The 144,179-nt window shown below is 41.1% G+C and overlaps 3 protein-coding genes across 5 annotated transcripts in view; 1 reads left to right on the forward strand and 2 right to left on the reverse strand.

Annotated features, from left to right (window-relative positions):
- Positions 1-14,189: 14,189 nt before the first annotated feature.
- On the reverse strand, positions 14,190-42,125 carry LOC144668826 (A-kinase anchor protein 8-like). Of its 3 annotated transcripts, none has more exons than XM_078531223.1 (13): positions 42,018-42,125; positions 30,287-30,334; positions 28,271-28,478; positions 26,917-27,379; positions 25,872-25,983; positions 25,257-25,282; positions 23,613-23,664; positions 22,591-22,657; positions 18,665-18,806; positions 17,382-17,487; positions 16,455-16,585; positions 15,562-15,657; positions 14,190-14,934 (listed from the first exon to the last, which is right to left on the reverse strand). In XM_078531223.1, exons 1-13 carry the CDS (start codon positions 42,034-42,036, stop codon positions 14,455-14,457), a joined length of 1,950 nt encoding a protein of 649 aa, XP_078387349.1. In that variant the 5' UTR covers positions 42,037-42,125; the 3' UTR covers positions 14,190-14,454. The 3 variants fall into 3 exon arrangements, with proteins under 3 accessions (XP_078387349.1, XP_078387348.1, XP_078387350.1); XM_078531222.1 differs by having other exon boundaries at positions 25,257-25,285; XM_078531224.1 differs by lacking the exon at positions 28,271-28,478 and having other exon boundaries at positions 25,257-25,285; positions 30,286-30,334.
- A 5,837-nt stretch (positions 42,126-47,962) lies between these two features.
- LOC144668827 (A-kinase anchor protein 8-like) lies at positions 47,963-75,118 on the forward strand. The gene is made up of 13 exons (XM_078531225.1): positions 47,963-48,096; positions 52,146-52,193; positions 56,645-56,849; positions 59,219-59,699; positions 64,306-64,417; positions 65,491-65,525; positions 67,517-67,559; positions 69,007-69,073; positions 69,173-69,314; positions 69,521-69,626; positions 71,352-71,482; positions 73,009-73,104; positions 73,618-75,118. Exons 1-13 carry the CDS (start codon positions 48,078-48,080, stop codon positions 74,023-74,025), a joined length of 1,893 nt encoding a protein of 630 aa, XP_078387351.1. The 5' UTR covers positions 47,963-48,077; the 3' UTR covers positions 74,026-75,118.
- Positions 75,119-80,842: 5,724 nt separating this feature from the next.
- LOC144668818 (uncharacterized) overlaps positions 80,843-144,179 on the reverse strand; it is a 144,636-nt gene continuing 81,299 nt past the window's right edge. The window contains exons 10-18 of the mRNA XM_078531193.1: positions 141,238-141,756; positions 134,672-135,106; positions 132,052-132,600; positions 123,402-123,956; positions 120,342-120,830; positions 111,245-111,301; positions 87,823-87,996; positions 86,332-86,536; positions 80,843-84,868 (exon numbers count right to left, since the gene is read on the reverse strand). Of these exons, the coding sequence (XP_078387319.1) occupies positions 84,724-84,868; positions 86,332-86,536; positions 87,823-87,996; positions 111,245-111,301; positions 120,342-120,830; positions 123,402-123,956; positions 132,052-132,600; positions 134,672-135,106; positions 141,238-141,756 (3,128 nt within the window). The 3' untranslated portion in view covers positions 80,843-84,723. The remainder of the gene's footprint in view (positions 84,869-86,331; positions 86,537-87,822; positions 87,997-111,244; positions 111,302-120,341; positions 120,831-123,401; positions 123,957-132,051; positions 132,601-134,671; positions 135,107-141,237; positions 141,757-144,179) is intronic.

Below are 144,179 nucleotides of genomic sequence, written 5' to 3' on the forward strand. Positions count from 1 at the left end.
GGATGGTGTCAAGCTTCTTGAGTGTTGTGGGAGCTGAACTCATCCAGGCAAGTGGGGAATATTCCATCACACTCCTGACTTGTGCCTTGTAGATGGTGGACAGGCTTTGGGAGTCAGGAGGCGAGTTACTCGTCACGTAATTCCAAGGCTCTAACCTGTTCTTGTAGCCACAGTATTTATATGGCTATTCCAGTTCAGTTTCTGGTCAATGGTAAGCCCCCAGGATGTTGATAGTGGGTGATTCAGTAATGGTAATGCCATTGAGCATCAAGGGGTGATGGTTGGATTCTCTCTTTTTAGAGATGGTCATTGCCTGACACTTGTATGGTGCGAATGTTACTTGCCACTTGTCAGCCCAAGCCTGGATATTGTCCAGGTCTTGCTGCATTTGGACATGGACTGCTTCAGTATCTGAGGAGTCGTGAATGGTGCTGAACATTGTGCAATCATCAGTGAACATCCCCACTTCAGACCTTATAATGGAAGGAAGGTCATTGATGAAGCAGTTGAAGATGGTTGGGCCAAGGACAGTACCCTGAGGAACTCCTGCAGTGATATCCTGGAACTGAGATGACTGACCTCCAACAACCACAACCATCTTCCTTTGTGCTAGGTATGACTCCAACCAGCGGAGAGTTTTCCCCCCATTCCCACTGACTCCAGTTTTGCTTCTTGATGCTATACTTGGTCAAATGCTGCCTTGATGTCAAGGGCAGTCATTCTCACTCTCAGGAGTTCAGCTCTTTTGTCCATGTTTGATCTATGGCTGTAATGAGGTCAGGAGCTGAGTGGCCTTGGCGAAACCCAACCTGTGCATCAGTGAGCAGGTTATTGCTAAGCAAGTGCTTGCTTGATCTCACTGTTGATGACCCCTTCCATTACTTTACTGATGATTGAGAATAGACTGATAGGGTGGTAATTGGCCGGGTTGGATTTGTCCTTTTTGTGTACAGGACATACCTGAGCAATTTTCCACATAGCTGGGTCGATGCCAGTTGTACCTGTACTGGAACAGTAATGAAAGGATTGTTGGCCATGGCACCAGAACACCTTAATCTTCAAATAAAGCCATGGGGATTTTTTTTTTACGTTCACCTGAGTATTCCGATATAGCTTAAATTTAACACTGAATTTGAAGGATGACCCCTTCAACAATAAGGCCCTCCCTCTACTGTTATCAATCAAGATTATATATTTAAAACCTGGAGTGGGGCTTGAACCATAGCTTTGGTATTCAGTTAATATTGCTAGCTTCTGAATCAATCTGATGCAGAACATAGCTCCCCTGATTGATATTGAGGTAGACATTCTGAAAAGGCCCATTTTACTTCCTCAATCAAGAGTTAGACATCTTAGCTTGTAACAGAGGTCCCCAGATTGGGGAGCAGATAAGCATCCTGCATTCACACTCTTGACAGCTGCAGCAATGTGCACAAGTGAGAGGTCAGGAACAGGCTCGGTTCTTCATTAACATTTCAGTGCAGTACAGAGCGAGTGCAAAGGGGCCATCTTTTAGATGAGATATTAAACTGAAACCCCATCGGACTGTTCAGAGCCCCGTTTTTATTTGAAGCACAGAATGTTCTGGTTCTTGGCTACCATTCCTCTCTCAACCCAATACTGCCAGACTCGCACGAAAAAAGGCCATTTGCAAAAGGCTTCCAGTGACTATCAGCAGTAATCCAGCCTGACTCATAACTGTGGAGAAAAATGAGAAGAAAGATGGAGCAAATTAAAGGATCAGTGAAATGTGGCCTTTACAGTTCAGCTTTGTAGGTGCCTGTGACCAAACTGTCTGTACCAATGAATCCTGTAGTGTAAGCAAGACTAAATTTGCAACAATGGCAACCTAGTTGTATTATGGAACAAGAATGGCTGGATTTGGGCATATAGGAAGGTTACAATAGGGGTCGTTGCCTCTGGCCATGGACAGAAAAACTTACTCAAAGCCCTCGATAGATATGGAATATGGTCATCTGAGGGTTGGGCCCAAAAAATGACCGTGAAAGATGCCAGGTGGAAGAAATTTGGTGCCTCTGTCTGGCCTGACCTGGTCCCACACTGCATGTTTGGCATCTAATACCTTCCGAGTAATTAAGATGAATAATCAAAACAATCCTGGAATGAAAAAGCACATTTGTTTGTATTTGCATCCAATAGCAGGGCAAGTTGAGGATATTTTACAATTTCAACTCTAGCTGTTCGGGAACAAAGAGGTGTTAAAATGTTCTATTTAAGTTGCACTCCAATAATGTTCACTTGCATTTCTGTGTACACCAGTTGTAAATACAGATAAATAATTCAGGTCTTCATCAAAATATGTAGCAGGTCTGACAGCATCTGTAGAGAGAGAAAACAATTAACGTTTCAGATCGCTAACCTTTCATCAGGCCGGCTGAGTATTTCCAGAATCCATAGCATTTCGTTTTTGTCAAAGTATGTGGGGAATTGTCGTTTTTAAAGTTTCTCATTGAAACAAGTCATTCACCATATGGAGTTTCATTTTCAGTTCTGATGAATATGATTGAAAAAGGAACTATTGCAAACATGTAATTCTGATACACTTGGTATGTTTTCTTTGTGTCACTCTTGCCACAGAAATTAAATTGCAGCATTAAGCAAATGTTGCATTGCTAGATGCATCTCATCATTTAAGTGAGAAGTGTTATGGTGTCTGAAAGGTTGGAGCCAAGATCATCTTGTGCAGAGTTGGCATGAGCGGAGCCAAGAGGAGGAGGAGGAATGGTGGGGGCACATGGGTGGCCGGCAACAGACACAGCTGTGTCGGAGGTAGCGTAAGTGTTGGAGGTATTACAACAAAGAGTAAAGACAACGCAAGGAAACTTTGAGACAGAAAGAGCTGCACGTCTGGAATCAAAATTTAACTCAGCACTTTTTCAGTTGCAATCCCATGGCTCAAAAATGGGCTGACGTGACAAAATACTGGGAGAGACAGATGGCATTAGAATAGAGAATAGTAAGTTAATAGGTGGAGTCAGAGTAAGCAAGAAAGTAATGAAGTCTAAATCAGGGTTATACTGCATGTATGTGAATGCACGGAGTATTGTAAATATGATTGGTGAGTTACAGGCGCAGATTTCCATGTGGAATTATGATGTGGCAAAAGCAGAGATCTGGCCCAAGAAAGGGCAAGACTGGGTGCTAACTATTCCTGGGTACAAGATGTTCAAAAAAGATAGCAAAGGAAGGAAAGGAGGAGAGGTGACAGTATTGGTTAAGGAGAGTATTGCAGTAATGGAGAAAGAGGATGTCCCAGAGGATTCAAGGACAGAATCAATTTGACTAGAGCTAAGGAAGAAAAAGGGTGCAATCACATTGCTCAGTGTAGTCTATAGACCACCAACTAGTGGAAAGGATGTAGAGGAACAAATCTGCAGGGAAATTATAGAAAGATGCAAACATTATAGTGTAGTTATAATGGGGGACTTTAATTACACAAATATATACTGAGATAAAGGTAGTGTGAAGGGCAGAGAAGGACAAGCGTTCCTAGATTATGTTCAGGAGAATTTTTTACAGGAATATGTGTCCAGTTCAACAAGAAAGGAGGCACTGCTAGGCCTAGTTCTTGGAAATGAGGTGGGCCAAGTAGGTCAAGTGTCAGTTTGGGATGGGGGAACATTTAGGAGACAGTGATCATTGTATCATAAGGTTTAGGATAATGGTAGAAAAGGACAATGAACAATCCAGAGTGAGAATAGTTAACTGGGGAAGAACCGACTTCAATGGAGAAGAACAGAGCAGGGCCAGATAGACTGGAACCAAAGGTTGGCGGGAGAAACTGTAGCAGAACAATGGGCTACCTTCAAAAAAGAAATGATCCGGGCATAGTTAAGGTATATTCCCTCAAAAGGGCAAACAAGTCCAGAGTTCCCTGGATGAAAAAGGAGATAGAGATTAAGATAAAGAAGAAACAGTGTGCTTAAGACAGGTATCAGGTAGAAAATACAATTGAGAACCAGGCTGAAGACAGAATGTTTAGAAGGGAGGTGAAAAAGCAAATAAGAGAAGAAAAGAGGGATTATGAGAAAAGGTTGGCAGCCAACAAAAAGGGGAATCCTAAAGTCTTCTATAGGCACATTAATAGTAAAAGGGTGGTAAAAGGAGGAGTAGGACTAATTAGGGACCAAAAAGGGGATTTACACCTGGAGGCAGGGGGCATAGCTGAGGTGTTAAATGAATTTTTGCACCTGTCTTTACCAAGGAAGCAGATGCTACCCAGGCTATAGTGACAGAGGAGGAAACTCTGTCACTGGAAGAGTTCAAAATTGATAAGGAGGAGGTATTGGATAAGCTGTCGGTACTTAAAGTTGACAAGGCACCTGGACCAGGTGAGGTGCATCCAGGGATATTGAAGGAAATGAGAGTGGAAATTGCAGAGGCACTGGCCATAATCTTTCAGTCTTCTCTAGACTCAGGGGAGGTGCCAGAGGACTGGAGAATTGTAAACATTACGCCCTTGTTCAAAAAAAAGTTTGTAAGGATAAGCCCAGCAATTATAGACCAGTCAGTTTTAACTTCAGTAGTGGGGATGGTTCTAGAAACAATTATTCAGGATAGAATTAATAGTTACATGGAAAAATGTGTGCTGATTAGGAAAATCTAGCATGATTTCTTAAGGGAAAACCGTGTTTAATTAACTTGCTGGAGTTTTTTGAAGTGATAACAGAGAGGGTGGATGAGGGCAATGCTGTTGATGTGGTGTAGATGGACTTCCAAAAGACATTTGATACAGTGCCACACAACAAACCTGAGAGAAAAGTTATAGCTCATGGAATAAAAGGGACAGTAGTGACATGGATACAAAATTGACTGAGTAATAGGAAATAGCAACTAATGATTAATGGATATTTTGCAGGCTAGAGGAAGGTTTGTAGTGGAGTTCTCCAGGGGTTGGTATTCGGACCCTTGCTTTTCCTGATATATATTAATGATCTAGATCTTGGTGTGCAGGGAACAATTTCAACGTGTGCAGATGATATAAAATTTGGCAGCATTGTAAACTGTGAGGACAGTATACAACTTCAAAAGGACATAGACAAGTTGGTGGAGTGGCAGATAGGTGGCAGATGAAGTTAAATTTGGAGAACTGTGAGGTGACCCATTTTGGTAGGAAGAACATGGAGAGACAATATAAAATAAGGGTTGCAACTCTAAAGAGTGTACAGGAGCAGAGGGACCTGGGTATATATGTGCACAAGTTTTTCTTAATTCATTTACGGGATGTGCGTGTCACTGGCTAGGCCAGCATTTATTGCCCATCCCTAAATGCCCTTGAGAAGGTGGTGGTGAACTGCCTTCTTGAACCACTGCAGTCCATGTGGTGTAGGTACACCCACAGTGCTGTTAGGGAGGGAGTTCCAGGATTTTGACCCAGCAACAGTGAAGGTATGATGATAGATTTCCAAGTCAGGATGGTGAGTGGCTTGAAGGGGAAATTCCAGATGGTGTTGTTCCCATGTATCTGCTGCCCTTGTCTTTCTAAATGGTAGTAGTCATGGGTTTGGAGATGCTGCCTATGGAGCCTTGGTGTGTTTCTGCAGTGCCTCATGTAGATGGCACACACTGCTGCCACTGTTTGTCAGTGGTGGAGGGAGTGAATGTTTGTGGAGGGGTGCCAGTCAAGCAGACTGCTTTGTCCTGGATGGTGTCAAGCTTCTTGAGTGTTGTTACAGCTGCACTCATCCAGGCAAGTGGAGAGTATTCCATCACACTCTTGATTTGTGCCTTGTAGATGGTGGATAGGCTTTGGGGAGTCAGGAGGTGAGTTACCCACCACAGAATTCCCAGCCTCTGACCTGCTCTTGTAACCACAGTATTTGAATGGCTAGTCAAGTTCAGGTTCCGGTCAATGGTAACCCCAGGATGTTGATAATGGGAGATTCAGCGATGGCAATGCCATTGAATGTCGAGGGACGATGGTTAGATTCGTTTTTGTTGGAGATGGTCATTGCCTGGCACGAATGTTACTTGCCACTTGTCAGCCCAAGCCGGGATATTGTCCAGGTCTTGCTGCACTTGGACATGGACTGCTTCAGTATCTGAGGAGTCGCGAATGGTGCTGAACATTGTGCAATCGTCAGTGAAGATCCCCACTTCTGACCTTGTGATGGAAGGAAGGTCATTGATGATGCAGCTGAAGATGGCTGGGCCTAGGACACTACCCTGAGGAACTTCTGCAGTGATGTCCTGGAGCTGAGATGACTGACCTCCAACAAGCACAACCATTTTCCTTTGTGCTAGGTATGACTCCAACCACTGAAGAGTTTTTCCCGATTCCCATTGACTCCAGTTTTTCTAGGGCTTTTTGATGCCACACTCAGTCAAATGGTGCCTTGGTGTCAAGGGCATTCACTGTCACTTTACCTCTGGTGTTCAGCGCTTTTGTCCATGTTTGAACCAAGGCTATAATGAGGCTAGGAGCTGAGTGACCCTGGCAGAACCCAAACTGAGTGTCAATGAACAGGTTATTGCTAAGCAAGTGCCGCTTGATCGCACAGTTGATGACCCCTTCCATTACTTTACTGATGATGGAGAGTAGACTGATGAGGCAGTAAGTGGCCAGGTTGGATTTGTCCTGCTTTTTGTCTACAGATCATACCTGGGCAATTTCCCCCATTGCCGGTTAGATGGATTGTTGTCATTAAAGGTGGCAGGACAGGTGGAAAGAGCAGAGAATAAAGCATATCGCATCCTAGGCTTTATTAGTAGTGTCATAGAGTACAAGAGCAATGAGGTTATGCTGAACTTTTAGAAGACACTAGTTAGACCTCAGCTGGAGAATTGTGTACAGTTTTGGGTGCCACACTTTAGGAAGGATGTGAACGCATTGAAAAGAGTGCAGAAGAGGTTTACAAGAATGGTTCCAGGGATGAGAAACTTCAGCTCTGAAGAAGATTGGAGAAACTGGGTGCATTCTCCTTGGAGAAGAGAAGGCTAAGAGATTTGATAGAGGTGTTCAAAATCATGAGGGGGTTGGACAAACTGTTCCCACTCGTAAAAGGATCGAGAATGAGGGGGAACAGATTTAAAGTAATTTTCAAAAGAAGCAAATCGATGTGAGAAAAAGCTTTTTCACGCAGTGAGTGGTTTGAGTTTGGAGTGCACTGCCTGGAAGTGTGGTGGTGGCAGGTTCAATTGAGACATTCAAAAGGGCATTAGATGATTATTGGGATAGAAACAAGGTGCAGGGTTACAGGGAAAAGGCAGGAGAATGACACTAAGTCATAATGCTCATTTGGAGCCAGTGCAGACACAATGGCCTCCTTCTGTACGGTAACAATTCTGTAATATTTTCCACCTGATTGTAAAAGTGAATATTCACTTGAGTGGAAAACGACTGTAGTTTCTCGCTTTGATGCTGTATGATCCTGTGTCATTCTAGCTGTGTCCTTCTCCTAGTTTTATCAAATTTTTATCCTCAACTGAGTTTGCATCTACAGGATATTAGCTTTCGGTACAGTGCACAGATTAAACTGGAGGTAAGTAAAATTTTTAATCTTTTAGGTATTATTTATGTAACATGTTTGCTTACAATGTCAAAGAGAAACTTGTTTAAGAAAAACTGGAGGAATTAATGGGACTAAAAGCTGACAAATCCCCTGGCTCTAATGACCAAAATTTGAGGGTTTAAGAGTTCCCCCATGGAGATAGTGGATACATTAGTTGTGACCTCCAGAGTTCCCAAGATTTCAGAATGATCCCTGTGGATTGGAAATGTAACCTTGCTATCCAAGAAGCAGAAAGAAAACAGGGAACTATAATCCAGTTAACCTGAAATCAGGAGTAGGTGAAATGCTGGAATCTATTATTAGGGATGGGGGAACAAGGTACTTAGAAAATCATAATATGATTGGACAGGGTCAACATGGATTAGTGAAAGGGAAGTACCATCAGGATATAGGGGAACCAGTAGATCCAGTGTATTTGGATTTATGTAAGGTATTCAATAAGGTGCCACAGGAAAGGTTGTCATGCAAAATTAGGGCTTAGGGATTGGAAGTAATATATTAGCACGGATTGAGGACTGCTTAATAGACAGAAATAATCAGTTTTGGGTTTGCAGACTGTAACTGGTGGGATACTGCATGAATCGTGTTTGGTCCTCAGCTATTTATAATCTATGTCTGTGGCTTAGATGAGGAGACCGAGTGTAATATATCCAAGTTCGTTAGCAATGCAAAGGTGGGTGGGAAGATAAGTTGTGAGGAGGATGCAAAAAGTCTGAAAAATTATTTAAACAATTATTAAATGAATTGGCAAGAACATGGCAGATGGAGTATAAATTAGGGAAATATGAAGTCATTCAGTTTGATAGCAAAAATAGAAAAGCAGACTATTTTTTAAAATGGTGAGATTGAGAAATGTTGGCATTCTGAAGGACCTAGGTGTTCTTACACATGAATCACAGAATGTTAATATGCAGGTACAGTCAGAGGTGTAGTGCTAAATTTTGAGGTGCCAGAGCTCTAAGAAAATGTGTTGACCATATCATTTCTAAATCTACTATTACCTTGTTTTTCTATGCATTAATCATTTGAGTCCCCAAACATCAGTAAAACTATGCTTTTTAAGTAAAAATTATTAGTGCCGGTAGGCATTTTATTTTGAACCATGGGTATTTTGAATCATTAGTCTTTAGTATAGCTGGAATTTCACTATGCAACAGTTTAATTATTTAGTTCAAGTCTATTAAAAATGTGAATTACAGAAAACTTGCTTCTGACTGGGGGATAGAACATAAAGAGGGCACTGCTTTTCCTGATTTATATTAATAGCCTAGACCTGGGTGTACAGGGCACAATTTCAAAATTTGAAGATAATGCAAGACTTGGAAGTGTTGTGAACTGTGAGGAGGCTAGTGATAGACTTCAACAGGATATAGACAAGCTGGTGGAATGGGCAGACATATGACAGATGAAATTTCATGTAGAGAAGTGTGAAGTGATACATTTTGGTCAGAAGAATGAGGACAGGTGACATAAAATAAATGGTACAATTCTAAAGGAAATGCAGGGACAGAGGGACTTGGGTGTATATGTGCATAAATCATTGAAGGTGGCAGGGCAAGTTGAGGAAGCAGTTAATAAATTATACAGGATCCTGGGTTTTGTAAATAGGGGCAGAGTACAAAAGCAAGTAAGTTATGGACCTTCATAAAACACTGGTTTAGCCTCAACAGGAAGGATCTGAAGGTTTGAGAAAGGGTGCAGAAAAGATTTACGAGAATGGTTCTGAGGATAGATTGGCAAAGCTGAGGCTGTTCTCCTTGGAGAAAGGGTTGAGAGGAGATTTGTTAGATGTGTTCAAAATCATGAGGGGTCTGGATAGAGTAAATGGGGAGAAACTGTTCCCATCGGCAGAAGGTCGAGAATCCTAAGGTGATTAACAAAAGGACCAGAAGCAGCATGAGGAAAAACTTCTTTATGCAGCAAGTGGTTTGGATCTGGAATGCCCGGGTGTGGTGGAGGAGATTCAATTATGGTTTTCAAAAGGGAACTAGATAATTATCTGAAAAGATTTTACAGGGCTACAGGGAAATGATGGAGGAATGGGGCTAGCTGAGTTGCTGTTACAAAGAACTGACACAGAGACAATGTGCTGAATGGGCTCTTCTGTGCTGTAATCATTCTATGATTCTAATATAGATACATTCAAGAAATTGATAAACACACAAGGAAGAAAGAAGCTGAAGGTTACCCTGATAGTGTGATCAAGAAGGGCGAGAGGAGGCTCATGTGGAACATAAATACCAACGTAGATGAGGTGGGCCAAATGGCTGGTTTCTGTGCTGTAAATTTCATGTAAAACTGCCAGCAGGGAATACAAACACTATTCTGCGTTTCACATCCTCAGGCCATCAGAGCCAAGGAAATAATGTTCAGTAGGCAAATACAGCAGGGTGTTTGGGGATGTTGATGCTGCTTTAGATTCCAGAAACCTTGAGCCCATCAGCAAAGGAGAGTTTACTATCAAGTGGTGAATATTAAATCCTTTAAATAGGAAGTGCTGGAGCGGCGCTTCTGTAGCACTACACCCGAGTACAGCAAGCAATTAAGAAAATGTTACGTTAGCCTTTATTTCAAAAGGATAGGTGTATAATGTGAAAGCCTTACTGCCATAATATAGGGCCTTGGTGAGACCACACCTGGACAACTGTACAGTTTTAATCTCCCTAGGAGGCTAAAGGATATACTTGTCTTAGACAAAAGGAAGTGCAGCAAATGTTCACCAGACTGGTTCCTAGGATTTTTGGTTGGGGTGTGGGGAAAGGGGTGTGATTCTCCTATGAGAGATTGAACAAACTAAGCTTATGTTCCCTAGAGTTTAGAAGGTAATCTCCTTCAAACTCAAAATTCTTAAGAGGGTTTACAGGGTAAACTCAGAGACCGTTTCTCCCTGGTTGAGGAGTCTAGATCTAGGGGTCAGTTGCAGAATAAGGGGTTGGCCATTCAGGACTCGGATATTTCTTCAAAGTCGTTAATCTTTCAAATTGTCTACCCCAGAGGGCTGTGGATGCTCTGTCATTGAGTATATTCAAGGATGAAATTGCTAGGTTTTTGGAATCTAAAGGAATTGAGGGTTATGAGGATAGTGGAGGAAGGTGAAATTGAAGTACATCAGCCAAATTCTTACTGAATGCTGAATCAGATTCATAGGACCGAGTGGCCTACTCCTGCTCCTATTGTATCTTAAAATTGGCATAAATATAATTTCTTCCATCTTCTAAAAATAACACTGAATACAGATGTGATTTTTCCCAGCACCAACCAGTCAGCCTCCTGCATCTTGCTGAAATGCCCATTTTTAAGCCAGCTTAATTTTAACCTCAAGATCATCTGCTTCACAGCTGATCTAGCACTTTACGTAACAATCAGAATTAACCTTCAATTTCCAAACAGGCCATTTGTAGTGTCCCAACTTTACTGAGATCAGCCAGCTCAGATCATGGCGGGCAAAATGGACAGCAGCAAGCAACACTTTCTCCCCCCCCCCCGTGTCCATTTTATTCCCACTCCATGTACTGCAGGGATTAAATTCTTTGCTGGCATACAGTTCCATATGCTACTTTACCTAAATTCCATTATTGTGTTCAACCACAGAGCATCCCACCCTCATCCAATGTTGCACCTCCCAGCAAGGGGCAATGGATACATGGAACTCTGGAAAATTCACCCTCTTTGGAACCAGAGTGATGTTCCATTCACCGCCCTGGCTGTGATCAGCCAAAACCACGAGACAATCTTGGGATCCAACTTTATACTTGTCAAGTAATTTTGTCATGTATCATAATGGAAGCCTCAATTTTTGCTATGCCCAGGAACAAACTAATACATTGTTTTAGAGAAGTGTGTAAAGGTTCTATAAACACCGCACTATGATCTATTATTGTAGCAGCAGCAATCCAAGTATGAGAAAGCTGTTCATTAACCTTCAATCCAGGAAACCTATTTTCATCCTTTTTGTTAAAGTGATTTGCCAGCAGTATCTCAGCCCACCTTGGCTAGGACTGTTAATGTACAACCTTATGACTGTTAAGACAATTCAATCACAGTTGACCACAAAGATGACCTCCATTTCAACCTACACGTTCCACAATCAGGAATGGAAGCAGAGACTATTATTGCTCTGTCCAATGTGCAAACAATGACTAAATTTGTAGCTGTCTCCTGGAGAGATTTAGTTTGTTACAAACCCATAAATATATACCAGATAGTAGCTGCCTGAATCTTCCTGGTCTTACAGGTTCATTGTCCCAACCCCTGGTGCACTTGTTACCCTACATTGGGGCACTAAAAACCCATTTTCATTTCCACTTCCCTCAGATTCATCTAAAAAGACATCAGGTTTCACTAGAATACAGTTCCACAAATGGTGGCAGCCCCTCGGGTATTCAATTCACAGGGAATGTCCTCAAACTATTCAACCATGGATGGCATCCCAGTGGAGACCAAACCCAATCACACCCAATATCAACTTAAGTGCTTCCTAATTATTATTAATCTGAATAGGTACTTCGCCCAGTGACACTCAAATAATTCCAGGAGTGACTTTGAGGTTAGACTGGCTGAGAGTCTACTTTTAGTTTAAAGTTGAATTGTCAACAGCTAACAGAATCAATACAGCACATGACTACCTATTTGAGAGAAGGGGTAATGGAGAAAGGCTGGAAGAAAGTCTCCTCCCAGCCCATTAGTTGTATTTCAACATGTGGAGAAAATTTTAGATGGAACGTTGTCATATTAAAGTACAAATCTGGCTCCACAAACTTCCGAATATCAAGTTGCAAGAACTTACCAGATCTTCACAGGGACATGAGCCACCACCACGCAACTGCTACACATATTCAGAAAGCTCGTTCAGAGTAGTAGAGAGAGTGGATCACCACCATTCCCAGTCATGACAGGACAGAGTAGACAAGGAAGGCTTGTATAGGCCAGGGATAAAAACTGTTCATGGTCACTAAATAGGTTTGTTGAGGAATGAATCTTAAATTCTGTACAATTGTTAGTACAGGAGCAAGTATTTTTTATTCATTCATGAGATATGGGCATCACTGGCTAGGCCAGCATTTATTGTCCATCCCTAATTGCCCTGAAGAACATGTTGGTGAGCTGCCTTCTTGAACCACAGTAGTCAATGTGGTGCAGGTACGCCCAGTGCTGTTAGGAAGTAAATTTTAAAAAATCAGAGCATTAACTGAAGTCAATATTCAGAATGATAGAAAGGCATTGGAAAATACGGAGTACCTGAACACATGATGTTATCACAACTGACAAGTTTCTAGGTGACAAGGGCATGGTGTTCTGGAAAGTCAGCTGGAATTACAAGTTACCATTTAAGAGCCTTGCTCAATTTGTCAGGGAGTCACAGGAATTTCCCCTTAGTCTTTCCTCCAAAATTGGCGTGGGGAGGGTTTAATATTGCACATGGTTAAAAGGTTGTCCATGATGTGGCAGACTTGGCCATTTTAAAATTTTCAGTTTTCATCAGCTTAGCACAGAAAAAGGATTTGGGACCTTCCTGGTCTACATGGCTTAGGCCCAAATCCCAATGCATTTTGGTTTGGTGACCTCTGAGGAAATAAGGATGAGTCTGTACAGTCTGAAGTATGAACTCCTGTAAATTTACATGTTTTAATTACTGCTCTGTGTTTTGAAATCTTGCTCCTCACCCCCGTTAAGCCGAAATCTGCCCTGGACTAGTACATGAAAAGCAGCTGCTTGGGTAAGGTGCAATTATCTGTGGATCTGCATTGCACACTAGAATATCTACATGAGCAATAAAATGGCAGATGGAGACCCTAGGAGGGTTAAATGCTTGTCATCTCAATTCAAGCTGTGACTTCCTGTGAGCAACAAGGAAGTTGATTAAGTAAGGAAATCCCTCACATCTGAGTCCCAAGAGACAAACTGTTTCCCCCTATCAGGCTGGATAGATTGGAATTTAATCTGATCATAATTATATAAAATACTTAAAGAGGACTTGACAGGGTAGATGTTGAAAGGGTGTTTCCCCTGGTTGGTTGACCAGAACTAAGGATCATAGTCTCAGAATGAAGAGAAATTTCTTCAGTAACAAATCTGCTTCTCTAATTTAAAATCTGATTATCTTAGGCCTCTGCTTTTCCTCCTGATAATTTTAAATAGTGCATAATCAAGTATAACATTGAGGTACCTGTCAAGTATAAAGGAAAGCTGATCACTTTTGACATACTAAACATTCTGGAGTCCTGCTGTAACCATTTATACATCGTCTGGGTTTCTATATTACTGTCATTTCTCTCATTTTTCTTACTCTCTCTTCCCTTTGTCACAGCGTTATCATCTCATCTAATTATTCCCTGACCTCCATCTAACCACAAGCTATTTCCCCCCGTCTCTGTATTCCTCTTTATCAGATGTTCATATACAAATCTCGTAGTTCTAATGAAAGAGCAGCCTGAAACATGAACTGTACCTTCCTCTCTCCACAGATGATACCCAACCTGCTGAGTGTTTCCAGTATTTTATTGAAAACAGGAGTGCTTGATTTACAAAACCCGAAAGCTTCACAATTGACAATTGCAAAGACCAAAATATCCTTTTCATATAACTTCCACATTTTCACAACAACTAGTCCCAAAGAAGATCACTAGACATGATCAATAGATTGCCACATTAGTCCGATTATAGAAAGAATGTTTATTGTAAAATGTTTCACACAAAGGTTCAGGAGAGATTATGGTCTACATCATTGTGAAAAGCCATTCAGCACAGTACATAGGGAGCATTTACTAGACTCATGAAACAATCAGCTGGAACTCAAGTACAGCAATAACACAAATCTACTAGCAAGTCAAACAATGAGAAACGTTAAAACTAGTATAAGCTTTAGAGAATGACTGGGGAACATAATCATTTATCCACATCTTTTCAGGAAGTCACACTAAAGTTACTCTAACTCTGTGTCAAATGGTAGCGCATCATCCTCTCCTTCCAGAATCTTATCTTCATCAGCTTCAAATGGCTCTTCGGGGTCCTTGTTTTCATTTGCATCTTCCTCTCCTTCTCCCAAGTCTTCCATTTCAGCTTCAGGTTCTGCCTCTGCCTCCATTTCTTCATCCGCAGCATTAACTGCTTCCTCAGATCTATCTATTGCTTCTTCTCCTTCATCACCCCCAGCACCTTCTTCACCATCGCCACCTTCACCCTCTTCGGCACCTTCACCCTCTTCGGCACCTTCACCCTCTTCGGCACCTTCACCCTCTTCGGCACCTTCACCCTCTTCGGCACCTTCACCCTCTTCGGCACCTTCACCCTCTTTCTTCTCTCCATCATTGGCGCTTTCATTGAGCCCATCACCCTCACCTTCCTGCATGCCAGCCTCTTCTTCATCCTTATCATCTGGATCATCAGTGAATGGTTTTTCACCCTGTGGAGGAAAGAAATTTAACAAGCAGTATTAAATATGGGTGAGGGTTGACTAAAATTGACCATGATGAGATGTAACTCAGCAGTTAGGGTAAGGCTTACTTTGTCCTTTTATACGAGAACCTGACTTTAACCCTGTTGATATCAAGGAAGTATGTGCGCAATTTTAGATGCAAATCCATATTCTAACATCAACCAAAGTTTGTGGTCAACAGAACAAAACATTTTCTCCTCACTTTAGAGCTGGTCTCATCCACATTTGGACCAAAGGTTCCTGTCTGCTAAGCTTTACAATTTTAAGTTAAATTTGTTTACACAATCCTGTTCATAGCAAGTGTGACTCCAGAATTAAAAGCTGGCTACAAATTGAGTCGTCTGGAGCAGAAGAAACAAAAACGAGCAGTCTCTGAAAACAGAAAACTGATGTGTTAGGGGGAAGACTGTTCAAAGTTACGAGCTGTAGCCGAGTGTTTGGACAAGTCAAACAGCTTGGTTTCACATCAACCCTGTGCCAAACCTGACCTGGAATGCTCGACAATGAAAAAAAAGTGTTCTTTTTCTTGGCACCAACATTCGTGACCAAACACAAAGTACCACCTTTAAGGAAACGAACATACTACATCCTTACCTTGACATATTTCTCTAGCATTGTTGCAATATTGCTGTTATTCAGGATGCTCTTAGCAATAACTAGACTACCCTTTTTGGCTCTTTCGATAGCTGCCTGGTAAGGGAAGAAACAGTAGCAAGTTAACACCGTTAAAGTGGGATTTCACGGATTATGCATCTTTTGTTGAGTTCAATATCTTAGACATAGTATCAAATCCATATTTATCCAGAAATATTTTTAATAGTTTAAAATCAAAAGATCGACAAAAGTACAAATGTGCATGCATGGAGTAAAGGGAGAAGATAAACCCGCATCCATAATGTACACAATGATTATTTACCTCTGTCCAGTTATCCATTCCCTACCTCATATCTGGCATGCCTCCCCACCCCTGCCAATACCCAGTCTCCCGTACTGGTCTCTTGATGACAGCATGGGATGTGGGGAAGGGGTGCGCAGGGGAAGAGATGGCCTGTGAAATGGTAAACTGGGATGGTACAGGAAGAAGGGGTGGGGATGATATGCGAAGGAACAACATCTGGAAGTTCCCCTCCAAGCCACTCACCATCCTGGCTTGGATATATATAGTCATTCCTTCGCTGTCGCTGGGTCAAAATCCTGGAACTCCCTCCTGAACGGGACTTTGGTGTACCTACGCCACATGGACTGCACAATTCAAGAAGGCAACTCACCGCCACCTTCTCAAGAGCAATTAAGGATGAGCAGTAAGTGCTGGCCCAACCAGCAATGCCCAAATCCCATGTGTGAATTTTTAAAAAGTGGCATGATGGGAAGGATGGAGTAGCATGGGATGGTGCGTTAAAGTACCGCCGTTGCAAATGGTTTTGCTGGTCTCTGCTAGTTTTATATACGCCAAGATTTTACTGTTTTGAAGCAGTTCCATCACTTACTTTGCGGTTTCTGTTGTGCTCAGCTGACCTTAAGTGCTGCCCAATGAAGCCAGTCTGCATAGGGATGAACAACTCACAAGCCATACAATGAGCTGCCTCCACCTTTTTCATGCATTGTTCCATACCAATACCTACAGCAGAATAAATGGCCCATGTTAGAGAAACAAAATTAATTTGGATTCAAGTCTGCAGAAATTCAAAAGTTAAACGAGAGAAGAAACCCATTAGTCAAAGGTAGCCTTACTGTGACCACTCTATAAAAACCAACTGACACACAATAACTCTTGGTTGGTCCAGCTTCTGTAGATGCTCTGCAAACAACATTATGTATAATCTAAGCATAATTCACAGCAGTAAATGAACAGTCAATGCCTCTCCTACATGCAAAGCATGAACATAAAATAGGAGCATGAAATCTGCCCAGCATTCACAGATTCTATCCACACCAATACTTCATAATTACAACTGGCACAGTGGTTTACCACATTTAATACCCAAATTCACACAGATGTAATCCTTAAAGACTTAGCTTAATCTGCTTTACATTATTTCACTGAACTTCATGTCTGCACAGAGTATTTCTAAGTCAACAATTTTGAGCTGAATTTGATAATCCAGATAAGGAACATCAATACTGTAGAATACCCTTTTCCCTCAAGTAATATATGGGTAAAGATTGGATAATACTGTCTTTGCCTCTGTTCAACATCTGAAAAGCACATTAAGTGCATGTATTAGGTTTCATTTTCCACCTTCTCAGACTACCTCAAGAAAGACATTAGATAAAATCATTTCAGAAACAAAGTGTGATTAAAGTAAATTGCAACAAATTCATTTTACACAGCTACATGTGTATAAGTTATTTACAGAAAAAATTCTTACAAGTGAATACGAATGGACATTAATCATTTTTAGTTTCTGACATACCCTGGAGTACATCGTGTTGCTGCATCAGCTGCTTTTTCAGAATAGTTTCATCTCCAATCTGCTCCCGGCGTTTCTGCGTTTTCTTGTTCTTGTTTGAGATGTATTCCTGAAACAAAATTCAGAGATCATTGCTGCACACAGGAGCTTAAAGTCAACCTGGCTCCCCAGTTACCCAGTGGTTAATTGAATTATCAGTGATGTGTTCAAACCAGGTAGCTAACAGATATGATTGCTAGTCTGTGCTGATCATTGTCGCAACTGGCCAGAGCCAAGTGTCAAAATTCACATTTCTGCTGAATAACTAGTGATTCCCACTGAAAGTGTGCACATGCAAACAGACTATGCTCAAGTGTGATGCCTTACAGTTGCAAAGCCCATAGAAATTACACCACGAACATAGAATGGCTACTTTGGTCAGGTATAAAAGGACTGCCAACCATTGATGGAACCAAACTATACTTCACGGAGTTCAAGAAAAAGATGCTTAAAGCTTGTTGATTATTTATCCTTCATCATGTACCGATAACAAAATACAAACCAGTTTGCTTTAAAAACATGAAAGTAATATGTTCTCATTGGATCGGATGAAGGTTATGAAATATTGGTTTTGAGAATTCATGGTTTTGAACTCCCGCATACTCCCAGAAATTTATTATTCTCCATTTATTTTTTGTTTCACACATGACTAACTTTCATCTGAAGTTATGGGAAGTTGTACAGCTGCCAAACAATCAATCAAATTTCTCCTGCTTTGAAAGGAAATAGCGAAGCTCCAATAGCTTAAGCCAATGAATTATTACCAATGCTTCAAGCGGGCCAAAAAGTTATATGTTTGATCCTTGGTCGGGGTACGGTTAATCATCGGCTAGAGTGGAATAGATTAGAGGGAACCAATAGTCAGTGTTTCTGCTTTCAATTACTGTGCAATAATGTATGTTGATAAAGCCACTTTAGGAGAGGCATGAAGAAAACCAAAATGAGGAAAAAACAAAGAAACTTGTTACTACACACCGTTGGTTGCAATATTAGAGCATGGCGTCATGTGTTTTTGGTCCATTGGCCAGAGATCATAACATGGAGCTCCCCAGGTAGACATATTCATTAATTTTCATATATTTTAAGCTGTTGAGACCAACTGCCTCAGTGTTCTGCTTTAGAATTTATTCACCAATGAAGCAACAGCACCAAACCTCCAATCGACATTTCAAACATGACAAACCCTAGGCTGCAGTTCAGCTATCCAGCACAAGAATGAAGACTTTAAAAGGCAGCAATATACATACATCCAAGAAGTCAGCAGTCTGAGCTTTGAGTTTGGTCCCAATGAATTTCAGAGTTTCCTTGTGAAACTTGCTCTTCATGTGAGCAGCAATCTCCTCATCTTCAAATGTACGGAACTTACACACTGAGCAGGCATATGTTATCCTGCAAACAAACAAAACAGGATTAACACAAGAAATCATCCAGCACTGAGGACAGTAATGAAATTATAAAGCGATGGCACGTGGTATTGTTGCTGGACTTGTAATCCAGAGACCCAGGGTAATGCTCTGGAGACCTGGGTTCGAATCCCGCCATGGCAGATGGTGGAACTTGAATTCAACAAAAATCTGGAATTAAAAAAGTTTAATGATGACCTGAAACCATTGTCGATTGATGTAAAAACCCACCTGGTTCACTAATGTTCTTCAGGGAAGGAAATCTGTCGTCCTTACCTAGTCTGGCCTACATGTGACTCCAGACCCACAGCAATGTGGTTGACTCTTAAATGCCCTCTGAAATGGCCGAGCAAGCCACTCAGTTGTAAGAAACCACTACAAAGACACAAAGGAATGAAACCGGACAGATCACCCGGCATTGGAAATGGCAATCGCAGCCCTATCAACCCTACCAAGTCCTCCTTACAAACATCTGTCCGAGTGCCAAAACTGGAAGAGCTGCCTCACAGACTAGTCAAGCAACAGCTAGACATAGTCATCCTCATGGAATCATACCTTATAGATAATGTCCCAGACTCCACCATCCGGCAGGACAGATCCAGCAGAGGTGGCAGCACTGTAGTATACAGTCGGGAGGGAGTTGCCCTGGGAGTCCTCAACATCGACTCCGGACCCCATGAAGTCTCATGGCATCGGGTCAAACATGGGCAAGGAAAGCCCTGCTGATTACCACTTACCTCCCTCCCTCAGCTGATGATTCAGTGCTCCTCCATGTTGAACATCATTTGGAGGGAGCACTGAAGGCGGCAAGGGTGCAGAACGTACTTTGGGTGGGGGACTTCAATGTCCATCACCAAGAGTGGCACAGTGGCACCACTACTGGCCAAGCTGACCGAGTCCTAAATGACATAGCTGCTAGACTGGGTCTATGGCAGGTGGTGAGGGAACCAACAGGGGGGGAAAACATACTTGACCTCACCCTCACCAACCTGCCTACTGCAGATGCATCTGTCCATGACAGTATCGGTAGGAGTGACCATCACACAGTCATTGTGGAGACGAAGTCCTGCCTTCACATTGAGGATACCACTCGTGTTGTGTGGCACTACCACCGTGCTAAATGGGATAGATTTCAAACAGATCTAGCAACTCAAGACTGGGCATCCATGAGGCTCTGTGGGCCATCAGCAGCAGAATTGTACTCAAACACAATCTGTAACCTCATGGCCCGGCATATCCCCGACTCTACCATTTCCATCAAGCCAGGGGATCAACCCTGGTTCAATGAAGAGTGCAAGAGGGCATGACGGGAGCAGCACCAGGCATACCTAAAAATGAGGTGTCAACCTGGTGAAACTATAAAACAGGACTATTTGTGTGCCAAACAGCATAGGCAGCAAGTGATAGACAGAGCTAAGCATTCCCACAACAAACAGATCAGATCTAAGCTCTGCAGTCCTGTCACATCCAGTCGTGAATGGTGGTGAAGAATTAAGCAACTCACTGGAGTTGTTGGCTCCACAAATATCCCCATCCTCAATGATGGAGGAGCCCGGCACAGCAGTGCAAAAGGTAAGGCTGAAGCATTGAGTGGATGATCCATCTCGGCCTCCTCCTGAGGTCCCAGCATCACAGATGCCAGTCTTAAGCCAATTTGATTCACTCCACTTGATATCAAGAAACGGCTGAAGGCAACTGGATACTGCAAAGGCTATGGGCCCTGACAACATTCCGGCAATAGTACTGAAGACTTGTGCTCCAGAACTTGCCTTGCTCCTAGCCAAGCTGTTCCAGTACAGCTGCAACGCTGGCATCTACCCAGCTATGTGGAAAATTGCCCAGGTATGTCCTGTACATAAAAAGCAGGACAGATCCAAACCAGCCAATTACCACCCCATCAGTCTACTCTCAATCATCAGTAAAGTAATGGAAGGGGTCATCAACAGTGCTATCAAGCGGCACTTGCTCAGCAATAACCTGCTCACTGACGCTCAGTTTGGGTTCCGCCAGGGCCACTCAGCTCCTGACCTCGTTACAGCCTTGGATCAAACACAAGTAAAAGAGCTGAACTCCCGAGGCGAGGTGAGAGTGACTACCTTTGACATCAAGGCAGTATTTGACCGAGTGTGGCATCAAGGAGCCCCAGCAAAACTGGAATCAATGGGAAAACTCTCTGATGGTTGGAGTCATACCTAGCACAAAGGAAGGTGGTTGTGGTTGTTGGAGGTCAGTCATCTCGGCTCCAGGACACCACTGCAGGAGTTCCTCAGGATAGTGTCCTTGGCTCAACCATCTTAACTGCTTCATCAATGACCTTCCTTCCATCATAGGGTCAGAAGTTCACTGATGATTGCACAATGTTCAGCACCATTCACAACTCCTCAGGTACCGAAGCAGTCCATGTCCAAATGCAGCAGGACCTGGACAATATCCAGGCTTGGGCTGACAAGTGGCAAATAACATTCAAGCCACACAAGTGTCAGGCAATGACCATCTCCAACAAGAGACAATCCAACCATCGCCCCTTGATGTTCAATGGCATTACCATCACTAAATCCCCCACTATCAACATCCTGGGAGGGTTACCATTGACCAGAAACTGAACTGGACTAGCCATATTACTACTGTGGCTATAAGAGCAGGACAGAGGCTAGGAATCGTATGACGAGTAACTCACCTCCTGACCCCCCAAAGCCTGTCCACCATCTACAAGGCACAAGTCAGGAATGTGATGGAATACTCCCCACTTGCCTGGATAACTGCAGCTCCCACAACACTGAAGAAGCTGGACACCGTCCAGGACAAAGCAGTCTGCTTGATTGGCACCACATCCACAAACATTCACTCCCTTCACCCCCGACGCACAGTTGCAGCAGTGTACACCATCCACAAGATGCACTGCAGGAATTCACGAAGGCTCCTTAGACAGCACCTTCCAAACTCACGACCACTACCACCTAGAAGGACAAGGGCAGCAGACAGATGGGAACACCACCACCTGGAAGTTCCCCTCCATGTCACTAACCATCCTGACTTGGAAATATATCGCCGTTCCTTCTGTTGCTGGGTCAAAATCCTGGAACTTCCTTCCTAACAGCACTGTGGGTGTACCTGCACCACATGGACTGCAGTGGTTCAAGAAGGCAGCTTGCCACCATCTTCAAGGGCAACTAGGGATGGGCAATAAATGCTGGCCCAGCCAGCGAAGCCCACATGCCATAAAAAATATTTACACTTCCATAGATATTAGCCAACCATTTTAAAGTATTTAAAAACGCAAATGAAATTACACTGCCAATACCAAGACTCGAATGCAAGATCCAGAAGTAATTGTACATTGCTTATTTTATGGCAATGTTATTCTGAAGTAGATGAAGTGTCAAAATTGAATACCTTGGACTGGTGCCCAAATTCTACATGCAAAGGCACTGCCAGCCTCTCTTCCAAAAAGGTGAAACCATGGGAGGTGGAGTTACCACCTCCCCCCCAGCTTTAAGTGAAGCAGTTCTATAAACACTGGAGTTTACAGAATTGTTAACTCCTACAACAGGATGGCACAACCACACATCCAATTCTTCCTCAGTAATGCAGCAAGGGCAGACACAAGCTGAAAAGAGTTGTACACCATTAACAGTCAGTCCCCATCTTTTCCTAAGCACGCTACACAGAAACTTAGCTTACAGCACTGCACACTTTTAGAACACGCAGATTGTAAAATGGATCAACAAGACATTCTGAACTCTGGCCAAAATACTAGTAGGCGTCAGTACCTCTCTGCGAGGCGGTCACGGTTCTTCTTGGGTTTGCCAGTCTTCTTCTTCTCTTGCATAGTGGGAACTATTTGAAATTAAAAAAGGATAAATTGACAATTATAGATAGGAAATTGGGAAGTATGCTTTGTACTGATAAGACTATTAGCACAAACTGCAGATCCAGAAATACAACATGATTTAAGAATGTTTTTATACTGCATGATAGGGTGTTATGTTTCTACAACCAAGAAAAACTAATGCCGAATATTAAAACACATGCAGTATGAAGTTATCACATGTTTAGATAAATGTATATTGTTAAATTGACATGCAAGCCAGGTGTATGTTGCTAAGGCTGTGAATAGTCTCATTTAGTCTGACAGTAACATGAAAAGGGATGGAATCTGGCTGCAGAGCAGTTTGTGGTGGAGACTGAAGACAATGGCTTTAGCATTTACAGTGTTTAATTGAAGGAAATTTCAGCTCATCCACAACTAGGTGTTGGACAAGCAGTTTGACAACACAGGAGACAAAAGCTGAAATGGTTTTCTTTTGGTACTGACGGACGCAGAGAACAACATGCCCAGCGTCACTGCATCATTTACTATCAGGGAAATCCTTGGGAGCCTCCAGAGGGAATGATGCAGAGACAAAAAGAGGGATTACAGCTGAGCTCTTGCCCTCTTTCCCCAGTCCTTACTTGAAATTTGCCCAAGCGCAGGAATTCCAACCAGTTTTCTCCTGCCTACTCCAAGCATGCCTCTACTGAGAAGAACTAACTGAGCAGAGATTAGGAATCAAACTTAGGATCCTCACTCATTAAAATTTATTCAGCCACCAGGAAAGCCCAGATAATTTCAGTTTTGGAGGGTAAGTGAAGAAGGGAGTGAATAGCAAGAGTATGACAAATCAATATTCAAACACAAAAACACAGGTGGGCATCTTCGTATTTATGCATTGCACATCTCAACAGAAATCAGGCAGTTATGCATCATATTTAGAGAAATTACTGAACAAACAACCATTCCAGTCAAACTTACAACGCTTTGGTTTCTTCTCTCCTTTCTCATTTGAATCCTTGTCCTCACCACCCTGAAAAGGATGTAAGCCATAGTAAATCTAAAATTTTGGATCCCGAAGTTTGTAAAACAAAGCAATCCGTTTAGAATTTTGTACCAAAACAAATGCTGTTCGTAAACAGTGTGCCTTTACAAGTATTGACTATAGTTAACGGATAAACCTCCAAAAATTTAAATGTGCTTCAGCCGCAATCTTAAACACACTCCCAATTTTGCCAACGCACTGCACATAGCAACTGACCAACAGATCCCTTATTTTGGTGCTGCCATAGCTTACTATCAAAGGTAGGTGGGGATTCTTCATTCTCTAAACTTCACTCCCACCTGTTCTATTTCAGTTTCCAACACTGATTTGGGATGGATGGCATTCATTGACAATAGGTTGCCTTTTCTTCACCCTTTTCCCCAAGCATAATACATTATCTAACCCTAGACCGAATTCTTGTCCACAACCACTTAAAACTGAAGTAGTTTGCTGAAAAAAAACATATGTTGCCATTCAATCTTGCCACAAGTTGGTTATTTGTCACAAAGAATGCCATAGCAACATAAACATGCAGGGTGTCATGTAGTTGAACTTGAATTTTGCTTCCTGAATAAAACTCAATGAGTGTTTTATTGGTTGGGACCAATCTTATATCGGACAACTTACATAATCAATTTTAGTTAACAAAATGAACAAATTTTCAACAGTTGAAGCTCTTTTCTCTCAATTAATTAGAAACCATATCAACCACAAATTCCATCTCCCATGGTACTGTTAAGTACAATTAAATGCTGTCCATGGCTGAATGGATTTTAATCCTCAGGTAAGGCAGTGATACTTTCAAAGGGCAATGCTGATCATCTGCACGCCACCCACTCCCACAGTCTGGGAATACCAATTCCAACCCCGTGACCATCTCTGACGAAGCTATCAGTAACTCCCTAACAGCATGGGTACCTACTACCACCTTCTCAATGGCAATAAGGGATGAGCAACCAATGCTGGTTCATAATGCTCACATCCCATGAAAGAATATATAAAAAGCACGGAACAGAGACTGAACTTAGCATTGTACCAGTCTATAGACCTCCAAAACCACACCAGAGAGTCTAACTGCTATCCGAGGTTCAATTGCATAGCACAACCTAACACATTCACACATGCTGATTATTGAATGTAAAACTATTCACTTTATAGGAAAAAATGTTGAAATCGCAGGTTTCATGTTCTTGCTAAGTCCCAAAGTGCTTCAAGTCAGTCCTACCAGTAGTGCTATATGGTCAGAAGAGGCCAGCTCAGACAGCGAACTACCCTTAGCACAATTAAATTGTCGGCCTAGACTATATACTCAAGTCTCTCAATTGGGGCTTGAACTATCCACCTCTCAGAGATAGAGTGCGCGACCACGCAGCCAAGCTGGATACCAAAGGCAATGTGTTGACAAAATTCAAACATCTTCTGTCTTCCTCCATCTTTTCTAGCAAAAAAGTCTTCAGACTACATTAAGATAATTCCAATCCTAGCTTTGAGTAACAAATGTAAAATTATACCAAATTCCAACATATGTCTTGGCTCTATTCAGGTAGATTTGAAGAGTCTTTGACAATAGTAGTACTTACTGATTCAACCCCATCATCTTCTTTGTCTTCTATAACAGAAACAAAATCAATTGCTTTTGAATAGTTATCATGTGACCAACATAAAGGTTTTAAGTATAGCAACAACCTTATTACTGGCAATTTTCTACGGTAGTTATGATAGTCTTACATTATTCTTTTTACGACAATATTGCTTTCACTGGATGAGGTGACGCGCACATTTTTAATTTGCATAATCCCCAACTAACTTGATTTCACAAATTGCCCACAGAACAATACTCAAAGCTCAATTCTCCAGCCACCCCAACTGGTGGATTGCAAGCAGAATCATTCATCCTCCCCACAAACTCCACCGCGCCCCCCTCCCACTCCATATTTTCATTTGGACAGGTCCTCGTTTTCCTCAAGTTATTCTTCTCTGCAGCATATTGTGCATTGCAACCAAATGCACAACATGACACAGCCCCATTTTCAGCCAGCACCAGGATAAAGAACGCACCCGATCCCAACCTTTAGATGTCTCAGTTGTTCAGCACCCCTACACAATAGCTTAGACCAGGACTCAACTTGCATGTGCTCATCTCATTTATAAACAGCACAAAAAGTCCAAATAAGTAACATTGTAGTGTCTAGTACCAGCATCAGAATCTTCACCATCATCTGTTTTAGCTTGCTTGTTTTCAGGGTCTTCAGTGCTGCTTGTTGACTGTTTCCTCTTCCTACCTGGACCACCTATAACCTTCTTCCTCTGATACAAAGCAAAAACATTTGAATCGCATTTCAAAATCACATTTCAAAAACTCAACATTTGTTTCTGATTAATTAAAGACTGTTTCTGGTGATGCAAAAGTCAGATTTGAAGATCAGGTAATTATAGAGATGAACAATTCATTATAAATGGTTGCATATAAAACCATGCATTATAGTACGTGTGGTTTGAACTGACTTAACTGTAATGCAGCTACAGGTGCATGGAGTGTACCCAATGACAATGCAATTTGATTGGCTAAGGTGTACTTTACAATCTCCCCTCTTGAAAGGACTTTTCCCATGGCTCAGTATGAAATGCACATTTTTCAAGCACCCAGGCTAGAAAAGCCCTCAAATATCCCAGTATGAGAGACTGGCTCCCAGCTTAGTGGCAGTTTCAGTACTATAAATCAGCCCTGACCTTATAAATCAATCCCTGCCTTGAAAGGCCCTCTATCGATACCCAGTGATACTTGTATCCTGCCAACACTCACCACCTTCGCTCACACATGGATAACAGACAAAAGCTTCTGAGGGAGGGGAGTGGGCAAGAGTAGAGGGAGAAAAGACGTTCAAAGTCTTACATCAAGCCAAAACACTCAAGTGCTTCATACAATGAATTACTTTGAAGCCAGTCCTACCTCACTACAATACCTTAAAAAAGCACTATAATGTCCAAAACCCTAATTCTTCTTTGGATCCTCAACTAAGACAGCTACAAATTCTTCCACAGATGCCGAAAAATGTCAAAATTATACTTAGTGTCAATTAAATCAGAAAAAGGAACGCATCATTTTTGGATAGTAAAAAAGGGGAAATGGACAATCCACTGAAAAGAAATATCCTGTAACTTGGCCTTCTTGGTCTTTCACTGATCACACTCATTGGCTACTGATTGAAATAAAATGCATTGTTTAAAAAAGGTACTTACGCCTCTGTTTCGATTCTTGTCTTTCCTTCTCAGTCTGCCACCAAACGCTCTTGCCGAGCCCTGAGCTCGGAACAGGTCCATGGGGATAATGTTTGGGGAGAAGAGCGAGGGGAGGTTTCTGGTGGAGGAGGCAGCATTGAAGCCTCTGCCTCCCATTGACATGTCATTCCAGTGTGCAGACATCCGCCTGGAACCTCCAGGCTGCATGTAGGGGTCATTCCAGTTTGCTCTCTTATTTGGAGCCCAGTCTCTAGACCAATTTTGACCCCGTTGGCTACTATATGCTCTGTTGTGGTACTGATCTCTGCGAGTCCCGTAGGAGTTGTCGTAGTGGTCATAGTGACCTCCATAGGAATCGTTATAATTAGGTCCAGAATCACCGTAACCATAGCCGTAGCCAGATCTGTACGGATCATGGTCATTCATTGAAGACCTGGAGTCATAGGACTCATAAGGTGTAAACCTGAAAGAGTTGCAGAGCAAGCAAGGAATCTAATCAGTAGCTGGAAAGGACGATGGCAAAAGCCTGCCACTCAGTGACAGCAGACTAAAAACTAAACAGGATATTTCAGGTAATCATGGTGTGTGAGGTTATTTCTTCATCTGTAAACAATGTCTAAATTACTGAATACAGCAGCAAAAGGTGGCTTACTGCAACCAAAAAGACAAAATCCAACTTTCCTTCATAGGGGTGGGAAAACAATACACTTGGCCAACAGCAACCTTTGGAGACAAATGGCTCACGTCAACTGTCCAATGTTCTATTCTCCACCCCATCCCCCATCACAAGTGTTCATTGGCTGGATGCCATCCTTAAAATCTTAACCTAATTGCTGGAAAGAATGGAGATTTTACAAGAAAATTACAGCATTCTATACTCTCCACATTACAATGCATAATTTTACTGCAGATGATAATTCTTGACCCATACACATTGAGAATACCCTGTACAATTAGCCTAAAATCAATTATGCTGACAATCCCAGTGGCTCCAAATTAAAACTAAATTTTGCACCTGGCTAATCTGGCACAGAATACCACACAAAACAGTCAGATTTAACTTTGTTCTAAACAATGAGTTGTTAGTTAAAGCCTTATATATTGAATCCATGCTTAATTTGAGTTAAAGTTCAAGATGTAATTATAAAGGGTGTAAAATAATGAATAAATCAGGGTTTCTCACCATAGTGTAGATAAGCACACATGTTTCTTTGGGGTTGGGCGAGGGTGGAGGGAGGAAAGAAGAAATGTGTGCCAGCCTATTTAAATTTGAAGTGTCACATCAGTCCCAAGTGCCAATTTCTTCATTTTATGTGTACAGCATTTTACCATTTAGTGACCTTCCAGAAGATACCTGTTGTATTGGCCTGAAGAGCGACCTGGTGTCTTATCACACTCTAACTGAGAGAGCATGTCCAGACGTTGGTTGATCTTAGCGATGATGGAATCTGTGTTAGGGTTTTTAGGAGCATCCCAAGCTTTATTACCAGAGTTATAGCCATAATTTCCTGAATAATTTTCTGAATTATCTTGGTTGTAATTGTAATCATAGCCATCATACCCTAACAGGAACAAAACACAAAAGATCAGATATTCACATTAGAAAAAAATAATAGAAGTTATAGGAACAGAAGTTGGCCTTTCAGCCAGAGTCTGTTCCGCCATTCAATAAGATCATGATTAATCTGTACTGTAACTCAATTTACCCACAACTGAACCATATCCCTCCAAATCTTAGAAATCCATTGATCTGTTCTGAAAATTTCAGTTGTCCCAATATTCCTAGATTTTCAGGGGCAAACTGTCCTTTGTTTGAAAAGCTGCTTCTCAACTTCACTCTGAAATAGCCTAGTTCTCATTTTAAGACTGCATCCTCCTTGTTCCAGATTCCCTCAGAGGTAATAATTTGTGTTTATCTTAACAGATTGCTTAATCATTTGAGAGACCTTAAATAAATAGAACACCCCATAAACATCTAAACCCAAGGGAATACAAGTCCATTTTATGCAAACTGTCAATCCAAGGTCAATATACCCTTTCTTAGGTTATGTTTCATTTGTTCACTTTTCATGGGAAGTTCAGGGCACCCTTGAACTGAAGAGCTGCCTTCTAAGACTAATTGGAAAGACCTCACATTCCTTTATATAAATTGCATTTTAAAGCACCATCTACTATTTATTTTCATGCTTCAAATAGTGCCAAATTTTAAAGAAAAGGCAAACTTTTACCAGAAAGCAACTGCAGTAAAATTACTAATGATATTTCTATACAAGCAATGGGCTTGGGCACAGGACTACTACCCTCACTTCACTGTAGTATCCCAATCACCGGAAGAGATGCTAAATATGCTTAACTGGATCCCACAGCATTATATTAAGAGTTACAAGTTCTTCTGGTGCCAAAACAAGTATGCCTCCCTCACTTATCACTACCAATACCAGAGCAGCTTGCTGCTTGTAGCATTTTGCTGGGTGCAAAATGGCTTCTGTGCTTTTCTATATAACTGTCAACATCCAAGTCATGGCCTATAAAGGATTTTGGACAGTTTGAGACAATATTTGAAGGTATCAATTAAGGTAAATTAAGGTCTTGAGCACCTCTGTACATTAGTCACATGTTCTACTCACAGCAGACTACTAGCCCTTAGAAGGATGGACAGCTCATCCCAAGAGAGCAGACAATTGCAATGAACGAACTTAGTTTAGTTTCTTTCCCATTATAAGCAGCTTTTAATATTACTCTAACAACATGTCCCTATCCCTAGCAAGGCCAGCATTTTTCTCCCATCCCCATTTACAGTTTTGATACAATTGAATTGCATGTTAGGCCATTTCAGAGAGCAGTTAAGAGTCAACCAAATTGCTATGGGTCTGAGTCATGTAGAGGCCAGACCAGGTAAGGATGGTAGATTTCCTTCCCTAAAGGACATCAATGAACTAAACAGCTTTTCAGAACAATCCTAGGCATTTCATGATCAGCATTACTGATTATTCCAGATTTAATTAACTGAATTAAAACACACCCAACTACCATGGTAGGATTCGAATTATGTCTCTGGATCATTAGTCCAGGCCTCGGGATTAGTTCAGTAAAATAACCAATATGACACCATACCTCACTATCCAATTTATACCCAACATTACAAATTTGACTATCAACATTAACTGATTCTAACACAAGTTCTGCTTTAAGCCATTTATTCCTTATACATGCTTACAATGTTAACTGTGATTGAAGTAGCATTAATATCTGTCATAGCAATAAAACAAGCTTGAATATTTTAAAATAGCAAATGCCTGACCCCATTAAGCCCAACAGGAAGTTTTCCCAATTCTTGTATTTTTAAATGATAAGATTAAAAGCAAATCACCTTGACCATCGTCTCCTCCAGCGTTCCAAGAATCATCCTCTCCATACTCTAAGAGAAACAGAATCACACACTGATCATCATTTCAGTTACTTCAACTGATTTCACAAAAAAAATGCACTTCAGTTTGTTTGGAAGGGAGTAAAAACCAGAAGTTTAGAATCATGTTACAATCCCACTGACGAGACAATGCAATTCAGTGTAACTATTAAATTTAGCTATGCCCAAGGACTTAAGAGAAACCAATTCTTCCACGTGACACCAATTTTCACCCTTAAGGGACTGACATGTAACTTGCTCAACTGACCATTGCTCATGCAAGCCAAGCTGAACGGGTTGGTTTAATAGGCATGTTCAGCATAATATTCACCATATCATCCCCACCCCCCACTAAAACCTTTCCTCAACCAGACATTTCAGTGCCAGCTGTAATGCATCCTATTGCCACCTGTTCATGATGTACTGACTCAATACAACAATGTAACCGCTCGCCTTCTCAATCTCACACATCAGTGATACAAAGCTAAGCAATTAGGCTGATCCTGGAAACATTTTAAATTTTGGTACAGAGTAGGTTGCAGTAGAAAATGCAGAGAGAAAAGCACATAGGCTGTTAGATCTAAGGTAATGGGGTGAAGAGATCACAATAAAACAAAATAAGCTCTGGGAAGAGTTTTTTTAAAAAAGTCTATACTTGATTATTAAAACAACTCAGAATAGAAACTGAAGGAATCCTGTAGCTGCAGGAATTGTGAATACATAGATTACAGAACCATAACTCAGCTCAAAAGATAGAGTCAAGTCAGCATGGAAGTGTTTAGGGTATTCAGGAAAAATGGAGATGACAGAAGGGAGCTTTAACAGTTAAGACAAAAATAAAATTAAGGAAACAGAATTTACATCCCAAGAGGACAGGAGGCAGGAAAATGAAAATTTGGCTTGAGCTAACAAGCAGTGCACAAGTATAGGTGTACCAGAAATTAGCCGTAGTAATTTAACATATGTCTGCACGTTGATACTCAGTCTACAATAGCTCTACAAGGTTAGACCCGAGGCAGTGGAAACTTTACCTTGCTAATGGCAGAGATTATAGAAAAAGTAAGCATGTAGTAATAAACCAAGTGACTGTACAGTGGTAAACATGTAAGAATCTGTGTTAGGAATGTACTGGGAAAAAATAAGTGAAAGGCCATAACTGAATCTCTCACTAGTAAACAGATTTTATTGCCATCTTGCTGAAGGAAGATTAACCAGATGTAGTTAGAACGTGTTAACATTATGGTATTATGTTAGGCTATAATTAAACATATAAACAAACAGACACTGAAGCTGCTTGTATCTTTTTCATCTAGTCTTGTTGTGCAGTCAAGTCAGATAAGGTTTAATCTACTGAAGAGTTCCTGGTATATGATTTATAATTTATAACTGGCACCTACATCTCATATACTCCATGAAAGAGAGTGCATTTTATTATATCATCCACTTGCTTTAATAAAGAGTATTAACTAGATGGTTCAATGTTTCCTTGTCCTTGTACTTATTAAGGGATATCAGCATGCATGCATTCTTCACAAGGGCAATCGGAATGTATACCAACATCTTATATAACTCAATCAAGAACAAAGTTAACAACAGGGTCTTGCTACAAGTCTGTAGACAATTGATGGCAAGTTATACGCTCATTCCTATTCATCCAAACTTTGTAGCAAAAATTGTGACTTCATTCAATACAAATTAGGAATGCCCAGTTGTAAGCCCATCAGAAGAATCAGAATAAATAGAACTCATGAAGCAATTCCTGTACTATATCAGATGTGATTGTACAAGCAAGCATTGGATTGGTGACAGTAAGATTTTGTTCAATGACAGTGTCAGGAAAAAACACAAGATTTCAACAGGGCAAGCAACACCACTGAAGGATGACAGAAAATAAATTAATTGGGATTACTCAGAGCCTCCATTACACAATTCCCTGTCTGCATGCATTCATGCCGACCTCACATCATTAATCTTGCCCTCAAAGGCCCGGCAACTTCAGTCATATTTGCACTTATATTTCATTCATGTTGGTTTGTCCTTTTTGAATCCTGGAAATTTGGAATGGGTTGTTCATTGGTGGATAGATCCTAAATTAGAACACCAAATCTATTAGCATCAGCAACTGGAGATGCAAGCAATTAAAGCACTTGAAGCTCAGACTTTACAGCCAGCACCAAGAAAATGAAACTCGCCATTCATTACACTTGCCCACAGTCTGTGGGGTTTTGCACTGTATTTTGCAGAACCCTCTACAGGAGATCTGGGATCTGAGAGAACAGGGCAAGGAATGGATGGTGTGTCATCTCAACGAGACTGAAGAATTCTTACTGAGATTCGCAGAGTCAAAAGTCAAATCATGTACAGAAAGCAAGAGAAAGGAGAAAGAAAAACGGGATTAGGAGAGATACAAGAGATTTTAAAAAATAGAAACTATTATTGTTTTAAATTGTCCATAATTGAAATCTGGCAGAATAAGATCCCATAAGTAAATTCCCAGTGCCAAGAGAGGATGTTTGACAGCAATTAAAACTTAAGCACGCCATTAAAATTTCACTTACATTTGAATGGACAAGCCCCAACTTCTTCTGCAGTGTTTAGTGTATATCTATTGGGAAGTAATGCAACTTCAACCTTTTCACATATTTCAATGCTGAGTCCACTCAGCGAAATACTGTTAGAGCAGGGCAACTCCTGCATTCCCACATTTAATTGTGCATATACTGGATGCTTGCTGTCAGATTTACTGCTCGGCAGAGTTGGGCACTGATGGTCTCATTATTCTTACCTCAAAATCCCACCTATTGGTCTAACCCTCGCCACCAAATCTCCTAACCCCTGAACGTTCCATAGTACATGGCTAATAAAGACAAAAAAGCTCAGGACCCTAAATATAGCTTAATTGAGGTAAAGTGGGAAAAACTTTTGAGAACATAGGGTATGGGATGAGACAAAAACATGGCAGAGATGCAAAAGAAAAGGAACCTAGAGATATAGCAAAGGATGCTCACAGTATCACAGAATCTTTACAGTGCAGGAGGCGTTCATTAGGCCCATTGAGTCTGCACTGGCTCTCTGAAAGAGCATTCCACCTAGTCCCACTCCCCTGCCTTATCTCCGTAACTTGCACATTCTCTCTTTTCAGGTGGCAATCCAATTCCCTTTTGAATATCTCAATCAAATCTGCCTCCACCACCCTTTCGGGGAGCTTGCTCCAGACTCCAACCACCCTCTGGCTGAAAAAATGTTTCCTCACATCACATTTACTCCTTTTGGCAATTATTGTCAAATGAATGTGAACAGTTTCTCACTATTTACCCTGTCCATGCCCCTCAGGATCTTGAATACCTCTATTAAGCCTCCTCTCCTTTTCTCCAAGGAAAGCAGTCCCAACCTCTCCAATCTATCCTCATAGCTACAGTTCTTCATCCCAGGAATCATTCTTGTTGAACGTATGTATTTCACGGAATTATAATGCTAACTTTCTGCCCAAATATAAAGCTAAAAGCAATGATATATTTCAAAAGGCGTTTGCCAAAACATACACAAATATGACATTTTAGCAAGCTGTTGCAAACCAAGTAGCGGCATCAGTAACTTGGTTCGCGTAAACCAAATTCCTGCAGCAACCATGTCATTATTCCCCTAGTTAGACTTTGGAACTGGGCTCCCAACTCCACCATCAATCTTTGCAAAACCTCTTGTCCACCAATTCTGAGAGTTTTAATTCTACTCTTTAAACAGAGGAAGCCTCGTGACTGACAAACATCTGGACATCCTCAGCAGATGGCTGCTCATTTTCTGTGAAGTGGGTCCTACAAGTATCACACGACAAACTGCATTCTAACATGATAAAATGTGCAGAATATTCAAAGGAGCACCTTCGTGGCAACCAAAGTTTAAAGAGGTAGTGGTTTGAGTAAGCTTTTGAATGAAGGATATAAAGTAGTAAGCTAGAATGGTTTGACAGCACTGGGCCAAGATAGTTAAAGTTGTTGATGGAAACTTCGCAATCTGACGAGCCAAAAACTCATCTGTACAACAAGGTGGGCTTCAGCAGGGGTACACGCCGCGTAAAAGATGTGATTTTTTACAAGATCGATATTGAAGGAAAATGGCCTGTTCCACTTATCAAAAAGTTAAGAATTTCTCAAAAGTCAAATTGAATCATTTTAAAAAATAATTATGAGAAGTAATATATAAAACTTGGTTATACTGCTCTGTGTTTAACCCATTTGGTCAAATGTATTTTTTGATAACATGCCAATTTGCCCCCTTATATTTCTATGAAGCTTTTTAATATTAAAATAATCAAAATGCAATTTCCTGTTTATTACAAAGCAAGACAGGAAAGGTTCATTTTAAAAAAAATAAATTTTATACACACACACCCTCCTTCTGTTGTTCTCAGGTGTTGATCTTCACACTAGTATTAAAGCCTTTATCAAGCTGAATTCTTTACAAGCACTTGAATGGATTATAGGATTACAAATACATAGCCTGTATTAACTGTAAAAGAACCAAGGTCTTTTTTTAAAAACCTCAATAAGTGTGAAAAAGCTTTTAATATTTCTGCACATACACCACCTGCAGCAGTATGAAAAGTAATGAAATTCAACGCAGGGGCAACAGTTAGTTACCAGGATGACAAAACAGCCAGCAGCAGCCATCAACAAGGCCATAGGGGCCCTGAGAGAGATTTGAACAAGAATAAATCTCCAAATCACTCACAATCATCATGGGTCATAGTATATCTATTTCGAGATGCTCCTCCTCTCCGACCCACTTTTTTTTTTAAGTGACAGGTGTGGGGGTTCCAATTAGTGAATGGATTCAACCTGGGGTGGGCCCCAGCTTCTTTGGAGGCTGTAAGTGATAGAGGGTAGCAGAGATCTCAGGCTCGGGCCACATGCTTTTGGGACCCTTTTCAGGCTGGAAAGGGTAGGATGTCAGAGTGGCACCTAAGACTACATACTGGCAAGTTGCAAATGCCTTTCAGTCCACAATGGGCAGCAGATTCAGGCTGCAGATTGTATTTTCTACTGATGTGTGTGGAGAATTGATTGGAGCAGGAATCAAGCCAGAACAGTCAGTTTTTAAAGGAAAGGGAAGCATTGTACGATGAAAAAGCAATGCAAAAAGAGGAACTGCTACAGAGTGTTAGACTATCTACACTGGAGGCATATTACAGGGGCTACATAGCTTAAAAAGGTTAAGAAAATTTACATTTCCAATGTAGCCAAATGTTTAATCAGCTTCAAGACTCAGAAGTTGTAAAAACGACACAGCACCACCTCCCTGTGAGCACCGGAAATGTCTATTAAGTGTTGCATTCAATTGACAAGTTTAATGTTCCAGGTAATACATGCAAGCTGTCCCAAAATAAGAATGAGAGTGTGCAGTTATTTTGCAGTGGGATCTGTATCAATTATCTTCAGCTAAATTAAAGTGAACAAATGAAATTGTTCACATATGGTAAATAAGTTAAACATGCAACATGTAGAATTAAAAAAGCAGGACGATTTTGAAAGGGATTCCAAGAACATTCCCTCACTGTCTAAAAAATACAGCAAAAGGAATTAATGAAACTATTATGTTGGGATATATAGCCAGGAATACAAAGCTATGATAACACTTCATAATATACTCAATAACACAAAAGTACATAAAATACAATTTAAACTTGTGATCATCTGCTACATCTTAATGTCTCAATGGCTAAATAATTCTGCATTTTTTCCCCTCCTTTAAACTTGCAAGAAAATACTTATTTGCAGGACTTGATGTCCACTCTCTCATTTGGGATATGTTTTCCATCTCCAAGTAACCCTAAAGTAACCAGTCTGAATGAGAAAGTGACCTGTCATGAATTTGAAAAGTTGTTCTAAAACTGCTGAGCCTTCTAGAACTGGATGACTACTAAGGTAAAAAGACATCAGTGGATACAAAAGTTGTTGCAAGGCCTCCCACCCAGTGAAATGCACCCATTACGATATTAGCCCACAAGTTATAAACACAAAGTTCCTCCTGGCACGTGAAATTCCTCTTCAGGTTTTAGAGAGAAGCAGTAACACAATGCACTAATCCAGCCATGTTTATTTTCATACTCCTGAAGGAACCCAGGTGAAATCAGGATCTCATGGTGGCAACATGCATTAATACAAGCCACTCCTAGATGCTATTTTTAAATTCAATCCCAATGCAGATCTTAAAATAATCCTAACCTAGAAAAATCATTCATCCAATTCTCTAATCACCAAGGCAACAACATGATGGAGACAGTTGCACTAGTTTATCTTTGTAACAGTTCATTACAACAGGAAGCAACTACCAGTTGTTACACGCAGACAAAACATACAATCGGATGTATAACAATCTGCAACTTTAGGGATTGACACAGAAATAGTAGTAGGTCTTCCAGCCCCTACAGCCTATTCTAGCATTGAAATCAGATCATGTCTGATCCGTATCTAATTCATTTTCCTTAATATCTTTTATAAGACCATGAGTGGATTGTTTTTTAGGCAGAGTTGGGAGAAAAGCAGGACTTGATGGATGGCAAGAATTAGTCAGCAGATGCTATGCTAATATTGCAGTAATCTGGCTCCAGCAAACAGACTTGAAACTCCTAGAATACAACTTTCTTCATATCAATATTGCAGCAAAACAATGACCATGATCATAGAATGGTACAGGACAGGAGGCAGCCATTCAACCAAACGTGCCCATGTTGGCTCTCTGGTAGAGCTTACCCAATTAGTCCCATTTCCTTGGTCTTTGCCCAGTAAATTTTTCCCATGTAAACAAGTTAACTGTCACAGAATAAAACAAAATGTTAAAATCAAAAACAGAACTAAAGCTAGGAAGCATTGAAGCACTAGAACTGACTTTCAACTTACTGGGTTTGAGGAGCAACTTGACAAGATTTAAACTTTCACAATGGCACAAAACTACTGCTGACACTGTTGCACCCAGACCAAGGGAGAGGAGAAACCACGAGAGAAACTACACAAGGTTCGCCCCATAATCTGTACTTTACCTACAAGGCCTCTGCATATGCATTTAGCAGTCTTTACCAACGTTGCACCCATTACAAATTGGAGGAAGGGGGAAAACAGGATTTGAAGGGAAATGTCCGAATCATTGAATAAAGACAGTCGTAGTAAAATAAAGAATGCCAAGCAGGGAATACTAGTGTATGCATGAATGAATAGTCATCAATAGTAGGGCAGACCAAGGAGAGGCAAATTGACAGGAGCAAAGGGTATGTGGGGGACACAATGCTGGAGATTACAAAGGTAGGATGGGCAAAAGCATGGATGTATTTAAAGAGCTTGCTTTCACAACATCCCAAAGCATTTTACGGCCAATTTTGACGTGCAGTCACTATTGTAATGTCAGAAACCTGCCTGTCAGTTTCCATACAGTCCCAAAAATATCAACAAGGTAACGACTGGATCATTTACTGTAGTAATGTTGACTGATGAATAAATATTTGCCAAGAGGAAATTTGGGAGGGAATGATCATTTTGAAGTCAGGACAGAGGTAATGGGAGAACAGGACACAGCAAACATTGCAATATTTTGAAATGGATTGTAACTTGGAAGATTCAAGATGAGGAACTGGTTGGAAAAGTCAAGCCTCAACGTGAAGGGAAAGACTGAAATTTCAATGGCCACAAGGTGGGCAATGTGGCAAATGGAAGAACGCAAAGTGGAAGCGTGGAACAAATCCAACCTCAATAATGAGGATACAAACTTATTAAATCAGCCCTTCCGACAACCAGATAAAAGTACATACGCACCAATGGACCAAAATGGCATTGGATTTGCAGACATGAAACTGAAGCAAATCTCTATTCACCCAGATGTTGTTGAAGAAATAGCTAGAACACTTAAGAAATGTTTAATGCCAATAGTGGTTGTACAAAATTATCCTCCCTTTACTATCAATATCACGCTTCATTTTGAGCACAATACTCTTGACAGACTAAAATTAGGGGCTGTTTTCGACCCTTACATCATTTGTTAATTCTAATGAACAGTTACTGTCCCTCTCAACAACTGCTTCTGGGGATAAACTGCCATGTTTGTTTCACCTCTAATTCACCACTCTATCCAGCATTCTCATCTAGCATACTTAAAATGCTAGTGAACAGGAGAAAAAAGTAACCTTTCACACCAAGCAATTCACTAATTGCTTCACAGAATTCAAATCCTCACAAAAAAAATTGTTTGAGGAAGCAAAGTAAAAGCTAAATCTTCAACCACTTCATAGTTTACTCAATCTCCCTGATGCAGGCTATCCAAGTAGTCACAGAGCTTTCTAGTGACTTATTCTGGAGTAGGAAATCACATAACTTTAATAACTGATGGGCTACAGAGCTTGGTCTAGTTTTGATGAAAAGCTCAGTCGGTGTCATGGAATGGGAAGATTTAGTGTTCAACATTAGAGAATGAGGTGCGAAAAAGAATGTCAGTTTCACTGTAGTTTCACCTGGCTGGATAGGTTGGGCATGTAGTTGAAATATACACAAACACAAAGGCTGTGAGGTTCTACTGCTGAATATCCTACTAACCTGCACAGTCTAAGCATATACACAAAGTACAACCACCTCATAAGATAACTATACATTAGCAATGTCTCAGGGAAAGGAAAGGGTGAGGGAAACAAAAACACAATGCCCATTTTGCATGCTATATCTACTGCCTACACTAAGATGAACTGTTCAGTATAAGCATGCAAAAGATATGGACCTGTGTGCTGCTTGATTCTTAAGTACAGGACAAGAGTCAACAGAAACCTAAAATGCAGTCATCACAGTGACAGAAACCACAATGTTCAATTAAACAATTTTTGGAGGGAACAAATTAATAACACCAAATTCTCACCACTGTCATAGACGTTTGCAAAGCAAACAACTTTCCCCTTTTCACCCTTGCTTGTTACAATTACGAAAGAAAGGGAACTAAAGTTCAGATTGAGATCTATCCTTGACATTCAAGCTGTTGGGGCCATAGAAATGAAATTCATAAAAAAGCCAATGAGCCAAGAATATAAAGCAAGGTTGGACAGAGGCATAGTTTCACATTTACAGGTGGAAGGGAAAGTTTTGAAGAACATAACATATATTTATTTATATTGTGCCCTTAACATAATAAAATATTCAAACGCGCTTCGCAGGAACAGTGAAGCATTTAACATTGAGCCACATAAGTTGGTCAAAGAGGTAGGATATAAAGCACATCTTAAGAGGAAAGGAAGGTAGAGAAGTTTAGGGTGTGAATTAATGCTAGGTATGCCAGATTGGGGCCAAGCAATTTTGCTGTTAAAGAGTCAAACTTTCTTGTAGTTAGGGATGTAGTGCACAAGTTGGTTACACTCTAAAACAAATACATGCTTCGAAAGTCATACCAAATAAATCAATAATAGAACAATCAACTTCATTAACACAGGATTAAATTCAAAGAATGCACCCAACTCTAAAAACATCCTAGCACACGTGTATAACCAGAAACCACTGGTCAGCTACATGGTCCAACATAGTCCTAATTTCAAATAAATACCTGAATGAATGACACATCAAGGCACTTTTGCATTACAGGATAAATATAAACTTTTTTTTTTAACCCTATGGAAACAAATTACATAGTGAAGTGGAGTGGCACTGACCATCCACACATCTCTTCGCAAATTATAGGTCAACATTGAACTTGAAGCCAGCCACCTTTTAGCCTGGCATGAGGGACAAGGAAACAGACTGGGGTAAAGAATGCTCTAAAATAAGTTAAATTGGCAATGCAACCACTTCTAAATATAGCATGGCATAGTGTTGAGCCAAAAAATCCCCTGCACTGGCAATCTGGTTGAAAAACACCAGGAGGCATCTCACTTAGCTTTGAGAACTGTCAGAAAAATTATACAGGAATCCCTCTCCTAAATCACTAACATGTAAGCAGAAACAGGGTTAGGACCATTAGCCTTCCACAGTCGAAGTGCCAGGCAATAATTATCTGAGCTTACCCATTAAGAACTAGGAACCACCCTCCCACCATCCATCCATGACAAGGTTGGATTGGTTCAGGAAGGTCCAGCAGTATCTTCTCAAAAATCAGAGGTGGACAATCTTGCCGGTATCTCAATTTAATTTTAAAAATGCAAGTCCAGAGAGACTGAAGTTGCTACAAGATTGACTAGCAAAGGAGTATGCAAAAAGAAAAAGGTGCAGGGTAAGAGCTTAGTGGTACCTGAAAGGGTGATAAAAGTGGATTCAATAAACAACCTGCAAAAGAGAATTGCATAAATGCTTGAAGGGGAACATTTTGCAAGGATGTGTAGAGTGGAACGAGATGGATGAGCCCTTTCAGAGCTGAGATGGGCACGATGAGTTGAATAGTCATATGAATCATACAAATTTACAGCATGGAAGGAGGCCATTTGGCCCATTGCGTCTGCACCAGCCAACAAGAAGTCATCCAGCCCAATCCCACTTTCCAGCACTTAGTCCATAGCCTTGCAGGTTTCATGTACATGTTCAAATGCTTTTTAAATGCTGTGTGTGCTTCTGCCTCCACCACCCTTTCAGGCAACAAGTTCCAGATCCCCATCACTCTGTGTGTGTGTGTGAGAGAGAAAAAAAGTTCCCCTCCAAACCTTTCTAGACATCTTCTTAACCCCCTGATCATGGACCACTCAACCAAGGGGAAATAGAATTGATAAGAAGGCCCTATCTAGTCCCCTCAATTTTATACACTTCATTTGGCCTGCCCTCAGCCTTCTCTGTTCCAAAGGAAACAACCCTAGCTTATCCAATTCCCCCTCGAGAGCTAAAACTTTCCAGTGCAGGCAACACCCTGAATCTTAAAAGAATTAATAAGGGGAACGAGGGCTGACTATTAAGGAAACTCGCCCAGATTGCTGCAGAGCTCCTTCACTTAAAGAGCAGGGGGGTGGTCGAGGAACACGCCGAGGCTCGTGGGTGCGCGCGCGCGAGAGCGAGCCCGGGAGCGTGCCTGGGACAGGAGGAGGCGGCGGCCGCCATTTTGTGGCGTTTGAGCCAGTCAAGGGAAGATGAGACCCTTTTCAACCGCCATCCTCCCAACACAAATAAGCGTTTCCCATTAAACATCCCGAAAATAAATGTCTTTTTTTAAAATCAGGAACAGGGCGGATTTTTTAAAAAATTCAGTTTCACAATCGTCACTGAGGATCCATCTCAACCGCACGTGGGGAAGCGTGCGTCACGCACTTAAATTATATTTGGCTGGGCTCATAGATCTTTTCTTAAGTACGGATTTGATTTATTTTATAAACGCCAAACAGTCGGGCGGATTCTTAAAAAAGAATTTAAAAAACGCGAGCGAAATAATAAAGGAATGTTCGACCTCCCTCTTTCGGAGGGAGCCGAGCTGGCCGGCAATGATTGACAGCACCGTTGGCCAATCACAGGTGGCCCCGGGAGCAGCTCGGCCAATCACCGAGGGAAAGTTGGGCGGGGCCATCACAGCGGCAAGGCAGCCTCCGATTTATCGGGGCAAAAAAAGGGGGTGGGGGAGGAAAAAAAACAAACTTCGGGGCGCCATCGAGAGCATCGTTCTCTCAACAAGTTGGCAGCGGACAGAAGTAAAAAGAATTGCTGGATGCATGAAAACGTCGAGGGATGTGTGACTTGTGGGGGAGAAGCCCGATTGTACCCACCTCCGTAGCGACCGTCCATTGTGGTTCGGCTTCAGAAAGAACCGTTCGGGCCTCGGCGACGTCAATAGCGCTGAGGCGGTCAGGTCACGTGGGGAGGGACGTTGCTTGCGTGCATCACGTGGGATGTAAGGTCCGCGGATCACGTGTGGAGGCACGTCGCCTGCGTGCGTCGCATGGGGCTGCGTGGCCTGTGGGTCACGTGCTCGCACCAGATGACATGCAATTTGTGCGGCCACTTGTCTTTTGATCCGGCAGACGGACAATCTGTGTATTCCTGGGATGGTGGGATTGTTGTATGAGGAGACGTTCAGGAGACTGGACCTGTATTCTCGAGAGTTTAGAAGAATGAGAGGCGATCTGATTAAAGCATAAAAAATTCTTACAGGGCTGGACAGGGTAGATGCATAGAGTTGCCAATTGTGATTAAATATATTCTTGGAGGTTTCAATACATGACTTACCCACAAGCTCCAGCCATTCATTGGCCAACACATCCATCCTTGTGATGCACTGAGCCTCAACTAGCAAGAAAATCCAAAGTTTGCCTTTTGGTCGATTCATGTAAAATGCAGCTTGAAAATATGTAAATTCATTCAGACTATCATTTTTGTATGCAAGTCCATGCTAAGTTAAATTATACACAGCACCCAAGTTGGAACTAATTGGCACATCTCTACTGAGATCAAATAGCTCACCAGGCATGATATGCAAAACAAAAAGACTGATTGGATGTAGCTTGACTGTCAGCCAAACAGTTTTTTTCACCCATTTTCAATGTTTTTATATCTGGTAAAGAGACAAAAAAAATCTTTTTCAATGCCCCAATGATTTTGCTCCAGGATTGCACACAGCAGCATCCTGGAAATTGGTCTTCAATTCCTGGAGATTCCAGGCCAATCTTGGAGAGTTGGCAAACCAAAGATGCAGGAAGGATGTTTCCCCTGGTATGGAACTAGGAGACACAGTCTCAGAATAAGAGGTGGGCCGTTTAGGACTGAGCTGAGGAGGAATTTCTTCACTCAGAGGGTGGAGAACCTTTGGAATTCTCCACCCCAGAGGGCTGTGGCGATTCCTAGGTATTAAAGATAGTGTGGGAAAATGGCACTGAAGGTTAAGATCAGTTCCGTCACTGTCGCTGGGTCAAAATCCTGGAACTCCTTAACAGCGTTGTGTGTACCTACACCACTTGGACTGCAGCGGTTCAAGAAAGTGGCTCACCACCACCTTCTCAAGGGCAATTAAGGATGGGCAATCGATGCCCACAACTCATGAACGAATAAACAAAATAGATCTAGTTGAATGGCGGAGCTGGCTGGAGGGGCTGAATGGCCTACTCCTGCTCCTACATTCGTATTTCCACAAGGGAAATACATCTTTTTGATATTCTCTAATCCGCAAGTTGCCAGAGAAATTAAGGATGATCTTTTCTCTTGATTGAGACTCTCTATACCAATAAAAATAGGGGTCACCTAATAATGAATGAATGAAATTCTGAGAGTAGCACTGAGCCCCAGATAGCAGGAAAATCCAAAGTTCGCCTTTTGGCCGATTCATATGAAATGGAACCAAAAAAAAGTAAATTCATTCAGACTATCACTAGTATGCAAGTCTGTGATAAGTTAACTGATGATTTTTAGCACCCAGGTTGGAACTAGTTGGCATACCACAAGTGAGATCAGACAACTCACCATGCACGATAGGGACTGGGCCTGGGATCTTCTAGTTTGTGTGCATTACAATGAGGCAAACCTCATGCTGATCTTTGATCTACTCCAGTGGGTCCCTGATTAAAATAAAACATCCTTTTTCTGTTCATTTTAACCTAACCAAACCTTCCAACGTTTTCAAGCCAATAGATTGGTTAATCAGGTAAAAGGACAATGTCCTAAACTAAAAGATGTCCACTTAATGCAAATTAAAAGTATTGACATGATGTAGAAAACATGACAATCTTGTAATGAACGTGACACTTGGCCTCCCTTCAATAAAGTGGCACCCATTAAAATGGCAAATAATGTACATTTTTCAAGATATGACAATTGTCCTTCAGGTACCATACATCAATATTGCAACATTATAGTGTACAAAATACACGGTGCTGATAGTAGCTAGCAACCCTTACAGAATGATATGACTTTTGGGTCACCTGAGGTTAGGTAGTAGTATTAAGGTGCATTGTTATGCCTTTGCAATGGATGTCACATTGTCAGCTTCCTCACTCTATGACCTGTTACTTGTTTGCATGCTCACAGGCTTTTATGTTTTTACTTTGAAGATTGATATATATCTTGAAATTTCTTTCAAAGTGCCTCTGCCTCTTCACCTCTATCTCCTTTAAGCCAAACTGTAACACTGACCTCTCATCAGGCATTTCTTTACTTCCACAAATAATGCCTTTGTAGACTTCTTTTGAAGTTACTTTTAAGCCCCCCTCTGTTTTTTTCCAATGTTAAAGGTACCATATCAATTCAAGTTATTTAGTGCTTACTGTTAGGTACAACCTCATAACCTCACATAACAATATCCCCCAACCTTCCCTCCTCTCCTGAAGGCACATGCTTGGGTATGCATCCTTGGATTTCTTTCTTCACACTCAATGTGTTACAAGTATTAAACTGAGGCTTCAGGTGGAATAAAACATCCCATGGCTCCATATTGAAGAAGAACAGGGAAGGTTTCTCTGGTGTCCTGCTCAACATCAATCGGTATCACTTAAAACAGATTAACTGATCATTATCACATTGCTATTTGTGGGAGCTCGCTATGTGCAAATTGGCTGCTGCATTTCCTACATTACAACAGTAACTACACTTCAAAAGTACTTCATTAGCTATAAAGCACTTTGGAATGTCTTGAGACGGTGAAAGACATTATATAAATATAAGTATTTCTTGCTTCCTTTCTATATTGATAGTCTTCTAATATCATGTCTAAAGAGGCATTCTGTAGAGACTCACAGAAATGACAATATGAAAAGAGGCATCTGACCAAACCAACCTCTATTGGTGTTTAAGGCAGTGCCCATGAGGTGGGGGCATGTGTCACTTAGCTGCCTACATCCCTTCTGTGGCATTACCTGTGCCTAGTGGCCCTGGGGAAGAGGCTGAAGAGTAATGATTTAATTTTATATTAATTTATATTAATGAAATATATATATATTTTAATGAAACATAAGAGTTGTGGAGGCCAGATTACTGAAAGTATTTACAGAGGTGGTAGATAGATTTTTGAAATATCGGGGAGTTGAAGGCTATGAGGAGCTGGCACAAAAGAGGAGTTGAGGCCTGGGGCAGATCAGCCAAGATCTTATTGAATGGCGGGGCAGGCTGGAGGGGGCGAATGGCCTACTCCTGGTCCTATTTCTTATGTTCTTATGTTTTTAAACCATGACGGTATTAATGATGTAAGTTTGACATCAGGAGTCAGATGACTGAGAGGCTCCAATGTGATTACCCTGAGATCCTTGTAAATAGTTCTCAATAAATTGTTTCAAGTAAAACCATACATAGACCAACTCAAGTTTGCCATAGTATAAACAAAGTCTAATGAAGGTATGGTAAGGCAACAAAGCATGGTCACAGTAAAACCTCACCAAAGCTCAGTGACAACACAAAACAGAGGTATGTGATGTCCACTGGTATAGTTGAGATTTTCTGTGACCAGTGGGCACTGCAGTGCATAAAGGGTGTAAACAACACATAGAACCACATTACAATTTGCTATATGTTTCTGTAATGTCACACATTGCTGAGGTTCTGGAGTCACATGTAGGCCAGGGCAGGCAAGGACGGCAGGTTTCCTTCCCTAAAGGGCATTTGTGAACCAGCTGAGTTTTTACAACAATCGATGATAGTTTCATGGTCACTGTTAGACTTTTAATTCCAGGTTTTAATTTTTTTACTGAATTCAAATTTTACCATCTGGTCCCCAAAGCATTAGCCTGGGTCTCTGGATTACTAGTCCAGTGATTACGAGCTTACCTGTTTTTATTTATAGACCTTTAATGAATAGCATGGACCAAATGGCCTCCTTTGCCACAATGATGATTCGATGAATGACTACAGGAAGCAGTCAAGGATGTGCATGAGCAGCATCCAAAGGTGGGAGTGGAGGCCAGTGGCAACCTGTGATGAGTGGAGCGCTCATAGATGAGAGCAGCAGTAAAACTTACAATATAAATAATCCTCTGGTTGTCTCTTGATTTTTGTTGACTTTGTGTTGACCACTGGAATATAATTCACTAATCTGGTTTGAAATTCCAGTGACCGTCAAATAGAATGATTATAAATTTTAGGTCCGAGATTGAAAGATTTGTGTTATCCAAAGATGTTAAGGGATGTATGGAAAAGGCGAGTGTATGGAGTTAGGTTGTCAGTCAGCCATGATCTCATTAAATGGTGCAACAGACTCAGGGGACCAAATGGCCTATATCTGTTCCTATGCTTCTACCAGTCAACACAAATATCAAATATTTTAATTGTTCATTGATCTGAAAGCAAGAAAGATTTTCATTTAGATAACACGTTTCACCAGCACCCCTCCCTCCCACTCACTACCACCACCACCACCGGATGCCTCAAAGCATTTTACAGACAATGAAGTACTTTTGAAGTATTGTCACTGTGGTAATGTAGCAAGATCTGACAAGCAATCCCCTGCTCTTCTTTAAATAGTGCCACTGGGTCTTTTCCATCTACCTGAGAGAGCACAGGGGGCCTCAGTTTAATGTCTCATTTAGAAGATAGACCGCTGGCATTGCAGTCTCTCACAGTATACTGGAGTGGCAGTTTGATTTTTCATGCTAAAGTCCAGGAGTGGGAATTGAACTCAGAGACAAGAGTACAACCATTGAGCCACACCTAATAACAAAATATTTATTCTAAGAGCAAAATATTGCAAACGCTGGTGATCTGAAATTAAAAGCAGAATGTGCTAGAGAAACTCAGCAGGTCTGGCAGCATTTGTGAAGAGAGGAACAGAGTTAACTTTTCGAGTCCAATATGACTCATCTTTGGAACTGGGCCCAGTGGCCCTGGAGAGGGAGCGTATGGTTGTCCACTGGTACAGTTGAGGTTTTCTGCGACCAATGAGCACCCCAGTGTATAAGGGGTGTATTCAACATATACAACCACATTGCAAGTTAATTTATGTTTCCGTAATGTCACTGTACTGTACATAGTTATACATGTTTATCTTATTTAATGTGCCCTAGGCACTTAATGTTTATTTGTTCCTGCCTGGTCACAATGGGATAACTCTGGTTTACATTTGTACATACGAATTAGGAGCAGGAGTAGGCCAACTGACCCCTTACTCTGCCATTCAATAAGATCATGGCTGGTCTGAAAACTCCACTTTCCTTCCTATCCCCAATACCCTTTGACTTCCTTGACAATACAAGCTTACATGAAGGATTTGAACCCAGGTCCCCATAAGCATTAACCTGGGCCTCTGAATTATTAGCCTAGTGATATATCCACCACACCATCATCTCCCTACTATAATTCAGTTTGGATGGTGGGGGGGGGAATGGGAAACTCCAGTAATTATTATAATAAAAGTAAAATACTGCAGATGCCGAAGATCTGAAATAAAAACATAGTGTGCCTATGACTCTTCAAAGTTCCAAAGAAGAGTCATATTGGATTTAAAAAACATTAATTCTGTTTCTCTCTCCACAGATACTGCCAGACCTGCTGGACTTTTCAGCACTTTTCTGTTTTTATTCCATTAATTACTAATCTACTTGAAAAGGGGTCCTCCAACAACAAGTGATGCCCCCCCTCCCCAACCCAAGTCTCAGTCCCATCTGTCTTGGGGAGGCAGCTAAGTAACAATGGCGGGGAACCTGAAGGTTGCAGCTTTCACCTTGCATCTCATTAGGTAAATTAGCATTGTGCGTCAGCCCGATCGACAGCACCCATCCGCCAATCGGAAAGGGAGGCAGTGCTGCGCCGGCCCACAGGACGCACCAATCAACGGCGGTGGGCGGTTCTTCCGGAGCTAGAAAATTCTGCAGGAGCGGGGCAGAGGCTTTTTATTTGAATTCAACGAAATCAAAATGGATTCTTGGTACTCCGGTAAGCGCTAAAACGCTTTTCTTTAACCTTTGAAAGCTCTTGTTCCGTTTACAAGGCGAGTTTAATACTTCGCGATTCTAAGAGGGTAATCTATATTTTTTATCTGGAGTGTATGGGAGGGAAGTAGAACGACTTTTATTTCCGTCTCGAGGCGCGTCATGTTCAAGATGAAACCAACCTAACTTGCTGGGAGCCCATGTCCTGCCCACTCTATGCCTGATTGGTTGTGGGCCCACTTGCCACCGAAATACCGCCGCGCGATTGGTTAAGGGGACTGTCAATCAGCACCCACTATGTTAGGTTGTCTGAACGCGTTGGGATCACTGTCGTATTTTTTTAAAAACAGCTTAAATAGAAAAAGTTAGCTCATGTTTTTTTTTTAACTTTTAGTGAGAGCAAGTTAGTGATTTTTTTAAATAAAAAATAAAACGGTCGCGGACACGCAATTCACATGGGCGGTTTAAATATTTAGGTTGCGAACTCATTTATTCCTTTTTTTTCCCCCCTCTTTGTCCGTGTTTTTCTTATCCAAAGAAAAGGAAGCGCCTTTCCCTTACTCCGTGTGTGTAATCGATGGCTGGTTCATGTTAAAATCCCGCATCCTCCGCCTTTTTCAAACATTTTCTCAAGACGCTACAAAATGGCGGCTACTTCTCAGCATGGATTGTTCCAGCCGCGCGCGGCCGAGTTGCGCGCGCGAGCACGCGCCAACCTAGCGTACGTGCGCGCGCGAAAAACCCAACCCTTGCATTTGAAAGCCAGAAATACTACAAATACTCAATAGGGCGGGCAGCGTCTGTGGAGAGGAACAGAGTTAGCATTCATCAAAACTGAAGGAAGATAGAAGGTTAAGAGTTTAATAAGCCAGTAGAGGGAGGGACGGAGGAAAGATGATAGGAAGAACAAAAGGCAAGGTTGGAGGGTAGGAGCAATTAACTGAAAGATTTCATGATGCCAAAGAGTGGTAATGGGTATAGTAAAAAGACAGTGCCCCCCGCCGCCCCGTAAGTGGAGCCACCTGAATGCAACATAAGGGGAATAGAGGATCAAGCCAGCAAAAAAATAAACACCTAGAGGTTATGATCAAAGCTGAGGTTATGATCAATATTGAGTCCAGAAGGCTGTAGAATGCTGACATGAAAGATGAGGTGCTGTTTCTCGAGCTTGTGTTGAGCTTCAATGGAAGTAGGTAGTAGGCCATGGACAGAGGTAAGAGTAGAAGCAAGGTTGAGAATTAAAATTACAGCCAACAGGAATTTGGGGTCATGCAGACTGAATGGAGCTGTACTGCAAAGTGGTCAACTAGTCTACATTTGGCTTCCCCAGTGTAGAGGTGACCACATCGGGAACAGCGAATAAAGTATACAAATTTGAAGGCAGTACTAATAAATTGGTGTTCCACCTCGGAGTGTTTTCAGGCCTTGGATGGTGTTAAGGGAGGAGGTGAAAGGACTGGTGTTGCATCTCCTGTGTGGAAAAGTGTGCACTGCATTGGGAATATAATTGGGACCTGAGATCTAATATGACTTTCTAAATCATGCACTGGTAATTCAGCTAAAGTGTGGCAGAGTCTGTACCAAGAATATGGAACCTTTAGTACTATGAAAGGGCTGGGTTTGCTCCTAAAAATAGATAAAGTTAAAAGGGTGATTTGATTGAAATGCCCTGGGCTGTTAAATGGTGTTGATGCAGTAAATAAGCAGGAACCTTTCCTGTGGAAGCAAGATCAACCCACATTTATGTTGCACCTTTCATGGCTACAGGGTGTCCCAAAGTGCTTTGCAGCTAATAACTACAGTGACTGCACTTGCAAAGTACTTTGTGTAAGAAACCAAACTTGTACACAACAAACTCCCACAAACAGCAATGTGATAATGACCAGATTAATCTGTTTTAGTGATGTTGGCTGAGGGATAAGTGTTGGCCTGGGCACCGCCCTCTTTGTCAAAGATCCCATGGCACTAGTTTATACAATTGGAAGGGTGGACATGGCTTCGTTTCAGCGTCTCATTGAAAGACTGCGCCTCTGACAGTGCAGTACTCCCACAGTATTGCACCGGGGTGTCAGCCTTGATTTTGTACTCCAGTCCTGGAATAGGACTTGAACTTGCAACTTAACTTGAGTGAGTGCTACCAATTGAACCACGGCTGATGCATAAGAGTTGGTAGGCAGAGGATAGATTTTAAGGTGATTGGCGAAAGAGCCAGAGAATTTTTTTCACAGATTGTTGTGATCCGTGAGCTGTCTGAATGGCTAGAGCTGGTTCAATATAATATTCAAAAAGGAATTGGAGAAATAACTCGAGGGAAGAAATTTAGCTGGGAAAATAGCATGTGAGTTTTATCAGTTGGATAGTTTGTCCAAAGAGTCAGCACGCCACAATGGTTCTCTGTAAGGAGTACTCTAGGGACTAAGTACACAAATTTTATACTGCACTTAGAAATGGAGTCTTGATGGGTGCTGTCAACCTCTTAAAAGTATGGATTAAAAAAAGTGATTTTGGCTCTTGGCACTGCTTTGCACGATTTAGCAGCCAAGAGCATGAGGAGGCATCAAGTTTCAATGCCATAGGCTTTGGAAATTTGGGAAAGGCAGCTGCTTGATGCATTGTAAGTGCCTTTTTAAAAAAATAAAAGTATACTTTTATATTGGGAGTCCTTCTAAATCAGAAGATTAAATTATACTTTGACAAAACTGTTAGGATTAATCCCATACCTGTATTTTGAAGATCTCATGTAGGTGGGTCCATGACAGCAGTTGCAGTTCAATTGGCATGTGTTCCTGATTTGAAATGAAGACTGGCTTGGGTTCCTTTTAATGTGAATTTGGCTTCTGGCTCAACAGTGCACATTGATTTTGAAATTGTAAGGAAAATAGATTTTCTGGATGGCTGGGATCACATGAAATGTTTCCCTCTCTTACTGTAATCCTAGTCCATGCCTTGATTATTTTGAGGCTGAACGTCTCATCTACATCAATGTTGTCTTTTTTTGTCAAGCTCTACTGGTTATTTGTGACCCACAATGGTGATTCTTGTCCTGTCTAAAATGCCAATTTAGCTTTATCTCTTTGCCTGCATGAGATTCAGCTGGATGTCCTTTAGTGGACCCTCTGCTCCTGACATTACAACAGAAAAGAAAGTAGGAGGTTAAGATCAGTTTGTTATAATTTGCAGGTGATTATCTCTGTTCAGTGACAAATTACAAGAGTGGAAGTGTGTCTTAAGATGTATTTGAAAACAATTTTTCAGAAGATTTTGGAAGATGGAGTTTAGGAGGAAAACATCAGACTAATGATTGAAGGCATTGATAGTGGAGCAGAGTACAACAGGCTTTGAAATCGAGCTGGGCAAATGGAAGCCAATGGATAGCAAAATACTGCAGATGCTGGAAATTGAAATAAAAACAAACTGCTGGAAATACTCAGTAAATCTGGCTGCACCTGTGGGGAGAGAAACAGATTTAATGTTGCCAATGAAACATTGGTCCCTAGTGAGTCAATGGAAGCCAATTGAGTTGGGTTCTCAGATTAATTTTTAATAGTCTTAATTTTGTTTTTAACTTGAGCTGATTCCTTGGAATCTGCGAAAGATTTTCTTTGTTGGTTCTTGTAAAATGGTTTTTGAGTCCTGGCAGGCCTGTTGTGTCCTACCCTGCCTAAGTGCCATTCTTCCTTTGTGAGACTAGATTGTGATGCTTATCTGTGGATACCACTGAAAAGTTATCGAGAAATGGAGTGAAACTGACTGAATTGTTCGTACTTTTCTGGGGTATTGAGCTCATTTTTAACAACCTTGACTGTCATTAGCTAACTTAAACCAGTCTTGGGACTGATTCTGTACTAATACATGTGTATTTATTAGTTGAACAAACCTATTTAGGGTTAATCTTACTTTGTTTTAACCTTACTGTGTTTTGATAACTGCTCCCTTACAGTGCCATTGCTTCTTGTGGCAATATTTTCTGTTTGCGTTGGAAAATAAATAAATTTAGAGGGAAATATTGACTGACTAGATGTTATTTAAATACTTTTGGTTTATTTACTGCAGGCTATGGAACCGGTGATTCTTGGAACACTGGAGCTACCAATTCTCAAGGTAATATTTTCCCTGGTTTCTTGGTTGCCTATCTCCTCATCTCAATATATTTTGAGTGTAGACACCTTTTTACTAAGGGAAAAAATACATTTAAATGTTGGCTGCTTTTGATGGGCTGGCATGGGAGGGTGGCATGGGATACACTGATGTGATTGGTTAAGTATGCTCATTTAAGATGCCTTATGGGCATTTGCAAGTTCTTTGGTCCCTAATGGGTTTGCATAATTTTGCTACGAATGTCCCAGCAAGATTATTTGCAACCATGGGGCCTTCCATACCAAGAAGTTTGGGGTTTTCTTAGCTAGGTGACAGTAGGAGGCACCCCCAGCTACGTGACCTTGGGTTACAGGTTGTAGAAAGTGATCAAGGATTCTGCTCCTGTGGCATTGCTGGGATGTCTGTGTGGATGATGGGTGAAGATGCAATCCACCTTTGCTGTGATTACACCTCTCTTAGTTGATAAGCACATTTTTCCTTTCATTATTTTGTTGTGTCTTCAATTATGTAAGTGTCATTTATGTAATTTAAGGTCTCCTTGAGCAGTTTTCACTGACGGTTTCCTTTAGTATTAAAACCTATCCTGAAAGTGCTGACTCTTGCTATAGTATGGACCCATGCACTCTTTCAGGTACTTTGTCCTATCCTTGATATGAGGGCACAATAGCCAAACCTAGTTCTAATTGCACCCAATCTCCATTACAATTTCAGTCCTTTCTCTTGTGCACAGCATGAAAAACCAGATCCAAAAGCAAGCCCTGATTTAATTAAGATAAACGCAAAGTACTGCAGATGTTGGAGTGTGTGTGTGTGTGTGTGTGTGTGTGTGTGTGTGTGTGTGTGTGTGTGTGTGTGTGTGTGTGTGTGTGTGTGTGTGCGGGGGGGGGCACTCAGTAGGTCTGGCAGCATCTGTGGAGAGAGAAACAGAGTTAATGTTTTGAGTCCATATGGATTCTTAGAGCTGATTTAACTGAAGCACAACCTTTGCATGAAGTAAGCTCCGAGGTAATGTGCTCAACACCGATTCTCTTGGCTGATAACAATTTTGATGGGCTCTATTTGTGGAGTAAAGCTTAGAAGTAAACTTGGATTAAGTGTTTCCATCGTAAATTAGCTGTTTGAGAGTCTCAAATTCACACCAAAGTCCAATTGTATGTCCAATGTTATACCCAGTCTGTTGCTTTGAACCCAGAATTGAGTATTTTTTGAAAAAGCCTTCGCCCATTGAATACAACAGTTCTGCCCTCTTTGGGACAAAGCCAAGCTGGTAACATATTGATATCGGACCATTTACAGATAATTGTAGTTGATTGGCTGTTTCCTGCAACCAGATGAGCAAATTATCTGAATGACTTGATTATTATTGATCCTTTTTTGGAATTGATTCTTTTCCTTTTTCAACACCCCATCCATCCATACCCTCACTGGAAAAGTGACACAATACTTGGTGTCTAGCCTTCTGGGGCACTCTAGTTCTCTACTGGTGGCCTAGTGGTCATGTTATTGGAGTAGTAATCCAGAGGCCCAGGCTAATGATGTGGGGGCATGGGTTTGAATCCCACAGGCAGCTTGGTGGAATAAAAATTTAATTAACAAAATCTGCAATTGAAAGCTAGCCTCAGTAATGGTGAGCATGAAACTATCATTGTTATCTATTAAACCCATCTGATTCACTAATGACCCTCTGGGAAGGAAATCTGTCATCCTTACCTGGTCTGGCCTACATGTGATTCCAGACCGACAGCAATGTGGTTGACTCTTAGCTGTCCTCTGAGATGGCCTAGCAAGCCACTCAGTTCAAGGGCAGTTAGTGAAGGGCAACAAATGCTGGTCTTGCCAGCGGTGCCCACATCCCATGAAAGCATAAAAAATACACGGTACAGTGAGCTACGTTTTTATTCTCAGAAGTGAATGTCACTATTACTTGGTCTCCCTTCTTGCTCTCTCACTTGTTTCCTTGTCTCCAATCCCAGAAGTTTGAAAACTTGGCTCTTTAAATCTTTAGAACTGATAAAGGCTACACTGCTAGCAGGCAGCCTTTCCATTCTTAAAGAGAAATTCAAAAACCTTTTTTCATTAGCCTGGGCCTCTGAACTACACCACAAGATTTTACATCTTTAAACAAAACATGAGCTTTATTGTATATGGAACACATTAAACAAAGCAAATTTAACACTAAAGTTAACACTAGCTTATGCCCACATATGCTGGGCCCTTGGATTTACTTCTTGCTTCCCCCAAGAATTATCTTAATAGACATCAATTTTAAAGTTATTCTGTAGTGACCACCCATAAGTATGTTGCAGTCCTCTTGAAATTATTTTTAATCTTCCTCAGTTCCACCTATTCTGAGGTAAGACTTTAATTTTCTACCTCTTGACTGGAGGCCTCAATCCCAAATTCTGATTACTTTTCTAATACTTCCATGCTAACCTGATTTGCTTTCTTTGACACAAGACTCTGGGGCCACTAGATTCTTCCACTAATTTCAAACTAGTCTGTCCTCCAGCTTCTGTTCCTTACAGAATACAAACTGAGATTAAGCTTTATCTGCATTCCACACAATGAATGATGAAGTTGGGTTTTTTTACTCTGCTTAAAGTGCAGGTCTATTTAACTGTCACTTACTTTGGTTATCTTCTCTGTGAGCTGCACACATCAGTTCCAAGCTGCAACTGCTACTTGGTTGGCTCTGCATCCCTTTATATAGCTTCAACCAGTTTCAGTCTGTCCAGCAGTTTTGGTTTCCAAATTTTGGGTTCAGTTTTTGTCTCCTTAGAAACTTTGTCTCCAAAGAAACTTTTCTTTGTCCCGTTGTCTGTTTCCATTTTCAGTTTGTTTTAGGCCATGCATTGTTTGAGTTTCTCCATTTGTTGTTTTAAAGCTCTCTCTTCTATTCTGACCAATTAAGTGTAGTATCGTCCCAGCTTGTTTATGTTGCATTTACCCTATTTTCTACATTTTAAACTTTAATTCTTAAAACTAAAAGTTGTATTCTAAAACACAAAGCTATATCCTAAAACACATGAACCATAAACTAAATATTTGCAACATTTCTTTCAGTCTCTCAAATTTTAATGAACTCCAGTAAAAGTTGGAAATATGTGCAAAGATGACGAGAACCACTGGAGGCTTTCGAGATATCGTTTTGCTTGTGGACCATATCCTAGGTCCCTCTTGCAGATTTTCTAGATATCTGACTCTGCATTTTATAGATTGCCTCGCCCTCTAGGTCCAATGTTCTCTAATTCCCACCGACATCCCCTGCTCTTCTCCCCCCGCCCCCCGCAAAAATACACAACCTGCTCAAAATCTTTGACCAAACTTTTGGTCAGCCTCCTGAATATCTGTCTCAGCATGAAGTTAACATTGATCAGAAACTTAAGTGGTCCAGTTAAATAAATACTGCAGTTACAAGAGCAGGTCAGAAGTTGGAATTCTGTGACAACTCCTCCTGACTCCCCAGTCTCTCCACCATCTACAGTGCACAAGTCGAGCGTGATGAATACCCTCGGCTTGCCTGAATGAGTGCACCTCCAACTGTTCAACACCTTCCAGGGCAAAGCATACTTTTTGAGCAGCACCCAGTCTATAACCGTAAATGTTTACGTCCTCCATCACCAGTGCACATTGCATCTTGTATATGGTATACACTGTTGGCAATGCAGCAACTTACCAAGCCTCCTTCAACAGCACCTCCCAAACCTGTGACCTCTACTACCTAGCAGGACAAGGGTAGCAGATGCGTAGGAACCCATCCCTTCCAAGTCCACCGTCCTGATTTGGAATTATATTGCTGTTCCTTCACTGTTGCTAGGTCAAAATCCTGGAACTCCCTCCCTAACAACACTGTGGGTGTACCTACATCACATAGACTGCAGTAGTTCACAAAAGTGGCTCACTGCCACCACCTCAGCAATTAAGGATGGGAATAGGTCATGCCAGTGATGCTCTCATCCCAGGAAACCAGTTATATTTTTTTGTTACCAGCTACTCTATCTTCAGTCAGTGGTAAATAAATTGAAATGATGACCATCATAAGTTTCCAAAATTTTTAAAAAATCAATTGGAATGTGTTGAAATGAGTTGACAGTTGAACCTTCACTAATGAGACATTTCAGAAAGAGATTGAAGTTCCAGCAGTATTAGATGCTTACAGCTTTAGCTGCTCTTGACCATGTTTTAAATTTGTCATCCTTTTAAAAAGAAATCAAATGTATTTTATTGCTTGATATCGTATGTTCTGAACATTCAGTGAGTTGCATGTCTAATGCAAGTTGCGTTAAGGGATGCGGTGTGTTTACTGTTCATATATTGTGATACCTGGTCATAGCCAGTAAATGCAAAGTTTGAGACCCCTTTTTAACTCATGACTTTTGAGGTATATGTACATCTGGGATATTAAATTCTTAAGATTTCTATTTTTTTAAAAGTCATTCTTCCTTCCCTTTCAGAATACGATGGCTATGATTACAGTTACACCCAGGATACTATACCCAGTTCTGCAACAAATTATGGCTACAATGCTGGCAATAAATCTTGGGAACTTCCCAAAAATACAGCTACAGACACCATCATTGCTAAGATCAACAAACGCTTGGATATGCTTTCTCAACTAGAGACTGAAAACCAGGTGCAAGACTCTTACCAGGACAACAGGTATTTGCTGGAATTTCGGTGCAAAACAGAAAGAGCAGTATTATGTTAGTTGCTCTTTAAAGGCATTGCACCCAGACAAGAACACATTTTCCTCTGTATCGGTGTGTTTTTAGATGCAGAATTTCAATTGTCCAGATTTAAAAGTAAACATTCAAAATACTTAATATGATCTTAATTAGAATATTTGCTCTATATGCTTAAAATTCACTGTTTGCTATTCGGTCTCTACCACACTAGCTATCTTGTCAAATGAGTAGCCCCACTGAAAAGTGTGGGTCATTAAAACTTGCTGTAAATTTTAGGATTTTGAGAAGCTTCCTGGAATTGGGGTGATGGTGTCTGACTTGATGGGTTATTGCCCATTTTAAATGGGCAGTTTTTGAATTGGTAGAATAATTAGAATTATTGTAATGTTGTTTGGTGATTTGATAGTTAAAGCTGCCATTTTCAACCAAGTGGATTTATATTTTAGTTCTGTTCTGAGAGAATTGGTGCCCCATTAGCTGAATTAGTCAAGCCCTTTCAGTCATTTTGCAAATAAATTAAAATAGGTTGTCAACTTGCTTCTGAATTGGCGACCCTTAAAATAAATTTAATGAACAGCGTTGCTATCTTTCACATTAATTGTGTAGCGCCCAACTTCTATGTTCAGCATTTTTTTGAGATGCAAAGGCGTATAATATAGGATACCGCTGAAGCGAATAAAAGGACAAGTAGCAATGCAGTGAAGCCTGGGCTTTTAAAGGTTGTTTGAGAAATAAAAGCTTGAAGAAGTCCTGTTGAGTGTTACGAAACTGGATGAGTTGATATTTAAATAGTGTGGGTTTTTGTTAGATGAGGGTTACAGAATCAAGGCAAGTGGATACAATTAAGATACAGATCAGCCACGATCTAACTAAATGGCAGCATAGGTTTGATGGACTGAAATAGCCTACTCCTGCTCCTATGTAAGGAAGAGAAAGAGATTGCTATAATTTTGCTCTTACCAGCATAACGTAACCTAGTTGTAACGTGGCTCAGGTCTGTATATCATGGATATCCCTCATCCAAACACTTGGCTGAATTTTCAGAAAGTTCATATTTTGTAAAACTTGCCAAGGTGGGCTGGTTGTTATAAGGAGAATTTTTAAGCTGTTGACAGAAGTGTTGTCTTGCATAGTTGTCAACCATCAGTTTCCAGGGGCATGACCCCATCTTAAACCTTGAATTTTAACCTTTTGTCTTTTTAGTATCCATGCTAGTTATGTGCAGGGTGATTGTTCCCAAATTCTATTAGTATCTAGCTCCTCTTTAAGTTGGCAGATTTGACTGTCAAACTTAACTTGGGAAATTGGGATCATTGGCATTGAGCGGGTAGAGAGAAAGCAGTCACCTTAAATGCTTAAAAACTTGGCAGCTCCTGGACTCTGCACACTACTAAGTCGCTCCCTTCCCTAAATTGCATGTGCTGAAACAACCTGGTGTGTTTACTATTTCATTTACCCAATCAGATTAGTTACTTAGGCAAAACCAAGCTTACTTAGTACCCTTAAGCTCCACTTGCTTCTTCCTGGAATTCAAACAGTTGTGCAGAGCAAACTACAATTAAAATAGTTCAATTAATTACTCTTTCAAATCTAGCCTCAATGAAATATTAATTCGTTCTAGATTGGCGATGTAAATGGGGTTTGCTTTAGTGGGATATCTGTGCTTGGTGGCACAGAAGGTGTAGCATGGTGGAAAAATCCCCATCGTTTCTGCTGGCTGTAAGGACGAGATCTGGTTCTCAAAGGTATTGTGTGCAATGACGTCAGGTAAATGATGTAAGCTTAAAAGCCTATAAGCCAAACAATTCTGTTTTGTCATTTTAAGGTTGCCATTGAGTTCATAGTCTCTAACTCCTTCCTCCTCCCACCCACCCCACAAATAAAAGTTAACATGGCATATAACTTTAAAATGGCTAAAATCCAAAAATTGGTGGATTTTTCCATTCTGCTCTTTACCATATTGCAACGTGTTTTGAATGGCAGTGTGCCCCAAAAAGAGTGAACGCACAGCCAAAAAATCTATATAACTTGGACCATTATTAAGTATATTATTTATTAACCCATGCTGTGAGATTTATCAGTTAAACTTTTCACTGACCCACTTTCTGCTATTTTAATTAGCAGTTTAGTAAATGCATAGAAGTGTTTGTTAGAGGCTGGCCATTTCAGCCAGTGCTTATTTACTTACTGCAAACCACATAGGTTCTGTGATTAGCTAAAATGTCATTAGCTGAAGCTATGTTGTTTAGTTTTTTTTAGTCTGCTATCACTTCTTGGCAGACTTGTACCATGGTACTTTCCAGCTACTGACCAGATTCCTTGCTTGCTGTGCGACTCTTTCAGGTTTACACCTTACGAGTCCTACGACTCCGGGTCTTCACTGAATGACCGTGATCTGTACAGATCTGGCTACGGTTACAGTGAATATGGGCCTGATTATAACGATTCCTATGGAGGTCGCTATGACCACTACGACAGCTCCTACGGGACCCGCAGAGATCAGTTCCAGAACAGAGCACGTGACCCATACGGCCCTGCTAACCAGTGGGGCCAGAACTGGTCTAGAGACCGGCCTCCATATAACAGACCCAATCGGAACGACCCCTTCATGTCACCTGCAAGTTCCGGGCGAATGTCTGCACGCTGGAATGAGCTGTCGATGGGAGGCAGGGGCCCCAACGCCGCCACCGCCTCCTCCACCAGGAACCTCCCTTCGCTCTTCTCCCCAAACATTATCCCCATGGACCTGTTCAGAGTTCAGGGATCGGGAAGACCGTTAGGAGGTGCCAGACAGCGAAGGAGAGACAGGAATCGAACCAGAGGCGTAAGTACCTTTTTTTAATACTTTTTATTTTATCCAGTAATGAATAGGTAAAATGAGGGTTTGGGAAAGTTTAACCTTGTTTGTTTATAGAGGGACAGTTTTTTTTTGTTAAAGATAGGGTTTTACATTTTTTTTTGAAGTGGACCAATGTGATTGTCCAGCAGTTTGTCCAAAAAAAATTTTTCATGTGCAGTATTTCAACTAGTGCAGAATTAAAAGTGCTTAAACAAAAGAATCTCCTAGGATATATATAATCCAAGTTATACCACCCCTTTTGTTTAAAGCCAGTGCACTAGAATAGCATTAAATGGTTAATTAAGTCTTGAGAATCATCATTGGTGAGCAATGCCAATTTCCACATTCTGAAATCAGTATCAAATCAGCTATGAATCAATCCTACTTCAATCTAGGGTATTTGCACGCAGATGTTTATTAAACTAAATGTATAATTGGTAAAACCAATTTTGTGGTTTCTATCTTGGATTGCACAATGAACATTTCTGTTTTTATGTCTTATTGTAAAACAAGAGCTGAATATTGAGTCTTGCTTTGATTTCCCCCTGCTTAATACTGTATTAAACTTGTATGTTAAAAATGTGATATCTAGTCTCCCAGACTGTTGGTGATACAAAATGTTCTTGAAATGCTGTGTTTTTGATCTGTACTTTTTACTTCCAGCCTGGAACTGACAAGCACAGCTAATTTTCAAATTGAAGTGCTAAACTGAGGGCAGTTGGCCTATTTGGCCTTGAAAGGGACATTCCTGCACTATAGCATGTAATACATTGTACATTAAGGCATAATCTGCCTTAGTGAGCAGTGTCATTGGGAATCTAAATAGTTGAGTAGGTGCAATTTAGCTTGAAAATGTAAGGGCGTTCACACTGTTATTAAAACTATCTAAATGTCTTGTGATTTCTGTGGTGTAACTAATGAGCATATTTCTAAAATCCATTAGACAGCAATGATCCTGTTCCTAGTTGAAGCAGTTTAGTAGGCTGCAGTATTCCTTTTCTGATCATGTTTTCGAGTTGAAACCATTTTCGGGCACTTGATCTGTTACCCCTCTTAGTTTCTCTTTTTTGAAAGTTACTGAATTACTTTGGAATGAAATTTCCCATTATAGGTAGCAATGTTTGTTTGACATGTGTAATAGTGGCATCTGGTTAAACTATGATTTCTGATGACACATGACTTGCTGAATTTAATAAAATTGTTATAGTTTCAGACAAAGCCATAGATCCATCTAACCCACCTATTTACAGTATTCCCATAATCATTTCTAATAAACTTCAATGGCAGTAGTAGCATTGTAGTTATGTTACTGGACTAATAATCCATTGATTATCATACATCTATTGATCTGCAGACATGAGTTCCAATCCCATCATGATAGGGAAATTTAAATTTGGTTAATAAATATGGAATAAAAAGTTACTTGGTGACAATGGATTATCTGGATTATTTTAAACCCATCTTGTTTACTTGAAGGAAGGAAATCTGTCAACCTTATCCAGTCTACTGGGCTACATGCAACTCAACCCACAGCAATATAGTTGACATTTAATTGCTCTGTAAAATGGCTAGCAGTCAACTTGACGAAGGACACTTGGGAATGGGCAATAAATGCTGACCTTGCCAGTGATGCCGCATCCTTTGAATTTTTAAATATAAATCCAGGTTGTTGACATGAACCTGTCCAAATTCTTCTCAAACTCTCCTTTCATACTGGAAGCATGTTCATATTCTAGCCATCCTTTCAGTAAAAGATAATTTCTCCTACATTTCCGAATTTCTTTTACTTTATAAGCATGACTCCTTCTGTACAGGAGGTAACGACAAATTTATCCAAACCTTTCATGATTTTAAACTTCCCTAGAGTGAAAAGACCCAGGTTGGTCAATTTTTCTTTGACATTCCTTGAAGTTCTGGGATCATTGGTGTAACTGTTCTTGGTATCCCCTCCGATAACTGTCTCATTTAGTAGGAAGACAAAATCTGCATTCTGTTTTCCAGATGTGATTTCACCAGGGTTTGATACAATGCTGAAATTTCCTTCCTGGGTTTGCTCGTGGCTAGCCACCCCAACATATTTTTTTTAATACCATGTGAATCTTGTGCTAATTATTTGTAACCTGTCCACTGAAACACTAACTCTCCTGCTCTGGTGCTTTAAATACATTCCCATTTGCCATATTATCCATATCAACCTTCCTTCTGCCAAATCTCATAACTTTATACATGTCTTCAGTTGCATTTGCTGCTTTGCTAGTGACTGTTCCATGTTTGACCATAATTTCCCCCTCTGTTGTTTATTAAAAAGTAATAAACAACACTGGCCCCCATACTGAATTGTGTAGGAGTATGAGGGATGTGGAATGAAGGCAAGCTCCTGATCAGTTATGATCTAACAGGTGGAACAGGCTTGAGGAGCTGAGCTGAATGATCCTCTCTTCCTCTGCTAACCTTATAACTACCTATACACTGCTGCTTATCTAGCAAGCAATTATTTGTCAGTCTGTTTTAATACATTCCCATCCAACCCATTGACTTTTATTGTGTAGTACCCTATTATGCACAATAATGTCATACCTTCTTGAAATCTAGGTAGGTAATGTTCACCACATTCTTACTTAATAGGTTGGTTGTCATCTTGAAGGAATCTAATAATGGGCATGACCTCCCACTCTGAAAAGCAGGCTGGCTTATTCTCCTTGAGATGTTTCCCTATATTTTATATCTTGATACTTTCAAACGCCTTCCCAACTGTAGGCACAATGCTTGCAGACCTAAAATGTGATAATTTATATCTTGCTTTTCTTTGAAGATGATGGGGCAGTCATAATTGATTTTTTTCCCATTCTGTAGGAAGATCCTTGACCCGAAACGTTAACTCTTTCCCTCTCAGCAGATGCTGCCAGACCTGAGTATTTCCAGAATTTTTAAATTTCAGATTTGCAGTATTTTGCTTTTGTTATTGTCCGATCCTTTGGGAGTTAGCCTGAGTTCTGTGAACTTGGGGGGGAAAAATATCCACAAGAGAACTTCCAATCGTTTGAGCCATTCTTTCAGAGCCCTGGGCTCTGAAAGTTGAAATCCTCCCCTGAATTTCCACAACCTCCCCAATATGCTCCCTTCAAAGGTTTTGTTAATTCTCTTCCACATTCACCTTTAGGCATACACCCATTTCTTGTATTTCTTCCTCCATTTCTTTTGTGAACACAAGTTGGAAAAATAACTAGTGCTAAGGGAATTGCATGATCATTGGTCTTTTTGAGGGCCAGCCCCTCTTTGCGTTCTTGGCTTAGTTTGTTGCTTGGTTTGTAGTTCATCCATGTGAATTGTGAGGCTAGTACAATTGCAGTGCATTACTTTGCCATGGCACAAATCCTTTAAACTAGGGCAATGTTCTTTCTGCTGAGCGTAATGTGGACAAAGCAAGAAAGGTATTTACCTGTTAATAGTGAGATCATGTTTTAATTAAGTGCCAAGGAAAGGGGTAATGCCTATTTTACCTTGCGATGCAGGAATCACGAGCTCATTAGCTTGATCTCCTAAATTGATAGAAAACCTATTGGATAATTCACTTCAATTTAGTATATGGATTGAGCCCCGCCACTTAGTTTTGATATAGCTTTAAAAAAAATTGTAGTGCCCTAACAAAAGGAGAAAATGCGCATATGGTATCTGTTTTTCATGATGACTTTGAAAATTTGTTCTCCAGTTCCAGAATTAGAGTTAAGTGCTATCAGCAGGATTTTGCTCTATTGCGTCATGTAATAATCCTGGATATTTGATCTTTAACTTCTTATCTCTTTTCCTCCCATGTTTATATCGGTGTATTTTGTGGAGGTTTGAGCTTATTGCTGGGGAATCGGCACACTTTAGATGACCCAGTGGCTAGCACATAACAACGACTATACTTGGTCAGAGACAAGTGTCCATCTGATATGCTGTATTACTCCATGAAACTGGCAAAAACGTTTTCATGACCTCTTCCAAAAGAAGTGAGTGCTTTCTCTGTGGTGACAGAATGGTGCTCATTACAGTCATGAGTTAACGAGATCCAGAATGTTATAAATATGTACATGGGAGAGTATTGTGCAGTTTTGTTGCATTTAATATTTGACTAGTATATTTTATATAGTCAATACCAGTCAAAGGAAATGATAGTCTGTCTTGAGTGAGTGGTTTACACTTAAAATCTCCTCCACTTTTATGAAATGTCTAAATGTGACCAGTGCTGTATAACCTGACTGTTGTACAGCATTGCCAGTATTTCAGGAAGTGGTTTTGATGTGCCTTTTTCACCTTGGGGTCAACAAATAATGGGCTTAACCTCAGCTTGGATTGGGAATGTGCTGTCTTCTGTCCCAAGGGCAAAAGCCCCAAGTTAGGGTGCACCAAAATCATTGAATGGAAACTGCACCACCTTCAACTCTTGTTATCCTTGGAAACTAGAGCATTACATACTGGAGTGTTTGGAGACAGCTTGCACACATCACACCAAGCAAGATGGGAGACCTATTTTTAATATTTTGTTAATGGTTGTAAATGATATTTATGCATGAAGAATAGGAATTGAGCTCTCTTTGGTCTTTAACAGATGAAGAAAGTGAATGCTGGCTTTGGTAGGAAGAGGAAGCAGTCCACAGCTAGTACCGATGAACCAGAGAACAAACAGGCAAAAACTGAAGATCCTAATGGATCTGATGCAGGTATGCTCAATTTCCTCCAGTCTTTTCTGTATGTCCTATTCTCTTTGGAAGACTTCTTCATGGGAGTATGATGGGCAGGTTATATAAATGCATGTGGCATCACAGCTGAGCCCAATCCTCCTCTTTCCTGCTTTCTGCACATAAACACTTCCAGCAAGGTTTGTGAGGTGGTAATCTGGAGCAGGGGTCGTGGCAACTCTCCTTTGTATTTACTTCCCCTTTATGTTCCTCCCCCATCCACCCTACAAATTTGGATGAGGGAGGGAAGAATATTTGTAAAATGTAACATTGCTTCTGCCCTGCAACTTGTCCATCAGATACGTTGAATTACAGATGTTGTCAGGCCTCTCTGTATGTGACCATCTTGGCCTTTTGCATTTTACATTTCTTAATAAAAACCAAATTTATCTCCAATCCTCCCCTTTTAAGGCAATGCTATATGGACTATCTTTGGCAAGATATTAAAAATATGCATTAATACTGGCATGTAAATGTGCATGGGGAAAGTTGTTAGTGTTAAACCTCTGGTTTGTGCTTGGCTATTTGATAAAGTCGGTGGGAATAAAGTTCTGGTCCAAGCCAACAGTTATGGACTGAAATTGATTAGGTATTGTCCATTAGCAGAGTCAAAGGTTCAACCGTGGCCTGTATCCAGTTAGCTAATCTGACCAGACCAGTAGCTAAATAGGGGTATTGCCTATTCAGAGAATGAGAAATGGCTAGCTTTCATCCTGATTGTTATATAGTGACCTCTGCTGGAAATTCATGTGAATGCAGGGTGAAAACAGGATTAGACTCAGTTGGGAGACCCTGTACCATCCTATGGTCTGCCAAGAATGGGTTTCTTTATTGCTGAACTATCCTGAGAGCTTTGGAAATGCCTTCATTATTTTGAAATTTACCCTTTGCTTGCTTTTGAAAAAAATACTCATAACATCATAGTATCTTCTGAGAAGTACCCTAATTGTTTGCACCTCCTTAATGATACATCAGTGCTCGTTTAAGTGACTGACCCATGAAATAGCATTATCTATTTCAGTACTTGTGTTCTTAAAATGACTCTTTAATTTCAGGCGAAGATGAAGGTGGTGAATCTGGAGATGGTGGTGTAAGTAATTATTTACTTGGCTCCTGTGTGAGTATTTGAGTAGAGAGCAGAGCTCAATTGTTTTGAGTGGCACTGAATCTTTTAGTTTGTGTTCTGCAGGAATGTAGCTGACTTATGTTCAGTTTGATATGGAGGAGCTTAGCCTCTGCAGGTGTTATTTCATTTGTACAGGATTAATTCTGTTTTGTTTTCCTGTGGTGGGGAGGGAGAAGTGAAAGGTAGGTAATAGTTTACCATATTACTGGTGAGTGATCAATATCTTCAACATGTGGTTTGACTAAGCCAAGCAGCAGGTCCCTAACTGTATTGAACAGCTTGGCATGATGTTGCCTCAGTATTTTTCCTTTGAGATGGCCAGTTAAAGTCTTGACAGTGCATTTTTTTTAAATATAATGACTTGACCACTAATGTGGCTGCTTGACTCCATTATGAAGTTAGAAACATAGAAACTAGGAGCAGGAGTAGGCCATTCAGCCCTTCGAGCCTGCTCCGCCATTCACTATGATCATGGCTGATTATGCAACTCAATAGCCTGCTCCTGCTTTCTCCCCATACCCTTTGATCCCTTTTGCCCCAAGAGCTATATCTAACTCCTTGAAAGCATACAATGTTTTGGTCTCAACTACTTTCTGTGGTAACAAATTCCACAGGCTCACCACTCTCTGGGTGAAGAAATTTCTCCTCATCTCAGTCCTAAATGGCCTACCCCATATCCTCAGACTGTGACCCCTGGTTCTGGACTCCCCCACCATCGGGAACATCCTTCCTGCATCCACCCTGTCTAGTCCTGTTAGAATTTTATAGGTTTCTATGAGATCCCCCCCCATCATTCTTCTGAACTCCAGCGAATATAATCCTAACCGACTCAATCTCTCCTCATATGTCAATCCCACCATCCCAGGAATCAGTCTGGTAAACCTTCGCTGCACTCCCTCTATAGCAAGAACATCCTTCCTCAGATAAGGAGACCAAAACTGCACACAATATTCCAGGTGTGGTCTCACCAAGGCCCTGTACAATTACAGCAAGACATCCCTGCTCCTGTACTCGAATCCTCTGGCTATGAAGGCCAACATACCATTTGCCGCTTTTACCGCCTGCTGCACCTGCATGCTTACCTTCAGCGACTGGTGTACGAGGACACCCAGGTCTCGTTGCACATTCCCCTCTCTCAATTTATATCCATTCAGATAATCTGCCTTCCTGTTTTTGCTACCAAAATGGATAACCTCACATTTATCCACAAACTGCATCTGCCATGCATTTGCCCACTCAGCTTGTCCAAGTCACACTGAAGCATCTCTGCATCCTCCTCACAGCTCACCCTCCCACCCAAGTTCTCCAGTGTAATACCCTTGTTCTATTATCAGTCAAGACTCCACGCCACATCTACATTTTCTGTGAATCCTGCAGGAAACCACTGCTGGGCTTCAAATGTAAAAGTAGGACTGATATTGAAGTGTTTTTTTTTTAGTTGCTCCCAGTCTCTGAACAATACAGTCAGTGGGAGCAAGTTCTAAGAGATCTCAAGTTTTTGAGAATTTAGTACCTGCAGTTTAAATATGGATGAGCAAAGATATACATATTATATATCATTGGTCATTTTTTCTTCCTTTTTGTAGGGTGAATTTCCTTTCTGCGATTTAGATGTTTAGGAAACTTAATTGTTAGCTGAAATGCACTTCCTTTGATAGAAAAACCATTAGTTGCTGTAACAACTTGAGCAAAGCATTAGATGCCTTGTATAATTCCAACTTGATTATTGTTAACTGTCTATTGATGTGATATTGCTACAGCAACCTATACTATTACTGATGAGGACTCTCTCTATTGTGATACACCAGGCATTGCAACGGAGTAGTCGTTACCGTACAAACATAGGACAATAAGCCAGGTGTTTCCAGTATTTCTTGTAGCATGATTATTCCATTACCCTAATATAAGGGGTGTCTAGTTTTAAGAATAATGCTTATTTGTAATTTTTCCCCCAGGCTGGTGAGGGCAAAGAGGCTGGGGACAAGAAACCAAAGCGCTGTAAGATAATGTTTTATTTCGTGAAATTCCCTCCATGTGCCCCACCCCAAGAACATCTTGAGTTTCTCTTCTGTTGAGTTTTTTTTCTGTTGATCTGTCTTCTCTTCCTCCCCCCCCGCCGTCTGTGTCTTCACTTCTTTCCCTCCCCAAGACAATGTTGGGTTGGTTGGCTTTGTCACAGGCAACTTTTCTCCACTTGAGAAATTGTCAGCAAATTACTCGATTCAGAAGTTGTGATATTTGATGAGCCTACCTTATTTTGTAAATATTAGTCACTCTTATCTGGCAATTTGAGCAGCTTTAATTCTGCAGCAAAGCATAAAAATTGTGCACAAGTTGTGCACTGGTCTATGTTACTTGTATAGCATGTTAACCGAGTTAAAATGTGTTGTGAATTGGCTATTGCTATTCAAAATAAGTCAACAAAATTTTATGAGCATGAATGAGCAATAAGTATCTTAAGTTACAGGCAAAATGCATTGGAACAGTTTTATATCTCAAATGGCATAAACCAGAGCCCAAACAGTAATAAGTTGCTTTTATGGAGTGCCCTCAATGGTAGAAAAATGCCCAATGTAGTGCTTTAGGGACGTAACAACAAAAATATGTCGAGCGAACAAAGGTACTGAAGGGTAATTAGACTGTCAGGGGTGGAGGGCTTAAAGCATGGAACCTAAAATGGCTGAATGCAAGGCTGCCAATGGTAGGACAAGTGGGGGAGAATGACAGATGCACAGGCAACTTATTAGTTGAACCCCAAGTTAAGCAAACTGATTTTAGTATTGCTGAAAAAGAGACAGACATGTAGAAGATTTCATCAGGACACTTGGCAATACCAATACAAGGGGAAAACATTGGTTTATACTGTACTTGAAGAGATTGCTGATTGGTTGGCACGTGGACTCTGGTAGAGGTGTCATGGAGAATGCACCAGCGATGGCTACTGACAGTTAACTGCCAAGCATTGTTTAAAATTTAAGCCGGGCATGATTTTTAACTGTAGCGTGTGCCTCTGAGGTAGCAGAGGTGGAAACATTGATCTGGATTTCAAATTTTGTTCATCAACTCCTTCTAGAGCGGATACCTATTGTATAATGATTGCTCAGTGGCTGGTTTATTTAGATTGGGTGGAAAATAGCTAATTGGGTGAGATTCCTGAAGAATGCTGATGTCCATGGAAGTGTATCTGAGCTGAACTTAGTGCCTTCAAGAGCAGAAAGCTCTGACAGTGGGAAGAGAGGGATTGTGTAATTTTAAGAAAGGGTGATACTTTAGATAATGGGTAATAGATATTAATGATATGGGGTGTGTTTTGGCTGAGTAAACTACTGTATACTGACTGTGTTGTGAAGGGGATGTGTTGATGGGGATTCGTCTTAAAGGTAAATGTAGAGGAATTGGATAATTACTGCCTAAAGTGTGATGAAAGTGATTTGTTTTTAATTAGTTCCTACGATGCAAGAAAAGAAGAAAGCGAACAAACCAAAGAAAAATCGTGACCGTCTTGCAGAAAGGTATTTGGTGGTGGTAGCGGTGTGAATAGGTTCTTTTACTGTTACATTGTTCAAACTCTACACTTTCCCTTTTAAATACCATGTTCTTCTGTGTTGCAGGATAATGTATGCCTGCTCGGTTTGTAAGTTCCGAACCTTTGAAGATGAGGACATTTCTTCCCATGTGGATAGTAAGTTCCACAAGGAAACTTTCAAGTTCATTGCGACCAGACTTGACAAGCAGACTGCTGACTTTTTGCATGTATGTATCCATATGGCTCCTTCATATTTTGACTCTAATGAATGTATGTTTCCATTATCTCCCTTTTTTAATTGTGTATGGATAGCCAACAGATATTTCATATTAGATATACACATTGCCTCTAAGGTAGCTATGTGTAATTTTTTTAAATTAAAAAATAATACTGTCCATATAAACTGTGCCTAATGTTTTTGAATCTCTTTCAGGAATACATCCTAAACAAGATTCAGAAAACTCAGAAGCGTCGGGAGCAAATTGGCGATAAAACCATCCTGAGAAAGCAGCTGATGCAGCAGCAAGACTTGCTGCAAGGTATGTTGGACTTGGTGTAAATCATCCACTATGTAAATGATGCAGACTTGTTTCTACAAATGGGATGGCCTGCTCAGTCAGAATGTTTGGCTTTCCAAGTTGGTGTTATTTGCCTTAGCATCATGTTTTCATACAGTAAGATTGTGTTACTCAGACTCTGGGTCTCCTTTCACAGACTGCCTGTAAAATGTATTGCTATTGCTGGCAAGGGGAGGAAATATTATTGAGACAGGATAATCTAGAACCCATACAAAGCAGCAGCTTTGGTCCAGTATCTTTAGTTGAACTATGTATCTTGCTCTGTTTTATCTCTCCCCACACAGCACCACCACCACTTCCTCTGGAGAACTTCTTGACCTTTCCTTAGCAATTAACTAAGATGTGGTCAAAATCTGAGGCTCAGTGAGGAATGGCAAATGTAGACCCATATCTACTGCTTGGGATTCTACCCTTAGTAAAATGTTAGAATGATTGGTGGTGGAGAAACGGTAGGCAGCATATCTAAAATGCAATTGTTACTGTAGTTCAAAGGGGATGGAAGTTTGACAGCATTAGAACAGGGTGTGAACCATGATGAGGACTGAGTTCTAGCTTAGTTATCTTGGCATGTCAGGAATACTTCAATGGACCGTAACAAGGTTTGGAGGTGAAAATGTAATTTAAAGTTAACAGATAAATAATTTTCAAATCTTTTTTGTAAAGGAATTTAGCAACAGTGAGTTGTAAATCTATTCTGAACAAATTCTGTAGATTCTAGTTCTGTAGTTTGGAGTTTACGCTAGGGGAATAAATAGAAACAATAGCTTTTTAAGATGGTCAAGATTAGATATTCAACATAAACATAGTATGCAAGTCATAATATTATCGGTATTATTAATCATGAGCTAATACAGAGGAGTCTGGTTGCACCTCCATCTGATGTTGGTGTTTCTATGATGCAGAAATCTGGATTTTTACTTATGTTGCATAAAATGTTCGTACATCAATGAGCTATAATTCAGGAAATAAAAACTTACACATTTGGCTTTTAACCTTTTTTGTCAGTAAAATGGTAAAATGTCACATGGCCAATGAGTATTGAGATCACATGCTCAACATCGGTTTCTACCATGCTAATACATTTTTAAAAAAACTAAAGGGCAATTTTCCACATTCCCCGTTAGCTTTTGAATATGAATGTGTTTGACAATTCTGTTATATGTAATCCCTATTTATTGCTGAGCAATTACTGGTTGACACTCAGCTGCTATGAACAACTGCTTAATCTGCTCCCCTTCAATTATGCATTCATTACTGTTTAACATTCATTACATCTTGAGCAATTGAGTGCATGCTGCTCAGTGCTAAGCAGTACCATCAGATGTTGGAACAACTGGCTCACTAGCAATAAGGTAGCACTTTTTGGGGGTGGATGGGGGAAGTGAGATGCCACCACAGAACTTGGCAGTATCACCAGTTCACAAATTGTATAAATAGGTTAATTGCAATTGGAGTACTGTGATCCCTAAACCAATTTAATTGTTGTAATATTCTTGGTTCTCTAACTCCACCCCCTCCCTCTCTCTCTCTCTCTCTTTTCTCTCTCTTCCCCCCCCCCCCCCCCCCACACCTGCCACACTCTCTCCCTCTCTCTCTCTCTCCCCACCCCCACCACCACAAACAATTTTATTTGGATTTGTTCTGCTGTCTTTTTTTGCTATATCTAATTCTCTAACTGTTTTATAGATGTTGGTCTGGAACATTTCATGAAGAAAGTGGAGGCAGCACACTGTGTAGCCTGTGATCTGTTTATACCCATTCAGAATGCTGTCCTTATGCGACATCTGAAATCACCTGATCATGGCTGGAATCGCAGAGTAAGTACTGTGTAAAGAGAAGCAGATTTGAATTATAGTCAGTAGGTTATCTAGTTGGCTGGCTAACTTTCTTGTGCTGCTTAGAAAAAAATCTTTGTTTTCTACTGTTCCCACCACAGTCCCTCATGGTTTCCTCAAAGTCAGTATGTTGCTGGTCATGGACCAAAGGTTCCAGGTTCAATTCCTGCTCAGTCAGTTAGCTAGACAATTCCAGCTTGAGTGGCAGCAAGAGTACTGATATCAGCCAACCTATGGTCCTTTTTAAAAAAATCTGTAGAAGTTTTGAAAAAGGAGTTGAGATTGGTTATGACACACACACCTTGACAAAGGACACTTAATACTGGAGAGCATGTGATGGCCATGAAACTGTGACCCAGTGAGGGTCAGTTGGGCTGAGTGGCTGATTTTCAATGCTGTGCATTTGGTATAAAGGAGAAAAAAATCCATGCCAAATGAAGTTTAGCACCCCTCATTTCTATCTCTTTAGAGTTTTTCTGGGCTCAGTGATTGGAATCACTAGTGAGGTATTTTTTCCCCTTGGGGAAAGATGCAGACCAACATACTGTCTAAACTCCTATGGAAATAATAACTGCTTAAGACATGTTACAAAGGGGTTTTAGTTGATGTCCTTTGGAGAGTTCTGTAAAACACAGGTTAGCTTTGTGCAGCACACAATCACTCTTTGAGAGAATTTTGTATTAGATCTCTCCTGGGATTCTGCTTAATGCTGATATCTGCAGGTTTGTTGAGCACAGTTGCACTGGTACTTAGGTGCATGGGAAGTCCATGAATAAGGAAAACGAATTCTTTTGATGTATCTTCCACCTTAAAATAATCCTCTGTTGCAGTTTTATTTAGTGCTAATGTATATGAAATTACTTTACTGAAATTTATCATGCAGGTGACATTTTTATAGGTTTCCTCTGGCTTCATTCCATTGCATCAGCAAGTCTTTTTCCCTTAACCAGGACAACATTGGAAACCTGTTTTACATGGCTTTGGGATTCTACTGTTGACAGAAAATTGTCCCAGTTTCATTTGTCTATACTGGACAATTTAGTCCATTAAGTTTGACTTCTGTAAATTTCTAATAGTACACCAGAGCCCCAAATGTAAGCAGAAGAATGGCACATGAATGTTGCTCTCTTAAACATAGGAAATAGGAGCAGGCCATTCAGCCCCTTGAACCTGCTCCACCATTCAACTAGATCAAGGCTGATCTCTACCTCAATGCCATTTTCCAACACTGGACTAATACCCCAAGATTTGGGTATAAGGTCATGAATGCCAAATGACACAGTAGGGTGATAGAAAAAGTAGGAATCGTGCTTCAAACAGCCTGTCCTAAAATAAGTGCATTAAATAGTTCTCTAGTTTTTATTCTAACTATGAATGTTGGAATTAAAGACTTCTAATCAGCCAAGCTTTACTTTCATTCTTGTAAATAGTAGGTACAACTGAGTTTTTTTTTTAAAAAAAGCAAGTGACCACCAGCTTTATTCTTTGATTATCCTCTTCCTTACCAGGCAATGTTGGAGAAAGCCAAGAAGGGCAGCCTTGTTGTTGCTAGGAGCGTCCTGAATAACCGTAACATTGCAGCAATGTTGGAAAAGTACAAGAAGGTAACTGCAGTGTCTTAAAATGTAATTAGTTCTATTCAGCAGCCAACTGCAGGGAGAAGCTAATGTAGGTAATGGTTGGTTATTCTGCGTTTGAAGCTTGGGGGAAAAACATGGCAGGCTTGTATCTCATCCTGTTGATCACATTGCTATCTTAAAGGCTCTGCCTTGCAGATTAGTAGCCATATTTTTTCACTACAGTTGAATGTACATCACATGCAGTTTACAATCATTTGGGTACTTCTAATGTTTACAAATATTTGTCAGTGGTCAGTTAGTTACCTGCTACACCTGAACAGGTAGAAATTAAATATTTCTGTAAAGGTTTCAATTAGTAACAAAAGTTGGATATTTCTGACGTCCATTAGTGATATGAAAAGTTTTAATGGTAGTCAGTAAAATCTTGATGGCACATCAAGGTTAAGGCCACATCTATTTAAATTTTATTTTGTTCTATCTTGGTTTTGGTATTAAGAATTCCTATTAAAGCCTGCTGCTTGTTTACTTTTTTTGCAGGGTGAGAACCCATTCACTGATGACCCAGACAAAGATGAGGAGGATGCTGCTGATGAGACTGCAGAGGGTGATGGGTTGAAGGATAGCTCCATCAATGCTGAGGACAAAGAAGGGGAGACTGAAGATACAGGCGACAATACCAACACTGATAGAATAAAGGAAGAAATGGCAGATCCCTCTGAAGAAAATGCAGAGGAGGAAACTGGGGAGGCAGAGGAAGAGGGTGTGGGGGAGGAAGAGGCTGAAGGTGAGGCAGTGGAAGGAAGAGAAGAGGCTGAGGGAGAGGCAGAAGGAACAGCAGAGGAAGGGGCTGGGGAGACAGATGCTGCAGCTGAAGACAGGGATATGGAATTGACAGCTGAAGAGGAAGATGAGATGCTGAAGGGAGATGAAGAACAGTTGGAGTAAATTTTAGTACAACTTTCTGCAGACATGCAGATGTATAATTCTATCCCATACCAGCTATTGAGGTTTATACTAGTTTAAGAATTTCATTGTTTTTAACTTGCCAGTAGATTTGTGTTTACTTGGTGTATTGCAGTTTCATCTGATATGGCTAATACCAAGTCCAGTTTTCTCTTACATCCTGATGTGAATTTTTTTTAAAAAATAAACTTGGTTCCTGTAATGTGATTAATGTGGTGTTCAATTGATCCTATTAACTTTAAGGACTGGCATGAAGTTTGTTTGCAGTAATCGAAGTTTAAGTGGCCTTTAATTCCTAAGGTCTGGCTATCTTGATTCCAAGCTACGCAACCCAGATTTGTTCCAGTTGTAAAGCTAAGCTACTGGTTTAAAAAAAATCTCATTTGGTTTGTGTACAGATGAGGTGTAAATATGCAGCAGGATTTGGGTGACTGGAATGTTTTGTTGTATTAATTAGCTCTTGCATGAAGATAGTGAATGGTGCTTCTGAGCATGTTGCTTTGTTTTAAAAAAAATCTGATTTTGTAACTGCAAATACTAGACTAGCACTGTGGTAAAGTAGCTATTGTGAAAATCATCTAGAATGCTTTAGAGCACTTATACTGCATTCCTGCAGGGTGTAGACTGCCTCTTAAGGATTCAAATTCCTTTTTTTCACATATAGTTAAACTTCTTCACCGGTGAGTCTGATCAGCTTGACTTAACTTTTTTTTGCATTTGCACCTCCACTGTTTTCACACCAAATGCAGATCAACTGGCATGTGATCAAGGGCTGGGTGATTTCCAGTGCACTTCAGTATTGAGTAACATTGGATTGAAAACAGGTATGGCTTGGCTCAGTGGGAATGCAGTGTGGTTTAGCATTGTATAAGCTGCAGGAAGTAGTTGCATTTTTCACCAGCTTTTCCCCCCACACCCCCCGCTTCCCAGGTTTATTCCACTGCTTTTCTATACAGCAGCAACCTTATTTAGGCTATTTAAATGCAATGTACTTGGACTTGACCTCATTGTTTTCAATTTTATACACAACTGTAAATCAGTTTGTAGCGGTGTTAATTAAAACTTAAAAATGCAATCCTGTGTTGTGGTTCTTAAAGTACAACAGTGTCCAATTTGACTTTCATTTTGAAAACCTGAGTTAACTGAGGTTTTACTGGAGACAGAAGGGGAATATGGTACTTGTGGTGGCACCTTTTTCAATGTTTTTTTTTAAATCCCAGCCCAAGGTTAAGAAATGGATGTTTCCTCAAAAGCTTGGGCAACAGTGCTTTGAGGAAAGGGGCTAAAGATTTAAACACCAGTTTTAGGATAATAAAAGGTAATGCAAATTGATAATCCAAATACGAAGCCACCTAGATGTGCAATGGAAGAAAGCTCCACCATGAGCACTAGTCAGTAGAAATAGGTCTTTGTAATAGAGAATATGGGGTTACAAGATAGCAAGGTGGTGGCATTGGTCTTTTGGTTGTGGGTCAATAACAGATGTCGTTGTCATGGTAAGACAGGGTCCAAGATTAGTCTAGGAGAAATGTTGCAAATAGAGCAGTTCATTCCTTATTTGCCTTGCCAGATATTTAGTAAGATATGTATCTTCCCTGATGCTGTAGAACCTACACCCAACCAACAATTACAATTTTGCATGTATAAATTAGTAAGTAATATGATAGTAGCTACACAATGCCAGAGTCTCTAACCTGTTAGGCTCTTCTTTCACCAGGTAGTCAGTGCTAACTTGCTTAGCTAGTAAGCACCTTGTACAAGGACAGCCCAATCCTTTCCTGATTATGTAACAGCTGAAGTAGGAACCCTTGTAACTGCTAAGAAACTTTCTTCAGCAGGTTAGCAATCAAGTGGTGTGGATGTGCATAACATCTAACTTAAAAAAAAATTCACCAAGTCCTAAAGAATGGAAGGAAGTATGTGCTTCCAAGTCACTGAAGGAATTGATCTGCAAGCAACTGAAATGAGAAGCTTCCACACCTCCTAGAGGCCAAGAGGGGGAAAAAAAACTTACCTATAAGAATAACCACATACAAACCAATTTATATTTCATTGTTTATTTAGGGTAAATGGATACACAACCTTCAGTAACATGTACAGCAGTAAGTTTGTAGCTCTGAGGCACCAGCTTCCAGTTTGGTATGTTAACCTCAACAGTTTAAGAACCAAAAAAATTAGTGTGGAAAGTTGAATCAAAATGGGGCATATACACAAATTTCTTGGAAGCTTTGTCATCTAAATTTATAAACAACTCCCAAGTACAAATATCAGTAAATACAGTCCTTTATGGCTGTGTGCAATCAAGTATACATATTTTAAAAAATAATAACGCAGTGTTTACCTCATTACAAGTGTGTTCCACTAACCCCAGCAACAGAACCTGCACAGCTCAGGATAAAGTAAGCAGCAGTAGAGTTTAAAGGTTGTATTAAAAAGCTTAATGAAGCTTCAACACAATTTCACCATAGCTGTTGGGCATTGGTTTTGGATATCAAACTTTAAAACAAAGTATCTTAATGATTAACCTCCGCTGTTAGTAATCTAACTGAATGACCCAAGGGGAGGGGGAAAAGCCAGTTAATTAGGATTAACACATCTTACTGTACCCTGCTTGGAAAATGTTTATATGTAGAGAAAATCATTCAGTATACCATCCAGATATAGTGATGGCTCCCCAATACCAAACACACACCTACTGTGGAGGGTAATACTGAATGAAGATGGATTTAAGGTAATACCAAGTCCTAGCTACATCACACTGTGCTGAAGAATGGAAGTATCTGTGCTTCAAGTCACTGAAGGATTTGCTCTGTAAGCAACTGAAATGAGAAGCTTCTGCACCTCCTAGAGGCCAAGAGGGAAAAAACAACTTACCTATAAGAATAACACCACATGCACATACAGAAAGCAAGGACAATAAATCCTAAGTGTTCATGTGCTTCTTGACAGCTTATATTCTAGCAACCACATTTGGAGGCAAGAACTTCTATACTTCAGCTGCCTGTACAGAATACACCAGCAGGGGAGTTTATCTTAGTCATATCTTGACAGCGGACATAGTTTCCTTGCCACAGCTGCTCCATTTACTGGTCTTCCATCTGGCTCATGACTCTTGGGTCTTAACTACCCTCTATGATGGGACTATATTCTATCATCACAAATTGTTTTAAGTACTACAAATGACTCCAGGAAAGCATAAGCCACAGGTCAAAACTATTTTACAAAATTGCAACTAAAATTATTTTAAAAAACAAGACCTCGATGCAATGGCTAATATCAGGCCTATGCCTGTTTTATCTATTTTAGAGATCTTTGTTCTATGCTGGGCATTGTTGCTTCTATATAAAAAAGCTTGTCTTTAGCATCCTCATATAGCTGGCATCAGTGAAACACTTCATTTAAGACCATGAATTAGAATTCCAAGTGTAAAAGTGACTTTCAACCTACAAAATACATCTATACAAAAGCAGGTTTGACAATTTTTTTAAAACAATATTTAGAGAGGTAATAATAGAATGGGCTGGACATCACTCACAAATACAGGAAAGCTTTGAAATGCAACCACAAAAATAGCTCATCAGAAAATGAACTGTTGATTAATATTTACATGCAGGCTACATTTCATTGACACTGAAAAACAGATTTCCCTGCCCCCAAAGAAATACGAATAGAAGACCAAATCACAGTTGATGCCAATTCCCCAAATAAGATAGCCTCCACATCCTAAAATTGAACTTCAAAGAGAGGAAATCTGACCGCTCAGGATTTCTTCCGAAACAGCAATTTGGCAAACCACAATCTTGGCTGATGTGCTCTGATCAAACACGCTATCAAGTCCTGCTTATGGCTCCATTCAAGTTCAGCTCAGCATGTAACCTATGACTCCCATTTTGGCAGGGGGAAATCAGAAATTTCAAGGGAGCAATGATATTCAGACATGTCTGCTAGGCTATTCAATGGGAGTTGCCACATGCCATTGTAAAAACAAACTGTAAAATTTGCAGTGTAAGGGTTTGAAAAAAGCAAGACCCCGGCTCCAATCGGTTTCTAGGTCAAAGTGTCAGTCTGCAAAACATAGCAACATATGCATGTATGAAAGTACTCTATAACAGCCATCTCTATTGGAGCAGCAATACAAGCTGGAAACACAAGGCTGACTAGTTTGCGTCTGTAATAAGAAAAGGCAGGTTAACTTTCTGGGTGTGTTTCTCCAACCTCCCTCCCCCCTTCAATAGCCAGCACTCGAGAACCCTGAATGTTAATCTGAATGAGTTACAGATGGGGGCCGGCCTGAGTATTCTGGCAACTGCAGGTTTTTTTTTCTGTGTTTGTGTACTGGGTTGCTCACTTTAATGCTCCCAGAAAGGAGTCAACGGCCAATGAAGCACAGATGGGTTATTTGTGACAGGGGTTAGGTAATTTAGTGAAAATAACTCCTTAAAGCTCCTTGGTAATTTTGAGTCACTGGAGATCGCCAGGCTGATAGATTAAGCAACCCAACCTCTCACCATCTGTGCCACACTACATCACTTCGGCAATCCTGCACAGGCTCCACCAGCTTATGAAAGGAGAATTATCAGTAAATTACAAATTAATTCTACAACCACAAGGCAACTGAAGAAAACGAAGAGCAAGGGGTGGGGAAATATTTACAAGACTATGCAGTTCGAAGATTCACAGCTGTGCATTCAGACTTTCCAACAGACTCATTTCGGATGTTCCAGATGATGGGTCATCAGTTTGGCCTCCAATTCCCAGGTTTTACTCCCAGCTCAGTGTGCACAGGAAGAGTTTCAGATCAAGCTCTCAAGAATCAGATCACTGTACCTTGGCATAGAAGTGATTTAATGGTGTCCAGTTAACTTGGGTGTGGGTGGGAAAGACCAGGGAAAGCAGTTGCACTAAGAGCACTCCCATTGAATTACTAGCACAGATTCCACACCATTTAGTAACCCACAATTTTCCACTGCTGTAACTGGCTAACAGTTCCTGTGATGGCAGGAAAAATATTTCAACTGGAAGAGGGGCTATTCTACCTGGATTAGAGAAAAAAAAGTCTCCTTTCCATCCAGTTTCCCAATCATCTTGAATGTGCTCAATTTTGTTGTACTGAATTTCATAAGCTCCTACATTCTGTCCCACACCTCATGCAATGTTTAAAGCTAGACAGTTACTGAACTGTGAGGAACGGTGACGCAAATCCTGTTCTCAGCCAACATCCACAACTCATTTTTCAGTGGCCATGAGCAGGAACTGTAACCGGAATAATGACCGAGATTAGCTTGTTCAACAGAGACTGGGAATTAAATCTAGAACCCTTCTGGCCTGCAGGACACCACAGGGTGATTTACCCAATGAACCATTAGAGGAAGCTGACAAGCTAGGCGAGAGATATCCTTATGATTTTCCAGTTACGCAGGTTACCATAAACTCTGACGAAGAATGATTATATTTACTGTCTGTCCTCTTTTGGGAATTTACTCCGACAAGATGCTCTGTGCCTTGATCTGGATTGTTGGTGTAGAGTTCCATGCCCTTGCACACACACCCCTTGTTTTTCAGAAATGATAAATGGTTGACACATAAAAGGTGCAGCTCTGCGGAGCCCAGCAAAATTCTACAAACCGATGTTGAGTCACATAACATCTTGACTGAGTACTAATTAACTCTTAAGATTAACTCTAGGATACATTTTCCCAGATTTTTAATTGCTACACCAGCCGTCAGCTGCCAGACACCCACATGCTCTGGGAATACCCTCCCTAAACTCCTCTCTCTGACTAAAAGGCAGGTTCTCAATTTGTTTAATACAGTGATTAAAAAACAGGTATTACATATTACCATTGGACTCATTTTTATCAAAAGGGTTGATGTTGACCTCTAGATTAATGGTAAAATCCCCTATGCCTGAACATAAAGCATCTTTGTTACTTTTCAGGTCAGTTTTGATCATTTGTCTTTGCTAAAAGTTACCAACTTACTTGTTAGCCAGCCCATTAAATTGGAGCCCACTGGACCCCAAGTTGCCTGCAACACCATCTTGCACCCCACAAACTAGCACCACCTATCACACAATCCCATGTACTTACCACAGCTTGCAAACTAATCCCTACATCTACTTGCTACAATTAAGGCGAGGAGAGTAAGGAAGGAATGAACAAATGTTCTTTCTGAAATACCACAGCATTCATAAGAGTGTTTACCCCACCCCCTCTCCCCGTTCAGGCACAGGCCATGCAGTGTCATGTTTCTGCCAGCAGATGGTGAAATGGCAGCACTGGTATTGCAGTAAAGAAACTTTAAAATCAGGACCCTGAAACAAGAGACAAACATTTACCTCTGAAAGATCTTGGTATGAGCACAAAGAAATTGAAAGCTGCATAAAATGCAAATCCCATTCGTACTGTGGTAACGCTTGTATTAAAAAAAAGATCAGGTTAAAATACAAACACAGATGAGAATCAATAATATTTCATAATACATGCGAGAACATCAGGTTATAGTACAAGGAATAGTAAGCATTTTAAAAAGTTTCCACTGCATCAATAAAACAATAAGAAACTTGCAGCAAAATACGAGCACATCAACCACTACTAGAGGTACCATCCAGCTCTAAGAAACTGTACACAGTATTCAGATTTCCAAAATATTCTTTTAAAATTCCTCTCAGACTCTTAGAAAAATGACCATGAACGATCCTTTTCTAAGTTGGTTGTAAGATGGTGCTTTCTTCATCAGAATTAAGTCTGAGCTTTGCCAGCTCAGTCACAGGGTTCACCTCTGCAGTTAAGTGATGAACTGCGCAAATGCTTCAACCCTCAAAACCAATATTAACAGTCAACGCCAACTACCCTGAAGGTTCTTTTAAAGTTTGGGAGGAATTAACTAGTCATTCCTACAGCATTTCAGACACTGACCACTGAAACTTTAGTAGCAATTTTCAAAAGAGAATTGAATAAATACTTGATGGTGGAAAACTTGCAGGGTTAAGGGGAAAGGGCAAGGGAGTGGGACCAATTGGAGAGCTCTTTCAAAAGAGCTGGTATAGGCATGAAGGTCAGAATGGCCTCCTCCTGTTCTGCATGGTTCTCTGAAACACAATGTCACTGTTTAATCTTCAACCTGCTATCTCCTATGTGCTTACTCATATTGAAGAAATGTAGGTGGGGTGCTGGAAGTTAAAGTTAAGCAAAGGCATGTTAAACAGCTTAAAGCCCTACTGAATTCAGTGATCAGACCAGTCACTATATAGTAAGGGGAGGGAAGCTTAAATAAATCCCCTACAACCTAGTAAATTCAAGGATAAGGGCACAAGAGGCTTCCAGCATACTTTAAAATGTCAAATGAACTACCCCAGTGGGCTGCTGACAATCAAACTGTTAGGAGGGCAAACCCTTCATTGTATTACCTGGAACTTCAGTAGAAATGACTTTCCATTTCCCTGCCAAGTGTGTTCTCGCTCTCATTAATAAGCCACTCACCCTGGGTATGTATTTTAGACCTACACACTGCGAATACTTCAGTGGCCAATGGTCAACGAATGTAAGGGTTTTGCAGCAATAACCAGAGACTTGTAATCTACTACCCAGCACAATTTAATGCCCACCTTTTCTCAACTGCTGGACCGTAACTCAGTACATCTCCTCGTTGTGATCAGGACCATAACGACTAGCTCAACATGAGCACCCACAGAGCAGCCATTTGCCATCCCCAGCAACAGCTCACTGTGATCAGAGGTGCCGAGTGAAACCAACTCCTGAGGTGCGTTTTGGTGTTTCCAGAAGACACATTTTCCATGGACAGTGACTCTGGCAGGACATGGCTTTGCACTTCTCAGAGAGACTCACCTTAATCTGGATTTTCAATATTAGGAATGCAACCCAAATCTAATCCTGTTAAGAACTGTATCCAACTCCGCAATGCATGCTCCCCATGTACACAATCACATCAACTCACTTGGGGGGTGGTGTGCGGAGGGAGGCGTCTTCCTGTAAGCAACTGAAACCCCAGGGTTTGCTCAGACAAGGTTTTCAGGGCTGTCATTAGGATTTCATACAACTTGATGGTGGGCATGTTCAGATCTGCATAGGCCACGTCCATCGGAATTGCTAGAAGCTCCCAGTTCTACAATGATGGGTTAGGTCTCTCTGGGCAAGTGCTGAACATTTGGAGGGAGCATGTAACACGAGGAAGAAGCACTGATGGTGACAGGTTTGGCAGTGATGGTAGCGGTTTCAGACAATGAATTAACAGCATCACACGATGTTAAAATGCATAAAATGTGATCTTTCCTGGAGCGCATTGACATCAGTACACAAAAAATTAAACAAAATTAAAACTATATCTACACAAATGAACGCTGAAAGTGGATTTAAACGGGTACAGTTTGAATTTCCACCAGTTCAGCCAAGGAGCTTTTGTACATGTGTTGACACAGCAGTCCATTCTCAAAATGAAATCTTATTCTGGGATACCTAGCAACCAATCTCATAGCACCTTTGGTTATGAAGGTATATTTCATTACACTCCATGTTACAACAATACATAGTCACAGGAACAAACAGGTAACAAGATTTTTTTTTGGTCACAGGGAGTCTGATTGCATTAGATGCATAGACTCACATCACAACACTGAAAACAGAAAGTGACCACAAACAATAAGTTTTAAATTGAACAGTTTCAATAAAAACAAACGGCCTTTTGTGCTCTGCTTTCAAACCAAAAGAGGGGGCCGTCCAGACAGACAGGGTTTTTTCGGTGGGGAGTGGAGGGGGAAGAGAAGAATTTGAGTTTGACGAGCATCTTCCTAGTGAGCAGCCTTGAGAAGACCTCCTTCCCCTTCCTCCCCACAGCTATATCTGGTTTGCAGAGAACCAGTGACTGGTGCACTATCGCAGCAGCAGGAAGGACACTTGGAAGTGTTATCATTTAGAGGCAAGTAGCCCAGACAGTGTTTATTGAGGCAGTGGTGAGAGTGTGGTGTCCGCAGGGGCTGCACAGCCTCTGGGGCCCAACTGCCCTGAAGCGGCATCTTCCACCACCCGCTTCAATTCACGGCTGGTCAGACCACAAGATGCCAAGAGATTCTCAGGTGTGAAAGGGAACATGACCAAAGATTCCAAAACCTGCTTCACACTTTGCTAAAAATCAACCATCACCTAGCACATACGAGAGGATGAAAGGAAAAAAAAAACATCTTTACAGTTCGACTATAACATACACTTACATTTTTATGTGATGTCCTGCCACTTTGTGACCTAAGCATTTCTAAAAACAGGTCCTTCGTCAAATATTAAAAGAGCAACTAAACGCTATGAAACATCCAACAGGATGGAGTTATAAACTTGTTACTGAAAAAAATGCAGATTTAGCTCTTGGAGTTAGAGGAATAAACTGCCCTCTCAGACTCATGACTGTCCTATCCATCCCCAAGCTACATGCCCATTGAAATTGCGCTACTGAAGGACATGGCTCGACCTACATGCGGGCATTATACTCGTCCACTTGGCGAGAGCGTGGAGAGACTGTATCAACTGCAGTGTTACTGTTATAAAAACCTTGAATACTCAGAACAGAAAGCAGCAGCTCTCTGATCACCCAACAGGACAATGTTCCTGCTGAGCTGGGAAGTTTTAAAAGATTCGATGTGGTCCGAGCTCCTCTTTCCCCAGAAGGTGTCGAAATAGATATCGCCAGTCGGCGCTGTGCTGATGAACCAATAAGAAGGGTCCCAACTGACACATTAATCCTGTAGATGCTGGTGCACCAGCTCTGAATTTCCTGCTTATTGGTTCCGTGTTGGGCTGTGCTGCTGCAGTGCTCACCTCCGATCTGCGACTACAGGCTGGCAGCATGCAAGGTAACCACCCCATCAGCAAAGGTCAGCGCATATCATATTATACCAAACCAGCCTTGTACAGTTGCGCCACTACCCCGCAGGTTTGGGTGACACACAGCCCAAGGTTAGGCCAGTAAGATTTGCGATCCCGCGGTTTCACAGTACATAGAAGTGCATTATGTCCAAACCTTCTGCTCACAGTCACTCATTTTTGCCTTCATGCAATGATCTGCAGCTCAGCAGCAACCTGCATGTGGTCCCTTTTCTCTTTTCCTGCTATCCATGACGATGATGATGAGGGGAAACACTTAATAGTTTTACTCTCTACAGCTGGGTAAAGTGTTTTTAAAAAGTGGCACAAGGTTGAAAAAAGGAATTTTAAAATAATTTTCATCAATCTGCCTTCTGATTTCCTTCTCCCCTCGTCTCCCAAGGCATGGATTGATGCACTGATCCATTGCCTGGGAGTGCAATGGTGGCACCAAATGGATCGTAATCAAACCATGCCTTTGCTTCAGGTTACATAAATGCCCAATTACAACGCTGTGCACCCCTCCCCATGCAGTGCCACTCCCCCTGAAGTGCGACTTACGAAATTAATCAGGGCTAAGTTGTTCTTTATAATATTCTAACTGTACGAGGCGAATGCGGAATTACTCTAAGGAAACCCACGTAAGGCAGATACTTTCATTACTACACAGAGGTTTAAACGCTCAAGGCAAAGAAGAATCTTTCCAAACTTCACTAAACTAGAACATAAATCGAGTTGTGTCTTCGCAAGAGATTTCAATGGACGATCTGCCACAACGTACCCACATATCCACACGGGCAATGGATTCAGCCTATTTTCCCGTCTCAGTGGACACGCAGATCTCTTCGCGGGCAGCCTCTGCCTTTGGGAAGTTCATGTCCAGGATGTGTCGCTGCAGGTGTCTCACCCAGTCTTCCTGAATTGAGAGGGGACCATGGAACTCCACATCGCAAAATCTGTCCAGGAACAAAGATGCATCAGAAGCTGCTGATCCAATAATTCATTTCTTTGGTTAAAAATAAGCTACCGTCTCCAGTTTTTCCTTAGTTACCTCATCCATGTTGTGATAAGGCGCACTCCACCTGCGTGTTGGTTTGGACAGAACAGGTGGTGGAAAGTCAAACTAGATAGTGAAACCTCAATAATGGGCACAGTGTCACCAGCCAGGAGCCAAGCTTCAGTCAAAGCAAGGTTGTCCATGCAAGCCTCACGACAAGGTTGTGACAATGGTATTGTCATTTAAACTTCCACTTAGCTGTAATCAAACTGCTTGATTTATCCAGAATTGGGAGTAAAAACCATATACAGCAGTAATACGTTCTTACTGTTAACATCTGTTCAGTTTACACAAAACCCAGCTCCCCATTTTGCCCCACGTCATATAACGCTGCTTTCATCTTCAAACAAACTTCAGTGTCCTACTCCAGGAAACCATTTGGTGAAGGGTAGAACTGCAGCCAACCTGAACACACTTTCATAAACATTTATGTACAGAGTTACACATTGAAAGCATGCACCTCCAAACCCAACAACCACGGTTTCAGTCCATGTCTATTTACGGGGGCACAAGTGAATCCCCAATCAGTGTCCACCACATGCCTAGATTCATGCAATTAATATACAATTAACATGGGACAGCGGAATGACAGCAACTCATAATTAAACTGCTCTAGGGCTAGAGATAGTGCCTTCTGCAATGTTGAGTTGTACAGTCTGGCAGCTTTCAGCAGTGGCATGGAGTGGGTGTGGGGGCTGCTTAAAATGGCCTCAGCGACATATGACTAGGAGTGGAAGGAGATCTGTCAAGGTCCCTGTTACTAACTGCCACCCAGTTATTATCTACGGAAGGCTGAGTACTTGTGGGCAATAGGCTCAGTCAAGATGCCCTCCAAAATCTAGCAGTCTGCTGACAAAGTGTAGACTCTATTGTGAAAAATGTGTAATTGGATGAGGTACAGGAGTACTATCAGCACTGACTGAACCAGAACACCTACAATATTCAATTACCCCCAACACTGGGCTAACACCCATCCGCTGCACGAGGATACACTGCAATGACTCACCAAGGTTATTCCGACAGGACTTCGCCCCCTGCAGCCTCTACCACGGAGGAGGCCAAGAGCAGCTATGTTGTGAGACTACCATCACCACATCCCCCTCTAAGCCACACACCATCCTGACATGGACATGCATGGCTTAAATCCCTGGAAACCACTACCCAATACATTATGGGAGTGCCACCCCTACAGGACTGTAGTGGTTCCAAAGTCCAACACCAACTTCTCAGGGAATTTGGAGTGGGCAATCAATGCAGCCAAGGCTACATCGCCAAGAACTAATATATACAGAAACAGCCTGCTCAAATTTCCCACAGCATATCACAGGTAAACATATTCCATCGCATGCCTGGGACACTTACCTGCATTTCAGAGTGTAGATGTTTCCTATAAACTTCACCAGTGAGAGGGGTTCAGGTTTCGGCACCGGAAAGATCACAGGTCTAACTCGGAGAGGTCTTGGCTCCTCTGATTTTGGCCTGAACGTCTTTGGCTCCTTCCCTTCCTCGCGCTTTGGTGACACGTTCTCTGTACATACCACTGGTTTATGCTGCTTACGCTCGTAGTCTGAACACGAAAGAGAAGTCGTTAGCTTGCTGTCTCATTCGATGCATAAAAGTCATGTCCATTTCAATCTTCCTTAAACTGTCAGGAAGATGTTCTCAAGAATAACTTCAGATGTAAGTACAATTGTAATCTGCAAGTACAATTAAACCCTCCAAAGATCACACTGCTTTATAAAAACTCCAAAATTACTTCTAAAGAAATCTACTGCTTATGATGGCATAGAGGTTTATCTTCCTGTATGTAGTGGTGCTTAAAGGCATAAGGAATGAGAAATGTCATGTCATAATCAAGGAAGCGCCCATTGCTAAATGCCTGACCCAACATCTGTTTAAGAGTCAGTGGACATATTTCTTCAAGCTGCATATGCTTTAAATCGGAGAGTAATGTTCCAACATGTGAATGCCAACTATATTCAATCAATCTGTGCAGGAAGATATTGAGTTACTGCACCTCTCAAGAGTTTTAAGATGTACAGAATTGGCTACTTCCATTACTGAGTTTTGGGAGGAAAAAAAGTCTGATTTCTGGAAAGGTGGCATGGTTAGGGCACGATTTTCCTCTGGTCCATGCACACAACCATTTAGAGGGTTTAACTGCACTCACCGATAGGATGCAGGGACTATTTCACATCTGCCATGAATCAGGTGGGTATAAAAGAAATGTCATTTATCAATTATATTCCATAACATGTCTTTTACACATTCAGTGCTACACGTAGTTTTTAATTACAAGTTACGCTCTAAACAGGAGAAGAGTGAATCAGCGCAGTTCAGTCCTTCTACTTTTAACCAACCTTTCCCTGAAATTGTTGAACTCTGAAAGTTATGCTTGCGAGGTGAATGTTATGCAGGGTTTTCTAAGTTGCCAAACCGCATGCAAACGGGGCTTGATCTCATACCGGTATAGGCTTACTTACACATTACAATGAATTATACACCATGGCTCGGTTTCTACACAGGGGAAAGAGTGCGAGAACAAAAGAAGGTACAATAAATACAATCCACTCACGTGCAAATTAAAGCAAAACAAAACTTATACATAAGCAAGCAAAAGCTGCAACTAGTCCTGAACTTCTAGGGTTAGGCTTTGCATTCTCAAGCATGTCAATGAAATGGAGGCTCAACTTCATTAGGGAGGGGATTAACTTTGTGTCTGGATCACAGCATTGTATAATCACACAGTTTCCTTTACAGTGCATTTCAATTTAACAAGTTTTCTCTTCAGCACTGTCAAAGTTCACATTTAGTTTGTTTTTGGTTAAGTTAGACAAAGCCAAAGGGTCTCACATGTGTCGGTGAGTGCAGGTTCAGCCTTTTCGTGGAGTTCCTCAAACTGAGACAGACTCGGTAACTTCCTTTTCAATCCAGATTTCAGATGGCCACGCATGTGGTTGGAGAGGCCTACACCCGTGGTTAGTGTCACTCCACAATACTCACAGGTTCCTAACTTGACTGGGTGCTCTGTTGTCCAAAATGAAATTAAGATTCAGTTACCACCCTGCCTTCCACAGTTTGATTGCTAATTTTAATTTGAGATTCTGGCAGGTCTCAACCTAGTTCCCAGTGGACGTGAGCCCACAGCACAAATTAAAGGCTCTCAAATTTAGCACTGACTGCCTGCAAGTTTCTTTAGAGGGTGCTGTGGAAATGGAAATGTCATATTACTATTAGGGCCTGCTCTTGGAGGGCAAGGATTGGTAAAGATGCTCGACAGCTGGGGGATGGGCGATGGGTTAGGGAGCTAGGGCGAGAGCTCTGTATTATAGGTGATGTCCTATCTGACTAAGAAACCCTCAATGACTGCAAAGCAGAAAGATGCACCACTCCCAATCACACAGCTCTCACACAAACACACATACTCAGTCACTCCTCATCCATGCATCAAGCCAGGTATTTGGAGGCAGGGGAAAGAGGTGCAAAGTAAAGGAAGCCCCAGAGTCCACTCGGTGATTAATCCTACAACCAGCATTTACCACTGAACAATTATTGCCTTCCAATTTTTAAAAACGCTCTTCAATGAATTTCTTTTCAAGATGCTGTATTGGATAAAATCTGCATGGAAACTTACTTTTGTTTTAACATGCATTTGGATTGAGTCTGTGTTGATGTTTGAGACACTATTACATTCCTGCAAGCAATGTAGGCTAAAGCCAATGGAAATGCTGGATCTGTAAAGGTGTACAATTGAAGGACAACAATGTGACAGCAGCACACAGCTCATTAACCTACTACTATTGCTAAAGAGAGTCTTTATGGTACAGGGAGAGGCCTTTCAACTCATTGAGTTCATACCAGGAAAAAGGAACAGGCCTTTAATTATTCCTGAAGTATTGCAAACCTTTCAACTGATTACAGTGCAGCTCCTCTCCCCAGAACGGCCCATTACAGTGCAGCTCCTCTCCCCAGAAAGGCCCATTACAGTGCAGCTCCGCTCCCCAGAAAGGCCCATTACAGTGCAGCTCCTCTCCCCAGAAAGGCCCATTACAGTGCAGCTCCTCTCCCCAGAAAGACCCATTACAGCGCAGCTCCGCTCCCCAGAAAGGCCCATTACAGTGCAGCTCCTCTCCCCAGAAAGGCCCATTACAGTGCAGCTCCTCTCCCCAGAAAGGCCCATTACAGTGCAGCTCCGCTCCCCAGAAAGGCCCATTACAGTGCAGCTCCTCTCCCCAGAAAGGCCCATTACAGTGCAGCTCCTCTCCCCAGAAAGACCCATTACAGCGCAGCTCCGCTCCCCAGAAAGGCCCATTACAGTGCAGCTCCTCTCCCCAGAAAGGCCCATTACAGTGCAGCTCCTCTCCCCAGAAAGGCCCATTACAGTGCAGCTCCGCTCCCCAGAAAGGCCCATTAAAGTGCAGCTCCTCTCCCCAGAAAGGCCCATTACAGTGCAGCTCCTCTCCCCAGAAAGGCCCATTACAGTGCAGCTCCTCTCCCCAGAAAGGCCCATTACAGTGCAGCTCCGCTCCCCAGAAAGGCCCATTAAAGTGCAGCTCCTCTCCCCAGAAAGACCCATTACAGCGCAGCTCCGCTCCCCAGAAAGGCCCATTACAGTGCAGCTCCGCTCCCCAGAAAGGCCCATTACAGTGCAGCTCCTCTCCCCAGAAAGGCCCATTACAGTGCAGCTCCTCTCCCCAGAAAGGCCCATTACAGTGCAGCTCCGCTCCCCAGAAAGGCCCATTACAGTGCAGCTCCTCTCCCCAGAAAGGCCCATTACAGTGCAGCTCCTCTCCCCAGAAAGGCCCAATACAGTGCAGCTCCTTTCCCTAGAATTGCCCATTTCGATGCAGCTCCTCCCCCCAGAGAACTGTTCATTACAGTGCAGCTCCTCTCCCCAGAAAGGCCCATTACAGTGCAGCTCCTCTCCCCAGAAAGGCCCAATACAGTGCACTCCTTTCCCTAGAATTGCCCATTTTGATGCAGCTCCTCCCCCCAGAGAACTGTTCGTTACAGTGCAGCTCCTCTCCCCAGAAAGACCCATTACAGCGCAGCTCCGCTCCCCAGAAAGGCCCATGACAGTGCAGCTCCTCTTCCCAGAAAGGCCCATTACAGTGCAGCTCCTCTCCCCAGAAAAGCCCATTACAGTGCAGCTCCTTTCCCCAGAATTGCCCATTACAGTGCAGCTCCTCTTCCCAGAAAGGCCCATTACAGTGCAGCTCCTTTCCCCAGAATTGTCCATTACAATGCAGCTCCTCTCCCCAGAAAGGCCCATTACAGTGCAACTCCTCTCTCCAGAATTGCCCATTACAGTGCAACTCCTCTCTCCAGAATTGCACATTACAGTAGCTCTCCACCTCCAGAATCATCCAGCTGTGCAATGTGGAACATTATCAAATTTTCACCCAATGTTATAGCATTTGGGAGGTGATCCTGACCTGTACTTAAAACCCTAACCAGCACATACTGCATTTGTGTGCTTCAACAGACAACAGAGAGTCTAACTTCTCCCCCATTGACATTCAATGGTATTCCCATTGTTGGCTTCTCCACCATCTTAATCTTGGGTTGGGTTGGGGTGGGGTGGGGTGGGGAGGGGAGGTGGGTTTAACCACTGACCAGAAACTGAACTGGGCCAGCCATATAAATACGTGGTTACAAGAGCAGGTCAGAGGCTGGGAATTCTGAAGCAAATAACTAGTCTCCTGACTCCCCAAAGCCTGTCCACACCTACAAGGTACCAGTCATAAGTTGATGGAATACTTTCCACTGCCTAGATGAGTGCAGCTCCAACAATGCTCAAAAAACATGACACTATCCATGACAAAGCAGCTTACTGATCAGTACCACATTCACCACCTTAGGCATTCACCCCCTCCACCACCACCGACACACCTTGGCAGCAGTATACCATCTGCACGATTCACTGCAGCAACTCGCCAAGCCTCCCTTAACAGCACCTTCCAAACCTGCAGCCTCTACCACCTAGAAGGAAAAAGGCAGCAGATCTATGGAAACAACATCACCTCTAAGCCAAACACATTCCTGACTTGGACTTTCACTGTCACTGGGTCAGTCCTAGAATTTTCTCCCTAACAGTTCTGTGGTGTACCAGCACCACAAGGATTGCAGAGGTTCAAAAAGGTGGCTCACCAACCACTTTCCAAGGGCAATTGGGGATGAGCAATAAATGCTGGCCTTGCCAGCAGTTCCCACATCTCAAAGACAAATTTAAACAAAAGCCTTGGAGCTTTAATTAAAGTCACAACCAGTGGGTACGTTGAGACGGTGGCTAAGAGTCAAGATCAGAACAAAATGAAAGGTATAAAAGCTGCGTCAAGCAGAGCGAAGGCAAACGAGACAAACTTCAAGCACTGAGCAAGAGGAGTGTGTTAATCTGCCGCCACCTCTGCCCAGCCCTCAACATGGAGTTACCTGCTGGGCTGTGTTTGGTGGAAGTTCATAAATAGAAGTCAAGTAATCTGATAGTATTACCCCTTCATGGGATCATGAAAGAGCAGGCCAGGTTGAGAAGGGAATGGGAAGGTACTGGTTTGCACCTCATAGATGATCATGGTTACCCAAAAATAGTGGGATATAAGAACGCTGAAGCGCACTTGGAATATATTAAATGTTGCATTCCACCCCACTCCATTCCACACAGCAGCCAGTCAGAATAGGTAGCTACTGATGAAAGTTCTCTTCTGCCAGACTACATAGCATGGGAGAACCACTTAACTGCTTAATGCAACTGAAAATTGAACTGCCAACAACTGATGCACAAGCATGCTGTACCATAGAGTCTGGGACACAAGTTATAATTCCACTTGTAAATGACCAGAATTTAAGAATGATATTTTAAAAATGGAGCATGCAAAATGAGAACTTAGCGTCAAAAAGCAAAAAGGAGAATAGCAAAAAGGCCTGGTACAGAAAGTAATCATTGCACTATTATGTCAAAGCAATTAACCCTGCTCAGGGTAATAGCACTCTAAGCCAGCCCAGCTAGAATCAGGAGTAACCATTTCCCCCATGTGGCAAGTTCCCAAATCTATCAGAACCTCGAGAACATGCAATAAGCTGAATAGGAAAAGTCTCGCCTGTAATTTTCCCCACTAATCAAGTTAATTTGAGCCAATTTGCAAAGCTGCTGGAGACAGCAAAAAAAAGCTAAATGTTTGCATTCTTTAGATCAACAGATCTTTGACAACAAATATTTCAGATAGCCTTCAATGTCTGGGCTATGATCTACCTTGAGTAGAGAAGAGAAGCAACCTCCTCTGTGCACAATGCCATGAAGCTTTCTGTTAACTGGAAATAGCAACAACACCGGTTGTGTTTGTATGATTCAGGATATCCACTATATCCTACTGAAGGCTGTTAACTCCTTAGTAACCAGCTGCACAGGAGGATCCCCCGAGGTTATGACCTTGGGAGACTTCTGTATTGATGCAGATATCAAATAGGTACTTACTTCACATTAAAAGATTATTGCAATTTAATCCAATCCAACCAATTACTAATTTTGCGTTTTTCATTTCTTGTACTTTCCTATTTTGGGTATTTATTGTGCCATTAAGGGAAAAAAAGGTATCCATGCCATGATAAGAGTTTTCTTCACTCTTTAAATGCAATTTTATCCTCCATGCACAGTATGAACTGGCAAAGCATTAACAATTTGCATTTATATAACACTTATAACATTGTAAAACATTCTAAAGCACTTGCTACCAAACAAAATTTAACACCAAGCCGCTAGAAAAAATGACTAAAACCTTGATCAAAGTGACAGGCTTTAAAGAGTGGTAGAGAGATGGGGAGGGAACACCTCAAAGATTAGGGCCAACAACAGTGGAGTGATTAAAATCGGGGATGCACAACAGCGCAGAATGGGAGGAGCACAAATATCGTGCAGGGTTGTAGAGCTGGAGGAGATTAAAGAGTTAAGGAGGAATAAGGCCATGGAAGGATTTGAAAACAAGGCTGAGAATTTTAAAACTGAAGCATTGCCAAACCGGGAGCCAATGTAAGTCAGCAAGCATAACGACGATGGGTGAATGGGTGTTTACGGGCAGCAGAGTTCTAGATGAACACAAGTTTACAGAGGGTAGAATGTGACAGACAGGCCAGAGAGTGTTGAAATAGTTAAATCTGGAGGGAACAAAGGCATGTATGAGCAGACAGATTAATCGAGGGGTACAGTCAGGTGATGTTATGAAAGCGGATGTGTGGCAGGAAGCTCAACTTAGGGTCAAACATGATGCCAAAATCTGGTTCAGCTTCAGATACTTACAAGGGAGGGGGATGGAGTTTGTGCGTAGGGAACGAAGTTTGCAGCAGGGGTTGAAGATTTTAGGGAATCTTTAGGGAAGGTTATTTTAGTTTTTCCCCAAACAAGGGGAAAAACTACTGAACAATTCATTTACTACACTCCAAAGACCATACAATCTATCTCCAACATACAAAACTGCACCTATAAACCAGACTCCCTACCTGTTTTTTTACCTTCTCCTGCTATTCTACAGAGACTGTCAGCCCTCCCACTGCCTCAACCAAAAGATAACTCTTCATGTTTGAGCCTATTAAACTGCACAGGCATCACAACTGACCCAGTTCTGTTCTTATCCAACATTCACATATGCATATTTTCCAAAAAGGCTCAATAGGCAATAAAGTGAGGGAACTGGTGAATTTATTTTCCTAATCCCCAGTTGAGAATGGTTGAAGCTGATTAGCCCCACAACTGCTAGGATCAGCTAAGACAGACTCAGTTTCAAACTGGATATATTCTGGTCTGTAAGGTTTATCACATTAATCCATCAAGGAGTTGTTTCACAATTACGATGATCATACTAAGGTAGGCTATTTCACTTTTGTGTCCTTTTGTTCGGCATCCAAGTACAGCAAATATACAAAAGTAAGGTCAGGAAACAAAGTGGGTTCACTCTGATTTTGTCCAAACAGTCTGCCTGAAGGCTCAATATACCAAGTCTTGAGAAAAATCCACAATAGACTGGCTCCACAAGCATATATTGCGAATGCAATTCAGCACAGCTAGAGTAGAATAAGCTTTCGTTTGTCGTTGAGCCTCATCAATTGTTGTTACAATGCACCAGAACTCTTAAGTTATGCAGTGAGAGCTGAACTCAATTTCTGCAGTTGTAACAATTACAACACAAGCACCTCATAGGAAAGGTGAAACTCCAAGCTAGGATTAGGAAACTCAAGGGTGCCAAATAAAAACAAGATGGTTCTGCCATGAGATCTTGGAAACACTTGACCTGATGGATCAAAACTAAATTGCAGATGTGACTGCCTTAAGGGCAAGAAATCCAAGGCTGTAAGTTGAAATAGGCCTAACTGGGGTTCTGGAGATGCTGAAAGAACAGAGCAAATGGTGAGGGTCAGACAAAGGCTTGACTTTTCTTGATTCCTTTCATCAACTTGATGGTGTTCATTTCTAGGGGTTGACATTTGAACACTCTTGTTGGAGATGCAGATTAATATTTTCACCTTCAATTTAGCCGACAGTAGAGTACTGCCCAGTATTCATGGGACAAGTTAGGGTCCTGTAAACGAGTACAATGACTTACACTAAACAAATCCCATTTGGAGCTTCTGTACTGATCTTCAGATAAAATGTTATCCTCCAATCTTCAAGGAAGTACTTCTTCCACAACAGAATGAGAAATATTCGAAGCTTGGTAAAGTCATCCAATGGAACATTTTATTGCCCCAACAGAGACCTTCTGTCAAATCAAGATGAGGATTCACTAGATTCACAAGTGAATTAGCCTATTATGAAGTTCAAAGTTAATGTTTGACATTTTTGACTTCTACGCAGTGAGGAAGAGAGGGTGAGCACTTGAGGCTCACTATGTGAGTAAAAAGCACATGCATTTTGGAGTGCATTTCACTACAGTAGAGGGATAGCTTCATGACACAACCTCCTTTAACATCATGGTTCAGATTTTTCAATAAAGCAGATATTACTTTTCCTTACACAAGTACACTGCACTAAATTAAATATTCATTAGATTCCCCTTTGAAAGATTTCAATAATGTTCTAATCTCCTATTTCAAAAAATATATAGAAGTATTATGTTTATATTATGTATGGAGCTTCTCTCTTTTTCTGAAGGATAGGGTATTTTGTGAGAAGTAATAAACTTTCTGGATTGAATTCCTGGTGTTTCCTGTTAAACTTTTTTTTAGTGACAGGCTGATTAATGATGAAAGGCAAGTAACTTGAGGGCACTCTTGGAGACATTGTTGGAAAAGGCAGTCGATCCATATACAAGTAAAAACACCATAATTGGCCACCAATCCTCTTTCCTTCTCTCTCCCTTGGTTTCTCCATCCAACATTCCCAGCTATCGAGAGGATTTGAATAGATATTTTGTATCAGATTTCACTATAGAGGATACATGTAACATCCCCAAAATAGCTATAAATCAGAAATTGGAAGAGGTGGAGGCACTCAAGAAAATTACAATCACCAGGGAAGTGGTACTTAGCAAATTGTTAGAACTGTGGGTTGACAAGCCCTGGAGTCCTGATGGATTTCATCTTAGGGTCTTAAAAGAAGTGGCTAGTGAAATAGTTGATGCTTTGGTTTTAATTTTCCAAAATTCATTACTTTCAGGGAAGGTTCCATAAGACTGGAAAATAGCTAATTCCTTTATTCAAAAAGGGAGGGCTATAGAAAGCAGGAAACCATAGGCTAGTTAGTTTAACATCTGCCATAGGGAAAATATTAGAAGCTATTATTAAAGGCATTATAACAGGGCACTTAGATAAATTCATCATGATCAGGCAGAGTCAGCTTGGCTTTGTGAAAGGGAAATCACATTTAACCAATTTATTGGGGTTCTTTGAAGGTGAAGGTGCTTCACAGGTGCTGTGGATAAAGGGGAGCCGGCGCATGTATTGTACTTAGATTTTCAGAAGGCATTTGATAAGGTGACTCATCAAAAGAAAATAAAAGCCCATGGTGTAGGGGGGTAACATATTGGCATGGATAGAAGATTGGCTAACAGAAAACAATTGGCATTAATGGCTCATTTTCTGGTTGGCAGGATGTGATGAGTAATGTGCCACAGATATCAATGCTGAGGCCTCAACTATTTACAATTTATGTAAATGATTTGGATGAAGGGATCGATGGTACGGCTGCTAAATTTGCTGATGGCACAAAGATAGGTAGGAGAGTAAGTTGTGAAGAGGACATAAAAGAGGCTACAAAAGGATATCGATAAGTTAGGTGAATGAGTAAAGATCTGACAGAGAACATTTTAGGAAAATGTGAGGTTGCCCATTTTGGTAGGATGAATAAAAAAAGAGGCTTATTATCTAAACAGTGAGAGGTTGCAGAGGGATCTGGATGTCCTAGTGCATGAATTACAAAAGGTTAGTACGCAGACACAAGTCATTTGCAAAGCTAATTGAATGTTATCGTTTATTGCAAGGGGAATCGAATACAAAAGTAGGGAGGTAATGCTTCAGTCATGCAGGGCATTGGTGAGACCACATCTGGAATATTGTGTACAGTATTGGTCTTATTTAAGGAAAGATGTAAATGCATTAGCAGTTCAGAGAAGGTTTACTAGATTAATACCTGGAATGGGTATTATGACTGGACAGGTTAGGCTTGGAGCCACTGGAGTTCAGAAGAGTAAGAGGCGACTTGCTTGAAATATATAGACCTGAGGGGGCTTGACAGGGTGAATTTGGAAAGGATGTTTCCTCTTGTGGGAGAATCTAGAAAGAGGGGGGTTCACTGTTTTAAAATAAGGGGTTGCCTATTTAGGACAGAGATGAGGAAAATCTTTTTCTTAGAGTTGAGAGGCTTTGGAATTCTCTTCCTCAGAAGGTGGTTGACACAGAGTCTTCGAATATCTTTAAGGCAGAGGTAGACAGGTTCTTGATAAGTAAGGGGTGAAAGGTTATTGGGGGTAAGCAGGAATGTGAAGTTACAATCAGATCAGCCATGATCTTATTGAATGGTGGAGAAGGCTCGAGGGGCCGAGTGGCCTACTCCTGCTCCTAATTTGACAAACTTGGGGCTATATTTTACACATGATGGGCAAGAAGGTAATTCAGTATCACCCTTTCACTAAATATATCTGATAACATGAATATTTGATTAAAAATGAATTCCTAAGCATAAGACTGGCTAATCAGACCAACAGTTTTGGGTGCTGCTACTGAACATCAGTTGACCCATTTAACATGGCAATTTCTCCTCTCATTATATTAACATGTTGCTTCGAACACAACCCAAGTTTGGAATGACAAAGCCTGCACTTCCTCCACTGAGCACTGTAGTTTAAGTGGCTGTAGTGCTGCAGTTTGACATGTCCACTGAAACTGTGGTAACAACACAAGACACCTGGGATATTATTAATGTAAGGAACTTTTTTAAAAAGCATTAACCGCCGCAATTCCCCTCCCCTTACAATAAACTTCTGTTGTGGTTCCCAAAGACTGCTTTACATGAAAACAGAAAACACAGAGATAAAAGCAAAATACTGTGGATGCTGGAAATCTGAAACAAAAACAGAAAATGCTGGAAAAACTCAGCAGGTCTGACAGCATCTATGGAGAGAGAAACAGAGTTAACGTTTTGAGTCCGTATGACTCTTCTTCAGAGCTAAAGAGGAATAAATATGTGATGGATTTTATACTATTTAAGGGAGGTTGGAGCAGGTAAAGCAGGATAGAAGGTCAGCGATAGGTGGGGGCTAAGGAGAGATTGACAAAGATGTCATGAACACAAGACAAAGGGAGTGTTATTAGTAGTGGTGAAAACTAAAGAAGGTGCTGATAGTGGCATAAAGGCAAGAAAGCAGGATGTGTTAATAGAATATGGGTCAGCACTCTGAAAGAACAACATACAACATGTGACAGATGTGGGGCTAGGGGGGTGGGGGCAGTGGTTGTGGAAAAGAGGATTAAAAAGGGATTAAACAATGAAAGAATTAAAAAATAAATGAGTAAAATTTAAAATTAATTTTTAAAAAAGGGTTTAAAAAGGGGTGAAGATAGAGGACAGAGTTCATGGTCTGAAGTTGTTGAACTCAATGTTAAGTCCAGAAGGCTGTAAAGTGCCTAGTCGGAAGATGAGGTGTTGTTCCTCCAATTTATCAATATTGCTTCCAATTTCCACCCCTCAACCACCTTCACATGGTTCATCTCCGATACTTTCCTTCCCTTCTTTGTCCTCTGTCTCCATTTCTGCAGACAGACTGTCCACCAATATTCATTACAAACCCACCAACTCCCACAGTTACCTCGACTACAGTTCCTCACACCCTGCTTCCCGTAAGAACTCCATCCTATTCTCAGTTCCTTTGCCTCCGTCACATCAGTTCAGATGCCACCTTCCAAAACGGCGCTTCTGAAATGTCTTCCTTAACAGAGGTATATTCCCCCGCCCGCCCCCCTCAACGGAGATTGACAAGGCCCTCAACCATGTCCAAACCATCTTCCCCCTTCTCCTCCCTCCCAGAATCATGATAGGGTCCCCCTTGCCCTCACTTTTCACCTCACCAGTCTCTGCATTCAAAGGATCATCCTCCGCCATTTCCGCCAACTCCAGCATGATGTTACCACCAAACACATCTTCTCCTCATACCCCCCCACCATCAGCGTTCCATAGGTACCGTTCCATCCATGACACCCTGGTCCACTGCTCCATCACCCCCAGCTCCTCATCCCCTTCCCACAGCACCTTTTTATGCAATCGCAGAAGGTGTAACACCTGCCCCTTTACTTCCTCCCTCCTCACCGCCCAAGGGCCCAAACACTCCTTTCAGTTGAAGCAGCGCTTCACTTGCACCTCCTTCAATTTAGTCAACTACATTTGCTGCTTCCAATGTGGTCTCCTTTACATTGGAGAGACCAATCGCAGATTGGGTGACTGCTTTGGGGAACACCTTTGCTCAGTCCGCAAGCATGACCCAGACCTCCCTGTCGCTTGCCATTTCAACACACCATCCTGCTCTCATGCCCACATATCCATCCTTGTTGTAATGTTCCAGTGAAGCTCAACGCAAACTGGAGGAGCAGCACCTCATCTTCCGACTAGGCACTTTACAGCCTTCCGGACGTAACATTGAGGTCCACAACTTCAGACCATGAACTCTCTCTTCTATCTTCACCCCTTTTTAAATCCCTTTTTGTAAAATTAATTTAAATTTTTATTCACCTATTTTTAATTATTCATTGTTTTATGTTTTTTAATCCCTTTTTCTATCAGTTTTTCCTCCAAACACTGCCCCATTCCCCCACCTCGCCAAAAGGGTCATCTGTCACTTGTTCTTTCAGAGTGCTGGCCCTTGTACTGCTATTAACACACCCTGCTTTCTTACCTTTATGCCATTATCAGCACCTTCTTTAGTCTTCACCACCCCCATTAACACTCCCTTTGTCTTGTGTCCATGACATCTTTGTCAATCTCCCCTTAGCCTCCACCTATCGCTGACTTTCTATCCTGCTTTACCTGCTCCAACCCCCTTAAACAGCATAAAATCCATCAGATTTCTACTTCTCTTTAGCTCTGAAGAAGAGTCATATGGACTTGAAACATTAACTCTGTTTCTCTCTCCATAGATGTGGTCAGACCTGCTGAGTTTTTCCAGCATTTTCTGTTTTTATAACAGAAAACACAGGATGCGCAAAAGAAAATCAACGTTTCAAGTGGTATTCCTCATTGCATTCCGACCAAAATCTTAATCTCTTTCAGACAACAACCTGCTTCTTCCCAAACTGTGCTTATTTTAGCTGTTTGTGTGTGTATTTTTTAAATCTTCAATGTTTACATTTTGCTATATGAAGGCAAAATGGAGGCTACATTCATTGCACCAGAGACAAAAACTCCAGGAAAATAAGCTGCGAGTCTAAATATTTGACATGGAGTTTTATTTCCAAGTGATCTTTTTCTGGACTCTACTTAAAGCATTACAAGCAAAGATCATACACACAAACTGGAAATGTGTTAGCTGTGCTTTAATCTGCCTCTTGAAGAAATATAATACAGGGCTCGCGAGGTCAGCTTGCTTCTTTGAATGTACATACATTAAAGTCCTGCCATTTGCGGGGGTTACATTCCTGCAATTTCTCGCAAAGGGGGAAATCTCAATCGGCGAACATACTTTATAAAGGGAGTGAAGTAGATAGGTTCCAGCCATCGCAAAATTACTTGCCCACTGGACATCTCAGTTTTGCTCTTCCAGATGTGGAAACCTCGCCAACTCTTTACCTATCTCTCCTCAGCAGTGACACCCCTCAAATTCACACCCCAAACATAAAAGAAGCATGTCCTTGAATGCAGTCAGCCATAAACAAAAATTTTATTGCCACAACATGCAATTAGAGTCTTAACTTTATCCAGCATATAATTGTTCTGCAGTGTCAGCATGTTATTCAGCTTGGCTTTGAGCTTATTCACACTTCATTAAAAAGTTTGATGCACTTTTAACCCTTTCATCCAAACAAATATGAACATATGAATAAGGAGCAGCAGTAGGCCATTCAGCCCCTCTAGCCTGCTCCTCTATTTAATAAGATCATGGATGATCTGATAGCAACCTTAAATCTGCATTTTGCCTACCCCCGATAACCTATCACCCCCTTGCTTACCAAGAATCTATCCGCCTCTGCTTTAAAAATATTAAAGACTCTGCTTCCACCACCTTTTCAGAAAGTGTTCCAAAGACTAATGACCCTCAAGAGAAAAAATTTCACCTCTTCTCAGTTTTAAATGGATGACCCCTTATTTTTAAATAGTGACCCCTAGTTACAGATTCTCCCACAAGAGGAAACGTCCTCTCCAAATCCACCCTGTCAAGTCCCTTCAGGATCTTATATGTTTCAATCAAGTCACCTCTTAACTCTTCTAATCCAGCGGATACAAGCCTAGCCTGTCGAACTTTTCCCCCAGAAGGCAACCCGCCCATTCCAGGTATTAGTTTGGTAAACCTTCTCTGAACTGCCTTCAATGCATTTACATGCCTCCTTAAATAAGGTGACCAATGCTGTACACTGTACTCCAGATGTGGTCTCATTAGTGCTCTGTATAACTGAAGCATAACCTCCTTACTTTTGTATTCAATTCCCCCCACAATAAATGATAACATTCTATTAGCTTTCCTAATTATTTTCTGCACCTGCATACCAGCCTTTTGTGATTCATGCACTAAGACACCCAGATCCCTCTGCATCTCAGAGCTCTGAGATCTCTCGCCATTTAGATAATATGCTTCTCTTTTATTCTTCCTGCCAAAATGGACAATTTCACATTTTCCCACATTATACTTCATTTGCCAGATCTTTGCCCACTCACTTAACCTATCTATATCTTTTTGTAGCCTCATGTCCTCTTCATAACTTACTTTTCCTACCTATCTTTGTATCATCAGCAAATTTGGCAGCCATCCCAATTTATATAAATGTCTTCATCCAAAACATTTATATAAATTGTAAACAGCTGGGGTCCCAGCACTGATCCATGGCATACCACCTGTTACATCTTGCCAACCTGAAAAAGACCTACTTAAGCCTACTTTCTGCTTCCTGTTAGCCACCAATCTTCTATCCATGCCAATACGGTACCCCCATACCATGACCTTTTATTTTCTGCAATAACCTTTGACGTGGCACTTTATCAAATGCCTTCTGGAAATCTAAGTACAGTACATCCACTGGTTCCCCTTTATCCACAGCACGTTAGAAACATAGAAACTGGAAGAAGGCGGCCATTTAGTCCTTCAAGCCTGCTCTGCCACTCAGTATGATCCTGGTTGATCCTCTATCTCAATGCCATATTCACGCTTTCTGTCCATACCCCTTGATGCCTCTAATGTCCAAAAAAATTATCAATTTCTTTCTTGAATTTACTCAGAGACCTGGCCTCCACAGCCTCCTTTGATAGAGAATTCCACAGGTTGATCACCCTCAGTGAAAACATTTTTCCTCATCTCAGTTCTAAATGGCCTGCCCCGTATCCTGAGACTGTGGCCCCTGGTTCTAGACTCCCCAACCAGGCGAAACATCCTCCCTGCATTTAGTCTGTCTAGCCCTGTTAGAATTTTATATGTTTCAATCAGATCCCCTTTCATTCTTCTAAATCTAGTGAATACAGGCTCAATCGAACTAACCTCTCCTCATATGACAGTCCTGCCATCCCCGATATTAGTCTAGTGGACCTTCGCTGCACTCCCTCTATGGCAAGTATACCCTTTCTTAGATAGGGAGACCAAAACTGCACGCAATACTCCAAGTGTGGTCTCACCAAGGTCTTGTATAACTGCAGTAAGACATCCCTACTTCTGAACTCAAATCATCTTGCAATGAAGGCCAACATACCATTTGCCTTCCTAACTGCTTGCTGCACCTGCCTGTTTACTTTCATTGACTGGTGTACAAGGACAGCCAGATCCGTTTTACTTCCACATTTTCCAATATATCACCATTTAATACTGCCTTTCTGTTTTTCACACTGAAGCTTTTAACTTCACATTTATCCAATTTGTACTGCATCTGCCTTGTGTTTGCCCATACACACAACTTGTCTAAATCACCCTGAAGCCTCCTTGCATCCTCCTCACAACTCTGCCCAGTTTTGTGTCGTTAGCAAACTTGGAAATATTGCATTTGGTTTCCTCATCCAATTCATTTATATATATCGTGAATAGCTGGGGCCCAAGCACTGGCCCGTGCAGTACACCACTAGTCACCACCTGCCATCCGGAAAAAGACCTATTTATTCCCACTCTCTGTTTCCGGTCTGTCAACCAATTCTCAATCCATTCCAGTATATTACCCCCAATCCCACGTGCTTTAATTTTTCCCACTAGTCTCTTATATGGGACCTCATCAAAAGCCTTCTTGAAATCCAAATATACTATATCCACTGGCTCTCCCTTATCTATTCTACTAGTTACATCCTCAAAAAACTGCAGTAGATTAGTTAAGCACGATTTCCCTTTCATAAACCTATGCTGACTTTGTCTAATCCTGTTAATGCTTTCCAAGTGTTCTGTTACCACGTCTTTTAGGATAGACTCTAGTATTTTCCCCACTACTGATGTTAGGCTAACTGATCTGTAATTCTCTATTTTTTCTCTCCCTCCTTTTTTAAATAGTGGGGTTACATTTGCCACCCTCCAATCTGCAGGAACTGCTCCAGAGTCTATAGAATTTTGGAAGATGACCACCAGTGCATCCAATATTTCCAGGGCCACTTTCTTTAATGCTCTGGGATGTAGATTATCAGGCCCTGGGGATTTTTCAGCCTTTAACCCCATTAATTTCTCTAGCACCATTTTTTTTACTAATATTAATTTGCTTCAATTCCTCCCTCTCACAGAGCCTTGGTTCCCTAACATTTCTGGGAAATTATTTGTGTCCTCTTTTGTGAAGATAGAACAAAAATGTGTTCAATTCTTCTGCCATTTCTTTGTTCTCCATTATAATTTCCCTTGAAGAGTCATCCGGACTCGAAACATTAACTGTGTTCCTCTCCGCAGATGCTGTCAGACCTGCTGAGTTTTTCCAGCTATTTTTGTTTTTGTTTCATAATTTCCCCTGTCTCTGACTGTAAGGGACCTACATTTGTCTTTGCTAATCTTTTTCTCTTCACATATTTATTGAAGCTTTTACAGTCAGTTTTAATGTTCCCTGCAAGTTTACTCTCATACTCCATTTTTCCCTTATTGATCAATCTTTTTGTCCACTTTTGCTGAATTCTAAACTGCTCCCAATCCTCAGGCTTGCTGTTTTTTTTTTTGGTAATTTTATATGTCTACTTCCTCAAAGAACTCCAATAAGTTGGTTAAACATTATTTTCCTTTCACAAAACCATGTTGACTCTGCCTGATTACATTGAACTTATCCAAGTGCCCTGCTATAGCTTCTTTAATAATAGCTTCTAACATTTTCCCCATGACAGATATTAAACTAACTGGCCTGTCGTTTCCTGCTTTCTGTCTTTCTCCTTTTTTGAATAATGGAGTTACATTTGCTATCTTCCAATCTAATGGGACCTTCCCCAAATCTAGGGAGTTTCGGAAAATTAAAACCAATACATCAACTATCTCACTAGCCACTTATTTTAGGATGAAGTCCATCGGGACCCGATCACTTGTCAGGCCACAGTTCCAACAATTTACTCAGTACCACTTCGCTGGTGATTGTAACATTCCCAAGTTTCTCCCTCCCTTCAATTTCCTGATTTACAGCTGCTTCTGGCGCATTATTTGTATCCTCTATAGTGAAGACTGATTCAAAATACCTGTTCACTTCATCTGCCATTTCCTTGTTTTCCATTATCAAGTCTCCAGACTCACTTTCTATAGGACTAATGCTCACTTAGCTAACTAATTTCTTTTAAAAATATTTATAGAAACTTTTACTATCTGTTTATATATTTCTGGCTAGCTTTCTCATGTACTCTAACTGTTTTCTCCTTACTAATCTTTGAGTCATCTTTTGCTGTTCCTTATATTCCGTCCAATCTTCTGGCTTTCTTTGCACAATTATGCTTTTTCTTTAAGTTTGATAGTATTTTTAGCCTTCCTAGTTAACCACGGATGGTGTGTCCATCTCTTGGACTCTTTCTTACTCGTTGGAATGTATCTATTCTATTGCCTTAAATGTTTGCCATGCATCTCTATTGCCCTATCCCTTAACCTAATTTGCCAATTCATTTTAGACAGCTCGGCTTTCATGCCCTCATAACTGCCCTTATTTAAGTTTAAAAACACAGTCTCGCCCTCTGCAAACTGAATGTAAAATTCAAACATATTATGGTTGCTGCTACTTAGGGGCGCCTTCACTATGAAATCATTAATTAATCCCATCTCGTTGCACAATACCAGGTCTAGTGTAGCCTGCTCTCTGGTTGGCTCCAGAACATGCTGTTCTAAGAAACTATCCGGGAAACATTCTATTCACTCCTCATCTAGGCTACCTTTGCTCATCTGACTTTTCCAGTCTAAATGTAGATTAAAATCTCCCACGATTATCGCTGTGCCTTTCTGACAAGCTCCCTTTATTTCTTCCTCTATGCTCCATTCTACCTTGTGGTTACTATTAGGTGGCCTGTACACGACTCCCACGAGTGGCTTCCTGCCTTTACCATTTTTCATCTCTACCCAAACCATTTCCACATCCTGGTTTCCTGAACTTAGGTCATCCCTCTCTATTGTGCTAATGCCACCATCAACTAACGGAGCCACCCCTCCACTTTTCCCTCACTTCCTGTCATTCCTAAATGTCCTATAACCTTTAATATTCAGGTCCCCATCCATGTCCGCCCGCAACATGTCTCTGTAATGGCTACCAAATTGTACTTATTTATTTCTATGTGCGCGCTCAGTTCATCTGTTTTGTTTCAAATGCTTCGTGCATTCAGATACAATGTCTTTAGTTTTATCCTTTTAATAACCTCTAGTCTCATCTGCTGATTTACTGTTAAGATTTGTACTCGCTATCCCTTCCTGTCACTGTCTGTTTTTCATTTCCCATAATCTTTTGCTTTGTTTCTACACTCTGATTTACCACATCTTCCCAAATTTGTACCCTTGCCCTCACTACCGAGTTTAAAAACCTCTTTGCTTCCAAAGTTATTCGGCTCGCAGGAACACCGGTCCCAGCACGGTTCAGGTGTAGAGCCCCGCAATGGTACAGATCCGACTTTCCCCAGTATTGGTGCCAGTGCCCACAAATCGGAACCCACTTCTCCCACACCAGGCTTTGAGCCACGCATTCAAATCCCTAATTTGATTTGTCCTATGTCAATTTGCACATGGCTCAGGTAATAACCCAGAGATTATGACCTTTGAGGTTCTGCTTCTTAATTTGGTGACTAGCTCCTCATACTGACTATGCAAAACCTCCCTCTTTGTCCTGCCTATGTTGCTAGTACCAACACAGACCACGACTGGGTCCTCCCCCTCCCAGTGCAAGTTCCTTTTAACCCCAAGCGGGTGTCCTGAATCCTGGCACCAGGCAGGCAACACAGCTGCCTGGACTCTCATGCTTTGCTGCAGAGAATGGTGTATATCCCTCTGACTATACTGTCTCCTACTACCACTACATTCCTTGTAACATCCCCCTGCTTGAATATCTTCTTGTACCACAGTGCCCTGATCACCCTGAAGCCCCACTCTCATCCAAACAAGCTGTAAAAACTCAAACCTATGACAATTGCAAAGGCTGAAGCTTCTGAACTCCTGCTCTCTGGGTCCCATTACCTGCCTCACTTGCAGTCTCACCCTCCTGTCCCTGAGCACTGACCAAATTAGAAGACTGCATTGTAAGGGATGTGACCACCTCCTGGAATAAAGTCAGGTAACTATTAAATCCCTGATATGCTGCAGTGTCTGCAGCTCGGCCTCCATTTCAATAGTTTAGAGCCGAAGTTCCTGCAGCCACAAACACTTACTGTAGATGTGTTTGCCCTGGGCCACACCAGTATCCAGAAGCTCCCACATCCTGTAATCACAACACATCACCTGCCCTGCCATCTCCAATGTGTTAATTAATAAATTGCTAATTAATTATAAAGCTTACACTTCCCTATAGGTTTTGGCACGGCCAGTAAACTTTACAATATTGATAAAACAATACACTACTGATAAAACTAATAATACCAGTTACTTTTTTACCTGCTCCATCTGCTGTAAATGGAAATCAAATATTGGAGGCTGAAAAACAGTAGAAGAGAAAAAAAAAGCACCTCCTCCCCACCCCGCACTTTACTTCTCGAAGTAAACCTTACCTAAAGTACCTTTCCCCCTATGCACTGAATTCCCACTAATTTCTGTTTCAACAAATTAAAACCTGCAAATTAAAACCTCCATTCATCTATGGAGTAGCTCACCAGCTGACTGCACATCACCTCCCCCCAACCAGTCTATACTGTTGTTTTCAAATTCGAGCGTTGACTACAGTATCTAGGAAGTCAAACCCCTACTTTTAGGCCCTTTCCCTCATGTGTAATCCCTTGAAGATGATAAGCAGGTATTTTAAAAATGAACCTCTTTCCAGTTACTTAAGGTATTTCAGGACCAATATCGCAGGGCGAAGATTTGGGCTGTGATAGGCAATTAGACGTACAAACACTTTTGCACGGATAAACAAATTCGCAAAAGCAGAGGTTGCGAATGGTGGCAGTTTACTGTACCAAGATTATTAGGGCATTTCAAAACAGATAAGTGCTACATCTGCCCCCATGCTCCCCCATCCCCAAGGGTTCCTGAAGAGGCTGCAGTGGGACCAGGGTAGCAAAATACTCTTGTGCTCTATCTCAGAATCACAATGACACACAGGTACCACCTGTGACTGGATGGTACCATTTCTGTCCACAAATAAGAAATGTACAAGTTTTCTCAAAACTGCCACAGAAGACCCCCAGGAAGGGCTTTTCAAGAGGTAAATAAAGCAGGAAAGTGCTAGGTTCAATTCCCAGGTCTGCGAATGGATTAGCTAAAATCAAGCAAGGAGGTGGTCCGTGCGCTTCAACTGGCAGTATTGCCCTCACATTTTGAGACAGGGAGGGGGGTGAAACAAGGGAAAAGGTTCCTGCTCCTGATTACTATTCAGCAGCCAATAAAGTGTGTGTACACACAAAGGACTGGGTACAGCTGTAACGCTGCTTCCCTCCCCGCCTGCTGATGCTCATCATCCAGGATCCCACTTGAAGAAGCAATGGGGCAAAGTACATACGAGCTCTCACTGCCCATCAAATAGTTAACGTCTTAATCATTATTCAAAAGGGCGAGGGAGAGGAACCAGTAAATCGTAGAATGGTCAGTCAAACATCCTTTGTTGGTTAAGTTATATATTCCCTATTTAAAGGACAAAATGCCAGGGTGCTTAGAGAAATCAGAGCTGATTAAAGACCACCAACTTGGATTCGTAAACAATAGCAGATGCCCAATGATTGTCAATGAACGTTTTGGGGAAATAGCTGAAGTAGTCATGGGAATGTCTATTAATGTAGCTTACACAGGCTTCCAGGTGACAAATTATTAATCTGGTTAGGAGACTGGTTAGGTGGTAGAAAACAGTGTAGGGACAATGGATATGTCCTCAAATTGGAAGGAAATGACTAGTAGCATCCCACAAGAATTTGTGCGGGGGCCTCAACCAATTACTATATTTCTTAATGACTTTGATAGCACATATCCAAGTTTGCTGATGACAGTAAGATTGGTCGCAACTAAGTAGGCCTATATGGGAGCATAAAATTTCAAAGTGACAATGACTGAGTGAGCAAAACTGTGCCAAATAGATTTCAACGTAGCTAAGAGTGACGTTATCCATTATGGATAAAAAAGGAGAGATCTGGGTACTTTTAAATGGTGAAAGTTAGGAACCGTGGAAAGCCAAAGCGAGTTAGGGGTCCGCTCATACAGATCAATAATATGAAGTGGTCAGGTACAAAAAATCTACAAGACTAATGGAATGTTAGTCCTCATATTTAAAGGTCTTAGACTGTTAAGGGGACAAAGTTTTGCTGCAGTTATAAATAGCCTCAAATTTTTTTTTCTATAATGTGCAGACAATTTACATTTTTCTGCACAGCCATGCACAAGCTGTAACTTAAAGGGGCTGGCTTGTACACAGCCTGCATGGGAACTTTTCACTTGCTGTACAGTCACGCAGCTCAGAGGAACCATGAAGTCCTGCTTACTGGGCACTGCACCTTAGAAAGAATATGCTAGCTTGGAAGGAGTGTGGTGCAAATTCACCAGAACATTACCAGGGCTCCAAGCATAAATTAAGAGAGATTATATAAACTAGGCTTGTATTCCCAGGAATATAGAAAGGTTTTAGGATTTTGAATGGAATCGATAGGGTAGAGAGAGAAAATGCTTCCACTCGTAGGGGAGTCTACAACAAGGGCAGATGCTTAAAATAAGATCTAGGTCAGTCCAGAGAGAAGTTAAGAGAATTTGTGCTGGGGCCTCCACATAAAAGTTGTAGAAGTATGAACTTTCTCCCATAAAAAGCAGTGCATGCTAGCTGAATGAATTTTAAATTTTAGATTGACAGATTCTGCTAACCAAGGACATTAAGGGGCATAGAACCAAGTTGGTGGAAGGAGCTGGGATATAGATCAGCCATAATTTCTTGGTATGCTGCCTGGTCTACCCTTACGTTCTTTAACAACTTCCATTTTATATAGCACATTTAAAGTATCAGATGTTCCAAAGGGCTTCACAGGGATGTTTCAGAAAGTAAAAGGGAAAAGTTTGACACAAAATTTACATCAATTACATAAATTGTATCAATATCCTGAACTCCCTTCCTAACAGCACTGTGGGTGTACTTGGGCCATATGGACTGCAAAGGTTCGAGGCGGCAGCTTACCACCACCTTCTCAAGGGCAATTAAAGGCAGGCAATAAATGCTGGCCTAGCCAGTGACGCCCACATCCCAAGAACAAATAAATAGAAAAAGATTAGAATTTCACTAGCTCTTCTATTTCCTTGCTCAACCAGCCATTCACGTATGACGTGGACAGTGTGGTTAATGGGTTATTTGACCATGGATGCATTGTATGTGTTGCAGTCAAGTCCAAACCTGTCCTCACTTGCCCCAAGAAAAAAATGGGTTAAATCCCCTGGTTGCGTGCCTTGATAAACTGAAAATACAGTTTTACTATTGCAATACTAATATTACAGATGTCACAAATACTGGCAATATTTTCCTGTCTGAACAGTGAAAATCCTAAAATTTGAAACAGTCTACTACACACTGTTGCGTGTGTTTTAACAAGAACAATGCAATTATAACAATCCTTGGTCAAGTCTGTTAACACATTTTAATCAAAGTGGCGTGGTCAGATGTGAAATTTTAATGCCACTCCATTCTGTCTGAAGAGCTGGCAGTAGTTGTCACTGGCTGACTGTACTTTAGCTGGTTTCTGGTATGCTCTCATGATAATCTATTTCTTACTGACCTAAATAATTTCAGTTTACACGAGTTACCATAAGGTAATTCTTCTCCATTTCACCATCATCCTGTGGAAATGGCAAGTATTTACTGGTAAAGCATCCTAAGGAAAACTAACTTTAAACTGACGGCTATAGGTAATTACGATCGCAAAGTACTTAGGCTTGTAATGTGCAGTTAAAATCAGAGGAAACATGACTGGTAATAATCCCACTGTAGGATTCAAATGATAAATCCAACATTGAAACTGGAATTGCCATCTGAACCCAGAGCAGAGTTGCAGCCCATCACTAAGTCCTGTATACCTGCAATTTAAGTACTTTTTGTGGGGTGGGGGGAGGAGAGCATGAGCTGGGTAGTCTGGTGGCTCAGGGAGGGGAGTGAGTTATTTAATGTTTTTGGTGACATTTTGATGCCTGTGTGTCACGGCTCTAGTTTCATTGACAGTGATGCAATTATCACAAGCTATGATGTGCATGGAGAACAGCACACATGCACTGCTGTGGGTTATTACAGGAGAGGTATTGTTTGGACAGAAAACAAAAATTTCAGACATCAAAAGTTGGGCAAGATTGACTAAAAGCAGTTGGGTGCTTCAGCTACCTACTCAAATATTCAGATAAAGCTTTTTGAGACATCTGGTGGCCATGAAAGGCATGATATAAATGCGTATCTTTATTCAGGATCAATTCCCGGTTTGGCACCCTGAAATAAAGATAGCTGCTTTCACTTTTCTCCTGAGCTAAATTGAGTCCATCTGTACTCTTAACACAGTGCTTTAAAACTGTTCTCAGTGTTCAAGTCTTCATTGAAAGGGTTGGGGAAAGGAGGAAAATGAAAAGGAAGGGCTCTCACTTCCGACTGCTATTCAGTGACCCTGTGCCTGTGGTTATTATAAGGATAGAGTCAAGGCTTTGCTGGCAGATAACCACACGCCCTATTAAAATCCACAAAGTACCAGAATACTGCTGATGGTCAGGAATTATACCCCAGACTGAGTCATTACCTTCAAGGCAGAACATGGAAGGGAAGAAAAAGACCTTAAAACAGCTAAGGGGATAAAACTTATCTTAGAGGATTTAGGGTTTTAGGCTGATATTGAATCACCATCTATGTCCCAAGATTAATTGGGAGCACTGCAAAAGCGGTGCTATTACAAAAATAATACAAGAAAACTTTAAATTTTGTTTAAACCAACTATTATCAGAAAACTGGGGATGACTGCAATTAAAGCTCTTTGATGGCCAGCAAAAGTAGAATGGACCAAATGGCCCCTTTCTGTGCTACAAAATTCTATGATTCTAAAGCATACTTTCTCTGATCCACTGACAGGTGGTGAAAAATCCCCATCCCTCCTCCGTCTTCCGACCTAGGAGAAAGGAAACAGAACAATGCTGCAAAAAAGTTGAAAAACATGGGGAAATGGAAAGGATTTGTAAGTCCTGGTTCCAGAAAAATTCCAAATCAATAGGTTACCTTAAAGAGCGGAATTACGCTGTGCTCAAAGGCGCACGCACAACTAGTCAGAGATTCTGACTAACAATTACTAAGGAAAGTACAAAATGAAACTCTGATGTACTGATATTTTGGGATATTATGCAATGAGCTCTTCTTGTTAAAAGAAGAGATTAAACGTTGGAGGCTGTCAGGAAGATATTATAATTTTCATAATGTTATTGGAATTTATTGTAGAGTAATAGTGGGGTCTGCGTCTATGGGTCTGTGTGTGTGTGTACGTCAGCGCGCATGCGTGCGTGGGAAACTGAATTAAAGACAGCTGGTCTGATGGCTTTGATGTAAGAGAAGCTAGATAGGTAAACATGGGTGAAGTTTTAGAATGTGAGGTGTAAAGGGAATATATGCATTTTTAAATAAGTCAGAGTAGCTTGAATTCAAAAGAGGGGGTGAAATGCTACACCTAGCCAGAAGTAGTTAAGACAGTGTGTTTATTTTTCCCAAATATCGCTGGTAAAATTAGTACTATGGTAGATTTTTATTATTACAGAGGTAAAGTCCAAAGACATAGTGAAACAATGGGAATTTGCATTCAAAGGGGAAAATATGTATAAAGGAGAGAAGGCTGTGTGTAAGGATAGGAATTTTAAGATCTAAAACAAGTGTGAAAAGCCTCTAGCCTCTGTGCCCAAATTGCTGTCACTTTGAATTCGACTGTTCAGGGTATTGTGTTACTTAGCCTGGGTCTGTTAAAATCTATTTCGTTTTTGCTGTTGCCTTAACGGAGGTGTAGCTGGGAGTTAGATTAATCAGGGGAGCTAAGAGTTATCATGGTAGTAATTTGTAGACCTATGTATGTGCTTAAAATTATTTATTTCATTAATAAATGTTTAATTTCGTTTTCTAAAATCCCGCTAAGACTTGGTGGACTTATTACTACTGAATTCAAGGCACATATCTCAAAATAAATATACAAATTGCAATAAATACACAAATTGTAGCAGTTGTTTCAAGTTTCTCTTTGGGGTTTGAGCAGCTCAGCATTTACCACTGGCTGTGCCATAACAAAATTGGGGGCGTATGGGATATATTTGAAATTCCTGGAACAAAAACAGAAAATGCTGGAAAAGCTCAGCAGGTGTGAAAGCATCTGTGGAGAGAGAAACAGAGTTAATGTTTCAAGACTGTACGACCCTTCTTCAGAGCTAAAGAGTAGAAATGTGATTAAATTTATCCTGTGTAAAGGGGGTGGAGCAGGTGAAGCTGGATGGGGGGAAAAGAAGATTGACAAAGTTGCCATGAACAAAAGGACAGAGGGAATGTTAATGGTAGTTGTAAGGGCTAAAAAAGGTGCTGATAGTGGCATAAAAATAAGAAAGCAGAATGTGATAATAGCAGAACAAGGGGAAGCACTCTGTGAAAGAACAACATGGAATAAGTAACAGATGGCCCTTTTGGGGGTGGGGGGAGGGGAAGGGGCAAGGAGGCGAATGTCTACTGCATTCATTGCTCCCAATGCGATCTCCCCTACATTGGAGAGACCAAACGCAGATTGGGTGACCACTTTGCCGAACACCTTCAGTCTGTCCGCAAGCATGACCCAGACCTTTCTGTTGCTTGCCATTTCAACACGCCACCCTACTCTCATGCCTACGCCCGTCCTTGGCCTGCTGCAATGTTCCAGTGAAGCCAAAGGCAAACTGGAAGAACAGCACCTCATCTTCCGACTAGGCACTTTACAGCCTTCCACACTTAACACTGAGTTCAACAACTTCAGACCATGAACTCTCTCCTCCATCTTCACCCCTTTTTAAATAAATTTTTTCAAAATTTATTTTTATTTTTAACTATTTATTTTTGTTTAGTTTTATTCATTGTTTTATCCTCTTTTCTTCATCTCACTTTTTATCCCTTTTTCCCCTTGCGCCCTCCCTCCACTCCCAAAAGGGCCATCTATTACTTATTCCATGTTGCTCTTTCACAGTGCTTCCCCTTGTTCTGCTATTATCACATTTTGCTTTCTTACCTTAATGCCACTATCAGCACCTTTTTTAGCCTTACCACTACCATTAATACTCACTTTGTCCTTTTGTTCATGACATCTTTGTCAATCTCTCCTTTGCCCCCATCCAGCTTCACCTGCTCAACCCCCTTAAACAGAATAAATGATCACATTTCTGCTTCTCTTTAGCTCTGAACAAGAGTCATACGGACTCGAAATGTTAACTCTGTTTCTATCTCCACAGATGCTGTCAGACCTACCGAGTTTTTCCAGCATTTTGTGTTTTTGTTTCAGATTTCCAGCATCCACAGTATTTTGCTTTTACTTTTGAAATTCCTGGATTGGTTTGGAGTTGGTGAATCTTAAGGTTACGAGTACGAGAAGCACTTTGAATTCAGGAATTGGTGTGAGGTATTTTTAAAGTAGTCAGACTGCAAAAATGGCTAAAATTTGTTTGGAAGTAGAAGATACAACTCTGATTGGGTTACAAAAAGTTTCCAAGGGTAAGTTAACATGAGTTGGTGGACAAGTTGCAGTTGAGGTTACCTGTAGGGGCAAAGAAAACAGACATAGTTGAAGTTGAAATGATAGCACTGCATTTAAAGTTGGAAGTGATACCTGACACTAGTGAGTCACAGCTGGAGGTAGTGAGACTTCAGTTAGAAATGAAAAGGCTTGAATTTGAACAAGCAAAGTAACTGAGAAAACCTGAATTGGAGGCAAATGAAAAGGAATTGGAAATGAAAAAAACTGGAACTAGAGGCAGCAGAAAAAGGGAAAAAGAGAGATTATTTCAAAAAAATGGAAATGCGAAAACTTGATCTCCAGAGGGGAAAAGTTAGAAATGGAAGAGAGAATGAAGGAAAGGGACAGAGAGTACTGGCTTAAGAAGCTAGATTTTAAAAAGGAGACATTAGGTGCTGAGGAAAGTTCTGATGATGAGAAAACCTTTAACCTAAAACCCAGTGGGGAGATGTTTAAATTTGTACAAGCTCTTCCGAAGTTTGAGGAAAGAAATGTTGAAACATTCTTTATTTCATTTGAGAAGATGGCTAAACAGATGAAATGGCCACAGGAAAACTGGACATTGTTGTTACAATCCAGGTTTGTGGGTAGAGGACATGAGGTTTATGCTTCACTGTCAGAAGAAATGTGAATGAACTATGACGTGGCAAAAAGGATACTTTGAGTGTATCGGAGTTGGTTCCTGAGGTATACAGACAGAAATTTTGGAATATGAGAAAACAGCTTATATTGAGCTTGAAAGAGTAAAATAAAGTATTTTTGACTGGTGGATATGGGCATTAAAGATAGAGATGATGATGTAGCATTTAAAGAAGTAAATCTTTTGGAAGAATTTAAAGATTCAATTCTTCGGTAATGAGAACTCGTGTGGAGGAACAGAGAGTTAAAACGGTAAGACAAGCAGCAGAGATAGCTGATGATTATGAGTTAGTTCCTAGAGCTAAACCTTTTTTTGTCGCCCTTTTAAATCAGAGAAGGATAGAAAGTGGGAAGGTGAAAGGAAGGTGGGTTGTCAGGGAAGAGAAGGAGCAAGTGGAAATTCCCAGGAAGTTTTTTCTCAGAATAAAAAGGAAGGTGCTGCAGGTAGAGGTGACGCTCGAAAATTGAGGTGTTTTCATTGTAATAAAGTTGGACACACTATGTCAGTGCATTGGAAATTGCAGGGAAGATCTGTTGGGATTATTGGATGCAGAAAAGTTCTGGAAGTAAAAGTACCGTGGGTTCTGAGGTTCAGACACAGGAAAAACTAGTGGTTTGTGCACAGGTAAAACATGAAGAATCAGTGATAGGTAAAGAAGTGGGAACGTGTTCACAAGTTACCCAAGAGAATTCTGAGGATCAGATTGCAGAAATGTTTAAAGATTTTCTATGTGAAGGGAAAGTCTTTCCTTGTGTACAGGGTGGAGTAGGAAAGGATGTTAAATTTTAAGAGACACAGGGGCTAGCCAATCCTTAATGTTGTTGGGATAGCGATACTTGTTGTTCAGAGAGAGTATTGCAGGAACAGGTGGGGTTCATGGAGATGCTAAACCTATTCCATGGTGGAGGTAAATTTAAAGAGTAAGTGGAACACAGGTGATGTGATTGCTGGAATAGTGGAAAAATTGCTCATTGCTGCGGTTCAATTTAATTTTGGGTAATGATATAGCTGGGTCCCAGATATGGGTGATGCCAATGGTAGTTGAGCAGCCTGTAGGAGCACTTTCAATAGAAGTGTTGCAGAGAGAGCATCGTGGATTGTTTCCAGATTGTGTGATAACAAGATCACAGGCTCATAGGTTGAAACAAGAAGAACAGGAAGTTCAAAGGCAGGGAGAAGGTGTGTAAGTCCAATTAGCTGGCACTGTTTTTGATAACATTGTTCAGGAAGAAAGACTGGAAAACAATTCAGCTGAAGTGTTTAACTCAAGGTAGTTAGTAGAGTTACAGAAAAAGGATTCACAAATAAGACAGCTATATCAAACAGCTTACTCAGAAACAGAGGCAAAGTGCATTGCAGAACGTTATCACCTTAAGAGTAATGTCCTAATGAGAAAATGGAGTCCGGATCATGTTTCAGCGATAAAAGCTGGAGGGAAGTGCATCAGGTTGTAATACCATTTGGATATAGAAATAAGATTCTGAGGATAGCTCATGAAATTTAAATGGGGGGACATTTAGGAATTAGAAAGACACAGGCGAAAGCACAAAAACATTTTTATTGGCCTGGATTGCATACGGATGTAGTCAAATTCTGTAGAACATGTCACACATGTGAGGTGATAGGGAAACCACAAGCAGTGATTAAGCCCCTTGTGACTTTAATTCCAATTCCAGCATTTGAAGAACCTTTTACTAGGGATTTGATTGATTGTGTAGGACCCCAGTCTAAGACTAAAAGTGGAAATTAGTACTTACTGACAATAATGGATGTGTTTACAAGATTTCCTGAAACAATACCTTTGAGAAATATTACAACAAAGAAAACTGTGGAAGAGTTAACTAAGTTTTTCTTTTACAAGATATGGTTTACCAAAGGAAATAAAATTTGAACCCTGATCTGATTGTATGTCACAGCTGTTTAAGGAAATAATGAACGGTTTGGGGATAAAACAGTTTACATAAACAGCTTATCATCCTGTGTCACAAGGGCTTTGGAAAGATGGCATCAGCCTCCAAAAATTATGATGAGGGCGTATAGTCAAGATAATCCACCGGATTGGGTTGGGGAATTCCATTCTTGTTATTTGCTATTATGGATGCTCCTAATGCAAGGACTGGTTCGAGTCCTTTTGAATAAGTTTATGGTCATGACTAAGGGGGCCACTGAAATTGATTCATGAGAAATTCGTGAGTCAATATTCAGAAACTACTTGCCTGGATTATGCATCAAACTTCAGAGAGAGATTGGACAGAGCATGTGAGTTGGCAAGGGAGCATTTAAAGATATCACAGCAAATGATGAAAGTGAAGGCAGACAGGAAAGCTACAACTCATAGTTTTGTTGCTGGGGAGAAAGTGCTAGTTCTGTTACCAGTGCTGGGTGGCTTGTTAAAGGCAAAGTTTAGTGGGCCTAACAGGATTGAAAAGAAACTGAGTGAAGTAAATTATTTAATAAATACTCCAGACAGAAGAAAGAAGCAGAGGGTGTGTCACGTAAATATGTTTAAAAAGTACTTCGACAGGGGAGCGGACCAAAAGGAGGTGTTAGTGGTGGTAGGTAAAGAGAAAGAGGTAGAAATGCAGGATTCTGAAATTGATTTTCCTCTAATCAAATTGGATAATGAGGGGGTACTTGAAAATTTAAATGTAATATTGAATTACCTTCCAGATAAGTGTCAAAGTGATGTGGGGAAGCTATTTCAGTCACACAAAGCTATTTGTGGGAATAAGCTGGAGGACAAATTTAGCTATACATCATGTATGTGTAGAAGTTTCATCCTAGATAAGGCAACATCCTTATGAAGTAAATCCGGCAAAGTTATCACAAGTACAGTAAGAAATCGAATTCATACTTCAAAATGATATCATTGAGTCTAGTTGCAGTAACAGGAGTTCACCTATTGTGCTGGTACCAAAACCGGATGGAATACAAAGACTGTGTGTGGACATTCGAAAGGTGAATGCAGTGACAAAAGTGGATTCATATCCTATATCAAGGTTGAAAGATTGCATTGAGAAAGTGAGAAAATCAAAATTTATCACAAAGATTGACTTGCTAAGAGGATATTGGCAAGTACCGTTATGAGAGAGAGCAAAGGAGACATCGGCTTTTGTGACGCCAGATGGACTAAGTCAGTTTTAAGTCATGCCGTTTGGTATGAAAAATGCACCTGCAACATTTCAAAGACTGACAAACAAAGTAATTGCAGATTTGAGCAATTGTGCTGTGTGTATATTGACGGCTTGATAATTTTCAGTCAAACGTGGGAAGAGCCTTTACAACATCTGGAGGAATTATTTAAACTGATTATTTTTTTATTCATTAACTGGATGTGGGCTTCGCTGGGTGGGCCAGCATTTATTGCCCATCCCTAGTTGCCCTTTACAAGAAACTAATTTGGTGATGAACTTGTCTAAAGGTGAATTTGCAAAAGTGCGAGTTATGTATCTAGGCCATACCATTGGACATAGTAAGGTAGCTCAGAAAGATGTGAAAGTCAAGGCTATCGTGGATTTCCCCATGCCTACAACAAAACGAGAAGTTGAGGTTTCTGGCATGAGTGGGTTTTACCGAAAATTTGTCCCAAATTTTAGCAGTGTGGTTGCTGCATTAATTGAACTATTAAAAAAGAACAAGAAGTTTCAATGGACACAGGAGTGTCAGAAGACCTTTGAAAGTTTCAAAACTGTATTGACTATGACACTCATTTTGGCAGTAACCAATTATGCCAAGCAATTTAAGTTGGCCGTTGACATTGGGTCTGTGCTGTTAGATGATGATGATACTGGAATTGAGAAACTGGTTGGGTATTTTTCAGGGAAGTTGAATGTACAACAGAGAAGATATTCAATGTTCGAAAAGGACGTTGGGCTTGGTGTTAGCATTGCTGCATTTTGAAATTTATGTGGCAAACAATTCATCAGAAACAATTGTTTACACAGTCCACAATCCTTTAAAGTTTCCGGACAAATTTTGAGACAAAAGTGCAAGGCTATTCAGATGGAGTTTATTTCTGCAACCATTAATCTACAAATTATACCTGTGGTGGGACGACAAAACCCGATTGCAGCTGCAATATCAAGAGTTTGAAGCTTAAAGAGAAAATTGGACATTTAAAACCTGGACACTGGACTGGAATGGTTTCTGTTGACACCAAGATGCATGCATCTGGTAGTGTAATAAGTATAGGAGGTAATGTAAGATGGGTTGAGAAAATGAAGCCGTCTTTTTAAATTATGACGGTTCACTTTTTAAAAAAAAGGAGGGGGATGTCGGGAAGATGTAACAACTTTCATAATGTTAGTGGAATTTATTGTAAAGTAATAGTGGGGTATGTGTGTGGGATTTAACTGAATTAAAGACAGCTGGTCTGAAGGCTTTGATGTTAGAAGAGAAACTAGGTTTGAAATACTAAATAAGTAAACATGGGTGAAGTTTTAGAATGTGAAGTGTAAAGGGAACATATGTATTTTAAATAAACCAGAGCAGCTTGAATTCAAAAGAGGGGGTGAAATGCTACACCTAGCCAGAAGTTAAGAAACAGCGTGTTTATTTTTCCCAAAGATTACTGGTAAAATTAGTACTATGATAGACTTTTATTATTAGAGATGTAAGGTCCGAAGGCATAGTGAAACAATGGGAACTTGCATTCAAAAGGGAAAATATGTACGAAGGAGAGAAGGCTGTGTGTAAGGACAGGAATTTTAAGATCTATAACAAGTGTGAAAAGCTTCTAGCCTCTGTGCCTTGAATTCGACTGTTCAGGGTATTGTGTTTCTTTGCCTGGGTCTGTTAAAATCGACTTTGTTTTTGCTGTTGCCTTAACGGAGGTGTAACTGGGAGTTAGATTAATCAAGGGAGCTAGGAGTTATCATGGTAGTAATTTGTGGGCCTATGTATGTGCTTAAAATTATTTCTTTCATTAATAAATGTTTAACTTAGTTTTCTAAAAACCCTCTGAGACTTGGTGGGCTTAGTACTGAATTCAAGGCACGTATCTCGAAATAAATTAACAAATTGCAAAATAGTTGTGGCAGTTGTTTCAAGTTTCCCTTTGGGATTTGAGAAGCTCAGCATTTACCATTGCCTTGTTATGGCACAGCCTAATACAAAACAAGGACAGTTTAAACAGGAAATTCTTTTGAGTTTGCTGTCCAGAGAAGAAGTGTTACTCAATTTTCTAGTGATTTATAATTATTGACAACACTATAGAAAAGTTATTGCTATAAATATTTTGGTGAAATATGTAACTGTACTAACCTGTCAGGATTTATGTAGGGACAAATATGTATTCCTTTAAAGGATATGACTGACTGACATCAATGGCTAACAACTAGAGAATAATCTTTCAATCCTTACTTCCTCATCCCCATCCAACATTGAGATGTCATTCAACTGCAATGATGGTTTAAATAAGGACCAGATGCTACCATGATGATCATGATAGGTCAAGTGTTACTGGAAATTAAACAGGAGCTGTCATACTAAGCCCTTCCCATATCTAGTCTTGAATGTTTTTAGCAGAGAGAAGCCTTTTTTAAAAAAAATAAATTTGATGTACTTACTTTTTTTTTAAAAAAGAAGCCTATACATATTGGCTAAACCTAAAAGGAAGGGCTTCAAAGGAACTGGCTCTTAAAGTGATAGGTCAAATCTGAACAGTTAGTCTGTCCTAATCAACCTACTCCTTTAAGATGAGAACACTGCACAGAAACAAGTGACCAATTTTTTTTCCCGTTTTTAAATTCTATAAAATATTTGCTCAAATACTGAATACAAACTTACTTCTCTTTTTCTTTGGATGTGGCTCATCGTCCTCAGATGGCATAGAGGAGCTCGGGGTGCACTCAGTTATGCTGCCTTGGCTCAGATCTGTGGGGATGTAGCACTCTGTCGGAGGCATTTTTTCTGTCTCTGGATTCTTCTGTACCGGTGAGGCCGGAAACCCCAGCTCTACTGTTTTGGGCTGCATTGGCTCCAACTTCACCGTCTTACCCCCTGGCAGAGAACACAGCTCCCCCGACAGCTCCTTAACCACAGATTTGATATTGTTTTTGATGGGTTTTGGAAGAGGGCGGTCCTGCACACAGTTCAGGGAAGCACCTGTGCCAATGTTGGGCTTCTGGCGGATCCATTCCCTCAGGGTGTCTATCGGCGAGCCGTTGATGTGCCATTCAGTCACCCCGAACTGTCTGAGATGGGCTCTGGCATGGCTGGCTAAAGCTTTCCGGTTTTCAAAGTAGTGGCCGCACAATTCGCAGCAAGTATCTGTGGCTGCAGGGAAGAGACCAGGACACAAATCAACGTGTTAATGTGACTCCGGCTGTTTAGTGGTGCAGCCGTCTGTTCAAGTCAAATTAATGTTCAACAGTCCTGATGGTAAAGACTGTGATTTTCTCTGCGCTTGCTGAGTTAAACATTTTACAGCACAGAAGGGTGCCAGTCAGGCCATTGAGGCCATGCCAGCACATAAATATTTAGCAACTTAGTTCCACTCTTCTGTTCTTTTCCTTAGCTTTGTCATTTTTTTCTTTTTTAAGTAATTATCCGCTTTCCTTTTCAAAGCTACTATGGATTCTGCTTATCCCACTGTTTCTGGGATGGTATTTCACCTCCTAACAACCTTCTGTGTATAAAAAGATTCTAACCTCACCCACTGCACTTTTGGTGATGACCTTAAATTTCTACACCCCCCGCCCCCAGTCCCCAACTTATCTGTGGAAGTAGCTTTCCCCCCCAATAACTCATCAAAGCCTCTGTACTTTTGAACACTACTGGATCTCATCACTTTTCTCTATTTCATTGAAAAAAGTCCCTGGAGACAATGCCAGAACTTGCAGAGAGGTGCGCTAAAATAGATTTCAGTTTGGACTCTGCCATATGTCTGGTGAGTAAAGGAAATGGCCGGTGCAGTAGCAAACAGGAATGGTCTTGGAGTTGAGTTAGCTGATGTCAGCCAGGGGAGCAGTGGGAGCACTACAAGTGAGATGAGCCCTTGTAAAGGGAACAATAAGAAAGCCAGCTAGGATTCCCACTTATGCTCACTATACAATGACCTGTACTGGGAAGTATGCATGCGAGGTCAAGATTGAGTTCTGTTGCGATGCCATCCATGGTAAAATCTGTAGATAGTTTAGGGATCTCCATATGAAGAATGCACTCAGAGGACTGCTCCCACCCATAGACCTGTAACCCAGCAAGAGTTAGTGCCTTAAGGAGACAAAGAGAGAAACTGGAAAAAAAAACAGATAAAACAAGAAGTGCCTTTTCACAATGGTAATTATTTAAAGATTTGTGCTTTATTCCACATCCTTATGCAAGGGAAGTTTCAGTTATTTCTTCCGTCGGCTTTGAACACTCATCAGTACAATTAGAAAATGTAGAAGAGTGAACAATTTCACAAGAATACATGCGAGGTGTCTGTAGCTTCAACCCCCACCCACCCCTAAATGGGAAGGGCAGTGGCACCATTACAAATCAAAAGGCTTGATAAATTTTAATGGGATGGAAATATTTTCTCAACAGATCGGATTGGGTTTTTGCCCCTCCTGCATATTTCTAAAGTTAAGAATGAAGCAGAATTGAGCAAACAATGCTGAAACTCAATAAAATTCAAAACTTCTCCCCGGTTTGAAGATATTGAAGTGGAAGGTCCAGGTTAGCAATGAAATACCAGATGTGACAGATTTGGAGCCCATTATGAGCCAATATTTTTTTTTAAAAACAGAAGTGAGTAATACTTTTGAGAATAGCGAACCTTGTGAAGCTATTTGTCTCATTACTAATGAGTTAAGAAGTTCAGGTAAATTCACCTTGTCATATATACTTCTTAATATATCAGTATCCTTTCAACTGTACAATAAATCTTCTCTCCTGGGAAGCTGTGTAAAGCAGCTTTTGCTGCTGTCCTTTTCTTCTGCATTACCCGAGCTGAGTTTCACTACGTGACCATGCCAGTGTGCAGTATACAGGATGTTGCAGAAAACCATAGCATCGATGTCAATTTTGTCTCTTGTAAGAATGAATTTGATTTTTAAAATATTGTTTTGGGAGGGAACTGAACAGCAAGAAAACAATCCATGAAGTGGATGGGAGGAGAAGATTGTTTCAGCAATCTGGTCACTGGTTCTTAGCAACTCAATTAAAACAAAAAGAACACAAATTGTAATTATTTTAGAAGGTTAAATTTTTGTAATAAAGAAAGGAACTGTTCTTCCTAGCAGGAATCCTGCCATCCAACCTGGTTTGGCTCACACTTAATTCTAGTCTCACATTACATTGACTCAATGCTTTCTGAAATGGTTTAGCAAGCAAGTCATGCAACTGCCTAAGGCGGCAGCTTACACCTTCTCAGGGCAACTGGGATGTACAATATCTGAGCCCCACCTGTGTTATCCACATCCTGCAAACAGATTTGGTTGGGGTAGAAAAGAAATTGGGTAACCGTGAATCTTCCAAATTCCTTACTAACAGGGCCAGGAGCTACAGCGATCACTAACAGTAAAACCCTGGTGAAAGCATGGCATTTGCAGTGTATGGCAATTGCAATGCACGGCACCATGACTTGCAGCAGGATTCCCCACACAATGCGGTCCACAACGTCAGCTGTATGGCTCGGAAGATGCAGAGAAGAAACGGCAAGCATTTACACCACACCACAGGGAAGAGAAACATAAAACAAAGAGAGGCTTGAGTGTCCCTGAAAATTTTTCTTGCAATCAGCTGCTGAGCAGCAGTGCCAGAGGTACAAAGAGTTGCGTGTCCAGTGGCCTACTGTTTGGAGTTAAACGTGCAGCATTGTGAGGGCAAAGACAAGGCAAGAGTATTCAAAGTAGTCTGACTTACCTATTACTGGACTCGTCGCCACCTTCTCCTGCGGGGACCATGTGGTCTTTGGCTTAAACAAGCCCGATTCTGGAGTATAGCTGGGTTTAAATTCTGGTGTCAGATTTCTTTCATCTAACATGGGTTTCTTTAGTGGTGCAGTTGACACGAAACCCATCGGTATCTTCTTCCCCAGTGGTGACCCAGCTGGATGTTGGCTGTTGGGTGTGTAGGTTAACACTTTTCTTGCTGGAGGTGTCAGATGCTTATGCTGCATCTCCTTGGCAGATGATTTGACCAACTGCCCGAAAGGCTTGGAAATGGGTTTTTCCTCGTACAGGTAGTTTTCAGCCTCTTGCTGTAGCTCCCGTGGCATTGGCTCATGACCAAGTGGCTCAGGCTTCCCTTTCCTCTTCATCAGCTCCTTCAGCGTATCAATTGGCGAACCATTCACAGTCCACTCTGTCACCCCAAACTGCCTCAGGTGTGACCTGGCGTGGCTCGACAGCCCCTTGCGATTCTCAAAGTATTCACCACAGAATTCGCAGCAGACGTCCTTGCTGGGCTGATCAACCGCTACCAAAACAAAAGAAAGAAAGAAAATTGACCTTAGAGGGGAGGAAGGAAATGGTGAGGTGAATTTGAAATTAAAATGGTGGACATCACCGACAACAAATGGATTACCCACCAAGTTTCTCATGTCACCCAGCGGTAGTAGCAGTCATAAACACATTAAAATTAGATGTAAAAGCCACCTTTTGTGTGTGGCATTTCCATTTCCCACACAAGCCATTCTTGCAGTCTCCTGAGCAAGCTTACCACTTTAGTGTTAATAAAGTACAAACTGTACGGTCTGTAATACGGACAAAGCTAAATCATCAACTTAGGACCCATAAAGCAACGAAGCTGAAATTGAAGCCTTAACGCCATTAATCAAGATTCAAAACCCAGATCCCAAGAAAGAAGATATTATCTGCATTCAGTATCAATTGATCAATAGCCATTTTTAAGTCCATTCTGATGAATGCCTGGACAAGGGTGTTGACATCCAACCAAAACACACTGTTTACTTGTGGATCTGGTCATAAATAAAATAGGAGCAGTAAAACTGCTCATGGATTGGGCTGATTATATTTATCACCAGTTCATGGCTAGGTAAATAGGAATAGCTGTTTACCTAAATTAAAAGCTTCAAGCAAGGGTGGCACACAGCACAGAGCTCTCCCATGTTAACAACTTACAATTCGAGATCTCTAGTACATTGAATATGGTGATCTGCACCGAGCTACGCATAAGCTCCATCACAATGGTGAGGTAGGAAGGGGGACTTCTTCACACCAATGTGGGCGATCAATCTGCTGCTAGTTGATAGCATGCCCTATTCTCTGGTAAACGACTGCATTCACTAACCGAGAAGGATTCCTCTCGGCCCCTGTAGCTCAGGAATTTCATAAACATCAAAATCAGATTCATCATCCAATGGAAACCTCAAGGTCGATACTTCAAGGGAGTTTTCTCACTGAAGCTTTTCAATGGTCTCTTTCAGACTCCCACTATTTAGTTCTTGATAAGTGGCTGAATGCTGCCATGCATGCACAACAAAGGGACAATTGTGAATTTCAAATGTCTCCAATAAGAAAGGCAGTAGGTAAAAGAACAAGAGCTACCTAAGTATTACATTAAATTTAAAGATGAAGCCCAAAATCTAAAGACAAGGAATTCAACCATCTTGAAACTCACTTATCCTCCACATAAACAGGCTGGCAATGCATCAGAGCATCACTGATTTGATGTGGGAAATTCTTGAATTTTATCTTGAAACTAGGTTTTATCAATGCACCTTTGCTGAAATAAACAGTAACACTCATAGAATGCATAGATAGCATAAAAATTTGACTCCTGGCGTAATTTAACATTATCCCCTGTGTTTGACCTCAAGGAACAACTGGAGGTCAGTCTAACAGAACATTCTCATAAAAACACTTTTGACGATTACTTCTGACTGCTGCCACACAAGGTACCTCCATCAGTTCTATGCACGGAGAATGTCATTTTTGATGATGATACTTGTGAAATCTAAATGGAGAATTCATTCTTGAGGGTGTACCTCACCTCTGCTCAGGAAATTTGCTGCAATATCCATAATGGCTGCAAAATTGGGAATCTATTTGTAATGCATCAATGCAGAGAGATTGAGATCCCGCTCATCCCAGAAAATAGTCTTCATATCCATCTGGAAATGTACTTACCTATGGATCTGGTCTTACGAAAATGGCAAGAACATCAGTTACACCATATATGGAATGAGACTATAAATTTGGCACTGGCTTACGGCTAGTTCCATCATTCCCTGGTGATAGTACCCATTCCTAAGAGATTACACCCAACATCTGGAGAAAGCCCAAGGATCCCCGCCCACAATTCACTTACAGCATTTGCTTTCAGAGCAACTGTATCCTGAACAGAGGGAAAGTGCTTGGGAGAAGGTATGATCACCAATAGTTGCACAGAGGCACGCAACTACAATCAATAACATGGCATCTGCCATCAGTCACAGAATGAATGGTACTCCGAAACCCAAAGGAGGTTGAGTATTCTAGCTGAATTGTGAACTGGTCCACGTCTGGTGAGGATATAAACCAAACTCCAGGTGGGATTTGCCTTAGCTCATGAGAAACTCCAGCTTCTGTTTAAAATTCAGAACCCCATGAACTGCAGGAGTCAAAGGCTGCTCCTGATAATGCTTCTACAAGTCATGGAGGGTAGGGTAGTTGAGTAATTGGCGCATCCTTGGTAGGACGCTCGTTACTGTTGGATGAATCCTATACAATGATGTCAACTTATTGCAAAATTGTTTGCGAAATCTCTTCCCTTTCTCAAATAAGCACAAAATCCCATTCTCAGCTCTACATATTAATACCTAAAGCTTATTCTAAATATCACCACCAGGTAGCTCTGGTACAACTATTTCAATACAAAGTCCTTAACAGGCCTTACATCAATTTGTGTGACACAACAGGTGTACTTTCAATGCCTATAAATTAGCCGTGCTCAAGCCAAGAGTTAAAGATAATAAAGACTGTAATTAAACACTTTGATAAATACTGTCCAATCAAAGCAGCTGAAAGTGGAAATCCAGAAAAGTCTACAAAACTATCCTCATAAAGCTGAGTGCCCTACATGTCTGGAGAAAATCTGCTAGAGATAAAAGGCCGCACATAAATTAGAAATGCACAAGCTTCAGATTATGACAAACTATCAAACAAGTTTTGAAGGCAAATTAGCCACGTTTTTGAGATTCACTGAAAATTCCAAGTGATCGTGGCATGTTTTAATGAAAAGGCCAAGGTTTATGCCATCAGCTAGTCTTGGTAAATTTCACCAGCCATGAGTGGTTTAGTCGCTTCAAGGAGCGACATGGGGGTGCATTTAAGGATATTTGCAGCATGGGTAAATCTGTGACCCTCTTCACTTCAACATGCTGAAGAAAATCTGCTGGACTACCATTTGGGCAATGCTCATACATGGACTTGTTTATTTAAATGCAACCCGACGAAACAGGGACCACTGTTCAATAGTTGTAAACAACATCTATTTATGGAAAGTCAAAGAACCCACCAAAATATGAAACATCCAACAGTCGATGATAAGGCCTGGGTAGCTTTTGATATTTTGCAAGAATAACCCAAAAACTTCATCAAAACAGGACAATGCTTGGTCAGAAAATAGCAGCATTAGTCAATAACTGCTCAGCTAAACCTCATGTCAATGGTATATGAAGCATTAACTTTTCTTCCTCCAAGTACCACATTCTTAACCCAAGGTAAAGAAATTTATTCCTAGAAAACATCAAAAATTTACAGCACAGGAAACCATTTGGCTCATTGTGTCTATGCCAACCAAAACTGAGCTCTCCAGTCTAATCACACTTAAATCTCAAGATTTTTTGCGAGTCTTAGAAAATTGATGTGAGTGTGCCAAGTCAGCCTGGCAACAACACATTCAAAACCTTAAATACCACTACCAAAAGCTTTTAGCTCAAGAGAATGCTGACAGATATCGACGCCAGAGAAAAGTTCACAGAAAAGCTAATGAGGAAGGTGCACCATTTAAAAAAAGCCTGAACATCAGTAACACAAGGGACAATTCAAAATTGTTTTACCCTTGGTTTTATCTGCAACCCATACGATGATGGCTTGTGTGGATTCACAGTGGATAGCAAAGCTGCCAACAATCTAGTTCTTGGCTTGTAAGAAGAGCTCATAACTGGATGCTAATGTGGTTGAAAATGAGCAGTGCAGTTCAGGACTGGCAGATAAAGATATCATCGCCTCAGTGAAGAAGGGTGAAGGTAACGAGGAATCTGAAGAGAGTCTACCAATGCCAATATTCCACACATGATGGGCAAAGCAGCCTGTGGGAAGGACCGTAGACATTTATTTCTCAATCAGAGCCGTCAAAAGAAATGTAAGATGCATCCAAGGATTTGGATAAGCTACATGTGCTAAATTGAAAAGAACAAGTATCACATTTGAAACCCTCCACTATTAAATGATACTTCTAATAAATAAGGTAAACTGATGTAATTATGGAGAAATTTAAATTTCTGCCTCAGTGCTGATATATTATTTTAAAAAGTCATATCCCTAACATATCAACATTCATGAGCAAGTTGATATTTGATTCAACGATGTTTTCACAATATACTAAGCCTCAAGTATTTCTGGTGCAATATTCTCTTTCTCTCTCCCATCAACAAGTTATCATGCAATGAGCCATTGTTCATGTGAGATTGCATACTGGTTGGAGTCACACCTAGCATAAAGGAAGGTGGTTGTGGTAGTTGGAGGTCATCATCTCAGTCTGAGGATATCATTGCAGGAGGTTCTGAGGCTAGTGCCATGGGCCCAACCATCTTCAGCTGCTTCATCAATGGCCTTCCTTCCATAAAGTCAGAAGTAGGAATGCTCACTGATGATTGCACAATATTCAGTACCATTTGCAACTCCTCAGATACTGAAGCAGTCAGTGTCCATATGCAGCAAGGCCTGAACAACATTCAGGCTTGAATTGATAAGTGGGAAGTAACATTCACGCCACACAAGTGCCAAGCGATGACCATCTCCAACAAGAGAGAATCCAACCATCTGCCCATGACGATCAATGGCATTACCATCGCTGAATTCCCCACTATCAACATCCTGGAAGTTACCATTGACCAGAAACTGAACTGGACTAGCCATATAAATACTGTGGCTACAAGAGCAAGTCAGAGGTTGGGAATTCTGCAGAGAGTAACTCACCTCCTGACTCCCCAAAAATATTAACTATTATGTCCAGCATCTACAAGGCACAAGTCAGGAGTGTGATAGAATACTCTCCAATTACCTGGGTGAGTGCAGTTCCAACACTCAAAAAGCTCAATACCATCCAGAACAAAACAGCCCAATTGATTGGCACCCCACCCCCCCTTCCATCAACATTCACTCCCTCCATCAATGACACAGTTGGAGCAATGTGTACCATCTACAAGGTGCACCGCAGCAATTCATCAAGGCTCCTTCGACAGCAACTTCAAAACCCGTGAGCTCAACCACCTGGAACGACAAGGGGAGCAGATACACGGGAACGTCATCACGTGCAAGTTCCCCTCCAGGCCACGCACCATCCTGACTTGGAACTATATCGCTATTCCCTCAATGTCGCTGGGTCAAAATCCTGGAACTCCCTTCCGAACAGCACTGTGGGTGTACCTACACCACATGGACTTCAGTGGTTCAAGGTGACGGTTCATCACCACCTTATCAACGGCAATTATGGATAAGCATTAAATACTGGTTCAGGCAATAAATAATGGTCTAGCCAATGGTGCCCATGTCCCATGAAATAAAAAAAGCTCAGTACAGGCTGCCTATTTAACTGTATAATGCACCACCCAATTCCATTCTCAACTGATGTCCATTTGCATTTTTCAGCAGAGATCAGTGTACAAAATCAAAAAAGTAGTCTTAGTTGATTATTTTCCTCTCTGTCCTAGCTGAGGGATGCTGGTTAAGTGTTGGACTCCACTGAGACGAGCCAAATCAGCACAGACCTAGGATCAAACAACTCTTTTTTTTTTAAACTGTTTGATGATACCATGCTGAGCCACAACCCAAAGCTCCTTCATGCTGTCATGATGTATTTTATTCAATTCATGTACCAGGACCCTTTCCAAAAAAGGAACCACTACTTCAAGAAATTGTCAGGTTGTTTTAGAACTTAGTTGTCCCTTAAAAGACTTTTATGCTCCTGAAGCTGGTGGGATTATTTTCTTTAAACAAACCTAAAGGTTCACCTGTAAGCCAAAGAAACACAGCCAGATATGGAAAAGCATTTCTGGGAACACGTAACGATCCCATTGCTTACTTCTGAAATAAAATGTTTCACATGCCCAAGGGCCTGGCATGCTTCACAGCGCCACTTGGCAAACTTATACCTGTTAAAAGTTAATCTGCAAATCATTGCGATTTGTGGGATCTTGCTGTGTGCAAATTGTTGCCATGTTTGTCTAAAATGGGGACAATGTTCTGAGCTGTTTCAGGATGCCCTGGGTACATGAGGGGCTTGAACTGATAAGTGGCAAGTGACATGGAAGTTCTTTTCTGAGGCGGAATGTAGTGGCTAGGGTTCACAAAGCTCTTATTCTTGACGGAGAATTTACCGTACTTATACAACCAGAAGGAATGCTTCTTTGGCACCCAAGTCAGAGGTAACTTCACTAACACAGGAAAAAAGTAAGCAACACATTCCTACAATCAAACAACATCCAGTAAATACGTCAGCCACAGCTTCCCTACTAAGCTGATGTGATCAATGTGGAAGGCTGCATACAAGTACTGACGAAACTAACGAATAATATACTACATGCAAAAAACTGTGGCCAAGTTTGCATTAGTTAAACCACAAAATTTATTCCCCATGTACATGGGGTCAAAAGAACCTGATTCTGCCTGGCAGACAACAACGGCTAGCAGAAGCTGTGAAAACTTCTCTTTCACTGCAGAAGTATTCTTAGAAAGGTGTTAACCAATGCCCTTAATGAAAGCCAAGATGATCTAAAATGAGAATCGAAAATCTCAGAGAACATCCTGCTAACTAAGGGTCAAAGGGAGCTCAGCCGAGGTCAAAATAACTTTACCCCAGAGACTAAGGTCTATAATCTAATAGCAAAGATCATTCCGTAAAACAGCCCAACACTTATCCCTAACCATGAGACCCTGTCTCACCAGCACTCTCCATTATCAGTTCCTTACATTCCTCTTTGACCAGGAAGCACTTTGCTTTGAACTATAGGCCCAAGTGCAAAAGTTCCACAATAAGAAACTGACGAAATGAACAAATTCCAGCCTTCAAAGGTCACTTTACAGCATTTGTGTTAATTAATTCTTCTCAACGAGCAAACTGGTTTGCATCATTCAAAACTGGACGCTTTGTACAAGAGAAGCCCACCATCACCTAAAGTGCATAATGCAAAGCGCAGAACTTGAAATCCCAGGTGGGCATTTATGTAAACCAGCTTTGATCGGACTCATTACACTGCTCATTCTTAAAAGTTCACTCCAGAGAAGAATTAGGGCTGTGACATGAACTGGAAATTTCTAAATTATTACCCATACCACAGTCTCTCCCCCGCTCTAAAGTGAAAGAAACAGCAACAGTGCTATTTGCCGTCAGGAGAGAAAGAACAGATGAAGGAACCTGAACTCAGGTTCGTAATGCATTTCAAAATACACAGCTCTCGTGAGGGCAGAGAGAAAGCCTTTTTTTGAGGGGAAAGAAGAACAAGGTCCAGTGATTTACTCTGCTGAATAGACTGTCACATAAAAGCAAAATAAATCAATGGAAGATTAAAGTCAGAGTTCCACAAACAAACCCTGTAAAAGCAAATACATTGAAGATTGTATATACTATATGAAATAAAAAGGCACGCACCACCCTAGACTCATCTGGAAATACCAAGTACAAATGATAACTATTGAGAATTAACTTCTTTAACATTTACCTTTTAAGGGTTGTGTGTTGTAGTTAAAAAAAAAGTTCATTTGCTCTCAATTAAAAATGGACCACACACAGGAGGGTATAAATTATTTTTAAAAGGCTGTTTACATTTCAGGCATTTAGATGTTAAGGCTCTGCGCGCTGTGAAAATCAATCTCTAAAATCTGCAAGCTTTAGGGCTTCTCAGATAGAATGGGCAGAGAGGAAAGCACTTGTGACTTTGGCCGCTGCTCTGAGTCAGTATGTTTTTGATATTTTGTGTATTATTCCACTTTGGCCATTAGGTGATGCCAATGTGCAAATCAAGTATTCCAGTAGCAGGGATTAATCACTGCAATCTGCAGCAAAACGAGGCAAGGGATTCGAGAGGTTAAATAATTAAGGACAGAGATTATATTCATACAACCATAAAACTGACTTATAAACATTATCTGAAGCCTAATCATCTTATTAGTCAACAATATTTTACAAATCATATCGCTAACGTTGTCTTTTATTTCACATGTAAACTCTTAACTTCCAACTCACTTCCCTGAATCATTTTCCACTATTTCCAACACCATAATAGTTAATATTTTTGTTTCACCAAGGTAAAAATATACAAAACTGTCGCAGCAACAGAAAAACCTACTTAAACGAAGAGGTGAAGTATCGTCGCTGGGTGACCACATTTGTTCTGGTAAATAACTGTCGCTCTTCAGCGAGGTTGCTGGCTCCTCGGGATTATATTCTACTTTGAAGTGTTCTTGCTTCACCTTTTTCAGTGGGGTCGGCTTCAGCTTTTTCAGTGGTGGCGGGGAGAGAAATTGCCCCTGAACCTTTTTGGGCACAAGTGATCCCGATGGAACCTGCCTGACGGACGGAATGGTCAGGCTAAACTTGGATGATTTACCCGGAGAGGGCGAGAAAGGTTCACTCTGCATGCCCTGCGTTGGTGATTTCAAACTAGTTGCTGGCTTCGAGGACATTTTGAGCTCGGATGTGGCGGATGATTCGAGAGGATACATTTTCCTTTTCATAAGCTCCTTCAATGTGTCTATTGGTGAACCATTAACTGTCCATTCAGTCACCCCAAACTGCCTCAGGTGTGACCTCGCGTGACTCGACAGCCCCTTGCGGTTCTCAAAGTAATCACCGCAAAATTCACAACGCGTCTCTTTGCTAGGCGCTGAATCAATTGCTGTAAATGAAAGAAAGGGGAAATTGCAATGAACATTTTTTAAATGGCTTCCCCGTAAATTGAAAATGAAATTGTTTGGCCCACTTTAGGTCTCCTTATGCCATAAGCTTCTCCTTGTCTGAGAAGGTGCAACCAGGTGACAGAACAATGCTGCTAAACTAAGGCATGGGAAGAAAGGCTCGGGTTACTATCACTCGTTCCAAAAGAGTAACACTCTCTTTCATTTGCCGCACCCTGGGTTTAACAGAAGGGCATGGGCTCGAATCTACCATCACATGCAGAATCTCACGACTATAACATGGTCACCAGGCCACCACCAACAAAACACATTCCCCACCCATCCCTGTTGTGCACAGCCACTCTGCTCTCATCTCTCCTCTAAATGAATTGTCATAGCAGCAGCCTTATAAGCCTCATTCCAGAGATAGCAGAAACCTTTGGTAGCTCAAATTATTGGTAGTTCTTCACATGTGTGACCTAGACCACAAACACCAGAAAGCAACTGTGAATTATTATGGTAAAAACTCAATCTCGCCCAAAATCAAGGTGCACGTACCCTCTAGCAAAATCAATAACCTGGAACTGGAATCCTGGCTATCTTTTCCCCTCCCTCCCTGATCCAGGAAAGCCAATAGCATCTGAAGTCAACTAAGCAAACTGGGATTGAACCCATTCCATGTGGTCTTTAAGGCTCACTGTAACAGGCAATGCCTTTACACATTAAGCACCGAAGGAGCTAAAAAGGAGGCTAATTGATTTATCTTCCAGCACCTCAGTATGAACAGGTGGGAAAAGTCTATGACCCCCAGCACCAGCACGGTTTCAACTAATGGAGTTGATTTGTATTCCAACTCCAATCCCTGTTGATGATCCCTCCTCTCACCACCCCACCCAATATTACAAATGAAATTGGGAACTTGCTATGTGTAATGCAACTCCTGGATACAATATATTTGGCACTGCAGTGCATCAGAATATTTAAAACATTTCTATTCAATTCATGTCTTTAAGCCCTTGTTTTGCTATGGCATGGCAATACTTTCTACATTACTGCTTTCAGGCACAAGGCAGTGCATTCCAATGCCATGGATTTCTAAACAGGGCAATCCAAGGACAGAAATAGTTATGACAATTCACCTGGCATGTTTCTCAGAATGCACAATAAACTATCAAAACATACTGTGCTCAACTGACTCAACATAGTGAATGAATGCCTGATGAGAAAGGCATCACTCAACAGTTTACAGTCAAATTTGATTTCTAAGTGTCAGCTTCGCTCAGTGGCAGCACTGTTGGCTCTGAGTCAGCAAGTTGTGGGTTCAAGCCCCACTCCAGGGTATCAGCAAATAAATCTAGACCAACACTTCAGTGCAATGTAGCGGTGCCACCTTCCAGGAGAAACGTTAAATTGAGGCCCCCATTTGTCTTTTCAGGTGGTTTTAAAAGGTCCTATGGCACCCTTTCCGAAGAGCTGGGAATTCTCCCACTGTCCTAGCCAGTGTTCATTAACCAACACCATCAAAACAGATCAAGTGGCCGTTCATCTCATTGCTGCATATGGGACACTAAGCTATCCACAAAATTACGGAAAGTAAGCTCAGCAATCATAATTCACTGCCTAAGAAGTACTTTGAACACCCCGAGAACATGACAAGCACTATTTAACTGCAAGTTTGTTCTTTCTCACCTGGCTGACAGATGACCAACATGGTCCTGACAACAGACCAACAGAGTTTGACCTATCTAACATGAAATTTGAACCTATAAAGCCTTGCTAGTCTTGGTTTATGAATGACTACTTCCTCTCACTTAATCTCCAGTTCATCATCTCCTCAACTAATGCTCAATGCTCATATCCCATTTTCTAACCATCTCTACTAAAATGTCCTCCTCTTTCCCAATCCAGCTAATGCTTCCCTTTTTGGTAGGGATGGCAGAATGGTCTGGTGCACAGGCATCCCCACACAGATGCCATCAACTCTGCCATTTGGGTCATTCTGACCAGTGGGCCACATTTCCTTGGATTACAAAATACAGTATCTTGCCCACCTATCACTAATTAAGATCTTACACAGATTTATAGGTGACGATGGCCAATAAGTTTCTGAAGTCAGCTCATTATTAGGTCTCGAAGCCTGAGAAATCCCAGATTCCATATGCACACTCATAGTGACTTGCTTCAGCTTTTTCTGTGTTGACATTGAAGGGGATGTTAGAGATGTTTTCTTGTTGACTGGTGCCCCTAACTTGAAATTGGTCCTTTCCGCTTTGAGGGCAGACACCTTAGGGTAGCTGGGCGCTTTCTTTATCGGCAGCATGGATGACAAAGGGCTCTGTATCCCTTTTTTCTTAATGAATTCATTTAAAGCTTCAATCGGAGATCCTTTAGAATCCACATCCACCGCTCCAAAGTGCCTCAAGTGAGCTCGGGAATGGCTCGACAGCCCCTTCCGGGTTTCAAAGCAGGCACCACACAACCGACAGCTTATGTGTTCACTGTTTACTGCTGTGAATGAAAGAGAGAAGTTGTATTTAACACCGTTAGAACGGCACCTGTGTTATGTTCATTAACCTCTCATACACCATATCAATCTTGCGTCAAAGAAGCATTTTGCAGCTCTAAGCAGTAACTCAGTAACCAAAATTTACAGAATTTAAATTTTGTAGGTTTAAGTGATGATGGAAATTTAGGGCTGAAAAGTAAATATCTGGCATTCTACTAAACCAGACCAACTCGGAAGGTCTCAGCTCCATTCCTTGGTCTGTGTTATCTCAACTTAGCTGGGACTGTGGTAGAGCTAGTAACTGATTTGCCTGTCTAGCTGCGGGTAAGAAATAAAATCAAATCAGTCAGAGATTTTGCTTCTAATCAATAGTCAGGAACTCCTGTTAGGAGATGCTTGTGCACAAACTCCGGGCGAGGACATTGTGCTAAGCTGTAAGGTCCATGTACTTGAGCAAGGCGGCTAACTCGGTAGAACGCCAGAGCTGGAGGCTTGCACTGAGCCCCACAGCATCCTACACTCCAGCACGGCAAGGATTTACTCCTAAGTGTCGCAGGGGATAGAGGGGGGGGGTTTGAGCAATGTAACACTTCCCACACATCATTTGAGGTGCAGTAGCTTTGAAGGCACCAAGCACACTTGTCTTCTTGCTCGCCAAAGGCAGATTACACAGAAAGATTGAAAGGAGGAAAGAAGCTGGAGAAAATAAATTAAAATGTAAGAATGACACACAGGCTCTTTCAGGAAAGTTTTGCCAACAGCAGCTTTATCATAGTATACAGTAATAAATTTTGTGCTCAGACAATCCATAGTGATCATTTTTTTCTGGAGGTGGGTGGGGTTGAGCAGGGGTAGCAAGAGAAGACACAAGCACTGGCCAGTTAGTCTTTGATTGATGCTATTTTAATTGGATAAGCGATTATGAAGCAGTAACACAAAGAGCACACTCTACACCTCTGACACAGCACAGGTGTGGTGCCAAATGCAGGTCAGCCCCTTGCCCTCTACTTCCACCCTACCTCCCAAAATTAAAAAGCAGTGGCGGGTGAGGCAATGAAATTCACACAAAAAGCAATCAAAGCTTCAAGAAAAGCAGACAACCACCACCATTTCAAAATAAAAGGTCACAAAAATATATGGAAACACAAAGTAGCATAGACAAAAAGGGTTCCGCAGCACAACCATGCAAACAGCAGCGCAGACAAAACACACAAAGCCAAGCCAGTGCCAGAGCAAAGGTGAACATCCGTAACCTGTAAATGCAGCTTCAATCACAAAATGCAGTTTAAAAAGGAAATAAGTTGGTGCTGTCCTTAGATTTATGCATGTTTCACAACACAAAATGTTTGGGTATTTCTGAAGAGTGCAAAATTACAATGATCAGCGCATGAAGTTAGCAAATGCACAGAGCAAGTTCCCATCAACTTTAATACAGAATAAAGTATCTGACGCAAAAGCTGGCACTCAAATTCAGCCAACATTAAAGGCAGTCATTAAATTTTCATAATCACACATCTATCCTATGCTCATTTCTGCCCAAAATGGATGAGAAACAAGAACCTGTTGAGATAAAAATCCCTCAGAAAGCTGTCTAAATAACTGACAGAACTAATTAAAAAAAATTAAATTAAGAAAATGCCAAAAAGGACCAAGCCAAACTGGCAGCTACAGTACAAGGACATTGACTCTCCACCAAGAGAGTTAAGTTTGATTACCAATCTCAACTGGATGCAAACTCCCCCACCTCCAGGCAGTCTCAACTGGAAGAGGAATGTGAGGGGGGTCAAGAATGGCCAAGAAAGAAGTTCCTTCCCACAACATTCAAGACACAGGTAGATTCACAGAAAGCCAAGTCTGAAATGTGCAGCAACTTTGGAACATCTTCACGACATTGATAAAATCTACAAGGTAAAGAAAATTAATAGCAGATTCTATGAATATCCTAATAACTTAGTGAAAATAATTGAAGCATAAAAGCTTACATGGTAGGATTGTAAAAACAACAATGCAAACTACTTACCTTAGGTATACGGATCCTCTGAATTAAGGCTATACTCCACACACCATGAGGTAACATTATGCAAACAAGCAATGTTTGAGACACATCTGCCTTTATGACTTCATTCAAAATCCACAAGGTCCTTTTTTAATGCATGACAAATCACATCTCATTTCCAGCACTCTCAACCAGAGAGCAGCTTGGTACAATGTTCACCAAGGACCCATTCCTTTATGACCCATAGAAAGAGAAACACACTTTCTCAGGGTCTAATAAATACTAGAAGGTTGGGATCAAATGGACTAAAAGATTTGCATGAAGAAGCCCTGTCTTGTGAAAATTGAAGTTATAGGAGTTTATTGTTGCTAGAAAGAGTATTTGAATAAAACAAAAGGATAAAATCTCAAGCCAACCATGGAGCACAAAATCATGTCCCATGTAGATCAGTATCATTTAACCAATATCTCTTCCCACAAAATAACAGTTAATAGAACTTAAAATCTCTCCCCCACTCCCATCTTTGCAGCAGCAACGCTTTTCTTTTTAACTCATTCATGAGATGTGGGTGTCGCTGGCTAAGCCAGCATTTGCTGCCCATTCCTAATTGGTCCTTGAGAAGGTGGTGGTGAGCTGCCTTCTTGAACCACTGCAATCCATGTGGTGTAGGTGCACTCACAGTGCTGTTAGGGAGTTCCAGGATTTTGACCCAGCAACAGTGAAGGAACGGCAATATATTTCCAATTCAGGGTGGTGAGTGGCTTGCAGGTGGTAGTGTTTCCATTTGTATGCTGCCCTTGACCTTCTAGATGGTAGTGGTCGTGGATTTGGAAGGTGCTGTCTAAAGAAATGTTGGGGAATGCTTTTATTTATGTGCAGAACCCAATGACTCTTTCACCATAAGGTGATACTCTACTTTTAATTATACTCATCATACTATAAAAGGGCCTAATTATGAAATGGAATGATAAAATCTGCCATTATGTTCTCCACGTCTATCAGAAGTTAGCTATTCCATGCCACTATCTCTTTGACACTAATATCCCACTTGGTACAAAGGCAGAAAAGTACCACGGCATGTATGGCATTTGCTGATATAGTGAACCACTGTAGTCATATCTCTGCAAAGCAGGCAGGTTGAGTTTTTAGTGCAATAACACTCTGGATTCCAAATTATTTACTAAACTATGAAAAGCTGCCAAGATGGAACATACAAAAGGCTTTGGATAAAATGCACAATTGGCAGATAATTGCAGCATACTATAAAATGGAAGATAATGGACAATGCCAGAATAAAGACAGCACGGTAATAGTTAAAAATAAAGCAGAAAGGACCTGGGCCTGATGGCAGATTCAGCCATCCCTACACTGTACTCTGGAGTAGTATTAAATCAATTAAAATAAAAAGAATGCTAATACTAGTTAGTTCAGTTGAGTACCAAATGGGGTCATGCTAAAACTATGCAATGCTGTGGCCTGACTGCAATTTGGGAACTCTGCTCGGATTTGGTTACTGAGACAGTTAAGCCATGGAGATGGTACAGTGAAGAGTCGAGGCAGATCTACAACATGAAACAATTCAGCTGAACAGCAACACTTGAGTGAAATGGAGGTGACTGAGAGGGGGGCTTCATAGAATTATACAAAGGTATAGAACCGCCTAGGTAAAGATAAATCCAGATAAGGGGGTGTCAATTAAAATCAATGATAGGTTAAGTCAGGACAGATGCCAGTAGAACTTTTTCAGGCAAAGGATGCCATCACTTATAATAGTAATCCAGGTATGGTAGTGGAGGTTAAAACCTTATATTCATTCAAGAGCCAGTTCCATCTTGTGAATGGGAAATGTAGATTTGTCTTGTGAGAATAAGCTCATCTGGATCTAGCTTGTGACTTCTATAGCTGGATGCCTTGGGCTTCCCAATACTATATTCTGAAGTAGACGTTACTTATAATAAGCAGTGCAAGTGGAGAAGACTCGAACGATCCTTCTACTAAAACATTGCTTCAATTTGTCCAATGCTGGAAAGAGAGACTGATCCCTCTGGCTTGCAAATTAAGCCTTAGTGGAGTCAAGACTTAGGTCTGGGGCAACAAAGAATGATACTTGCCACCAGAGTTAAACTTAATGTTAGGCTTTTGTCAGAACCATAGTGCTTGGCTTGTGGTTAATATATCTTTGGATACAAGCACAGTGCGATTAGCATCGGGGTAGAAGATGCACAGTTCTGTGAAGCCTGGTGCAGCTTCCATGGTGTGAACTTAGAAAAGCTAGCCATCTAACTTTAACGCCACATGTAGTCCCTGTAAGAACAAAGGTTAATAAAAGAACATGGCCATCAACGACAGGCAAGGCTAAAGAATAGCATGTTAGCAACAAATGCCTCTCACAGGAAATATAATTAATTTTAGTGTGGGCCCTTTGATTTAGATTATTCTTGGAAATCTAATAAAACAGCATTCAATTAAATGTTTCATCTGGGGAGAGGCACACAAGACCATAACATTCTTTTTTTGCGGGGGACAGTGGGTGGAGGAGAGAGAAGGAACTTAAGTGTTCAAAAATGACAGGAAACCTCAACTGTGAATTTACCCCAGTAATCACAATCCCACTGACTGCAAAACTTGAGCCACTGTTCTGGTACCAGAATTCCTATCATTGGTGACAGGCGCTAAAGCTGTGGCTGTGTACATTCAAATGAGCTAAGACACCAGGAGTTAGCCGAGATGGGATGGCAATTTGAGCCCTGCCATTTTAATTGAAGCTGTTGATGAAGTTGATCGACTTGAAGATTATTCTATTCTGCAAGTGCAGTGTGTCTCTTGAGCTGGCACATTTTGATGCAGAACTGCTATTTCCCAGAAGCTGTTTGCTGGTTTGTGGCAAGTTTAATAGGAGGACCGTAGCACGGAGCTATTCTGAAGTTATATCTGAATCTGATACAAGGCTACGGGGGCTTAATGGAAGGTTGTACAAAGTACTTACCAAATTAGATACAACACATCTTGTCTGCTCTCATGGATATGAGGTTGCTTATGATACCTTTGTTCAATTTTCACCCACAATAGAAGGAAAGATTGATGTATTGTTAACGAATATTCCTAATGCTCAGGGGATATCAAATTTCAAATGAAAAGCTACTTTGGCACCAAAACTTGTAAAATTAACTTCTCCTTGGATCTGAGCTAGTCAAAGGATCCTCGGTGGAACATATATCTTTCCGAGTTAGACTCCCCAGGGCCCTCCTCAGTCAGACAGAAACGCTACTGATGCAAATGTAGAAGTACCACAACTATATTGCCCAGGGAACATATTGTAGCCAATCTATAAAATCAACAACAAAGGAGTGGAAATCCCAGCAGTGCCTACATCTTCATCTAGAGGCTAAAGGTGGTCATCAAAACTGTCTCTGCAACTTTTTTGTGTAACATGCTTAAGCTCAAGGGTCAATTCAACTTGCAAGAAAATTGTGGCATCAAGGAGTAGTACAGAGATCCATCAAAAGTGCTGCAGCTTTGTATGCAAGCCCCTTCTGTCTGATATATTTGAAAGCAAAAGATAAAAATTCTAGCTCTCTCATGAGGTTCAGGTTACTTGCACTTAACTTTGGGGTGCAGATATACTGAAGCCAATGCACAAGGGGACAATCTCACAAAAACTAAGAAATTAGCAGGCTTCTATTTTTGTTATTGAGAAATCTAGGTGAGATGTAAGGGTCAGTGTAAAATACCAGCAAGGTAGAACACCAGCTGGAGGGGAAAAAAGAATTAGCTTGTGTTTTAAATCCCTTCAGAGTTCACTGAGATGATGCATAGTTTTGATATTCTGGGAAGGAATCAGTAATGAATGTGTGACAAGTCCTGATTTTGATAGTGAGGATGAAATTTCTTGCTAGCATCTCTACTGGTAAGAGGATAACTAAGTTAAACCTCTATCCTTCAAAGCAAAATGAAGCTGGCCCTCTGCCTCCCAATAGCTAAACAAATAAAGTGCATGATGATTAATTCATTTGGTGATTCAATAAGTTAACTTAATTCAACCATGTTTGTAGGTAACCAGGTTTGCTTGTTTTTAAAAAAAAAATTAGGATTTTACAAATCTGATCACCTTAAAGACTAATAGTGATCACAACTTACTGAGGTTTAAAGGTGTATTGTCATCTTGGGGGGACCAAAACAGCTTTTTTGACAGTAGCTCTCCTGACGTCTGAGGGGTGTTCATCAATGATCTACCTGTCTTCCCTTGTTCTGGAGATTTACTGGACATTGGCTTTGGTAAAATGGGATGCACTTTCTTGAGTGTCGATGATCCTGCCTGAGACTGGCCCTTTGGTGGACTGTTCATGGCCAACTTTGGCGATTTAGCTATATGGGTTGTTTCTCCCTGACACTCCTCCCCGAGTGGTTTACCGGGAGCTTCTTGTTTTAAACCAGACATGTCCTTTGGTGAACAGCTCTGCGGTTTATCACTAGCCAAAGTTGAGGGTAGAACACTAGGTATCCCTTTTCTTTTCATCAGTTCATACAATGTACCGATGGGGGCACCACTGCTTTCTGAATCCGGCACTCCAAATTGCCTCAGGTGGAAGCGAGCATGACTTGACAATCCTTTGCGAGTTTCAAAGCAGGTGCCACATAGCTGACAGGAATTCAGCACTAAAATAAAAACAAAACAAAACAAACAGTCAATTCTGACAGAAACATAATGTTTTAATAGTCCTAACTTGTTCCCAAAATGGCCAGAACTGTGCTGGCTGAGCCATGCAACAGAAATATCCCAGTCTGGTTATAAACAATTTATACCGTTTATCCTGGCTTATTGCATAAAGTAGAATAAGATTTATTGCATGGAGGAAGATAAAGGTGATAGCAGCTACCCACAGGTCACCTCAATGGAGTAAAATAAAAGAGGCATAGAACTTGCTCCTCAGAATATCTGTACTTATGGGGACTCTTTCCAGGAACAGTGTAATCATCTGTTTTGTGCTCAGACAGAAGCAGTTCCAATTAGATTACATCACCGTAAAAATCCCCCACAAACACATCCACTCAATTACTGGTGGCAGCACATATATAGGCTAATAGTGCAATCTCATTTCTTTGCTATTCTGTTGATTATTTACCAAAAACATCTGAACGTTATTCCTTAACATTGTTTCTTAAGTCAATCCTGAAGGCTCCCTCTCGACTACTCCAAATTCTGATCAAGCACATCATAACCCATTTCCAGTAAAAAATAAAGTGAGTCTGTGTAAGGTCACTGCCACATCCCATTCTCTTGCCTTATGTCTTTCTTCTCACCTACACCCCCCATGCCTTCCAAATTAAGATCAATATTAAAGTCTCAATTTATCTCCTTTTAAAAAAAAATACCTGGTACCATCCTTGCTACTGTTAAGAACATAAGCATAAAATCAGAAAAACACCCTTCAGCATATCAAACGATTAGTTTGTCAGAACATGTATGACTATTGTGGGCTTAATCCAACTCATGGCCTACTGAGGAAAGATTTTTTTAGGTTTCAGCCTACGTAAAAATCCTTTTCACTTTTATCTCACTGTTTGCATCTTTTTAAGTACCCTAAACAATGAAACATGCCAAGTATGACCTACCAATTTTTCGGGTCATTTCAAAGTCCAATGTCTCACTCTGCATATATAGCAGAACAATCAATGTGACATTATCATCACTTATAATGACCTTCAACTTGACTGACGTAAGCAGAGGTTACTTTCAATAATGTTAAATGTCTTTTCTTACCGTTGCCATTTCTATAAATGAGAAACGTTTTAAGATTTGTCAATATCTAGTTGTGTGAGCTTACAAATCTCCAAATACCACCTTTGAGTGGCCTACTTTCCTAAACTATTTGACTCGCCTGAAAATCAAGACTTCCTCCTTATAACACCTTTGTAGAGGTCACCCAATAACACAGGAGGATTTCCAGAACTGATGCTCTGTTGATCACAGCTGCCCAAACAGAATAATTATCACTCATGCTTTTGTTAAATAATGTAAAACCTTTCATCCTTCTGAAGACATCTTAAAAATATTTGCATCAGATCAGTATATGTTGTCAGCCTAGATAGGAGTACACTGTGGGTTTGTGCTGATGCTCATCCCAACAGAGTTACTCATCTCAGTTTCATTTTTACACTAAGGTTCCTTTTTGCTCTCAAGAGGGTAGTGGGAGAAACCATTTATTAACCCTAGGCACACATGTCCATCTTCAGGCTGATCTCAGAGAAACACTGATAAACTTAAAAGCAGGTATCAACTTATAAGAGGTTAACTTGTCCCATTTATCTCCACCTGTCGTTAGATCAGGTGCAGTGAGGCCCAATGAGCTAAAAAAAACTATCAGGGCAAAACATGGACAGGATCACAATCATTGACTCACCTACAGGGTTAACAGCAGTTCTACAACAGCATTAATCATACTATCAATAAACCCAAATTGAAGCACATCTCACTTCACAAGAACTAAAACTAGTGAACATAGGATGCTTTCTCCATCAGGTTGCTTCCCTGTTCAGTTAAATGTGAATGATATTGCGCTTCTTGGTCCAGTTACACTACACTTGTCTAGACAGTGACTGTGTGTGCATGGCACCAACACAGATCGAATTTCTCTTAATAAATAGCCCATGAGTACATTGTGACATTTGAAAGCCAAATAGTATATGATAGTGACATGATCACCACCAGCAAGTGCACGTTCATTACCACAGGACAATATTCAAGCTGTAATGATGATTTTCACATTCAAGTTTGAACTATTTGAATAATATTCTGGCTAAATGCAGCCAAATACCTTAGATTGAGTTCTTTAAGCAGTTCAGCTGGAAAAGTCAAGTTCCTCCTGTTCAGCATAAGGATTCCATTCAACATACACGAGGTACAGCTTTACAGTTCATTTTTGTGCACAACAGCAAAACTGCTCAGCAGCATTAGCACAAAGGACATTTTGAAGGCTTTTATATATACCTTTGTCAATTTCTAATCAACTGAACATGCTCAAAAATGAAGCACTTGCTTACAGTGACTACTATCGCATTTAGTATTCATAGGTGAAACA

The sequence above is a fragment of the Cetorhinus maximus genome, chromosome 28 (genome assembly GCF_964194155.1).
Source record: "Cetorhinus maximus chromosome 28, sCetMax3.hap1.1, whole genome shotgun sequence".
NCBI lineage: Eukaryota > Metazoa > Chordata > Chondrichthyes > Lamniformes > Cetorhinidae > Cetorhinus > Cetorhinus maximus.

Coding starts and splice junctions, on each gene's coding strand:
- LOC144668826 (XM_078531222.1), bottom strand. Junction 28,479..30,286: donor TGGAGGAGACGATGGTCAAG/GTGATTTGCTTT, acceptor TGTTCCTGTTAG/GGTATGATGGCTATGATTAC. Junction 23,665..25,256: donor AAGATGATGGGGTTGAATCA/GTAAGTACTACT, acceptor CATCCTTTTCAG/GGTGGTGAGGACAAGGATTC.
- LOC144668827 (XM_078531225.1), top strand. Junction 56,850..59,218: donor GACTCTTACCAGGACAACAG/GTATTTGCTGGA, acceptor CGACTCTTTCAG/GTTTACACCTTACGAGTCCT. Junction 69,315..69,520: donor AGACTGCTGACTTTTTGCAT/GTATGTATCCAT, acceptor AATCTCTTTCAG/GAATACATCCTAAACAAGAT.